The 144,179-nt window shown below is 40.0% G+C and overlaps 7 protein-coding genes and 1 long non-coding RNA gene across 15 annotated transcripts; 2 read left to right on the forward strand and 6 right to left on the reverse strand.

Annotated features, from left to right (window-relative positions):
• Positions 1-901: 901 nt before the first annotated feature.
• On the reverse strand, positions 902-2,291 carry drd5a (dopamine receptor D5a). The gene has a single exon (XM_047025693.1). The coding sequence runs from the start codon at positions 2,282-2,284 to the stop codon at positions 902-904; it is 1,383 nt and encodes a 460-aa protein (XP_046881649.1). The 5' UTR covers positions 2,285-2,291.
• A 3,670-nt stretch (positions 2,292-5,961) lies between these two features.
• On the reverse strand, positions 5,962-15,140 carry otop1 (otopetrin 1). The gene is made up of 6 exons (XM_047026341.1): positions 11,863-15,140; positions 11,536-11,672; positions 11,227-11,285; positions 11,012-11,142; positions 8,225-9,132; positions 5,962-7,511 (listed from the first exon to the last, which is right to left on the reverse strand). The coding sequence occupies exons 1-6, from the start codon at positions 12,233-12,235 to the stop codon at positions 7,341-7,343; spliced, it is 1,779 nt and encodes a 592-aa protein (XP_046882297.1). The 5' UTR covers positions 12,236-15,140; the 3' UTR covers positions 5,962-7,340.
• A 1,814-nt stretch (positions 15,141-16,954) lies between these two features.
• Positions 16,955-19,835, reverse strand: tmem128 (transmembrane protein 128). Its single transcript, XM_047025301.1, has 4 exons — positions 19,599-19,835; positions 17,987-18,119; positions 17,679-17,840; positions 16,955-17,404 (listed from the first exon to the last, which is right to left on the reverse strand). Exons 1-4 carry the CDS (start codon positions 19,696-19,698, stop codon positions 17,305-17,307), a joined length of 495 nt encoding a protein of 164 aa, XP_046881257.1. The 5' UTR covers positions 19,699-19,835; the 3' UTR covers positions 16,955-17,304.
• Positions 19,836-30,439: 10,604 nt separating this feature from the next.
• lyar (Ly1 antibody reactive homolog (mouse)) lies at positions 30,440-56,493 on the reverse strand. 4 transcript variants are annotated; one of them, XM_047025705.1, is made up of 9 exons: positions 56,030-56,493; positions 55,675-55,789; positions 48,643-48,750; positions 48,439-48,522; positions 47,918-48,266; positions 47,565-47,630; positions 47,336-47,398; positions 46,848-46,933; positions 30,440-30,809 (listed from the first exon to the last, which is right to left on the reverse strand). In XM_047025705.1, the coding sequence occupies exons 1-9, from the start codon at positions 56,149-56,151 to the stop codon at positions 30,672-30,674; spliced, it is 1,131 nt and encodes a 376-aa protein (XP_046881661.1). In that variant the 5' UTR covers positions 56,152-56,493; the 3' UTR covers positions 30,440-30,671. The 4 variants fall into 4 exon arrangements, with proteins under 4 accessions (XP_046881661.1, XP_046881663.1, XP_046881660.1 ...); XM_047025704.1 differs by lacking the exon at positions 30,440-30,809 and adding an exon at positions 40,103-40,494; XM_047025707.1 differs by lacking the exon at positions 47,336-47,398.
• A 30-nt stretch (positions 56,494-56,523) lies between these two features.
• zbtb49 (zinc finger and BTB domain containing 49) lies at positions 56,524-62,894 on the forward strand. Of its 2 annotated transcripts, XM_047026392.1 has the most exons (9): positions 56,524-56,548; positions 56,659-56,742; positions 57,161-57,356; positions 57,556-58,652; positions 58,823-58,869; positions 59,030-59,103; positions 59,274-59,356; positions 60,195-60,356; positions 60,699-62,894. In XM_047026392.1, exons 3-9 carry the CDS (start codon positions 57,205-57,207, stop codon positions 61,424-61,426), a joined length of 2,343 nt encoding a protein of 780 aa, XP_046882348.1. In that variant the 5' UTR covers positions 56,524-56,548; positions 56,659-56,742; positions 57,161-57,204; the 3' UTR covers positions 61,427-62,894. The 2 variants fall into 2 exon arrangements, with proteins under 2 accessions (XP_046882348.1, XP_046882347.1); XM_047026391.1 differs by having other exon boundaries at positions 56,531-56,742.
• A 2,999-nt stretch (positions 62,895-65,893) lies between these two features.
• On the forward strand, positions 65,894-72,418 carry LOC124471049 (neuronal vesicle trafficking-associated protein 1-like). Of its 2 annotated transcripts, none has more exons than XM_047025359.1 (5): positions 65,894-66,016; positions 66,335-66,484; positions 67,546-67,662; positions 69,414-69,524; positions 70,443-72,418. In XM_047025359.1, exons 2-5 carry the CDS (start codon positions 66,356-66,358, stop codon positions 70,644-70,646), a joined length of 561 nt encoding a protein of 186 aa, XP_046881315.1. In that variant the 5' UTR covers positions 65,894-66,016; positions 66,335-66,355; the 3' UTR covers positions 70,647-72,418. The 2 variants fall into 2 exon arrangements, with proteins under 2 accessions (XP_046881315.1, XP_046881316.1); XM_047025360.1 differs by having other exon boundaries at positions 70,446-72,418.
• Positions 72,419-72,454: 36 nt separating this feature from the next.
• Positions 72,455-97,283, reverse strand: stx18 (syntaxin 18). Of its 3 annotated transcripts, XM_047025358.1 has the most exons (12): positions 96,814-96,824; positions 81,001-81,074; positions 80,485-80,552; positions 79,843-79,958; positions 79,544-79,621; positions 77,235-77,301; positions 74,917-75,014; positions 74,568-74,659; positions 74,296-74,354; positions 73,927-73,996; positions 73,758-73,838; positions 72,464-73,371 (listed from the first exon to the last, which is right to left on the reverse strand). In XM_047025358.1, the coding sequence occupies exons 4-12, from the start codon at positions 79,931-79,933 to the stop codon at positions 73,276-73,278; spliced, it is 732 nt and encodes a 243-aa protein (XP_046881314.1). In that variant the 5' UTR covers positions 79,934-79,958; positions 80,485-80,552; positions 81,001-81,074; positions 96,814-96,824; the 3' UTR covers positions 72,464-73,275. The 3 variants fall into 3 exon arrangements, with proteins under 3 accessions (XP_046881313.1, XP_046881314.1, XP_046881312.1); XM_047025356.1 differs by lacking the exon at positions 81,001-81,074 and having other exon boundaries at positions 72,470-73,371; positions 96,814-97,283; XM_047025357.1 differs by lacking the exons at positions 79,544-79,621; positions 79,843-79,958; positions 80,485-80,552; positions 81,001-81,074; positions 96,814-96,824 and adding exons at positions 77,944-78,085; positions 78,230-78,450 and having other exon boundaries at positions 72,455-73,371.
• Positions 97,284-128,238: 30,955 nt separating this feature from the next.
• On the reverse strand, positions 128,239-136,318 carry LOC124471858. The gene is made up of 4 exons (XR_006956566.1): positions 136,101-136,318; positions 134,244-134,396; positions 131,381-131,499; positions 128,239-130,493 (listed from the first exon to the last, which is right to left on the reverse strand). It is a non-coding gene; the product is annotated as an uncharacterized LOC124471858 (long non-coding RNA).
• Positions 136,319-144,179: the final 7,861 nt, after the last annotated feature.

A 144,179-nucleotide genomic window follows, 5' to 3' on the forward strand; every position in this document is an offset into this window, starting at 1 on the left:
GATGCTATTTAACTTCACTGCTCAGAAAATTGTTCTCATCTTGAACGTTTAGAATTATTTTAATCACGAGTTGGAGACAGTTGGTTAAGAAAGGGAACTGTTACAGATGTAACTCCAATTTGTACAGTACCCAATACATTTTCAATTTGACCTTCTGATCTGTTGCGTGCAAAATGTCTCAAATGACAAAATATGCGTGCGTGACAGACAGAGAGAGAGAGAGAGAGAGAGAGAGAGAGAGAGAGAGAGAGAGAGAGAGAGAGAGAGAGAGAGAGAGAGAGAGAGAGAGAGAAAGAGAGAGAGGCAGAGAGAGAGAGAGAGAGAGAGAGAGAGAGAGAGAGAGAGAGAGAGAGAGAGCTCGAACAAGCACATAGCAATGTATTTTGGCAACCAATAAAATTAACGTTATGTGGTCCTGAAACATTCCTCCTTACCGCGAGTCAAATTTACACTGAACTCGTCAAGAAAATAAGGCTTTAAAACAACTGCATGGTAATGAACTGGCGTGGTTGCACTGCCTTTAAGGCTTTAATCCCTCAGTCAACAAGACCACGGGCAGGATACGGATAAGCAGCAAGCGATTATTTTATCTGAAGTCAATCTTATCTGAAGTCAATCTTCTACAAAAGTGACACTAGAATCTTACAAAGTTACACTCTCCACGTGTCAAATGGATAATCTGATATACAGCGCATTGACGAGTCAAATCAACAAGATACATTGAATTAAATTAATCAGCTTCAAATATATAGACGCTATTACATTAAAACAAAAGGAACATATACTTTTCTTATGCTATTAGACACCAATACATGTCACTTTTCAGCATGGAACAACAACATCACATCTCAATAATCTTGTTTGAAGACATACATCCTTTTACGCACGAGGTGACGCCGTTTTAATGTAATCCATTTGGAGTGAAAGGTGTCATTCTGTCAAGACTGATGTCTGCTTCACAGTCGTCCAGGTCACAAATAGAATCTGTGGCATTTTCATTATTGTGAGAAAGTTGCGATATTCTATCAAATGTGTCCTCGTGGTCAATGCATTCCACTACGTTTGGAATCATATTGACATAGGCTTTCACGATTTCTTTATGAATGAGGGTATCTTGGTTGTATGAGACCATCTCGTTGCTAATATTAACAGTTTCCACGGGTGTGCTGGAACAAAAATTACGACAACCTAAAAGGCTGGCAAACGCCTTCCTGAACTCTGCGTTGAAAGCGTAGATTATAGGGTTCAGAGACGAATTAGTCCAGCCAAACCACACAAAGACATCAAATGTGGTCTCACTGACGCACGGGAGACCAGCGTTTAGGTCAGTCGGGGGTCTGTCGCAAAATGGGACTATGCAATTTAAGATGAAGAAAGGTAACCAGCAACACACAAAGACACCCATTATAATCGATAGAGTTTTCAAAACTTTGGTTTCCCTTCTAATCGATGTTTTCAAGGTATTGTGGTGTTGGCACTCCAGTCTGTTGTTCCTGCAACTTTGCGCGTGTTCCGCTGCACGCTCAAGGGAAGCGATCCTTCTTATTTGTATTTGAGCAATCCGATAGATCCTCGTGTATGTCACAATCATAATTGCTACAGGGATATAGAAACTTATCAAAGACGAAGATATAGCGTATTCTCTATTGAGGCTCGAATCACAATTTTCCTCCACCGCTTTAACAGTGGATGAATTAAGCTCTCCAATTATATCGTCGTTGCTCGCTTTATGCCAGTGTAGTTGGACAGGTATGAATGAAATGAGTACAGACAAAGTCCACGTGACGCTTATCATAACAAAGGCAACTCGTTGGGTCATTTTTCTCTCGTATCGGAAGGGACTCGATATGGCCCAGTATCTATCCACGCTGATTATACAGAGGTTGAGAATGGACGCAGTTGAGCACATAATGTCAAACGCCACCCATACATTGCAAAAAGTACCAAACGGCCAATATCCCGCAACTTCGGCCACCGCTTTCCATGGCATGACCAGAACTGCAACAAATAAATCCGACACTGCTAAGGAAACTATGAAAGTATTGGTTACTTTAGTTCGTAGATGCCGAAAACGGAGCACGGCAGTGCATACCATAATGTTCCCCAGCAGTGTCCATAAAATTAGGAGGGAGAGCAAGCATCCAGTCACTGTCCGGATGATCAACTCCCTTCTGCCGTCGGACGTCGTTTCAGATTCAGTTGCGTTCCACATGATCTCTTCGAAAGGCCACGGGACGGAGTGGCTCTCATGCACCGATGAGAGGTATTTTGCGGGATTCTCCATCTGGCTTCTCAAGAGAACAATCAGGTCATCAATCTACTCTGTGCGCGTGGTAAGACGCAGGAATTATGAAAAAAACAAGTTGCGATCTCACCCAACTGCCACACTCAAAGCTGAAACAAAGGAATTCACGTGCATTTTACATTTTACGCGCTAGTACGGAGCCGAACGATTGTTCGGTGCGCCAAAACGGCGAAGACTATAGCTCATTGTCATCTGCATGATGTTACGCGTGCAGTCTGACCTGCCTAGCCAAAGTAAGACAGCTGCAATGAAATTGTTGGTCTGAGCTATTTTGAGTTCCTTAGCACTCTGAGGGAGGAGGGAGTCCCCTGAGCGAACACGCACATACATGCGTACACCATTATGCTTTTAATTCTGGAAGCACGCGTGGATGGAAAAATCTTTACTACACCTATAGAGGTTGCATAGGCTACACTATACCAAATTTACAACCTCAATCAGGAGTTTGAAGTGTTGGGTTCAGAACACACCCGGGAGAACTCAATTCAGAGGGCGCGTATACACGTAGGTCTATAGCCTATCATATATAAGCAAATTACTATTCACAACACATACTCCATTAGTTATTTTGCACACGGAAGGCTGGCCTATACATTATCATCGATGAATCTATATTTTAAATGCAGTGGATGAAGAATGGATATAGTGCTGCAGCATGTTGTTGGAGGCTGCAGAAGCGTCGCTTCTCCAACGAGCTGTCCATGGTACTGAAAACACGCACCGGAGAACCCTGTTTGTGCAGCCTCCACTTTTATGAGCTAAAAAAGTGTCTTGCTGTGCTATTAAAGTATATGTTAAATATGACTTCTGACACTGTCACGGTGGGATGGATTGTTATTTCGTATTTTAGTACCTAATATATTCTATTTTTCCGGTGGTGCATGACAAAAATGTATGGAGTGTGGACTAGCCAATTATTTCAGAAAAAGTGAGCAGGACGGTTTCATCGTAAAATATATAGCCTATCCTATTGAGCCACGGCAGCATGATGCAGTCAACATCACGAAATAGGTGAGTCATAACCGCGCTGTGTCCGTGCATGTAAAAACGCAACCACTCGCTGTGTTGCGGAAGTAGCTGCTTTTCCTTTTACCGTTTCCGGTTCAACGTCATTCTTATTTTTAGACATTTATACATGTTTGTCAAATCGTTTTGACGCCCGAACAAAAATAATCTCTTGGTGTCCTGTGCCCAATTCTCTCGAGTATCTAGGCTGCCATGTAAAAATCCTGTCAAAATGTATCTCTCTGTACCCTTGTGCCCATGGTGATCTAATCTTTTGACCGACTTTTACTTCACCTAGTCGCACAATTAATTTAAATGTACGAGCCATACACGTGGTCAACCTCCCAGATTATGTAAAAGTGGTCTGTAAATGTCAAATAGCCTTTGACATTTTGACAGGCTACGAATATCTCAAATGCAACTGCTGCACTGTTATACATATTCACTACAACGACTAATTAAAATCAATATAATATTCATAATGATCCAATGCAATTGGGTAATCAAGTAGGTCTACATCCACCCACCCTAGTTTAGATAGAACTTTATTTATCCCCTCAAGGACACGCACACGTCTATGCTGCAGCATGCAAATCCAAATGATCTTATCATGATTTTAAAACTACAAAAGGCTGAACAATAATACAGTTGAACAAAAATTGATGTTGATATTTATTTGGCAAGGGGAAGGCTTACGTGCCAAGCAGCGTTGCTGCTTCAAACAGAATATTTGGCGCCCCCATGTGACAAAGGTTAGTAAAACGATGGATTTTAGACTGGATTCTTTAGACTGTTGACATTGTTGAAACAACAAGCAATAATCCCTTGTTCGTTGGTTGTCCACTGCATGGGTTCTTGTCATCGGTTTCAACTTTGAACGTTGTGCCATTTTGTTAGAGAATATTAGAATTGTTTTGTCATATCGGCATGAAATATTTAGCATAGAGTATCAGTAAAAAAACTACACCTAATGGTGGTTGTGGCATACGTTTCATTAAAAATAATTATTTCTTGATGACAGATTTACATACATTTTTTAAGATTTTATTTCAGTTTGCATTGTTCAAATTGTTTCCAATGTGACATTAAGATGAACTACAAAAAGGTGACTTTTTTACAACACCAATTACTCATCTTTGCCAAGGGGTGCCAGTAATTTTGGAGCCCACTGTATTCTGCATCACACAGGACACAGTGGTTAGAACCATAAATAAACATTTGAACTAATCAGACCAATGGACAGATTTCCAACAATCTAATGCATGTTGCTAATGTTTCATTGCCCAAGCAAGGATTTACTTTATATCTCCTCTAGTAATAACTTCTTTACAATAACTTGACCACGAAGGCCAGATTTACACAGTGTCCTTTGAACAGTTTATGCGGAGACAAATTTGTTACTTAAACTTGAAAACTTCTGAGGCTGGTCATTTGACCAAATGAGGCTCTGTATAATAACCCTGCCTGGTCACAACACAACTGGTTGTCTCAAAATGGAATGAAATTCAACAAAATAACTTTTTTAAATGCACACCTGTTAACTGCATTGCAGCTGACTATTATAGTCAGTTATTATAGTCAGTCATTATACTGAGGTATAATACCTCACGGAAATGGCAGAAAGAATACCAAGAGTGTGCAAAACTGTCATCAAGGTAAAGTTTGACACTTTCTCTGTTCCTACATGATTTCATGTGCATAGTTTGCTACAGTTTTCAATGCTTGCTACAGTTTTCAATGTTTTTCTACAATGTATAAAATAGTAAATATATAGAAAATATAACAATTCCCTTTTTAAACTGTATATTTAACATGATGTATATACTGTACATATATATAGCAATATATTCACCAAGCTCATCTCAATCCATGTGCCTGGACAAAACAAACTACATTGCTGCTATAGAGCAGACAAACACGTGCAGCAACCCACCTCAGATTTTGTGTTGAAGTAAATGTATATACATAGGTTATCTAAGTACGTCATACCTACATAGCCATTATCTTTAACTAAAAGATGCATTCAGAAAGTAAGATTCAATGGCATATTAAAAAAGGGTGTGTAGTCTTTACAATTTAGGACATATTGTATTCAGTTCAAAAGTATGCCATCCCATCATTGAAAAGGGACAAAATGCAGATGTACTTTTATCTAAATACAATGCTGGGAAAATGACCTCACTGCAGTCTCACAGTTCTCACATCACGCCATGACTCGGCATTACATAATTTTAAATCGTCCATAGGAAAGGTGTTTCAATTTTCTACGTTTCTGTTTACAGAAAGGCTATTGATATTGTAATTCAAATAGCACAAGCTTTATAAGTTTCCAAAGTTTGATGTATTTATGCATAAAATAGAGAATAGGATGTCCATAGCCTTACTTAACTTTTCCCTTTGTAGTCAGGTTCATATCAGCAGTCATTTTGAAGATATGCGTTTTGGATAACTAACTTTAAAATAAGTTTCTACAGAGCACAAGCTGGTTCATACTACCGCAAAACACAGTCAATGAACTCAACATTTGTTACTGCTAACTTTTAAATCAAATGCTAACCAATTTGTTTCAGCCATGTAATTGCAGTTATTTAACAGTAGTTCCATTGCAGGACATGTTACAAATCTAGGGGAAGAAAACAAAGTGTATTTGGTAAATTTTCAAATTTATTTGTCAACAAAATATACATTTGAGCAGAAAGAATCCAGTCCCTGTGTGCTCGACTGAAGAGTCCCTTCACCAGCGTTGATTATTAAACATTCATATAAACTGAGGGAGGTTGGGTCTGCAAGCACATCTTACACCGGATTACGAAAAAGGTAGACAATGCTTTTTGTGTAAATGTAGTTTAAATGCACTATGGCAAAATATAATTAGGAAAAAATAACATAGGATTATAACCATTACAATAAACATATTGAAGAGAAAGTGCCAAAAATAGTGTCAGTTTGTTCACTCATTACAACTCATTATTTGATTGAATATTTATGAAATACGTGTAGGACCATTTCCAATATTATTTTCAAATTAAGCCTCTCAACTTTATATTCTTATCTGGTAACTGTAAATGACATAGGAGAGATTTGGCCATTGGAATGATTATAAACCAGTATAGAGAGATGAAGCCAAAATAATGAGTATAAGGCCTACACAAATTAAATATTGAACAGAAATGCCAATGTTCCATTCGGTTTAATTGTACTTTTATCAACTGAATGTTAGGCAATTAGCAACCCATAGAATGAAATCTTGTGATTGATCACGTCAGCTAATACACGCTATACTGAAAGATTCTGAGAACTATAGTACAAATATAGTGTTGTCCTAAGACTCGTACCAGCCTTGTAGTTCAAGTACCACAGTGTGTTGTGTATCCTGTTCATAATCACTAATGAGAACATTATCCGTGTACATTTCATACAAACAAACACAAAAGGGAAACTAAAAAGGCTTTTGCAGTTACATGCCATCCTCACAGTACAATTGTTATAACATAAAATAATCAAAGTGAGAGATGTTTGGCAACTTGATCATGATCATGTTTAGTTTGTAACTCAATTCCAAGATGTAAGAATCTTGTTTTCTGAGATGGAATTCAAGTTTGGTTGATTCACCACACTATTTCCTGGAAGGCACAATCTTACAGAGGGCATAATATACTTTAAGTATTTGTAAAATGTCATAACATGTAGTAGAAAGTAGTAAACCGTCACTAAATACGAAAGGAAAAACCTTAACATTTAGATAAACCTTCCAATGGGGGGTATCTCACTGTAAAAGTCATTCCAAAGTCATTTGTTGCTTTACTATAGGTTGCATACAGTACAGTTATAATGATACAATATTAGTGTGAATAGCTCATTTTAAACAGTAGAGATCTGATGTGGTCTCCCGACTTAAGAGTGTTAGTGTGACCACAACATCTCCTGAATGAGTGACCTGTGTTTGCAAAAGGCCTTCTTTGCAGCCTAAGGTGACAAGTGTTCTTGTGCTTGTTGTCTCATGTGTGAGGCTTAGCTTGCTCTACCCCAGTCACACTCTCCGGAACACTTCGAAGAGGGAGGCCACGGAGTGCATGCGGTAGAAGAGGTTCATTGGTATGGCAAAATTGAGAACTGTGATCCATATGTTGAAGCCATATATCTCCTGCTCCAGTCCGTTATCATATTGGGGTCGGCAGCCAAAGGCAGGGAGGATCCATAGCTGAATGAGGGACAAAGGAAAGTTAAAATGGGCAATACATTTGAAAAGGACTACAAAGCCTATAAGAAAAACTTATCTTTTAATTCAAACGGATGTTCTAACTTTAAAGTAGGTTGACAGGAGTCATGATAAGTCATGATTTTGGAATGACAAATCTAATATAATGTATCCGAGTGTAGAACAACAGTATAGAATGACTGTATATAAGGTAGCCATCTCAATGTTGTGAACAAAATTGCTAAACCATGTTTGACAACCAGAGCTGTGTGGTGGCATTTTCTTCTGCCCCCTTGAACACTGGTTCCCCTATATGCATTAGATTGCTCTAATATCCCCCAAAAAAACACTAGCAAGGAAAAAAGAGTGGGGGAGGGGTGGAGCCAAATTAACTCTTCTGCAGTTGGAGCTGAACTGGAGCCAACTTGTTATAAGCTAATCATTGAACTGATTTACTAAGCTAACAATCCAAACACAACTCTGAACATATGATCTTTTGTATGTGAATTCAATAAATGAAATATGCCTCTGGTGCAGTGTAAACTTTGTGTCTTTCTGATCTTGTTGGCTATAGGTGGAGAAGAGTATTTACCTGAACAAACGTCTATCAGAATAGAGCAGGAAGTAGTATTTAACTATTTATGGTAAAGTATGGTATGTAGTAATCCAGTACCAGTAAATAAAAAGATCAGAACATTCTATGTGACAGAACTTACTGAGATGTTGCACATGAGGAGGAAGACTGAAATGTTCTTTAGAACCTGCCTCTTCCTGTTTGGGGTCTCCACAACTTCGGTAACTACGGGCAGGGTCACTTCAGATTGTTTCCGCGGGCACCCGTATACCTGTCCATTCTCCTCCTGCTCATTCTCCAAGGTCACACAACTCTTGTCTGGAGTTTCGTATGCCTGGTTGATGATACCATTGTAGGACGGCGTCAGAGAGGAGGTGACTGAGAAGATCTCTGGAGCAGTTGGCAGTTCGGGATCTTCCCTCTCGAAATCCTCCCTCTGGCGGTACAGGGACTCGATGATGAAGAGGTTTTGTATGTACTTCTCCAGGATTATCAGGAGAGAGTACATCAGGTTGGTCCAGCGGTAAGGGAGACTGCTGCTAGAGGCTGACACGGCCACCACGCTGCACCACGACATGAGCCAGGAGCCCACGGAGGAACTGAAGAGAAGCTCCATGTCCAGCTGCCTCGATGGGTTCTTGGACGTGTCCATGGGGGTTTGATCGGCTCGGTAGATGACCAGACCTACTACCCCGGCTGAGCACATGAACACCAGAATAACTATGCCGTAACAGTAGAACATGGACACAGCCAACTCCCTGGTATAAATTGATTCCTCTATGTGGATGATGTACATCACCAGCACCACAATGGTACTGGCCAGCGCAAGCAGGCCTAGAAGAGGGCCTATCACCAGGCCTTGGGTCTTCGTCGCTGGCCTCTTCCGATTGTACATGAGGTCGATATTGCGTCCTATGTTCTTCCACATGACAAAGAGCATGGCAGAGACAAATATGTGATACTCGATATTAAATGGGTACAGATAGTATAGGCTGTTGGAAAATATGCCGCAGGAGCTGGTGGTGCAGTTGCAAATTGGTTCGGAAAGCACTGAAACAAAAAAAACAACACAACATTTAGAATCCAGTATTGTATCCATCAGAATTTTTTTCAACGAGCAGTCATAACAGTAATTTTCTCTTATCTTCGAACTGAAGAAAATCTTTTCCGTTTCATGTCCAAGCCATTTTAAAAGGTTTGAAAAAATGTTTTCCCTCTTTCTCAATAGTGTCATTGGGCCTCATTCTCGAACATTTTCTTAAAGTTTCTTCTGAATGGTTTCATACTGGCTTCGGAAAAACAACGTAAGAATAAGACATTCGCCAAATTCATGAACGTTTGAAAATGTGTTCCTACGCAGCAGAAGTTTTCTGAGCTGTGCTCCCCGAGTTTTCTTAAATTGAAAGCCTCGTGCTCCTGAATTTGCATACATACATGCCCTGACAGCTCCTTATAAAGGCACGCAACAGCAGTGATGTGTGCAGTCAGAATCAACACAATTAGGAAAGCAACAGGAACGGAAGTTATGTCAAAGCGAAAAGCAACAGGTGCATCGTTGCGACATCATACTAGTAAGATGAGCAGTGGAATTGTTCTCCACTGGATCTAACAGTGTACACTGAGCAAAGTTAATTACTATAATTATTTAAATCCGAGGATGTCTATTATGGCAAGCCGTGTTATCATTTAACCAATGAATTGTTGATATCTAGAATTCGAATTGTTGAAATCCAGAATGCAATTTTGATATCCAAAATTCAAATTCTTGATATCCAAAATGCAATTCTAGATATCCAAAATTGGAATTCTTGATATCCAAAATGCAATTCTAGATATCAAGAATTTGAATTTTGGATATCAAGAATTCATTGGTTAAATGATAAAACGGTTTGCCATAGTCTGTAGAGTTGATGTGAACGCAAAGATTTTTCATAACTTCACTAACGCTTCAAACACGGAGAGTTTTCTTAAATGCGATTCCTTTGATCCTTGTGGTTTTTTAAGGAATCGAATTTGAGACAACTGCTATTTCGAGTTCGGAAAGTCTTCTGAAGTTCACAACAAATCCCAGATGAGAAAACTTTCACGAATGCCAAATTTTTTTCTAAATCCAATTCAGAAGAAATTCCTTCTTAAATTCTTCTTAACTGCGTTCGAGAATGAGGCCCATTGTTCATAAACAGGCAGTGTTCACAATGCTTGTAAGTAAAGTAAACATACACAGTCAAATATCCTTTTGGACAATGACACATACTTTCTGAAGCTATTCCCCAGAATACTGATGTGCTTGCTTCTTTCAGTGCACTGTATTCAAATAGTTTTAACTGGTGAGGCACTCCTGAAAAACAATTTGAATCAACTAAGGCCTCAACCATCTACTTTGCCATATCTTCCACACCCAACACCACAACCAGCAACCCCCTCCAAAGGGCACCCCCACGGTCCTGCTCCCTTTAATTAAAAAGGGAACAACAGCCGGGGTGCAGCCAGCCTCACAGTCGGCCGGATATGAGGGGGAACCAGTGAAGACGACCAACCCCCCTCCAGTCTCCCCCTGGCTTAAGATGTCCCCCCTTCTCAAGCCCCTCCACCCCTGGCTTAAGATGTATCAGTTACTGTAATTGCAGTGCCCTTGGGAGCACCAGGGCGAAGACAAAGCCGTCTGAGGTTGAGTTGGGGGTGCCAAGAGGGGGAGTGGGTGGGGAAGGGGAGTGGGTAGGGGATAGCAGTCGAATGCATCATGTGAAACCTAAGAGAGAGGCGTTCGACACAAACAAGACCTGCCGGACTGCCTACCTAACCCCCACTGCCCCCCCTCCCCATCCCCCCAGCTCCAAAACCTTTCTTTACTCGATTGAAGTGAGCTCTCAAGTGGACTATTGTTCTTTTCTTCTAGATACAAGCCAGCAATCGACCCCATGGCCCTTACCTATGGTAAGATTTGGATAGTCCATGGCTGAGACTCTTCTAATGTGGTCGCTCAGGAAGTGCTCTGACTCTGACATCACACCGTTGCACCAGAGGAGGAGGTTGGTAAAGACTGCATGGATGACACCAAACCTAGACAGGAATTATGCATATTTTGTGTCATTGGAAATGTATTGTGTATTTTTTTTTTTGTGAAAGGTTATCAAATCCACATACCTTTCAAAGGTCTCAAACGTTTTGATGACATCTTTGATGTGAAACCAAAGGAAATGCACCTAAAAGATAACACCAGATTTGAGAACTGAACAAAGTAGCCAACATGGTTTAAAAACTTTAAATCCCAACAACTCTTCACCTGAAAGTAAAAGTATAAAAGTAACCTGTGTTTAAACAATAAACCAACATGGACATTGACAGGATTACAGCGTTCATAACACTTTAAAGCCTGAGAAACAAATACCACACTATTCTGAACAATAATACAGTCACAATTATTTTGAATTAAATGGGGAATATTTGCCTTACTTGTGCTATGGTGTGAGTTGCGTGAATGACGGGGTATACTCCATGCACCTCCGATATGCACGTGTGGTAGCCCACATAATAGCCAATACGGAAGGCATCCATAATCAAAGCCAGGAGAGCCAGAACAGTTAATCCACCTACCAATTAATACTTATTGGTTATTACAGAAACACACAAAAACTAAAGTAACCTACCATTAATAACAATTGGATTGATGTAAGCCAAAGATTGATAGATTTAGATAACTCCAAATATTCAGTATACTATTATAGTGACAACTAAATATTGTCAGCATAATTGTATATAGCCTACTGTAGGCCTACTTACCTCTTACCCAACAGGTAGTCGCGTGTACATCTTTATCCACCGGTACATTATTGTGTCTGTCTCGCACCACGACGTACCACATCATCCATACCAGTTGCAGGATCATGAGAGTTGTAATAAACGACAGCAGGTGCTCTTCCTTCACTGATGCTCCTTCGTATGCTATAGCCAGCATCAACGATAAGCCGACTAAAAACAAGTTAGTCCCGTACTGACCGCTGAGGATCTCCGCGTTCTTTCTTGGGTAGTCCTCTGTCAAGCAAACTTTTAACTGGGTAAAAAATTTATTTTCTCGCCCCGAACTGGAAGATGACGAGGAACTGTTACAATATTTATTCAAACACATAATATCCAGACCCCCGTCCTCCTCCATGGTTCCTTAACCTTCCAACGTCCGAAAAGAGTAGCGTAATTGTTTGCACTGTGCGCTATAAGTGCATTTAGGAAAGGCAAAGTGCGTTACCTGTTGCAATAAGCCGGTGGATATGATGCAAATTAGGTGGATAGGTAAACTCCTCTAACTACATGCCAATTAAATGTTTACAGAGTCGGTTATTAAATATATTCCTCTTTAGAGCATCACAGTGTTTAAAATCGTTTTGGTATCTTGGCCATTTAGCTGAAATTACTTTCTCGCGTCCTAGGCCTATATACCGCTTGTTATGTCACTGAAAATTTACATATTGAGTTTCAGACATGGAGACCCCAAACCGTTGTCCTCGTTGACTTGCCATGGTTCTAGTAAATTGTGTTGACTGGGTCCAAACATTAATTCAATCTCGACTACACAATGAAAAAACGTCACTGCTAAATATCCAATATCTTACAGACCAGTTAGAGACCATCCTTCTTTTCAAAGCAGTAGCCAACTAAGAATATCTGTCCCCATCAGGGTGGAATCCGTTTTACCTAGTAGCCTATATAATTAAAGTAAAATACATTATTTAATTAAATAGCGATGGTATAGGCTACATGTGGAGTTGAAGTTAAGTGCATTGTCCTCCAATGCTTGAAGCTCTATGTCCAACAGTCAGCAGATATTTTAATCCATGTGCTTTATCATGGTAAGAGCCATTTTTTTCAAGAGTGAAAAAACCCAGAATCAAATTTCAATGGTTCAATCCACAATGGCTCTTTTAGTACACAGCCTTGCTGAGGACTGGGTAGAATTGGTCTCTCTGCGTTGACAGCTTCATGGAAATGTTTGTCTATGGCAACATCTGGCCCTCTTTATGACTTGGCTAACAGTGAAATTAGCATAGTCTTATGGTGTATTTTTAGTTCTGTTGTCAAAGTGACATTTACATTTCTATTCATTTGTGGTGGTACCCTATCAGTTACTGTAGAAGATATACCTGACCTGAAAATTATACAAGTACCATTCTTATTTTGGGGGGAACAAAGGCCAGGATTTGGCAGGATGGCGATGTACTTTCCTTAAGTTACCTTTTCAGAGTTTGAGACCTAGTCTATTCTGGACACACAATTCCGACATCTATAAAATGTGACGATCTGCTCAAATCCATGAGGGAATGACCTATCCCAGTGTAACGATACGCTATTGTTAAATTCAAATTCCATTGTAGTCTAATACAATAACATTTCTGAACGATAGCCTATAGTTACACTGTCACGGTAAACTTGTTATTTTTAAATACGATTATATCGCATCTGCATGTCTCACAATTTGTTCATCAAAACATCCTATTCTATTGTTGGAAATGATCAAATGCAATATAAATGTGTGTTGAATTAAAGTGCAATACAATTAGTGAAATTGATAGGCTTAGGCCTTACAATGGGTTCCATTATATTTCAATACCCTCTTCCTGGGAAAACCTGACCGGATACCCCATGACCAAGATCTGTTCTCAAGTGTATCCCAACTTTCACGCATTTAGGTCAACTCAACATGCCTAATCCTTTTATTTTAAAAGAGCCACCTGATATTGCTAAGCAAAGTAGGCAATCAATAAAGGCATGTTTAATTGTCTCAGATATTGCCACCGGAAACATTATAGCCTACACTCCATTAAATGGTCTTAACAGAATGATCCATGAGTAGGCCTACCCTCTGATAGGGATCGAGCAAAACAATGATAGGCTACACAATACCGTTCATGTATACGCCCAATCTTGGTCACAGAGGCCTACAGTACACTTATTGTCCACAGACTATGACTGGTTTGACCAGAGCCATATAAAAAGAGAGTTGCGACACTTCCATTGTTATCAAAGAATAAGGAAGTAAAGCGTGTCACATGTTCCAAACATTGAATTTTCCACCATTCAACCCCATTCGTGTTTATTGTCTCCGAAGTTAGCTGGTAAATTGATGAAAATCCTGCATTTTTTCATATATCTACCACCACATATCAATTGTTATTAGTGGTATTTTATATAGCCAGCTTTATATCAAGTTTGTCGTAAGATTATAGCTTGTTCGATTCTAAATGCAGTTAGAGCTAGACTGTCTATCTAACGAAAGCAACACTTTACTAAAGCTAGCTCGAGAGCACGTGTATCATACCCAAGTCAGTTGGTTTACAGTCTGTCAAATTAGTTCTAGTTACTGGTGTTCGTTGGCATACAAAATTGTCTTCTCTAATTAGCATACATCTGATTAGAGCTAGCAATAGTGAATTGCAGATTAAGGGGTCCCCTATCGCGTAGGTTTAGGGGGACGCTAGGTACTATTCCCCACCAATATTTTAAGATGACAAAATTGTCCCCACCAATATTTTAGCGAACCCCTTTGTCCTGCAATTTGGATCGATTCCGAAAAAAATATTTTGCACTATATTTTTGCAAAACGTTGTTCATCGCCCAGAAAAGTGAAAAATAAATTTCCAAGTTAATCAATAAGCCCTCGAGCCTGCGAGACAAGATTATGTCATTTAATTAGCTGAAGTTGCAGAGTCAGAAACACTTCGTAAATCTTGACTTGCAGAAAGAGTCAGTAGTCTGACACTGTAAACTACTAAATACGCCAGGAAATAATAAAGCCTCATGTTACTATATCGCTTGGTCCCAGCATTGATATTTTTGACCCTTTTGTGCTTTGTAGATAGGAAAATGTCACCCAAATAGAAGAGATGTATCAGAAGTTTTTTCACCACCCAGAGTAACCCTGCATTCACACTGCAGCGACGCGATGCGAGCGACAACATGTTTTCCTTAAATTTTCTATGGAGTGTGGCGAATCGCTTGCGTGGTGCATTGTGGGTAGCGACGCGAAGCGATCAATTTGATTTTTTCTCAACTTTATGCAAATGAGGAGCGATTTTCGCTAGCGATGGCCAATCGCAGTGTTTTCTTGTTTTTCGTAACATAGCAACCATGGTAAACATTTCTAGCTTTCAGTTTTTAAGATGGAGGAGAAGCTAATCGACTGTGTGGCTGCATATCCAGTCCTGTACGATATGTCCCTGTATTTGTACAAATACATTAATGATAAAAATGAGGCCTGGCGCAGGTTTGCCGACGTTGTCGGTGCTCCTGGTGTTTTTTTTGTACCTTAAAATCAGTCTCTCGTCACATTACGTAACTTTGTTCTAGCTAGTTACAGTAATAGCCAGGCTGGAACTCCCTGGTCGTATCGACAGATTAGCAGAGACTTTGAGTAATAAAATAAAATGTTTTTACTAGAGCTGTCAAACGATTAAAATATTTAATCGCGATTAATCGCATTAATGTCATAGTTAACTCGCGATTAATCGCACATTTTTATCTATTGTAAATGTCCCTTGATTTCTTTTTCATCCATTCTTTTTTCAAATTTTAATGCTCTTCTCGACATGGAAAAGTGGTTAGGATTTCGTGCAAATGTTTTTTTTAAATTGAAAACAACATTGCAATCGCCTGGCTTTGATGAGCGGGCGGAGAATTCGCATCAGCTGTGTGCTGCGATGATAGCTCACCATGACGTGCTGCGATGATAGCTCAGTTCACAACGACTGAACACAATGATCACTTTGGTCTTGTCAATGGAACCATTTGGCAACCTTTTAAAAGTAAACTTTCCATTCAGAATCTTATTGGCATCCATTTTGGTGTCTGGCGCTGGCAATCAACTCAAAACGTAACGTTAGCCTACTACCAGAGAATGTCTAATATCCGTATACAGGCTCTGCTACTACTCTTTAGCCGGCTCGCAAGCCCAAACAAGTGTGTGGCGTGCCTGTTGTTTTGATTCCGGTCTAGCTAGATCCGGTGTGGTATTGTAGTTTTTCTAACGTCAGTAGTTGTTGCAACAGAATGTGAAAAAAACTACAAAGTTTGCTAGGTCAAAAATTGCGCGATAAAAAAATTGACGCCGTTAATTTGGGTTTGCGTTAACGCCGTTAATAACGCGTTTAACTGACAGCACTAGTTTTTACACATGTCAACGTGTATGTTTATTAAACAGTTTTGTATTTTGTATATGTTGTGTTTTGAATGATGTTGCGAGTACGTAAACCCAAATTTCTTTTTCAAATTAGTGTCCCTACCAAAGCTGAGACCAAACCTACGCCCTTGTGTTCCAGGGTTTGCCGGCCCTTTGCTGCACAGCGGGCCTAACAACACCCTTGAACAAGAACTTTATTGACGATAAAGTACTGCCTCTTGTACCTTATTGCTTAAATATATAATGTATATACACACTATATACTACATTCAAACAGTAAATATTAAATGCGTAAGAGAGTAGGCTACTTACAGTCATTAGCTAACAGCCAAAACATTACAAATACGAGGTTGCCTTGTATACTAGCAAGACTGAAACCAACAAGGCCGCCTGGAGATACTGTATTCCCGGGCAAAAGAAAACATTATAATCAACTTCCATGAGAAATTCTGTAAAATTTTTGACACATTCAAATGATGATAAAAGCCCTAATGTAAAAGGTCCGCAAGTTTGAGCATTTAAAAAAGATTTGTTGATACTACGCCTTCTCACAAATACAGTAGATAAATACAGGCCTTGGTACACTAGTCAAGCATTTGCTCTGCAGTTTGGGTTTCAAGAAAAATAAGAACAATTCTTCAAAATGCCTGTTTTGCAAGTAAGTTTTACAAACATCAGTCAAAAATGATTTGACAGAATTTGAGATAATGGAATAACACAACATCTTTAATTCCGAAAAAATCCATATTTAATAATAGGTTGAGACAGTTAGAAACTTATAAAGTTTGAATGGTAACTCAGGTTGTATGCTGTTTCAGTACACAAACAATACTTAAGAGCATTAAGTGGTTACTGACAATAGTGTTGTAGATGCTGAAATGTTTTCAATAAAACAAATAGACATATAAATACTTCATGGGTTTTCTATTTTAGACTGTTTGATTACATGAAGTTAGCTTTGTCTTTACTGTATTTAAACATCTGAAATACATGTGCTGCATGAATTTCAATAAATATTATAAATTGCATTACAAACGTGTTTTACATCTTACTTTTCAACCAAGCATTGATATCAGCATCACCACTCCCATGAATTGGGTGAACAGGATTATGGGAGTGAGGAATGACCACACAGGCCAGAGTGCAATATTAAAACTGTGGGGAACAAAATAAGAGTGAGTGAGTGAGGGCAATCAATCATTACTACCTGTAATTCCAGTATGGAGTGGCAATTCTGATTCTGCCAATCATCTAATAGTGCTCAGTCAAGCAGTCTTAATTGAAGTTGAGTTTTTGTGTTGGTTAGCGTTCAGATGAAAACTACAGATATGGTGGCCAGTGGTGGAATTATTGAGGTGTCCCTATGTCAAACAATGCAGAGGTGTAACTTGCTCATACAGTATTATATGATAAGTCTGGAGTCTCTTACCTGCATGATGCAGCAATGAAAGATGCGGTCGTAGTTGGGGCAATGGCAGGGTACACCTGGTCATAGTGCTGTATCCCCTTGTACCACTCCAGATACACTATGGAGAAAGTAGCCAAGGAAAGACATACTCCAAACAGAACCAGGCCAACATTGAACCAGCAGCTGGAAACAAACATAAATATGTTCTTTGAATGAAGAACTGAGTTAACATCCCACTATACCTTTGAAGCTGTCAAATGGAATTCAGTGGGAAAAAAAAGATATGGAAAACATTGACAGAAGCTAACAATAGCTGGGCAAATGATCACCTTTTAATGTCCTCGTTCTCCACAATGACTCTGAGGAAATCCACATAATAAGTCAGGCAAACAGACGCCACTATCCAGAAGATGGAGTGGCGGTTGATACGAGGTAAGGGTTTTACATCTTTTTCTTCTTGACCTACAGAAATGTGTAGAATAATCCTAAGTGTCTTTGCTATTTCATGCAGTAATAACAAGTGCATCGTTGCCAGGTGATGCTATGAATTGTCCTTAAAACAAATCGGTTTGAAGTGTCACAAATGACTTGCCATACTGTGCAATGATCATAGTCAAACTTATTTTTTACTGAAATTGTTGTCACTTGAAGTCACACTTCATCTACAATAGTCTAGGTGAAATACTTTATATTGGATACATCTAGTTGAGGTCAGGGCATATCAGATAGGCAAATCTCTCTGATAACCTAGTTATAGCCTCTCATCTTTCTGATTTGATGAAGGGCTCCTCAGTTCACGGAAGCAAAGAGCTGCCATTAATTCCAAGTAAGATGACATTAAAGGGTTACAATTACAACAATAAAAGTATTGAACTTCCAACATAATATAATAATAATTTTCAGTCATATGTTTAATCGTCACTTTTCAGGTTTAAAGAGCTTTCAAGATGAAACCAATAGGGTTCTTGTGGCTATAAAATTACTTGTTAGAGAGGTTTTAATCTCTATAATTAAGACTAGTAGTTGAGCAGTTGATTAAATGTATCATAGACAGCGGTTGGCTGGTGAAGTGGTTAAGCTACAAGGTCTGTCCAGGTGGGAATTCAGGTTTGGGATGAACTTGATGCCCTTAAGCATGGACAAAATCTTAATTTTAATGCAACTGGAAGTTTCTAATCTGGAATTTAGCAAATGCCAACTTGTTGGCAGCTACTGTTGCAGGCTGCTCAGTGATGGTGTTCAATAAGATAATTAATAACTTCAAATTAAAAATAATAAATACAAGGCAATCAGCTTGGGGGGAAAAATCATAGCCCAAATATCCGGCCAATGTTCAGTCTGTGGTCTTGTGTGCAATATCAGTTTACACTGGCAACAGACTGAATCATGGTTACAGTGCAAAAGGCTAGAGTTTGCAACCAGACTAGATATCATGTTGCCTGCAGTGCTGACACAGCGTTTGCACACAGTCAAAACAATCAAGAATCAGCGGCAGGAAGCCCAGTTAGAGCTTTCAGACAAGACAAGTGTCCACTGTCAAATCCGTCTACTAAACCTCTTTGCTCACTGCATAATTGTCAGCTAAATGTTGCACACTGTGCAAATGCATCACCAAGCCATGTTTTTTTGTTTCGACACGAATACTTAATTACGGACTTCGTCTTGGGGCTAGTTTACGTTAGCTATACCAGCTAATGGCATAATGCATTAACTAGACACGCTGTAGCCTTGCTATATACGTGGGAAAGGTACAGTATATTGCTACTAAGACAAGTCAGCTAGTAGCCTAACTATATACGTGGGAGTCCTACGCTGTATCCCAATACCCATACTAGGCCTATTTAGATAATGTTTATGTTACTAAATAGTATGGTAGGTGTACTGTAGTAGTTGGGACGCACCGCGCTAGTCTTGACAGAGTGGATGGATGACAGAACTTACTCTTTTCATCGTTGTCAACCGCCGAAACTCCTTGCAATAGAACTTCAGCATTGCTCTTAAATCTATTTCGCAGAGTAACAAGCTCACTGTTGTCAAGCATATCGGATAAAAGTCTTATTTGTTTTATAGTCAACGTATGATTTAATAAGCTGGATACGTTTTCTGTTAGCTGATGGTAGAGAGCTAGCCTACTGTGCCCTTCCTGCTTTTTGTCCCTGACGAATTACGTACATTTCAAGGGACAGTTTTTACAGCTATTCTCTGGCTGTACCAACAGCTTTAAAACTAAACAAACTGCCAAATTATGCTAGCCTACTTTAATTAAAAACTAACAAGTTAGTAGGGACACATCATGCATACAGCATACATAACATCGTATAAATGATCGGCTATGAATAACATAATTTCACATTTAATACAGTGTGTCAGTACTGTATTCCCTTACAAAAAATAAGTATATTAAAGTATAGTACTATAAGTATACTAAAATATGGATAGTACACTTTTAGTTCACTTTTGATATACTTTTAAGAAGTACGCTTAGAAAATAGTTCACTTTTAATATACTTTTAAGAAGTAAACTTAGAAAATAGTTCACTTTTGATATACTTTTAAGTATGCTTTGAAAATAGTTCACTTTTGTAAGAAGTATACTTAAAAAATAGTTCACTTTTGATATGCTTTTAAGTATGCTTTGAAAATAGTTCACTTTTGTAAGAAGTATACTAAGAAAATAGTTCACCTTTGATGTACTTTTAAGTATGCTTTGAAAATAGTTCACTTTTGATATACTTCTAAGAAGTATGCTAAGAAACTGGTTTACATTTCTTCTGGAGTAGGATGTACGTTTTCTATTATTTTACAGCAAAAACAGTCCAATTTTTTTTAAGTACATTACAGGTAAACCTTTTTAGATCCATCTCATTATAATTATTAATGTCTATGAAAATCTATTATGCATTGCACATTGAATCTTTTTTGGTATTGAAGCTGTAACCTTGATTACTGCCAAAACATTCTGAAGCCCTATAATCTTATACTAATAACTATCAATTGGAGTATTAATGGAAAAAAAACGAAAAAGCTACTTGAGAAAGAAGCAGACAGAAGGGTTGCATTATGCATTTGAAGGTTATACTGTCAAACTGACTGAAGAACGAAAAACGACTTGAAATAATGAAGATAATGTAGCTCATTGGCTAGTAAATTCCCATGATGCAAGGCGGTAAATAGTGTTAACATTTGTTGATAAGTTTGCCGTTTGTTCGAAATACAAATGTAACTTCATGAATTTCGTTTTTTAAATGTGTCTGCTTAAAATCCAGTGTTTTGTTGCGTGGTAATTGTCATTGTTGTGCTGGTTTACCATTGTAACCATGAGTTAAATGACTGTTGCATTTCATAAGCTGGAATCTATTATTTTATGTGCTTAAGCAGTGAATAACTTCTTTCAGCTAAGAATCTGTAGTGGAATGTCGCGAGGGCCCCATTCTAATAAGTGACTTAAGATCTGAGGCGTTTGAGGGGCCCCTAAACATTTAAATACATTAATAAGTAATAGTAAAACTAAATTAAAAAGTTTACTTCCTGAAGTTCTTACATTAAATGTAAGTGCACTTGAAAGTATTGTCAAGTATACTTTGAGGGTCTTTAGGAAGTATACTTCATGAGCTGAAAGTGCACTACACAGGCTACTTTAGAGTTTCCCAAAGTATACTTTGAAGTACTTGAGGAAGTATACTTGATGAACTGAAAGTGCACTACACAGGCTACTTTGCAGTATTCAAAAGTAAACCTTGAAATACACTATAAGTGTACTTTAAAGTGTACTAAATGACCCAAGAAGTGGGCCAATTCAGTTTACTTAGTACAAAAAAAGTATATAAATAAGTACACTGCTAGTATACTTTAAATAACATGATAATAGCATACTTTTTATACTAAGTATACTTACAAAATAAACTTGAAGAATACTTCTTTTTTGTAAGGGTTGGTTTGGTTTCCATGGTAACGCAGACTTAAAAGACTAACATCGTCTGTAGGATACTTTTCATATTCATTGATACCGAATCAATTGCAAGACCATATACATTTCCTGATTTTAATTAAATCACATAAGGACAAAGAGGCAGTTACAACCAAAACGTTACTGTACTGAAGCTAGTGGTACGTGCCAAAGGAGCGAGTGGTATGTGACAGTAGCCGACTTCATGCAGCGCTGGCGGAGCCGACAGCCGGCTGCAGGCGTCTGCCTTGAATCTGAGTATGCCATTGGCTGCTTCAAGTCAGCCGGGCTGCAGGCGGCTGCAGACGCTGCATGAAGTTGAACGGAGGCCTACCTATAGGCTAGTGGTAGCCTACATGTCAGTAGGTGCGTTCGACATGACCCGACTTCATGCGGCGCTGCAGGCGGCTGACTTGAAACAGTGTATTCTGGTTAGACTTTTTGTCCGACTTGAGACGGCGCCGAGGATACGTCACTGTGACGTCGCCATCAAAGTACCGTGAGATCGATTCGAGAACTGCCGGCTGTGTAGCCGAGCGCATTTTCTCAAGAGCAATTGCACGGGTTCAAGTGACGACACAGCTATTTCATGATTGGCCAGACTCACACTACAACTTTGACGCGTGTTTTGTAATATTCGCCAACGCTCAAAAAAGTTTAATTGAATTAAAAATGTGTTGAAGAAAGGGTTTTAGTCAGCCTCCTCACTAACGGAAAGACCAAGTTAAAATATAAATAAAGTAAAGTAAGCAAACAGCGCTTGATCGGCCATGACTGACATCAACGCAGCAAACCACGAGAAGCTGGAATGTCCGACTTCGCAGAGCTGTTTTCAACTCCTCCCCGACTGCAAGCGGCTACTCTTGCCGGTCGTTTCATGCAACCGCAGTCCATGTATTGTTTTTTCCTTATTGCTGTGGGAAAGTGCAATCATCCAATCCACCAAGCATTTCAAAACGAGCTTGAATACCAACAGAAGAATATTGCAGGGAATTTTGTCATTTTTTTGGGGGCCGCTACCCACACAGTTAGCTGTGTTTCTCATTCCATGAATGCACGATCCTTACAAGTTGTACCTTGTAGTAAAGGTGACTAATCAGGCTTTCCAACGATATATAAAATACAATACCAATTGGTATTATTGAAGGGGAGGAATAATCGACTGAAATAACGTTTCCGAACTTTTTTTGAGGAGTTTATGATGACCTGATCGACACTCCAAGTGTAATAGACCGGGGAGAAGTTTGTCTTTTGCAACCGACATTCGCAGTTGAGCCTGCTTGACAGTTGTGTGACGTAGGGTGATAATTGGTCTATACTTAAACTGACATTTACATTCACAACGTCATTACGAACAAAAGGATTTTCTCTCATATCACTTTTTGACACAGGTCGACTTTAAAATGATGTAAAAAACCCAGAAAGTACATTTGCAATTATCAGGTGTCATTTATTGACATGGTTCTTCATATCAAAATAATGAACTATTACTAACAAATATATTTACTCAAGAGTATCGAAATATAAATGTAGGCTAACTATATTGACTTCAGTTATTACATTTAATTATATACGACACTAGGAAGCGCTGATAACAACACAACGATGTGCATTAGAGACGTAGGAGAGTCTACAATGGTGGCCGATCTGCACGCTTAAATTCAGTTACTCTTGAGTAAAATAATTTGTAACTAATTCATTTTGTATGTACAAGTCTGCTTTACATTAAAGTCATACCATTACACTATATGCAATATAATGTCTAAATCGACTACTTTGTATTGTGAGCTTGTAATGAGAGATCAAAAGTATGGTTTGGAGTCTATTAGCACGAACAGTTTAACTTATCTTTTATAGGCTGTTCTCCCATTCTAAAATGGCTACTCCCTATCAACAGAACAGTAACTGTCACGTGCCAGTGGAGGCACTGGCATGTACCACTAGCTACTGTCGCGTAGCACTCGCTCCACTGTCACGTACCACTGTAAGGACAGAGAGCAAACAATAATAATAATAACCTCACTCAAATGTAGCCTATCTGAACCATGGACGTATTATTTAGCAGTCCAATCATGGACCGTCTCCAACTCAAGACCCCACCCCTCGCTCCTCGGGTTAAAGCAAAGGCCCCCGTGGATCTTGGTGGTATTGTATTTCCGTTTTGGTACTCCGGTGACTTTATGAACTCAAGTCAAAATAGCCTATGCAAAACGACATTCCTCAGTATTTTTTCTGTTCTTGAACCTTGCTCAAAATACTCGCTTTTTGTAGAAAATATAATTTTCATCAAATTCAGAATTATTTTGCTGAATTTTGAAACCAATTAGAATTTTTGCTTACGTCAAAGATAGAATTTAGATAACCTGTAAGCAGACGAGGTGGTCCGCTTTTTGCCATAATTGAAAGGTACCGACATCCCAACCTGCAGAGACTCATTTCCGGGATGGGCTTTTTGCTATTGAAATGCGGGAGACTCCCGGAACTTCAATTGGTCCAAAGTTTGGACAAAGTTTTGTCCTTCGTAAATGTGCTTTTCGTTGGTGTAGCTGGTAGTGGTCGCGCTTGAGATGTAAATACTGATGTCATACTTTGCTTCCCTTACAAAGTATGTAGGTCTACTGTTGCATGCAGTAGGCTTACCTATGCATACAATTCAGACATACTACTTTGCCATAACATTGCACTGTGAACTTCGATCCGCCAGCTCAGATGACCATCTCAGTTTGTAGAGCAAAATGTCCATATTGTTGTAAAAGAAAATGGTGCTTCATTCTATATTTTCAAATATAGGCCTACAATATATATTAGCAAACGCTGAGCTGACATACTGTCAGACATACTGCCACCTATTAACCACGTATGCAATGTATGTAGTTCAGTTGATGTGATGTTATCTTCCTACTTTAGGCCTACAGGATTGTGGGTCAGAATAGCAAGAAAAGCATGCTGGCTGGCATACATGCAACTGGATACAATAGGACATCCTGGTATATTTGGCATACTGTATTTGATATACTATGTTGGGACATACTGAATATTTTTCTGACATACTAAATAGTTTAGTAGTATGGGTATTGATACACAGGGAGAGTCTAGTATATATATAAGTGAAACCACCTAGTGGTGTAGCTAGGAGTCAGATGGCTGAGCGGTTAGGGAATCGGGCTAATAATCAGAAGGTCGCTGGTTCGATTCCCAGCTGTGCCAATTGACATTGTGTCCTTGGGCAAGGCACTTCAGAGGCCTACTTGCCTCGGGGGGAATGTCCCTGTATTTAAATGACTATTTAAATGTAAATCTCACAGAGACACTAAACACAGTGATGCTGAGTCAGACTTCCAATTCAGCTAGTACCAAACATTATTACAACATTAATACAGCAAAAATGTTACACTTGAAGATTGGATGTTTGTTTGTACACCAAACCACCAAACTTAATAGTAAAATATGCTAAATATATAATACTGTATGAGTTTTGTAGATTTAAAGAAAGTGTCTCCACGGTTAAATCAAATGTGTTTCACTCAGTTGTATGTCATATTGGCCACTAAGCTTTAGCAAGTGTTTTTATTTTCATTTACAGCACAATTAAAAAGAAATAAATGCAGATATCTTAACACATTAAGACATGAGCACAGCTACAATGTTTTGGGGGAGACATGGGTAAGACTCATGAATAAACGCCCTGTGCTTGATCAACAAATAATTAATTCTCAGTGGATAATATAAGAGTTGGGTTTCAGTTGCTGATCTCCCCAAACATTAGGAAACAGTGATCTTAACAATGTATTAACAGAGCCCTTGTCACTTGGGAAACACATTTGCTTTAGTGGGGAGGCTCTGTGATCTTTGCTTGCCTTACCCTTCTTGCTATGAAGCAATAATGCAACAAAGAATTTGAGTTCCCAAGAACATGGGGGAACATGCTGCCATGATACGTAGCCGGATCTCTTCTCTCCAATTATGGGTTACAGGTTTAATCCAATCATAATACCTAATTACCCACTAAAATGATCACCATGACACACCTCCAGACTTCAAGTTACAGAGGATTTTACTTTTGTTACATCACATGACAGGCCCACAGTTGGGAGAACACCAATTGGTGAACTATATGTATACATATATATATATATAATATATTTTTGCTTCCAAACATAATACTTTTTAGATGCATGCCACTTGGCAACTCGAAAAGTGCCAAAAAGGATTAACAATTTGTGATCTTGAATCAACAGACGGAGTAAGGAAAGTGATAATGATTCAAGTGGCCATGCCTACAGTCATGGCCATAAGTTTTGGCAATGACAAATGTGTTTTGCAAAGTTTGCTGGTTCAGTATTTGAGCCAAATTCTTTCACATGTTTACGGTGGCCCTGAAGTGCAAAACACAACGGCAGATAGGAAAACAACGGCGAAAAGCAATTCATTGTTGCTAGTTGCCGTTGTGTTTTTATATTCGCCGTTGTGTTTTCCTATTTGCCGTTGTGTTTTGCACTTAAGTACGGTGGCCGACATGTGCAAACGGGCTGCAAACTAAGAAAACACATGCATATAGACAAAACACAAGCAAATTAAGAAAACATCATTAATTTGACAACACATGCGTAGCATTCAGCAAACGCACTGCAAATACGCACAACACAACCAAATACATAAACACGCTGCAAATACGCGTTGCACAAACGAAAACACGCAAACCAAAAACGCTGCAGTACATAAACGCGTTGCAAAAACGAAAGCACGCAAACCAAAAATTATGCATCCAGTTTTCACAACGGACGTTTTCCAGGCCTCTATGGTGAGATCCAAGTGGAACATCTTGATTTTCGGCCCCATGGAGCGAGAGAGAAAGAGAGAGCATATAAAAAGTTTGGACCAACATCGAAGTAAGTCTTTTGAAAAACTGTAAAAGAGGAGGGGCACATGTAAAAATGAATACTAATCTTTTTAAGGCCCCTTTTTTACTTCGATTTTGGTCCCCTTATTCAAAACAAACTTCTCATCTGTCCTCTGGTTCAAAAACACGCTCTTCCACTTAGCACTCCCACTAGAGGCCTGGAGCACTTCCGTTGTGTTATCTGGATGCAGCGTTTTTCTGTTTGCATTTGTTTTCGGGGTTTGCGTGCTTTCCTTTTTGCAGCACGTTTCTATATTTGCGGCGTGTTTATGTATTTGGTTGTGTTATGTGTATTTGCAGCACGTTTCTATATTTGGCAGCGCGTTTGCTGAATGCTGCGCATGTGTCATATACATTATGTTTTCTTAATTTGCTTGTGTTTTGTCAATTTTCTTGTGCTTTGTCTATTTGCAGCGCGTTTGCACGTCGGCCACTGTACTTAAGGGCCACCGTACATGTTTCTATAGAATACTGGAATACAATAAGGCACATTTCATATTTTATAAAGCTTTTTTGGGGCGAAAATGTTCTACATATGCATATGTCCCCTCTTTTACGCAGTCAATCTGCTCGTAAAATCCAATCAGAATGATAGTGATTTCACCTGGCTAGAACTACTTCACACTTTCCTCTGTGCTGATATGACTTACTGAAATTATGATAGCAGTCATTTTATGCCAAGGCCCAGCAAGCTTTGCAAACACAAAATGTATGTCGCTCCCAATACTTTTGGCCACGGCTGTAGATCAGAACAGTCTAGATGGGGCTTACATGGCTATGGCTGATGACTGTGGAATATTTTCTCATCAGGGACCAAATGTTCTGGTGATGTAGCCTGACGTTGTCATACTCATAATTCTAGTCAGAATATGAGTCTGAGAACTCTCCGTTGGGCTTTGACTACAGGGCGTGTTTCAAACGAGCCTGGAAAACAAATGCCTCTTCGCTCAATTGGATAGATCTACAACCAATCAGAGCAACAGAGTATGTGACGTATGTTAAGCACCGCATAGTTGTTGTCAACAGAACTAAACTACAAGCAGACTTGAAGTATGCTTGAAGAATGAATACAAACGATTTTTGCCGGTGTTGTAAAATTAATTTAAGGGTAGGGAGAGTACTTGTTCACACGGTCAACCTTTTTGAGCGAAAGAATAAAGGGCAATGCATATACGAACAAGTTCTCCGTTTAGGATTACAACTCCATCGAGGCCAGCTGATAAATTAAACTTTTACCGAATCCCGTAGGAAGAACGGCAAAAACATATTTTTCATTGACAAATGCCTTGATTGCGTCTCTCTGTTCCTCTTTTAAAATTAATGCGCTGTCGATGTCTTCTAAAACAGACTCGATGGCAGAATCATAACATCCCAGATCTCCAGCGGTAGCCAGGTTTGTTCAAAACGAATTCAACAGCTCTTTTCTGACGTGGGTGATTACGTTACTGTTGATCATCTGTCCATCATCCTATAAAGCCCGCCCGGCAATTTAATTGGTTTGCCCAGATTCTGGTTTTCTGTAGTTGGTCCCCAATACGAGACCCTCCAGACCCAACTTCCCGACCAAATTTTTTTGGGGGCGGGGAGAAGTTGGGCTGGCAGCCAGGCTACTGGTGATGCCCCAGCGTGTGGGTGGACTGTTAAATATAAGTACTATGGACCAATATTTCTAGCCCAAACCCCCCCCCCCCCCCCCCCAAAGGCCCACATAAGCTATAAAACCAGACCACAGTCTCTGATGTTGAAATCAGGAGATTCAATAGGTTTTGTGATTGACAGGAAGATATCAGAAACATTTCCATGAACATAAGATGCTTATGCTTATCATATGCCTTTAGTTGATTCTACTTGCGAGAGATGCATTCTGTTTATATAGCATGGTACTTTCAATTTTAAAGTACTTTTTAGTTTGTATTAGCAAACCTGTCGTCTTTTATCCTTCCATTGTAAATAGCTTTGGGTATTATTGATTTGGACTTTGCAAATATGGACATGCTGTTCCCAAATTGGAATTACTATCAGCATCAGCATATGCAAAATCAACAGACCACTCAACCAAATGTTAAGGTGGAAAAATGTGAATAATACAGGGAACATCTAATAACTATCATCATAAAGGTAATTTGAACCTCTTTATGGGCCTTAAAACACCATGTTAATGCGTGCAGGCTTGACAAACAGGTTTACTAATACCAATAGTATGCAATCTACAGTTACAGGTAAGCAGTAGGCTGAATGAGGATCAGTGTTAAACTCCACAGGATTAACAGAGGTTCATAAAGCTGAGGAGATTTCCTTCAGTATGTCCCATCTAGTGTGTTTGTGTGTGCAGCAACTGTGTGCATGTCGTGTGTGTGTTAGTGGGGGGGTTGAAAAAGGCTGCTCATTCTAGCAGTGGAAAATCAGACAGCATTAAAACTTCACCTGCGGCTGACACCAGTGTCTTAAATCTATGGAGCTTCTGTGTACCTGGCCAAGTGAACCCTGTTTGGGGTGCCGAGGAATGTGCATTAGCCCCCGTCCCGTGTGAGAGTCAAATTCACCTCAGGTGCACCTCTACCCCTTTCCCTCTCTCCTTCACAAACCCCTTCAAAATCCAATCTAGCAGATAAGGTACCATTTCCCAGCCTCGATGTGGGGTTGGAATGTGAAACAGAACTAGTGTGCTCCACAACTGCCATATTATCCACTGGTGACACATTTGAGGATCATTTGTGCTAAGTGGCACTCTTGCTGACAAATAAGAAATTAAAAAAGTGTATAATAAAACTCATTAGTCTGTACAGTATATGTAGAAAAAAGTTGCATAACACGCTTGCGATGAGCAATGAAAGATTCTATCCAAAGACCATCATTAAAACTTTTGTGCTGTTTTTCTCGAAAATCTTTGTCAAAGAAGTTTGGGAAATAGAGAGGATACCATCTGATAGTCACAAAAGAGTCAATGTAAGCATTCTCAATTATCTAAAAAACTGGGCCATCGATGAAGTTAAAATGCAGCAAGAGTATTGCTGAGTACCAAAGGACGTGCAGCATCATGTGTGCAATTGTTTCAATGAGTGGTATAGGACAAATAAAAACGTGTTCGCCGTCAACAGGCACTGCACTAGCGTTCAGACACTGCACCATCTAACAACAATTCCAGTAATCTGTGTGTGTCTGTGGCATGATTATTTCAAGAACCAGGTTATGTATGAAGTTGAAAATCTTCTGGTGTTTTGCTCAAGATGATGAGCAAGAAGATGAATGAGCAGTTTTCACTTGTGAAAAATAAATGGCCTATATATACCAGTGCAGTGTCGGCCCCCATGCGATTGATGCAGCTGGTGACTGGTGATACGCCTTTGCCTGTTAGCCCCAGTGTTATATTTAGCCATTTTCCTTTAAATTAATGTCCTGACATTATCAGCATGCATTATTACAGGGAAAGGAGCACAAGCTTTAAGGCAAAAACTGACAGCATTGTCAACAGCATCTCTTTTACACGTGCGCAAAACTCCAATAATAACACAGAATAAACTAACCAACATTTTAATTACTAGCTGCATCACAGGCATTGTACTAGTTTGTTGTAAACACAGCAACAAGATTCAAAGCAACTAGCAACTGAAAAAGCAAAATGGCGGCAAAAGAGTCAGATAGCTTTCTGGTTTTATGAGGCCGTCAAGAGAAGTAAAAGCACAGGTTAGCTTTATATCTATCAAGCTAGCATAAACTACCAAGATATACAGCATGGTCTGGCTTTCAACAGCTAATGTTTGCTAGCAATGAATTGACAAATGAATTGTATAGCCAGTTTACCATTTACAGGCTAACTGACAAGGTTATTCAGCTAACTGTGAAATAGGGAAATGGTCAAGAGAAAGCACATTCTTGATTAAGCTAACCTGCAATTGGCAGAGCGATGGAGCCATGGACCATTCATTGCACTAGTTCTATCAAATAGAGGGAACGGGTAGTATAAGTAGCAGGTGCAAGGTGTCTAGTTGCAAGGTGTCTAGTTATGAATCCCAAGAAACTTTCTTGGAGCAACAAGAAACTATCAATATTTATTTGTTAAGTTTTCATCTCTGGAATTAATTGACTCATCCTGCATTTCATAATACAGATTGTTTATCTTTACAAACATTACACATACCATATATGACAAATTATGGCACTGAACAGACTAGTTGATAAGTCGAACTTTATCTTTCAAAACTCGAAACTTGGGATTGTTACTGATCTTCTTGTTGAAGATTGCGCAAACTTCCTCTTCCGATTTGAAGTTCTTTTCTCCGATGCATGAGTAGTACGCTGCCAAAACCTGTGAAAATAAGATGATGCGAATCAGGTCAATTATCAAAATAATGAGAACAATGCCAGGTGTTATGAACAGCATAATGACAGTCAGGTGTAGTTTTTGTAGCATTGACCAAAATATAGCTTTCTGCAAATACAGGGATGCCAACAAGGAACCACAAAGTCTCTGGGGTGCCAGCTAAGGCAGTGGTGCAACGCACAAATTTACAAGAATTTGGTATCTTGTTTACGCAATTAATATGGAAGTCAGTGAGGTCAGTATGACCATGTAGGTGAAATTATTCCATAATTGAGTAAGTTGCTGTTGCCTATAACCAGGTGTTCAAATCAGGTGTTTGACGGTGAAAAATGCAGTGCGGTCATTCATCAGTCCGAAGAACTTGAAGAACCTACTTTTGTTTTTGAGAAGAACATTTTTAACAAGAATGGTCTTGATAGATTGTGAAGACAGATAATGCAATGCATTGACTTCTGGGATGTCAGATGCTTCCCTCTGGCCAAGTCACCAACCCATGCATCCTCAATAAAAGGAGAATTGGTTTGCATTCTTGGTCAATTGCGTTCTTTGGTATGGAAACCGTACTTGGCCTTGAAAGAGGACGTCAAATGAGAAGACAAGAATGGAAATAAATGCGGATTGATATACAGGCAGTGTGAAATGATGAGGACTAGGCAGAGATTGAGACAAAATTAATGAGGCTGAGATGGAAGCTTGCCGATATAGATAAAAAAAAATATATGTATGTGTGTATATATATATATATATCAAATATTATCACACACACACGCCACTTTATTAGGTACACCTCGCTACTGCCGGGTTGAACCCCATTTTGACTTCAGAACTGCCTTAATTTTTGGTATACTTTCAACAAGGTGTTGTACAAATTCCTCCGAGATTTTGGTCCATATTGATATGATAGCATCACGCAATTCCTGAAGATTTGTCGGCTGCACATCCATAATGCGAATCGTCCGTTCCACCACATCCCAAAGATGCTCTATTGGATTGAGATCTGGTGACTCTGGAGGCCATTGGAGTACAGTGAACTCATTGTCATGTTCAAGAAAACAGTTTGAGATGATTTGAGCTTTGTGACATGGTGCATTATCCTGCTGGAAGTAGCCATCAGAAGATGGGTACACTGTGGTCATAAAGGGATGGACATGGTCAGCAACAATACTCAGGTAGGCTGTTGAGTTTAAACAATGCTCAATTGGTACTAAGGGGCCCAAAGTGTGCCAAGAAAATATCCCCCACACCATTACACCACCACCACCAGCCTGAACCGTTGATACATGGCAGGATGGATCCATGTTTCATGTTGTTTACGCCACATTCTGACCCTACCATCAATGTCGCAGCTGAGATCGCAACATCAGACCAGGAAACGTTTTTCCAATCTTCTATTGTCCAATTTTGATGAGCCTGTGCGAATTGCAGCCTCGGTTTCCTGTTCTTAGCTGACAGGAGTGGCATCCTGTGTGGTCTTCTGCTGCTGTAGCCCATCTGCTTCAAGCTTCGACGTATTGTGCTTTCAGAGATGGTATTCTGCATACCTTGGTTGTAACGAGTGGTTATTTGAGTTACTGTTGCCTTTATATCATCTTGAACCAGTCTGTCCATTCTCCTCTGACATCAACAAGGAATTTTCATCCACACAACTGCCGCTTATTGGATATTTTCTATTTTTCTGACCATTCTCTGTAAACCCTAGAGATGGTTGTGCGTGAAAATCCCAGTATATCAGCAGTTTCTGAAATACTCAGACCAGCCCGTCTGGCACCAACAACTATGCCACGTTCAAAGTCATTTAAATCCCCGTTCTGATGCTCAGTTTGAACTTCAGCAAGTTGTCTTGACCACGTCTACATGCCTAAATGCATTGAGTTGCTGCCATGTAATTGGCTGATTAGCTATTTGTGTCAACAACCAATTGAACCAACAACCAATTGAACCTACCTAATAAAGTGTCCGGTGAAAATATATGGAGACATTCAACATCCAAAACACATTACTAAATCTAGAACCGCATATTTAGGCTACTTTATGTGAAATATAATTTACACTTCTGTCAGTGTGAAACTTATTATTGTATAAAATCCCCAACGGGTTGGATTTATGTAGTATCTGCTTGAGTAATGAATACACTTCCAGTCAAACATAAATGGTTGTCATATCCCATAGGTCAGATGCTTCCCTCTGGCCAAGTCAATCTCAGGATTGCACCTGCGAGCATCTGTTCAGTGGTACCACATTCTCCTCTGACTCTGGGGAACTATAAACTGTTGTTTAAATTATATATATACAATTAGTGGTGTGGTTGGTGGGCATTCTTAGCTTTTAAAGGATCCTCACCCCATGACAACTCTGATGCATTAATGAAGGATCAAAATGTAGTTGGGTGTGCTCAAGCCTTTGGCGAGCACAGCCATTGTTCTCTCACATATATATTATTCTTATATTATTCTTTTTATTCTTTTCCCAACGCTAAGAATCCCTCAATATTTGGACTACATAGACAATGCCGGTGTAAAAAGGTTTGTCTTGTTAGAGATTGCGTTGCTTCTATTGGGACTTGCGTTCCGTTGCACGGTTTAGGTTTCAATTACGTTTTTGTGGCAAAAAGTGGCTTGTGTGGCCAAAGGGAACTCAACTCAGTGCTAGCTTAACGTCACAACGTTAGCAACAACACATAGATACGACCAGTGGCGGAACTAAAGTTTTATACATGGGGTGGCCAAGGCTATTTCAGGGGGTCCAGAGTCTTGAGTCACTGTTTTAATTAATATATACAGTGTAATCTGGGTCTATAAGTGCTGGAACATACAAAATATTTTTGGGAAAAAAAGCTCAAGCACCAGGGACTTATAATATCATTTCTGTGTTACAGAAATAACACAGTACATAGTTTATTTACAAAACTAAGTGAATTTACAAACCCCAAAAAACACTGCAATTTGACTTAACAGGTATATAAATACAAAATATAAATAACTTGGGGCCCAACCACATTACAAATTTACAGTATAATATTAATGTTTATATATATTGTGTTAACTAATAGCAAAGAAAAGTTTTTGAATTGGCCTAAACAAGACCAAATTAAATCTGTGGACCGCCAGGGCAGATTTTTTGTCCCAGTCCAGCCCTGGTTGTGGATAGTATGTCCAGAAATAAAGCCAAGTCACTCATTTAGTGGCAGAATCCATTGTTATGTCTACAAAGTTATTTAAGATATAGGCTAGTATAAGTTTAGCTAACTTGCAAATCCTGAGGATAGCCTACTGTAGCAGACCTTTCTATGTGACAACGGTGTTTTGTCCCTCGGGAGTTGCCGTGGGCTTGGTGCTGAACGCATTTGTGAAATCAGCTAGGGCTGTTCGAATAGCGATGTCAAGAAGAGCAGTGGTAAAATACAAGTTATTAAAAGAGACAGCATCCGTGTCTTTTAGTCCACAGGATCATATACAATTAGATCTAAACCGAACTTACAAAGAACTCGGTTACACTACCAAAGTTGAATTAGTAATGTTGTTAGCGATGCTAGCGTTATTTTGCTAGAGCTAGCTAGCTTATAACATTTCACTGGGTCTTGCAGCTGTTTGATTAACTGAAATGTTATGTTCTACTTGCCATTTGCCTACTTTGGCAAGTCACTGAATTTCAAAGCCCTGATCGTGTAAGTGAGATAGCCTAAATAATTCCTCTTTCAAGTAATAAGCCCCCGTTTAAGTGTTGAGCATTAAAGTAGCTGCACGGTCTGTAGAGATCTTGAGACAAAGCCACTTTTTTGTTCTAAAACCGGATAAAAAAAAAAGTAAAATCGGAGAACAAGCCTACTGACTGTCTCAGTTTGTCTGTTATTGGAGTCGAAGTTCCAACATTAACTTACACAGCTACTGTAGGCTAATCAACATTCGTAAAAAAAAATCAGGAAACCTAAACTCAATGCAAACCTTAAAACTTACTTCACCGTTCTAGTAAGACAGACAGCGATATCAGCGAGCCCTCAGCATTAGTACCGTAGCTAAAAGTCTAGGACAGTTGAGGCTACTTTAAGCTAGGTACCTACGAACATGTCTTAATCTGCTAGACAAGTGGGTTCTAGACAAGTGGGTTCCCCTTCGTTCTTTTGGTGTGCAATCTCACAAGCCCTATGTTGTATGTGTCTTCGCAGGCAGGGACCCATTGGGCGTCTTTTTTAAGGAGCAGCCGGAGAGGGGCAGTGGTGGAGGAATACTGGGGAAGAAAGCGCAAGTAATAGGTGGTCATGCCAAGGAAGGAGGCAATATGGGCAGGGCAGGAGGGCACGGGCAGCCGTTGAATGGCCTCCACGTTAGAGTGAAGTGGGCTGAGGCCTTCTGGGGTCAGGCGAAACCCCACAAACTCCACTTCAGACGCAGAGAAGATGCATTTCTCCCCGTTCAGTGTAAGGGCATGGGAGGCAAGCGTGTCGAGCACCTGTGTGGGACGTTGGTTGTGGATGGCAGGCGTTGATCCGTGTACCACTATGTCGTCCAGGAATATCACCACCCCTGGGATGCCAGCAAAGATGGTGGACATTATTTTCTGGAAGCAGCTAGGGGCGGAGCATAGACCAAAAGGTACCCTGGTGTAGCGGACGACGCCTGCGTGTGTGACGACAGCGATGAGGTTACGGCTGTCAGGGTGCAGAGGTACCTGCAGATAGCCTTGGCGGAGGTCAAGCTTAGAAAAGATCTTGGAGCCGTAAAACTGAGAAGTCAGTTCCTCTGCCGTGGGCAGCGGGCATTTGTCGGGCACAACAGCCTTGTTCACCACCCTCAGGTCCACACACACACGCACACCGCCTGACTTCTTCTTTGCAAAGACCAGATTAGAAATCCAGGGCGAGGCGTTGACTGACTCAATGATGCCTATTTCCAACAGTTTTGTCAGCTCTGCTGTGACGTCATCGCATAGTGCCAAGGGAATGTGGCGGAGAGGCTGCATGACCGGGTGTATGTCCTTACGGAGGAGAGGTTGATGGGTGAAAGCTGAGATGCAGCCTAGGCCAGAAAAGAGTGCTGGCCACTTGAAAAGTGAAGGTAGCCAAGGATGCGTTGCCATGGCGCACCGAACAGCTGAGGGAGGCCACTAAGTCGATCTTGGAATTGCCATATCCACGGAGAACAGCCGAAGGCGTCTGCAGCTCGATGTGGGGCAGGAAGCGCTTGACTGTGGACCAGTTGAGGAGTGATAAAGCCGCTCCAGTATCCAGCAGTTAAGGAACACAGACCCCATCTAGTTCCACTGTGCACGTCTTGAAGGACACGCGTGCAGAGCTGACAGAGTGTATGGGTGTTGGGGCTGATGAGCTAGCCCCAGCCTGTCGTGGGCCTGTCCGTGGGCCTAGCACAGACGGCGCAGAGCGACAGACTTTGGCGAAGTGGTTCTCTCTCCCGCAGCACTGGCAGACTTTTCGAAGAGGAGCCACAGTTGCGACGTGGCTGGCTACGTGTGCGGGCTGCATAGTTAATCCCTGGGTCCGTGTCTGATGACGCAGAGCTAGGTGAGCGCTCAGAATCCTCCACATGCTGTGTTAAGGCAGGCTGAGAGAAACCGCGGGAAGCTAGTTGTGATGTCAGCTCGGTAGCTTTATCGATCTGCAAGGCTATTTCAAGCGCATTTGTAAGAGTCAAATCATCCGGTGACATAATTAGCTTTTCACGAATTTTGGGGTGGGTTGCGTGTTCTGCAAGCTGGTCCCTTATCATCTCCTGCTCCATTTCACAGAATTTACTGAAAACCGCTAAGCTGCGGAGGTCGGCTACATAATGCTGAACTGACTCACCCGCTTTTTGCTTGCGCTGCCGGAAGACTATCTATCTGTCGGAGAATTACAGTCTGTGGAGCTGCAAAGTGTGCTTCGACTAGTTTCGTAGCTTCCTTGTACTTTTTTGACTGACCCAGGGTTCTGAATATGCGCTGTCCCTCGGTACCGAGGCAATGAACGAGTAGTGCTCTCCGTCGCGGGTCCCTAGCTTCCTCCAGTCCGAGAGCTGCGAGGTATGTTTCGAACGACTCCAGCCAACGGATCCACGGTACCGGAGGCTCGTCTGGTAGTGAAAGGAAACTGTGGGTGGTGGGAGTGAAAACTCCATCCTCGTCGCCAATGTTGTATGTGAAAACACTACACGAAACAGGAGAGCCGCATCAATTCAGTCGTTTACTGAAACCCATTCCAACTGACACACCGACCGGGAACACGTCATCGGTTACATCAAAATACAGGCATGTTATCAAAATAAGAGCATGCCGTGAAACCCTGTCATGGAGACATAACACCCTATTTACCCAGCGTCATGGAGCCGATCAGCTACTTAGGCACTTGACTTCTTTTTTCAGAAAAAAGCACTGCCTTCAGCGCCTTTTGAACGACTTTTCAGAAAAACGCTGGGTGACGTCAAGCGCCTTTTTGACGAAAATTCTGTAACCTTAACAACGGGAATCATTAATTCTAGCGATACATTGTATTTTCCGTTGGTTATTTAATGACAGCTATCATGGCGAATAAAACGCAATTACTTGCTATAGCTTTGGCGTTTGAGGAGGAGGGTGTTGTTGAACAGCCAAGGCGCCGTTTATGGGTGCATGAAATCCTCCGCAGTAGGGAGTCGCAGGGGGCATTCCGCAACCTGGTCCAGGAGCTCCGCCTAGAAATGCTAGGTTCAAGTCATTCTTTCGCTTGGACAAGAGCCAGTTTGAGGACCTCCTCATGAGGATTGGACCAGCCATCTCAAAGATCCAGACGAAATTCAGGGAGACCATCAGCCCAGAGGAGCGTCTTTGCATTTGTTAGAGGTGGGTTTAACTAACGTGAAAGAGAGACTGTCTGTGTGTTAGAGAGAGAACCCATGTGAAGGTGGGGGTAAAGTAGCCTACATAAATGGCATACATTATGTACATCATACACATTTTAACAACCATGTTTTTTCCTAGGTATTTGGCAACAGGTGACTCATACCGGTCCATTGTTTTCCACTTCAGGGTGGGAGTTAGCACTGTGGCTGGGATAGTTAGGAGTGTGTGTGAGGCGATTTGGGACTGCCTGTCTGGGGAGTTCATGGCTTTTCCCACTGAGGCTGAGTGGAGGAAGATTGCACAGGAGTTTCAAGCCATGTGGGCATTTCCTAATTGCGTGGGTGCAATGGATGGAAAGCATGTAGTTATTGAGGCACCTCCATCAAGCGGCTCCTTGTATTATAATTACAAGGGGACATTCTCCATTGTCCTGTTGGCTGTAGTTGATGCCCATTACCGCTTCAGGGTGGTCGACATCGGTGCCTACGGCAAAAACAGCGATGGAGGAACATTAGCTGTCTCTGCCTTTGGGTCTGCCCTGCAGCAGGGGACCCTCAACCTCCCTGGGGATGCCCTTCACCTGGAGCGGCACCTTCTCCTGCTTAAGGTGCGCCTAAGAGATGGCCGCATCGACAAGAGCTCCGCAGTTCTCCTTGTTCACCCACGACTGTGTGGAAACGCACAGCTCCAACCTCCTCGTTATGGTTGCTGACGACACAACCATCTTGGGCCTCATCTCTGACAGTGACGAGTCAGCCTACAGAGAGGAGGTTGACACCCTGACATCATGGTGTCAGGACAACAACCTCTCTCTTAACATCAGCAAGACCAAGGAGATGATTGTGGACTATAGGAGGCGGCAGGAGGAGGAGCATGCACCCCTACTCATCAATGGATCGGAAGTGGAGAAGGTCAGCTGCTTCAAGTTCCTCGGGGTGAACATCAGCAATGACCTCACCCGGTCTGTTCACACGGACAAGGTGGTCAAAGCGGCCCGTAAGCGCCTCTTCTTCCTGAGGAGACTGAAGAAGTTTGGTATGGACTCAGTCATCCTCACTAACTTTTACAGATGCACTATAGAGAGCATTCTGACTGGTTGTATCACAGTGTGGTATGGGAGCTGCACAGACCGGGACCGCAAGGCCCTACGAAGTGTGGTCCGTTCTGCTGAGTTCATCATCGGCAGGAAGCTCCCAGCCCTACAGGACACCTACCACACACGTTGCCTAAGGAAAGCCAGCAGGATTCTAAGAGACTGTTCCCACCCATCCTTTAGTCTCTTTACCCCGTTGCCTTCTGGCAGGCGTTACCGCAGCATCCGGTTGCGCACACGCAGACTGGACAACAGTTTCTACCCAAGGGTCATCAGGCTTCTCAATGGACACTGATATGGACATTGTTTTACTGCACACTAGTCACTTATACACTGTCACTTTCAGCTACTGGTTGCTCTTTCAGTAACATTGCACTGCTGTACCTCACTGTACCTCGCCACCAGGCTCCTGTTTGGTCATTGACATAGTCACTGATATGCAAATTTGCACTATTGCACTGTACTCCACTTAGGTTAGAATAGGTTATAGGGTTGAAACAGTTTTTTTTTGTGCATTAGGGTTAGTATAGCGTACTATTTATTGTTATCTGTAATTTAGGAAGTTTTAGTGTTAGGGTTAGTATAGTTGTTTATGTATTGCTATCTGTATATTTAGGAAGTTTCACTTATCTAAGCTCAGCATAGATGTCAATTTGTTCCGTGTACTTATATGTTATGTTATGCCAGGTGCTTGCGTTGTCTTGTCTTAAGAATTTCAGTGCCCAGTCTAACCTTGTGTTGTTCTGTGCACCTGACAAATAAAAGACTTGAACTTGAGCAGAGAACTTGGGGCCTATTCCTCATGTTTTCCTGGCCGACGAGGCATACCCCCTGCGGAGAAATCTCCTCCGCCCCTACCCTGGGCACACTAGCGGGGAAAAGCAAGTGTTTAATTACCGCCTCTCTCATGCCAGGAGAATGGTAGAGTGTACCTTCGGCATCCTAGCAGCCCAATGGAGGATATACCGGAGGGTGCTTGGTGTGTCACCACAGGTGGCCGAGTCAGCTGTAAAGGCCACCTGTGTACTTCACAACTTTCTGCGGCAGGGAGGCTCACCAGACGCACCTACTGGCCCAGCAGAATGCTTCTGGAATGCAGAATATTGCCAGGGTTGGCAGCAACATTGCCAGCAGAGAGGCCATCACTGTGAGGACCAAGGTCACAGAGTACTTCTCATCTGGAGCTGGTCAAGTGCCCTGGCAGAATCGCCCCCTGCACATCCCACATTCCCTTTAGTAAACTGTTCAAAACGAATTCAGTTGAGGTGTGGTCTTGTGAGTTATCATTTAAAGAATAAATTAATCTGGTGCAGTGTAAGTTGCAATAATGACTGCAAGTAATAGTAAATTGTAAAGAAGTAACATCACACAAGCAAAGTAAATATAATGATAGGTTTAATTTAATCAATAATAATTACAAAAACAAATAGAATATACTACATTATTCTCCGAATTTAATGTCAAATAAGGCTTGTTGAAAGCGAAGCCTTGCCATGGCTTGCTTTCGAGGATCAAGGCGGTCAAGTGTTGGTGCCAGACTGAGGAGATGGTGTTCGTTTTCTGTGTATTTGTTCTGGGCTTGGTCTAATCGAGAAAGTATTTGAGCATGGTATGGGGTCATCTCCGGAGAGGCCTTTCTTTTCCCCCTGCCACTAGACATAGCTCTAGGTGAAGGCTCCAGGTAAGGACTTGGTGTACCAGTCGGTGAGGGAGGCGGGTTATTTCAGACATCAGGCTACCCTCTAAATCTAAACTTCCCTCAGTTTGATCCTGTATGAAAATGAAAAATAAAACCAATGACAGCACTTATTAGAACATTAACATTTTCCAGGTTTACACATTTATTAACCCCAGCCTAATCATGTGACCATACAGGGGCCAATTTCTGGTAAAATATTAGAGTGGCTGGTAGATTTTCAGACACAAAATAATGATTTACTGTACTATTGAGTGGCTGGTGAATTTATCTCAGTGGCTGGTTAATTTTAAAGTTAATTTCTCACACTGGTCCATACACACACTGATTTTCTGCAAGACACATTCCTAATAGCCTACTTAATTACCTGTCCTGTCTCTGAACAAATGTTGTTTAGCATAACGGTTGCTGACTGTGACATATCAAAATTGGAGGTGGTCTCACTGTCATGGTTATAGGGCTCTAGGAATGCTAGTATGTCAAGGGATTTCCATTTCTTCTTGACTCCCCCCTCCGCACCACTCCTGGCTTTCTCCTGCTCTTCTCTCTTCTCCTTCCTGTATTTGTCCCTCAAATACTTCCACTTCTTACTGCATGATAGTCCTATGATAAAAATGAACCTGGCATAAGACTACTCAAAATCAAAAAAAAAAGACTACTCAAAATCCAAACAAGTTAGCTACCAGTCGTAATCTAGACACCCACCGGTAATATATAGATTGACTGTTTAAAGATTTTTCAATCTATAAAGGTTTATAACTGTATAAGTGTTTATAACTGTTTGTCACTTGTTTAATAGCTGGGGCGGAAATAGGTCGCATTACAATATCAATGAATATTTACATTTTACATACGCTAATGTAAAATGTAAATATTCATTGATATCGTAACCCGACCAGTACAGTACACAGAATATACACAGTATATGAATGAGAGTTTACAATGTACTTACCAGAAAAACCCGAAGACCTACCGATCTGTTCCCAGATGGACTTTTTTATTTGGATATTTGCGTATCTTTTATTACTCGTGTCGTATAACTCTGAATAGTCCGAAACGGCAATTATAAGTTGTTCGACCGGTACCTTGTCCATCTTAGTCTATTTTCGGGGAACCGGTAACTAAGGTAGAAGGTTGCTAGGGAAGGTACACGCGTACCCTACTCTCCTCGTCCTGATTGGTCAGCTGTCAAAAAGGCGCTTGACGTCACCCAGCGCTTTTCTGAAAAGTTGAAAGTTGAACTAAAAAAGGCGTCGGGCTCAGCGCTTTTTTTTAAGTTTTAAAAAGGCCTTTTTCGTTTTTCTAGGGTTGCATGTATAAAGGCGCTGAATGCAGCACCTTTTTCTGAAAAAAGAAGAGAAGTGTGAACGCGGCCTTATTTAGCAGGTCGCATATACCTACAGCTGGCAGCTGTTTCTTCCGTTTTGCTGCTAGATTCAGACCTAGCCCCAGTAAATTGTAGGTCAAGCCAACTACTAAACTTCTGCTGTGTGGAAATCGCAGAAACAAACCAGTCGAAGGGCGTACAAAAAAGCAAACCCCACAATTTCCCCAGACATTGTACCTCTAGTTCAGGTTTAAAAGACCATTGTGTTTGGGGGAAATACCTAAGAGTACACTCCATCACAAAAATCGTGTTCCAACAGCACGGGGTTGGGAATAATATCAACGTTTCAGCCTGTTTTGCTGACTCAGGACCCAGACAGCTTACAATAATTGAGGGAAACCATTCATTATTGATAGTAGTGGAAACTAGACATGTTAAGAGCTACCATATCCCAAGGTTCAAGCAACTTTTTTTAAGAATGACAGTGACAGTTGTAGTCATTTCATAGGCATTAAATATAAAAACTTTTTACCTATTTTAGACAAGCAAAACAAATCTGGTTCAAGCAAGAGGGGCCAGTGAGCAATATTGGTCATATTCACTCATCCAGTCATCCTCACCAACGTTAACAGGGTGGTCTATTTAAGACCAGAAATACTCTGAGATTACCGCTAAGTAAGTGCGTTAGAAATACTTAGAATTTTCGTTGTTCCCATGACCACCTCTTTCTTCACCCATGGCTCCATTTTTGCTAATCTGTATTGAAAGTGAATTATGGATATCTTCGCCCTGCAACTGATGACTTGGGTTGGGTTTCTCAGGCAGAGAGCTGTCACGAAGCTGTACCATACCACCAAATAAAATGATGTGTATTACTAGTAATACTTATTACTGAACCTGATTTCAAGCAGAGATTGTACAACGTGAGTTTGTCCAGATCCTATTTTACAACAAATGCAGGAATCCAATCAGGGGCAGAGCATGGGTTGTGTCTCAGGGGGGGCGGAAACTGATTGGGGGGGCCCCCTGTTATTAATATGTTGGAGTGCAATAAAATATAACAATAACAAGTAACCAATGGCAACCTCTATTGTGAACAGCACATATTTGCCTAATGCATGTGTTCAGTCATCATAGCCCATAATGTGCGAACAAAATGCAGGCCAGTATGCTCGCATTCAGCATTCATTAGAATCTCTCACTGACAGTATACTGTAGGCCTACACAAATCCATGCATAAAATTTGTTTAATGATCTGTCCATTTACCAAATACATGATATTCAAATTCAAGAAGAGGTCATAAGCCCCCCAAAATGAAGTTAAAGACAGTAGCCTATAGTCATCCTAACGGTGACAACTTATAATAAACAAACATAGGACTATATAACAATTCTTTCAGCAACAATTTGGGTCGAGCTACACACGCAAACCAAGCTCCCATGAAAAAAAAACGAGTGAGCAACACACACGCGTTACGCGCACTGCAGTAGGCCATCTACAGCCGGCATGCTACAATTGAACTGAAATTCCTTAGACTATAATCATTTTCTTTTACGAACTGACATGTATTGATATATTTTAAGGGGTGATTGATTGCAAAACCGATTTTACCTTGTCATAGTTGAATAACGACAGTTCGGTGGGTAAAATGAACATACAGTGACTATCAAAGTCCATTGACAACTCTTTCCTATGCAAATCTCAGAAAGAAATTTTTTTGCTGTAAAACGCTAGCTTTTCAACAAAGCCACCGGTGTGACGTAGGACGGGGGACCGCCCTTTTTGGCTCTGGTCTGTATCTTTGTCACGCCCCAAAATTTACATCCAGACCAGGCCAAGGTAGCGTCCATCTCCGATACTAGTTTAGCTGCGCGCTGCTCTGTGTAGGCTACTTATAAGGAATTACAAAGAAGAACGTTTTGAATTATAACAAGAATATTGAAATGGACTACGGTCGTAAATGCTGTGTTCCAGGCTGTACAGGGAAGGCCAACACTCACAGTCCTCCCAAGGAGCCAAACATTCGACAGGCATGGCTGCTGTTGTCTATGAGAAGATCCCGGCGAAGTTCGACACTCAATCATTCATTTGCTCTGAACATTTCACCCAAGACAGTTTTGACAACCTTGGACAATTTCAAGCAGGATTTGTTAGGAAGCTGAACCTGGAAAGAGGTGCTGTTCCGACCGTATGCTCATTGCAACCGCAAGCTATAAGGACAGTATGATGTTGTGCTAACAGTTATTAGCAATGCTAAAGTTTCCTGTATATAGCATACCAGGTAGAATGCTAAATACGTTTCTACACACATCAAATGACTCGAATTGACTAGCTGTAGTCGGCATTAGAAGGGAAGCGTCCGAAAAAATAGCCAGTCTGGCTTACTGCTAACGCCTGTCTAGATAATCTATTTGAAAGAACAGGAGAAAGGCAGGTGCTAGAAACAGGATACGTTAGCATTGCTAGTAACTGTTACTAGTAACACCTAGACTGTAGGGCATGTAAACTAGTTTAGCTTGCTAACGCAAGAGCATAGGTAGAATGTGTGATAATTTAGCCTAGTTTATTGGCAATGGGGCTAACGTTGTTTCATGTTCCTGACTATGTTTCATTCAAAAAAATAACCCGTGTCATGTAAATCTACAATTCACGATGCATGTTTGTCCAGATCTTTGTCATGTTATTTTTCAGCAAAATATCTAGAGCTAGCTAACTGAAGCCGAGTAGAATCACGATATGGTTTGGTTGCTAAGCTGTAGCCTAACGTTCTACCCACCTAAGCTAAGTCAATCCATTTTGCTTCAACAACAGAAGTGGAAACAAGTAATGTTATTATTTCAAATTATATGTAGTCAATCTCTTGAAAACAGTGTTGTGTAGACACAAAATGTATTTGTGCGTTTTTATTTCAAGTCTCCAACTTCGGTGTTTCAGCGAGTGCTGCTGTTGGCCGTGTTGCGTTTTTGCTCCCCAGCTTCACTCGCTGAAAACCAACCAATCAGCGTGCAGCTTATCTAAATATTAATGAGCAGACCATAAAAGGAGAAAAGCTAGTGTTTTTTCCCGGGAACATTTCAGAGGATCTATCAGGGGGCATAGAACAGCACCCGGGCCATTTTCAACCCAACCAATGTTACATACCCTTTTCGGAGACCACAAACAGTGTGAAAAACCCCCAAAAAACTGTCAATCACCCCTTTATAACCAGCAAACCCAGAGCCTACACACAGGTCAAAACACAAACACATTAACTTAAGTTTTACAAAGGCAGAATAGGCTATATGCAGACATGAAACATAGGCAAGGGCATTTGTTTTGGCCTATTAAAATAATCATCTGTCTGTTCTTATTGTTTGCAAATCTGGCGATTACTTTGTTAATGTCAATCTCGATGTCCCTCTCGATGCACAGCAGCGCTAAGTTGGACAGCCGCTCTTCACCCATGCTTGATCGCAAGAAACTCGTTATCAATTTCAGACGGCTGAAAGTCCTCCCCTGCCACTGCTTATCGGAATTGTCAAGTAAATGCGATAGAGAATGGAAAGGTTGGGGAAAGCACGGTCCATGTAGTTGTCAATGAGAAATGGTAGGATGCTGTGTGTGTTTAGTTAATGTTTTTCCATGCTCAGCTCACGGTACATAGTAGCCTACGAAATGTAACAAATTCGTCAACCACATCATCGGCCTTAGACAGATCCTCCGAATATAACTCCGCAAGCACTCACTTTCGAGCAGCATCGGGGTGACAAATGATTTGGAAAATGTAGGCCTATATATATTTAGTAAAATTGTCAACCATGTATACAATCAGTGTTGGTAAGTTACTTCAAAAAAGTAATTAATTCGTAATTACTTCTTCAATATTGTATTTAAAATACTTTTATAATTACTCTGTCTGAAAAGTAATTTAATTACTCAATAGGTAATGTAATGCATTACTTATTACAATCCCTATAAACCTTGAGTGGATAGACAACAAAAAGGAAACTTTCAATTATTAAATACAAGTCAAACTTGGAATAGTTTAGCCTTTTAGCTTTTTAAAACATAGCCTACTAATACTTAACATTTTAGTAACACATGTAACCTTCTTTGATCTTTGATTACCAAACAATATGTGCATAACACAAAAGCTTAACTTTAAGTTAAACATGACATCACAGGATTCTACAGGAAGCCTGCGCAGCAGTAGCATCTCTTCCTGCAATCTAGTTTGCAATGTTTTTAAGCTCACCTTCAGACACTTTCTGCACTGGCGATGTAAACTCAAGTTTTGCCTGCTTAACACGTGTTGCTGAGGTGTTATCTGTTGATGCCATAGTAATTTCCTTGTCTGTGCAAACTATCATGGCAAATAAAAACCTTTCTGATTCCGATGAACATGGATCACAATTTATTTTGTCAATGCTGCCTTGAGAGGCGCTTCAGTAGGTTACTTGTGCTATTCGCAGCTCCCCAGGACATAGCTTGCACTTTACATTAATGTTCTTGTCAACCTGTGACAAATGGTAAAGTACTTTGAATATTTCCATTTGGTAAAACAGCTACTTGCTTCGACCGAGTCTGAAATCTTCCACTTCAAACCACTAGAGCGCGCGCTTATGCAGCAAAAACTCACGTCTCCCGTGCAACTACACTACAGCTAACGATTTTAAAGAGGCAGCGTTCACTTTTACCCTAAGACGATACATTTATATTCTAATTCAATATTGATTTATTCAGAACTGTATGACTAAATTACAGTGTGTAATGCAAGTACATTACAAGTATCTGTAATTAAATTACCTAAAAATGAACAGTAATCCTTTATTTTACTTTTTCAGTGGATAAGTAATTTAATTACAGTAACGCGTTGCTTAGTAACGCATTACACCCAACGTTTTTGTTGCCAAAGAGAAATTATGAAAGAAAAAAAAAGCATAGATCGGGGGCCCCCTCGGGTGCGTGGCACCCCCACCCCCACCCCGCTACTGGATCCAATACAATACATTTTAAAGCATTCACCAACTTTTTTCTTACCACTGTGTGAAACCCAGTATGAAGTTAGTGTGATTAACAATACATTTGTAATGGTGTGTGTAAGGGGAAAGTGCATGTACCTTCTTCCTAAGTTTCTTCACAGAGAGACCCTCCTCTGGTGATTGTCTGAGGACTGCCTTGATTGTTCCCTTCCAATTGAATTTACCTTGGAGTCAAAACATATCATGGATCATTGTGGTTGTATAAAACTTGATGCTAATGATTCTTTGTTAACTTCTCATAGTTGTCCCGTCATGTGTAAGAACATATAATAATACTGCCCCTTAGTGGATACAAGGCCTGCCTACAGATCTACCAATTTATGTTTTGAGCCGAGATCTGAACATTTTTGCCTTTATCAGCTTCAATGGACAGAAAAAGAGACATGACGGGGAGATGTATGGGGGAGAGAGAGAGGCAAAGACATGGAGACATTTCCAAAACCGCAATCAAACCTGGGCTGCAGCATTTTAAGGCCTCAGCCCATAAGGAACTAGCCCTACTTGGTAAGATACTAGGGCGCAACTGAAATATTTGTATACTACAGACATTTTTAAATCTTACTTACATTTTATGTTAGAATGCACACTTTTACAGGCTAACAACAGGAACAGCCATATCAGCTTATGTTCTGTGTGCAAAAAGTATGTGTCATACTAGTGTCATGGCCCTACTCAAAACTGTACCAATATTTCAAAGAACTACAAAGAACACCTCGTTTATAACAATACTTAATAAGACCATGACAGATTTGATCATAACTTAAAGTCTATATTGCATTCTTGGAGGAAGGGTACCTTTAGAACCTGCCTCACTATGAGATTGCTCTGTCAGTTCCTCAGCAACCTCTGTGTCTTGGTTATCTGTTGAAGAGATGAAAAGAAGAAAAAAAACACGCTAAAAACTGTATCTCATTCCATGGCTTTCATTAGGCATAGCTACTCCAATCAGATGAGGCACTTTTGACTCCCAACTCAAACAGGGCGTCACTGTCTCACCCACATGGAAGAGTTACTATCACCTGCCACAAATCTGATCAAATGAAATAACACACAAATACGTGCAGGGAATGTCCCTGTCTTTACTGTAAGTCGCTCTGGATAAGAGCGTTTGAAATGTAAAAACTGGTTGAAACTATTGTAAACGGCACCTTCACAACTATCCTTGGTTTTCTTCTGTTTCTTAGTAGATGTCCATTCTCCAGTGTGCCCGTTCTCCACTCCACCCTCCTCTGCAGAGCTTCTCTTCCTTTTCTTGGCCTTTCCTTTGTTGGCCTCCTCCTGCTGATCCTTTGAACCATCATTCTCCTGACTTTTCTTGATTTTCCCACTCTTCTTCTGTCTTGCCTCCTTGCGCTCTCGCTTGTTCAGCTTCTTCTTGTCAGGAGCCAGCTCCTCTGGTGCTCCATTTTGGTAAGTTGGTTGACTTCCATTGGTTTCTGCCTTGTTTTCGGACACAGGATGCTTTGGTTCCTCCGTTTTTTTAAGGACTTCAGGAGGCTGATGGCATTCATTAAAGACAGAATTATCTTTCATAGTCCTTCTTATCTGAGCCCCTAACTGTAATTAGATCAGTTTGGACTTTGGAGATCCTTATGATATTCTTTGAGCATATATTGCTTGGTGGTTTTAACAAAAATGACAGACTCGTTGAAGAGATAATCTTACTTACATTGTCGGTAGTTGCTGAAAAGATGTCCCACACTTGGGCATGTAAAGTAGGGTTGAGAATCTTTAAACTATTTTTCATCCAGTTCTGAGGAGGAGAACATTTGCAACCCAAAAACTTTAACAAGCTGATATTTTTGTTGTTGATAAATGACAAATCAATGTTGTGCTGCTAATAATGTCTAACAGTAAGCGTGAAACAACCAACCTGAAACTTTGCTTTTTTTCGTGGAACATTGTCATACGAACTGACTTGGTTAAGAATGTCTTTCAGCATGGCGTTGACTCCTTGTTTATTCATTGCTTCGTGGATTCTCTGAGACAAAACAAAATAAGTAATTTACCAAATGTAAAATTGTCTACCACAAATGACCATGAACTAATTACCAGTTTAATTAGAAGCACATCACATTCCATAAGTAGTTATTGACTAAGTTATACTAAAAACTGTAGCAATATCATGGTGTGCACAATTTCCAAATACGAATAGAATAATTGACGTGTTGGTTAAAGGCACACTTTTCATTCTACACACACTTTAGTACACATCCTCAACTTCATATCTTATTTAGGATAGTCAATGATTAGCCTGGCTCTGCCCTCCTACGTACTTCCACTCAATTTGGATTTTGCTTCTGTACTAGGTCTGGGATTTCAATGCATCAGTAGGTTTTCAGAAACACATTTTTTGTAGGTCCATTCAGCAAACAGAGGAAGTGGCTGAGAACGATGACGTTAATGTCGTGCACTAGTTTGAGTTGTAGTTCAGAAATGGCGGCCTTGTGAATCCTTGTAAGGATTCGTGCATAATGAACGAATCGTTCACGAACGACACATCACTAATCCCAGACCCTCTGTACAAATGAAATGTTTGTACAGAGCCCCACCCCTCGTCCCTCGGCTTGACGCAACGGCCCCGGTGGATGTAGGTGGTATTGCATTTACGGTTAGGTTCCCGTGTCTTCTGATCGTTTTTATTCTATTAACTCCAGTCAACATTTACAAAGCTATCTCCCCCCCAAAAAACAAATTTGATTCTCGAACATGGCCCATACTACTAGATTTCTCATCGAATAATTTTTCTTTTTTTTTTGCTAAGTTTGAAACCTATCTGAAATGGGTAAACTAGTACCCCACTTATTTGCCTACGTCAATAAAAGTTGCCTGCAAATGTACTCGCGGACAGTGACTATGTTTCACCCCCACTTACATCTGATGGAAACGTCTTGTAGCCTACAGTGCCCTCCAAAAGTATTGGAACAGTGAGGCGAATTCCTTTATTTTTGCTGTAGACTGAAAACATTTGGGCTTGACATCAAATAATGAACGTGAGACCAGAGATCAACGTTTCAGCTTTTATTTCCAGGTATTTACATCAGGATCTGATGCACAACTAAGAAAATATCACATTTTGTTTGAATCCACCCATTTGTCATGTGATCAAAAGTATTGGAACAGATATACTTAAAACATATTTAAGTGAATAAGACTTAATATTTAGTTGCAAATCCTTTGCTTTCAATAACTGCAGCAAGTCTGTGACCCATTGACGTCACCAAACTTTTGCATTCTTCCTTTTTGATGCTTTTCCAGGCTTTCACTGCAGCCTCTTTCAGTTGTTGTTTGTTTTGTGGGGTTCCTCCCTTCAGTCTCCTCTTAAGCAGGTAAAATGCATGCTCTATAGGGTTTAAGTCTGGAGATTGACTTGGCCAGTCTAATACCTTCCATTTCTTGCCCCTGATGAACTCCTTTGTTGTTTTGGCAGTGTGTTTTGGGTCGTTATCTTGCTGCATGATGAAGGCTCTGCCAATCAGTTTGGTTGCATCTTTCCTTAAATTGGCAGACAAAATGTTTCTGTAGACTTCCGAGTTCATTTTGCTGCTGCCATCATGTGTTACATCCTCAATGAAGATTAATGAGCCCGTCCCAGAAGAAGCCATGCAAGCCCAAGCCATGACATTACCTCCACCGTGTTTCACAGATGAGCTTGTGTGTTTGGGATCATGAGCAGTTCCTTTCTTTCTCCAAACTTTAGCCTTTCCATCACTTTGGTAAAAGTTAATCTTTGTCTCATCAGTCCATAAAACTTTGTCCCAGAATTTTTGAGGTTCATCTCTGTACTTTTTGGCAAATTCCAGCCTGGCCTTCCTATTCTTCTTGCTAATGAGTGGTTTGCATCTTCTGGTGTAGCCCTTGTACTTTTGTTCATGAAGTCTTCTGCGAACAGTAGATAGTGATACCTTCACTCCTGCCATCTGGAGGTTGTTGCTGATCTCACTAACAGTTGTTTTAGGGTCTTTCTTTACAGCTCTTACAATGTTTCTGTCATCAACTGCTGATGTTTTCCTTGGTCTACCTGTTCGACGTCTGTTACTTAGTACACCAGTAGTTTTCTTCTTCTTCAGGACATTCCAAATGGTTGTACTGGCTATGGCCAATGTTTCTGCAATGGCTCTGATTGATTTTCCATCTTCTCTAAGACTCACAATTGCTTGTTTTTCACCCAAAGACAGCGCTCTGGTTTTCATGTTGTTTTCACCTCTGAATACAGTCTGCATAGACAAAACCTATCTTACCCAATCTGAACCTGAGTGTAGACATTCAGTGGTATTTATTGATTGAATAATGTATGTAATAGGACACATCTGGGCAACAAAACACACCTGTCAGTCACATGTTCCAATACTTTTGCTCACGTGACAAATGGGTGGGTTCGAACAAAAAGGTGATATTTTCTAATTTGTGCATCAGATCCTGATGTAAATACCTGGAAATAAAAGCTGAAACGTTGATCTCTGGTTTCACATTCATCGTTTGATGTCAAGCCCAAATGTTTTCAGTCTACAGCAAAAATAAAGGAATTCGCCTCACTGTTCCAATACTTTTGGAGGGCACTGTATATGGTTCTATGAATATGCCCCTTTCAAAGGCAAATGTTCAATAAAGTATATTTTAGACACACTTCTCTAGCTTTTATTTATTACATTATAAACACATCTTGTTAGATCACGTTATATCCATTAATAGACGTTTGGTTTTCTAGGTTGAACATATAAAACACAGGTCACATTTCGACACTGATGTGAAATTGAAGGGCCAGGGTTTTTCCTGCATAGAGAAAATGTTGGCGCGCCAAAGCCGTTTTTCCAAGCGATGAGAAATCCCGAGCGCCAAAGGCAAAAAAAGTCTCAGATTAAGAAATAAAAGAACCTATGTTCATCACGTGCAATGCATGTCAGCAAATATGTTCTCAATAGTATGTTTCGAGTAGGCTACAGCCGAACCCTCGTTCTGTTTTGATCAATAGTAGGCCTAGTTGAAAAGCATGTCTTCTTGTCTGATCAATACGCAACTGTGAGGTGCGCGAATGGACAGAGTGGCCACTACCGCTGCGAGGGCCAACACGAATACACCTGTACAAATGCAAATGAAAGTTTCACTCAAAATGCTGAAAAAAAGTTTGATTTACGATTTCCAGCCTCCATTGGTATTCTTAACCTGGAATGATAATATATAGTGCAGTGTTTCCTCCGTGGCTTAATTTATGCCGCCACGGTATCAGAAATCAGGCTGTACAAAATGTAAGGCCATCTATCAGCAGTGATTGTTAGAGTGCACGTCGGAGAATTGCATGGACACGTGCTTCACACCGCAGTTGAGATAGCGTGTGTCCTTGAGAACTGTAAGTCGTATAACTTATGTTGTCAGTTCATTTAAGCCTGTTATTGTATAAGTCTATAGTTCTTGCAAATTTAAATCAAGTTAACTGGTGATTTTCGTTGTTTGTATTCTTCCCCTGCTAGCTAAATTGCACATGTCTGTTGATTCGATAGCGATCGCTGCCCTTTCTCAGGTTTGTATTTTAGGTGCATTATTATGCTGAAGTAGTTTTAATTAATAAAAAGTGAGTTTATTTTTAGTATTTGCTACAGAATCCTTAGCCTAACAAAATCAAATGAAGCAAGCAGTGTACATGCTTCAGAGTGGCCTACCTTAATCGATAGGCCAGGCTACTGACCATTTACAATAAGTTGCTATGTCAATTATTAATTGGCAGCATTTCTGCCATTTAGAACATACTTTATGAGTGTAAGGTGTCTTTAAGCAACCTAACTATTGCTTTAGGGGAAATAGGACGAAAATATGTGCAATATTACATTAGCTATTAGATTATTACATTAACGGGGGGGGGGGGGGGTTGGTAAGGGGGGAGATGCAAAACACCTGGGAATAAATACATTGATTAGAAAAAATAAGACAAAAAAGAATATATATATATATATACTGTATATATATATATATAGGGCAGAGCCAGGCTAATCATTGACTATCCTAAATAAGATATGAAGTTGAGGATGTGTACTAAGGTGTGTGTTGAATGAAAAGTATATATGTATATATATATGTATATATATGTATATATATACGTATATACATATATACACATATGGTTTTTTTGGAGCACCGAAGACCCATTTTGACTCAGGAAAAACCCTGAGGCAGTGTCAATTTCGTGGTATTTTGTTTGAATATAAAGTTGACAGTAAGCTATGGCAAGTCTGCATTATGGAAGATTTCGGTTACCTAAATAACTATTAAGCTTTCTAAGCCTGGCAAGAACAACGACGGAGCTGTTCATGTTAACAGATTATTTCATCCGATACAATGCGTTGGAAATCATACTCATATCACGAAGAAAAAAAGTAACATATGTGATGAGTTCCATCTAGAATAGCCCTATATTTAGCCCGATAGCCTATTTCTAAAAAACAAGTGAAAAGAATACTATACAGTGACAGAATACGTTTCCGTTAAGTTTGCATCATGCGTCTGATTCTTATCGGACTTGTACCCCATTCTGCCCATAGATTCTGCAACTGCAATGCCTTAGCTCACACGCTCGTAACCATATAAATCTATGCTCGCGACTGGTTGTCGCAAAGTATGACGTGTACAGCTAGTTGCAAGCGTGCACGAGGTCTCGGAGCTAGGGAAAAAAAGAGCCACTGTTTAAAGCTAGACCGGAAGAGGAAAGATGGCTGCGTCCAGTCTCGCGCTCTCGCTTGCCTCACTGCGCATTTTCATAGAAATGAATGGGGACGCAATCTTGGAAGACAAAAGTCGGTTACTCTAGTTATAATAGGCGCATTCGACATGGATTGCGGCTACATGAAACGACCGGCGAGAGTAGCCGCTTGCAGTCGGGGAGGAGTTGAAAACGGCTCTGTGAAGTTGGACATTCCAGCTTCTCGTGGTTTGCTGCGTTGATGTCAGTTATGGCCGATCAAGTGGTGTTTGCTTACGTTACTTTATTAGGATTCCTCCGTAAGGAGGAAACCTATTGTTATTGTTAGTTTTATTCTTTTCTTTTTTTTTTATTCTTGTACCATGGAAGTCAATGGCAGCCCCTAGAACCATATGGTAACTTTTTGTGAAATTTGGCACACTCATTAAGGACAGTCACTTCTATACTTACACCAAGTTTCATGTCTCCCATTAGACCACTCTAGCGCCACTAACGGGTCAAAGTTGGACTTGTGTTTACACACGCAACTTTTGAACCATAAGACCCATTTTCAAAAATGAGGTACCATTGGATTCCCTGGATCAAGCAGAGTTCAATGCACACCATGGCGTCAATTTCCGGTTATTTAGATTTTCCGCTATTTCCGGTTTTATCAAAAACCTTTGAAAGCCTACTCCTCCTAAAGAAAATATCCAATCTTCCCCAGAATTGGCACACATCATCATCAGAGCAACCCTCACTCAGAAATTACTTTTATATTGGATTTTCAAAACCGTTTGTCCGGTACAGCCAATCAAATTCGGCTACAAAGCAACCAAACAGGAAATTGGATCAAATCTCAGCAATTCTTTGAGATATCAACATCAAACTGGGTAACTCGGAACCCTCTTCTAAGGATGTCCACACAATTTGGTGTCATGTGATCACTGGGCGTGGCCGCAGGAAGCAATAATGTGTTTTGGCCAATAACTATTGATTTTTTTGCCTTTATTAAGTGATTCCTTTGTCTCATGATATCTTTGGACATCCCGTGTGTGACTCATTATAATTTCTGATAATAGCCGAATTGATGCGGCCGCCATTTTGAATTAATTGAAAAAAGTTCTCTCTCTACTCCTCATATACATGTTGTCCAATCTTCACCAAATTTGGCAGAGATTATCTTCAGACCAAGCCTCACAAAAGCTACCACATGGTGTTTTGATTTTCGAAACCGTTTGCCCGGTACAGGCAATCAAAATGCTGTTAAGCCAGCAAACAGGAAGTTGTATTTCAGTACATTTTTGATGGATTCACACCAAACTTGCTGCGTGTACTCGTTACCCTCTTCTGAGGATGTCTAAAATGTTTTCTGGGTCATTGACTGCTTGGCCACCTCATTGCTGCTTGCAGCTATATTTGGATTTGGTCAGATTTGGTATCCCATTGGTAAGTCTGCAGCATGGATTTTTCTAAACAGTTACAATTTGTCAAGAATATACATTTTTCAAGGGTTCGCAATGTTTGGAGGAATCCGCCATTACTGCTTGCAGTTATATTTTAACTTGGTCTTTCCGTTAGTGAAGAGGCTGACTAAAACCTTTTATTCAACACATTTTTAATTCAATTAAACTTTTTTGAGCGTTGGCGAAACTGAAGGTGTCCGAATATTTCAAAACACGCGTCAAAGTTGTTGTGTGTGAGTCTGGCCAATCATGAAATAGCTGTGTCGTCACTTGAACCCGTGCAGTTGCTCTTGAGAAAATGCGCTCGGCTACACAGCCGGCAGTTCTCGAATCGATCTCACGGTACTTTGATGGCGACGTCATAGTGACGTGTCCTCGGCGCCGTCTCAAGTCGGACAAAAAGTCTAACCAGAATGCACTTTTTCAAGTCAGCCGCCTGCAGCGCCGCATGAAGTCGGGTCATGTCGAACGCACCTATTAACTCTATGTAGTAGACACCGCTACTGTTTAAAGCTATACCGGAAGACACGGAAGTGGAAATATGGCCGCGTCCAGTCTCGCGCTCTCGCTTGCCTCTCTGCGCCACTGAGCACTTTTCATAGAAATGAATGGGGATGCCATCTTGGAAGACAAAAGTATCTTACTCTAGTTATATTAACTCTATGGTCTGATTAGGACCAGGCTAGTCAATAATACCTTCCTAAACAACTATCACCAACTGTTGTACAGTTGGCGACTGAAGTGCGACGTAAAAAAACCTATGATTTACCTGAATCCATTGTTGCTGTTTAAATTCCCCTTTATTTGACTTGGCCTCAAAGCCTTTGCCTCCATACTTCTGATCCTCAGTGATGCATTTGATGTGGTTCTTGTAGTCTTCTCCCCTGTTAGAAAATAATCGCAAATAAATAAATAAAAATACGCCACTTTTACATTTCTTACGATGCACATTAACTGCTGCTACTAACACTAACTTCTAGTTTGTGTAAACTGCCTGTCTGATCATGCCTATGGTATTCCCAGCCTGGGTATGTGTACGGTGGTTAACACTTCAAGATGAACATAGCTAGGTAAAAATCCACATGTCGCGTGTGAAATACAACGTTGTACTGTATTCCATTTACCAGAAGTCTTTCCCGCAATCTATGCATGATAACATTTGGCAACCCCGGCACATGTTCACATGTTTATCGACTTGAGCTTTCTTCAGAGATTCGCCACATGCATTGCAGGTAAAGAAAACCATGGTCTGAGGGACTTTCTGGTTTTCGACAGCACTATTAACAAGCCTGACAACAATCTTTAATTCGATTGTAAGAACCGCTAAAAAAAGTATCAGTGCAACATGCGGCACTGCTTAGCCGGATGATGAGGGTAGCTTCCCATAAACTAACGTAGCCTTGTTAATTTGTCTTAAGTATTGTGCCAGTTGAAAAAAAATCAAAGTACACAAATCAGAGATATATTAATTCAGTATACTGTAGACACACAGCTAGCTCAAAAAAATATTGGAGATACGGATACGTCGACCACCAAAACTTTTCAATGAACACATGACGAGCGTATCTTGAGGAAGTGTAACGTTATTTACCTTCCGCAAAAAAGTATTTCTGTTCCGGGTTAGGAGACGGAAGTTCGTTTTGGTATTGTGTTGATATAAACACGTAAATATATATATATATATATATATATATATGTACGTAGATTCATGTTTATGCTGATCGTATATCTCTTGTGTTGTTCGTACATTCAGTTGATGTTTTTCTACTGCGTCGGCAAAGTTTTGCCGGAAATGATGTAGCTTTTTAGAATCAGAAAGTGACCGATCATCCAAAAGGTAAGCTATGCAAACCAGCCCAAAAAGTATTTTAGTAACCATTGATTTCAAAGTAACTTAACAACATTGATTCAATATGTTGTTATCATAGCTTTGCAATAATTGCCCAAATGCTATTTTTTCTGTATGGTGTGTTGTCGTAAAACCTACCAATAATATGCCGTGTTTTAATCAAATTTTGTCATGGGTGGTCTTTAAGCAAATAATATGAGTCTCAGCGGCATTCCAAACAGGGATCTTAAGTTTTAGCTATAATCTTCCCTTTTATATTTGTTAAATGCCACATAGATAAACGATAAGCAGACATGCAATACATTGTCCGCATATTACTACTTATGTCATTTCAATAACATTACCTGAGGACATGTTGGACCCAGAATGGTCATTGCACAGACTGTGTTTTTTCTCTATCCCTTAGTTACATTGATGGGACGAATTCGTGTGGTCAGCTGATGAGAAAACATGGACACATTGTCTAGCCACAGCTCATACCTCCTCCAGCAATTGCAAGAGCAAAGGATACAGGGATTACTCTGTGACTGCATGCTGGTGGTCAAAGGAGTATGCTTCAAGGCCCACAAAAACGTCCTGGCTGCATTTAGTTCCTATTTCAGGTGCTTGTGTATATCAGAAACCATAAATATAATTAATCTTATAATATGATATGGAAGTAGCTGGCCATTCTAGCATTCTTTCAAAAGACAGAGTCATTCTACTAATGCACAATAGCCAAATGTTTTATTTAGTCTATAAACTACTGGATTTAGCAAAGGCTAAGTTGTGAGATCTGATTTCAACTTTGTCGCCTTTCAGGTCCTTGTTCCAAAATTCGCCAAGTCAGAAAAATGACGTATTCCAGTTGGCCATTCAAGATGTTGGGGGAATCGGTCAGATACTGGACTACATGTATACCTCCCACCTGGATGTCAATCAAGACAGTGTGAAGGCCTTATTGGATATTGCCCAGTACTTGCAGGTCCCCAACGTACAGAACATGTGCAGCACATACCTTAAACCCTCTCTTCCAGGTGTGGAGAACCCATCATTCTCTCTGTCCAGCGCCCTCACCTCTGATCATGACTGCCTCCTTGAAACAGGTCTTTCTCAAGATGTAAACATCCATTGCCCTTCTACGGAAGCCCAAAAGTCTGTTTATGGCAGTGGTGATATTGACCATAACAAGAGACTGCCTATCACAGTGCCTCAGGGTACTGCTACCGAGACAACAGGAAATGCTCAGGCCACTCCAGAGAAGCAACTGGTCCATGGGTACAAGCTACGCAACTTTTATAACAAGCAGTACAAACAGAGGGCCAACACTGAAGGCCAAGGTCCTCTGGTGGTCCTCGAAGTGCAGCAGTTAGAATTTGGGGTCACCCAACCTGGGAGTATACCTGTCTGTTCTGGGAATACAGTTCAGTCAAACCCTCCATGTCCTCCAACGCAAATTGAAAAGAGTTTTAATTTGAGCATGCCCTCTTTAGAAACTTTAGCCACTCCTAACTCTGAAGGAATGGACTCTGCAGTCAACAAGCTAGTACGGCCGAAAAAGCCTGTGTACTTGAAGAAATATAATTACCTGCGGTCCCAGAAGGCCCTAGAAGAGATGTGTGTCGAACCAATCTCTGAGCCAGTTTTCAGCACCAAAGAGAAGCAAGATAATCCATTGGCCCATGATGAACTTCCAGAAGTCAGTGTCGACTGCCTCGCTGTAGAAGGTAAAGTGGTGTTGGAGTCAGTGATAAACACTCAAGTTTCTAGTTCCCCGACTGCTGATCAAGAGGAGCCTAATTCAAAAGCCGTCAATGACGTTGCTGAAGTGGCAGGACATAAGGAGTACTGCTGTATTATCTGTGGGAAGATCTTTAAACACCCGAGCAACCTTGAGCTTCACAAGCGGTCTCATACAGGTACATCACAGTCATTCAAATACATTGGCTTACCACCAAACACCAGAGTAATGCTGCTGGACAGTGTCCTTTAAGCTTTTGTGATTACCCAAAGATCAATTGAGTAGTGAAAAACATGCTGTATTGGCATTATGAGGAGGTCATCTTTTTTTTCATTGTTGTTTTGACAGGTGAAAAGCCATTTCAGTGTAATATGTGCGGGAAAAACTTTTCACAGGTAATAATTTATTGCTCTCTTTTGCAAAAAATATTGTTTATAATGTGCAATATTAAGAAAGACACAGTGGACAGTTTCTGTCAATTCTTATGGAGCCAATACAAAAGGATGCATATACCTAAAATGCTGACTGGCATTTCCTCTGTATATTGTTTAACAGGCAGGTAACTTGCAAACACATTTGCGGCGACACTCTGGAGAGAAACCGTACATCTGTGAACTCTGTGGGAAAAGGTAAAGTCACTTGTTTAGCACCCAAGTTTAGAGTATGTTGTACTGCATTCAGTGGTATGGAATCTCTGTGCTGTGACATTGCATTCAGAATAGTTCTTATTCAATATTTTTGTCTTTTTTTGCTGTTTTTTATGCTTTTATAATTATTGAGTGTCATATTGTTATCACAGTTTTGCTGCCTCGGGTGATGTCCAGCGACACATGGTGGTGCACACAGGAGATAAGCCGCATCTGTGTGATATATGTGGACGTGGTGAGTGCAAAAAAAGATGTGTTGGAATATCTGTAATAAAACCTCGTGTATACTGCTGTACAGGGCCTTTTGTCATGAGTGACTTTGACACCGAAAATCCTGACCACATTTCTGATGTGTAGTTATCAATTCAGTAAGCCCTGTGTGATTACAGATTAGAGCAGCAAAATATATCAACTAGGGAGGCCTTGATAGTACTGTAAAGGAGGTATTCTGTTTTTTACTAAGCTCAAGAGTTTTGATTGTTATCCTATTGGACTTAAAACCGCACTAAAGTCCCCTCATGAATAAGTCAATTAAGGGTACAAAAGAAAATACCTTCTTAACCACTCATTTACTTCAGTCATTATTTTCTGTCCAGCTGCTAATTTAAAGCCTCAGAAGGTCTTATCCATTCAACTCAATATTTTGAATTCCCACGGAGTAAAGATTTGATATGGTATCACACAAAATCAATCAACACTTGTTTATTACATTTAATTATGTCTTGTATAGTCTGGGTTTTGTATGCAGAACTACCATTAGCACAAAATATAAATATAAATCTTACAACAACATAAAAGTAAAAAAACATTTCATGATTCATAAAACTATTTAGTATTGTATAAAGTTACATAGGATTTCACCTGGGATGGTAGTTACCAAACTGTGTGTACACTGGCCTCTCTCTTTGCAAACATTTTTCTAAACATTCCATGCATTTCTCATATTGCGCTTGGAAAAGGGGGCCATGAATGCACACACACAAAATCATTTTGTGAAATGAGGGGATCTAAATATTTTCCAAGCGTACTGTAAATGTCTTGAAATGCAATGCATTCTGGACTGTTTTGCTCAGGATTCAGCAACTTCAGCAACTTGAAGGAGCATAAAAAAACCCACACTACAGATAAGACGTTCACATGTGACCAGTGTGGAAAATCTTTCAACATGCAGAGGAAGTTGTTGAAACACAAGGTCCGACATTCTGGAGAGAAGCCACATCACTGTGATACCTGTGGTATGTACCAGCCAATATGTACCATCGATGGTGTCTGTTTAGGGTGTGTAGAACTCAAGTTATTTACCCGTATGCAGGCCTTGTTTAGTCTTTCTTTAGTCTCAGAATGCAAACTTTCTTTCTTTCTTTGAACACTATACATTTTTATGGATAGAATATCTGGTTTGGTTGGATTGGAATTGGGAATCCAATGTTAGGAAACCAAGAACTCGTAATTAAACTCAGTGATCAAGTTAAATGAAGCGGCATCTTTCTGTGATCAGTGTGAGCAGCCGGTTGTATATTTTGACTTGCGTTTACAGGGTTACATTTACAAAACCAATACTTTAACATGCTCTACAGGGAAGCGCTTTATCGGCTCAGGTGACTTGCAGCGACACGTGCGGTCACACACTGGCGAAAGGCCCTACATCTGTTCATGCAGCAAGAGCTTCACTCGTTCTGCGCTTCTGAGGAGACACAGTATGCACTGCAAAGGGACCACAGATTCCAGCCCAGCCGTAGCGGTCTACAAAAAGCCAGGTTGTTCGAACGGTCCTCTATTCCCCAAACTGTCCCGTCATAGCAAACTGCGTACCACTACCGCCGAGCAGCCTTTCCCCGGAATTATGTCCCACCCGACACTGGACAAGTCCTCACCATCACCAACACATGTAGAATCTCCAGATCTCAGCATGCACCGTGGCGCCCCACCTACCTCAAACACTCTCCCAGAACTGCAGTCCTTTGTCCCCCATCACCTCCTCTCTTCCTCTCAGCAGGACAAGTGCCTCCCTCCCCCCCCCCAACACCCACCAGAACTTCTAAAGTCCAAACCTCATCTACCTCAAGAGGGCGTCTATGGCCCTTATTTGGAAAATGGAGCAGCAGGGTCGATGCAGGCGGGTCCAGTGACTCGAGGAGGGATGGGGAAGCATTACTTACCTGAACCGGATAATACCTGTGGACAACCAGTGGCAAACAGGCCCACTGGTGCACACAATAGGACCCACGAAGGGCAGTTTTTCTCTAGTGTGACACTGTGGGGTTTGGCAATGAAAACACTGCAAAATGATAATGATATGGAGTGAAATGTGGGTGATGTTCATAGGGGTGCATCCTAATTGTACAGTGTAGCCTGTACTTGTTTTACAGAGGACTCTTAATGTAATAATGTTGCGGTAGCATTTATTTTTTGACATTAATGGTCGTAGTTGGTCATTTCTGGCACCTCTGTCCACCACTACAGTAAATGGAACACAATGTTGTAATATTAAAGCTTATTTTATATACCCATAAGCAATGTATAGGTTTTGTGAAATACAGTCACTGAGGATTATATATCAATATATGTGCATGGCCATTAAATAATTTTTTTGTAATGTTTATAATATTGTTCTCAGGTATTTGTGTATGAATTACTGCATTGAGAGACTGAAAGAGACTGAAAGCAATTCAAATTTCTCATTTTAACGATTAAAACCTTATTACATAGAGTCCCTTTTGTATCTTAAAAACCTTTCCTTATAACTTTCTTTTGATCTTCTCTGCCTGTGACCTTGTTTGACAGTTCTGACTTTGGTGATTGTTTCCCTGAGGTAACATGACATCTTGGTTTGGCAGGGAATACTTTGGAAACAGGGCAGTTGCCAGTGTAATTGCAGCTGTGGAGAGTACAGTTGACCTGTAATTTCCAATTTAAGCGGTAAGGTGGTAACCCTGCCCCTCCTACAAGGATTCTTCCAGATGAATGTTGGGAGTTTTCCAAGAAGTGATGTACAGTTAGAGTGTGTGCTGGAAAGGTCAGCAAGTGGGCCCTGTAATGTGCTGTACAAAGCTATCCGGGGTGCTGTTTCAGGTGCTGACCGGGGCTTCTCCTGCCTCTGCGCTCAGGTTGTCACACTACACAAACACACTGCCTGTTTTACTGGTCAACCAACTGGCATTTCTCTTTAACAACCTCTTTATGGCTGTTTCATTAATTGTGTATTTGGAGGGTTCCACCCATTCCATACAGACATGATACACATACAAACATAGCACACATAACAAACATACAGTGGTAAGAAGAATACAGAGGCAGACACATAAGGCACACGCCGTGTAGCTAACGTTTCCCTGTGTTGTTTTCATCCCTGCCATTGGCATCTTCTTCCTTTTTCATCTTTAATGATCTTGATCCATGTTAGAAAAGTGTATTTCTTTAATATTGTTACACTGTTGATTGACTTAAATTGCCACTAAATCAAATCTTAGTAATTCATGGGAAGTCGGAGCTCTGATTTATGGGGTAGTATGGCGCAGATAGGGATAGTGTCACGTCCATGTCCGTGTCCCAATGTTTTCCCTGTGTGTTCTCCGTGTCTGTGATTACCTTCATCTGTGTCTGTGTGTTAGTTTTGGTTTGCTAATTGATTGGATTAGTTTCACCTGTCTCTGGTTTGGTCCTTGTGTGTATTTATGGTTTCTTCCTTGGTTTGTCTTTGTCTGATCCTTGTCTTGATGTGTGAGTAGTTCCCTGTGTTCCTGAATACTTTGATTAATAAACCCTTTCTTGGTTCATTTCAATTATGCTTGTGTCTCTTGCGTTTGGGTCTACCTACACTGCTACTTGACATACCTTCTGTGGTTCTATCATAGGTGGTGGAAAGAAAAAGACAACTGTCAGAGTATATAAAGTCTTGATGATTTGAGGCTTACAGGTTAATTTATGACATAGTGGGAATTCAAAGGTTCTGAGGGAGTTTTGTGTACTTGCAGCTGGAAACAGGAGTCTTCATGGTCATACTTTATTATCGTACTATAAAAAAATATTAAAGGGTAGTCTGAATTGATTGCTGCTCATCAGAGATGTTGACAATCCACCATTCCAAGTCCCCTAGCTTAGTTTATAAATGTCTTAGTCTTTAACTTCATGAATTATGACTAAGCTATGAGATCTGCTTTAGATACATCCCTTAAAAGAACTGTGTTCACACCACCTAAGACGATAACCTGAGTTTCCCAAGCAACGGGATGGATAGACGATTGCAAGCGTCATCAGGACTGTTTACCAAGAAATTCCAAAACACAATTATCATTGCAAACTCTGACTGAAATCACGCAGACTCAGTCTCACAATCCTTACAGTGAAAAACTTTGGATATTCATCCTTTGATAAGATCTTATTCAAATGATCCCTCAGACTCTCAAGGGAGGGCTCACATTGATCAACCCTGATCAAACATAACTACAGTCTAATGCTTTCTTCTCCCTGTACCATTGGCGTGACATTTTTTCACTGAAACCATACCACTTCTCAAAACAAATTCATAATTAAGCTATAATTTCATATTTACTTTAAGAAAATCTTTGTAAATACTGTAAATTGTGAGGAACTACCTTGAAACAATCAAACCGAGGCAGATTTACACAATTAAAAGACATGAACCTTAACAGCCTCATAAACTCGTACGCTAATCAGTGCAGACTGTCAACCAATGGTGTGACTGTCTCCTCCGGTCGCTACATAGCCCCTACCTGAGGGGTCAGTCGTCTTTAACTACCCCATCACCCAACGCATGGGTGATGGTCCTTCAAATGTCCTGGGTGCCGTCACTTCTGAGCGGGTCTTCCGAAGCTTTCAGGAAGTGCAGCTGGGAGTGTCAAAATATGCAGTGTTTGGGGTGCTGCTGTTGACCACCTCCCAAACAGCCAGTGGAGCAATTGGGCAGTATGCGGAAAGTCTGTCCTGGTGCAGCATCACCACGAGCCCCCAGCCAGGCATGCACACCCGGTACACCACCTCATAACCTCGGCAGACCCCTGCCAGTGGCTGCAAAGCTTGGGGGACACCCCCTTCATGCGGGTGGGACAACACACCCAGACTTTGTCCCCAGGTATGAAGGCCTGGCACCGGGTGGTGTAGGTCCTATTCTACCACCCTCCGGAGTTGGCTTGGGTATAGCAGTCCGGTAGGACCATAGGAACGGGGGAAAGTGGCGATCCTATTGCACCGCATTAGTCTCGGGCCTCATTGTGAAATAGTCCATAGACATGAGGTTGTGGCAGTTGCCAGAGTTAGCAACTGGGAAGGGACCAAGAATGAACACGCCTTCTTGTTCCATGTAGTCCTCAAGGAGGCATTTTAGCTGGTGGCACGGCTGTGGTTCAAGGCCATCCCTGCTGCGTTGCCATAGGTTTGCTTATGGCCTTGGGCGTCTCGATGGAGAGGCAGACAGGAGATTTAACTGTCTGGGTTGGGGCAGGCTGACATGGCACAGGGTTACTAGTGGGGAACAGCTTGGATTTAATGGGACAATACCTGAATATCACTTTATGGCAAATCAAAGAAACACATAGGCCCCTGGAGAAATTATGTGTTTCTTTGATTTGCCATAAAGTGATATTCAGGTATTGTCCCATTAAATCGATTCTTCATTCAAATTAACCTAATCTCTTATTCTTAATACCCACACACCACTGCAAACATGTACAGGGGGTGGAAGGTGAGAGGCCTTGCGGTCACAGGAAGGACAAAGAAGAGAACATGCCAAGTGGATAAGTTAGGTGATACGTTTCTCTGAGAGAAAAACTGTGATTGTAGGCGAGGTCTGAAAACCTCTGCCGTGGCAGTGGCTTACACATTGTTATGGGTGCATCAGAATACCAGGACATGACAGCATGAGTAGATCAGCTGTATATACATCCAGATGTGAAGTGAATTAAGGGGGTTTTATATGATGAATGAATTCAATTAATATGCATGCCAAACTCATACATTTTATAATGACATTTGAGACAGGGATGGAAGAGGGAGGCAAGAGGGAGGGGGGCAGGGAGGTCTAACTAATCTACCTCAAAGCTTTTATTGTGTAATAATACCAGTTTTTTATATACATACAATACTCTAGAGTCTAGACTGTCATCCATCTATTCTCTGCCATGACAGCGCTTGTTGCTGCTGAGGCCCCTTCATTTCTCATCTAATAATAAATACAAACATTTAAAAAAAATCCCAATCCCATAAATAGCATTTTAAGATTATGGAAATGTTGTGTTGGCAATGTGCAGACTGATTGCTTTTTTTGTTATTCCCGGTTGTAAGTAGTCCACCTTATTTAGCAGACACAAGCATTTTATTTTTGTCCTTTGAGCTTGAGCTCTACCCTCTTCTCCATGGCACTGTAGCTTGTTAACAAGCTGAAAGACATGCGTGATGAAATTCACACCATGGGAAGGTTCTCAAGGTTCACAGCACAGTTGAGGCTGACTACTAATCACCCAAAAGCTCAATCTAAGTGTGTTCTGTAAAAGCCTTGTTATAATGCACAACCCTTACAGGAATGTGAGTCTGAGCCATAGCAATGAAGTTGAGAATGGTCCTTCTCAATTGTATCAGCATATCTACTCAATTCTTCAACAAGTTTCTTTCTGCCATTATGAACAGCATTGTATTGATTGTTACAAAACAAAAAGTAAAATCTAAATAGTTAGGTATGATTGTTCACAATTGGAACGTGCAGCCTCTTGTCATGTTTAGTATGGATGTGATGATGCTACGTAGCCTTGCAGTGCACAGACCTTGGCCATATTGTGTATCCACCTCGTATATCGGCTGCGTCACACCTACAGTGACTGTCTACCCTTTCCTCAACAACAGTCTAAGAAATCCAATCGGAATAACGAAATAACGTGAAAAGGTAAGCACTAGACTAAGTTTGTTTTCTAAAATGCAGGCGTTTTTCATTTAAATGTATGTGTTTTATATCTGCGTGGACCGCTAATGGAAAGCAATTATTTATTGCGCTTTGTGGGTAGCGTAGGCTATAATTGTTTTCTTAAAAGAAATATGTCAAATTCATATATCTTTACAGAGATAATCAGATGTGATATATTTTGTTTCGATAATGTATTCAGAAGAATTGCACCAAAAGCTAAATACGGAAACAATCATTGCATTTAATATTTAAACGACATAGGTCGTCAGACAGTCACATTTACGGATATCTTCTGAACAGGCATCGCAATCGTCTTTGAAAATGGTAAAACTGGGAAATAATTTTAGTGACAAGAATAACGCAAAGGCCGTTTCCGAAGATGGATTCGACACCATTCCTCTCATAACACCGCTGGATGCTAGTCAACTGCAGTTCCCTCCAACAGAAAAGGTAAGCTAATCATTAAATTACTAGGTTAAGAACACAATGCATGCTGCTTGGTCAGTGAAGGGTCCTTCTTTCCTGTCCTTTTTAAATGAATAGGTAGAACAGGAAGACCAAGGGCCTAAGGGAAACATACACGGTTGAAACGTTTTGTAAATGATTTTCCATGGTGCCAATATAGTGGGCCAAGTCAATCAATGTGTCATCAGGGAAAACAGTCTGTAAACACTATACATACATTTTGCTATATATGCCTTTATTTTTATTTTTTTATACAGTAAATTATCCCCTCTCATACTGCAGACAAATGGAGCATAGCCTATATCATGGTTTCTCAGTGTGTATAGCCACAGAACAGTATGTTGTGTTGTTGGTACCAAATTAACGTTTGGTGGAACTCTTTAGTACCCTGTGTGTGGATAGGAAGATAGACGTGTAGTTAGTAGCCAATAGATACAGTACTATTGGGGTAAAAAACATATAAAGGCTGGCTTTTACACGTTTTTTAGATGCCAAGATAGAAGGGAGATAACAAAAACATTGATTGTTGAAGATTTCACAACTTTTCCCCCCACCCTTGTATACACTGACACCAATACACATTGATAAAGGGTTAGGAGTTAAACTCTTGATCTATTTTATTCAGTGCTTGAAACTAAACCACATGTATGACATTTTTTGAGACTACAAGTAGTATACTGTATACTGTACATTAGAAAGGAGTGTCTACATGTATGGACACTAAAAGCAACAATGCTATGGAATGTGTTTTTTTATGGTAAAACAGAAATATTTAAATGGCCATGTGTCTTCCAGTGAAATGTGGAGCAAATTTGCTGAATTCTGAATTCAATGTATTGGTGACACTTTTGAAACATCATAAAAACCAAGGGTACTTAAACTCAAATACTTAAACCATTATTACTGATTAGTCTGAAGGACACATTGTAACAAAGCTAAAAAGGGCCAAACAGTAGACACTGTAAAAACAATCACCTATGTAAAGCACCTAATAAAGTAATGACATTGTTTAATTTCCTTTGACACCTGTGATATGTTCCTTACAGGTGGTGGTAAAGACCAAAACAGACTATGATGGGGAGCACAAGAAAGGCAAGCTGCGCCCCCCGAAAATAGCAGAGTTCTCAATAAGCATCATTGAAGGTGTCTCTGAACGACTCAAGGTAAGACACACATGAAGCTCATAGAAAGTAGAAAACCTAAATCAGAGTCAAGTTTAATCGGAAAGTAAGTCTACACAAACAAGGAATTTACTTTGGTCGGCAGGAGCATACAGTAAACATATAATAAACAAATAAGAATCTTAAAAATGTGCGTGCAGTCCTTAAATAAACAATATAAAATTGTAAAAATGTACAACAAAATACTGACAAAACTGTACAATATAAAATATTAGTCAAAGTCTAAATAAAAGAGTACAGTAGGGCTGTATACAGTAAAGTGACAGAGGAGCGTTCATTTAATTGACCATCATTCTGTTAGCTGTACCTGTATAATCATTTTAAGCGACTATATCATCTCTTAAATACTACAATGGGCACATGAATACAAATTCCGCCTGGCACTCGTTCAGACCGAGCACCTCAAAGGGTTGTCATAATACTGTAACAACCGTCTACAATATGTTAAGCTGTATCGCCGAGAGTCAATCTGTCTTTCTGAATCCCGGGGTGTTTCTGTCTGCTTTGCTCCCCCCCACTTCTCCTTCTTCCCATTCCCCTGTTAGTGGTGCTATCCTGGGAGAAGAAAAACATTGTGATTCATTTAACCCCGCCCCAACCCTTCATTAATTCAGCTGCTGCTGCCATGGCAATGCCCCCTCAATGCTCGCCACTTTATCACTTCCTGTAATGTCCCTGAGACTGAGGCAGATATGATGCTTATAGATCACCTCAAAGGTGTTTACATTTTTGCAACATATGGTCATGGTGTAAGTGGTTGTATCAATAAGGGCCGTGATTGTGTCGAAAGGGTCGGAAGAGGGGGATGGGTAAATTTGCCTGGTAAATTAAACAGTAGACAACAGATGAATACATTTATGGATCATGTTCATGCATTCAAAATGATGTATATGGTTTGCCACTATTTGATAATCCTCAATCATTTGATCAGTCACACCAATTTGCTCCCGTCAAAGAATGTCGACCATTGTAAAAACAGTGTACATGATTTAAAAGGGTATCATAATAGATTAATGTGCTTTCAATAACAAACACAGTAAGAGACAGAATTGGCTAACTTACTTTACAACTTTGCACCCTTCCTATTAGACATTGGATGTATTCATTTGATTTTTGACTGCAAGATTGAGACTTACTGTTGCACTGTCACCTATTGTTTTACAAATACTGCAGTATACTGAATGTGCTGAGGTCTGAAATTCAGATGTCCATTTAAATTTTAGCCATATCTATGATACATCAATAGATGATCTGGATTTACACAGTAGAACCAAATCTACGCTTACTCATGAACATCAAATACCAATCCGTGTGTGCGTCTTGGAAACTAAGATTGAGCCTCATCAGAGGAACAGCCACCAACACCTCACTCGCTTTTCGTCCCTCACTCCTTTATTTCTTCACAGATCATTAGTCATTACTCAAGTATCTCTATGCAGTGAAATTCAGAGAGTACAACATGTTACAGATTTCTCTCATCTGCACTCCCCTCTAGACACTTCTAGATGCACTGTTTAATGGGAGAGATTTGATGTCTGAAAGTAACTTTTACTTTCTTGTGGTTTTACATTGAGAGCAGTGACCAAATGCTAATAAATTAGCCTATTGATTGTAGTTCTAAATAATGTGAACTTCTTACAAATGCATAATTTCATTTAAAAATAAACTACTTTGTTTTTTTCAGAATTTCTACATTTATTGAGTAAAGCCTGACATATTTTTTGTCTCCTCAGGTCACTCTGTTGGTGATTTGTGCATTGGCCTTCCTGGTCTGTGTGGTGTTTCTGGTGGTCTACAAAGTCTACCAGTATGAACAACCTTGCCCCGAGGGCTTTGTGTACACAGTAAGTATCTCCTTTAACTGAATAGCCATACCTTTACTGATGCTACACCACCCTACCAGGACTCTTGTTCTCATATTTTTGTCTTGTCTTGTCTAGAAGCAGAAAGCATTATACGGTAACAATTAGTGGCATTATAGTTACAATGTGTTTGCCCATGTTTATTTTTTCTAACTAAAAGCTTATGAAGGCCTTCATCTGGTTCCTGTACCTTAATTTCTCAATCGTCATTCTCTCATACTTCATATCTCTCCAAGCCACATTCCCTAAAGCTCTCCTTTCCTTTTATATTACAATTAGGTCTCTGGAGACTAACTTGTAGTGCTGAGATGCTATTAGCATTGCTATTAGCTTGGCTGCGATCTTGTGTCTGTTTACAATGCACACAGTGACATAAAGATAAATAATTAGCTTGGTGTCATATTGCAGTCCACTGCAATATAAGAAAAGAAGAATAACCTCCTTTAAATCAAGTTTTAAGTATTTCTAAATTATGCAAATTATAGTACAGGCCATTTCTTTGTGGAATAAGATAACATTTTTCAGTTTCCACTGTATGCGTATTTTCACTACATTTTTTGTGTTTTCTGGGAGAAATATTTGTGTAAGTCTTTTGATATTTTATGCAACAACTGTATATAAAAAATTGTGTATTAGCTGATTGTCATTTTGTATAAAATGTATATAGTGATGTGGAAGTGTGACACTGGGAAATAGTGTTTGTCATTCATTAAATAAGTAAGTTATTCAACTGTTTGAGAAAAATAACGACTTCAACAGCAAATAATGTAATAACCTGCCAATAATAACTATATAACTGTACATAAGGGGCAATTAGGGGCAACATTTTTAAATCACTCTCTCCCACTCCCCTTTTCTTTCTGTCCACCCCACCCCCTTTCCCTCCCACCTTCCCCACAGCAGCAAGGCCGGTGCATGCCAGCGGGGATGTATGGCTACTACCCCCCTCAGGGCCCAAGCGGACGTGGCCGTCTCTTCACCATCATCAACCACTACAACATGGCAAAGCAGACCATCACCAGGTCTGTGTCTCCCTGGATGACCGTCATGTCCGAGGAGAAGTTCACCCAGCAGGAGACAGAGACCACCCAGAAACTGGCCTAGGAGAGGGAGGGGGATCTGGGTTCTGACTCAACCATTTAAAAGATAACGTGGTGCAATTCAAGCAAACCCCAAATCTGGTCATCATGGATCTTATTTGAGGGGGTTTAATGACAGGTCCTTAGCTGTGGCACTGTTTTAATCGTTAAAAAACCTTAACTGTGTTGTGTTTGAGAACTACAGAATTATTTCAAGTGGGAAGTGTAGTCATATTGAATTTGGCTATTTCGGGCAGTGCAGGGACATCACTTGGGTGGATTTCTGGTTTGTTTGAATGCTGTAGCATTTGTGGTTATTTATTATTATTTTTTAAAGTGGCAGACACTTACACAGAGAAACAACTCGCCACTGGTACACAAATATACTGACATGGACACGATCGCAGACACACCTTTGTACATACACATACGTTACAGAGCAACTCTCAAATTGTGAAATGACTGTCAAACATTGTGTCTGCATATACACATGCACGCATTACTTTAAGCTACTGCATTCCACACAAAACATCTTTAACAGTCTTTAATACCGTAATACCAAGTACTACATATCAGAAGTCAGCATGACAGATTTTGCCTATGATATCTGGGAATAGGCCTCATTTTTCATTAATTTACTCCCATTAAACTTTTAGTAGAAAGTACTTAACAATTACATTGCAGAATTTAGTATACTCAGTATAAAATGAGTATACTCAGATATTTAAGATTATAGTCACATTATATCATGGGTGCCCTTTTAAATGTCATATTTGGGGTTTGGCAGTAAGGTGTAAAAACACTATTGCTGTTTAGAAAAAGTTGTTATACCAACAATAACAACAGCCAATTAGCCTTTAGATATTTTTGTTCCTACACACTAAATTAATTCCACATAATGGCTTGGTTTTCTGTGCAAGAGTTAGGAATAGTCCAGCACTAATAAAACCTAATTTAATGGATCAATCTGTGTCAGGGAAATTAGCTATCAAATTGGCAACAGAAACTAGACCTTCAGACGCACAGTCACTCTATTTCACGGCATAACGTTAATGTTATGTTGTTGTCTATGCTCGTGAAAATAATTGTACAGTGGTTTTGAATGATTTCCGTAGCTGTCACCGTAGAAGGCTATGTATTATATACCAGGCAGAGTGAAGCATGTAGTGGAAGTCAAGAAGTCACGTAACATTGCTGAGATAAGTACTGCAGTTTCACGCTCAATTGCTTTTACATGTCTTACTGTTTTTAAGTAGCGCCTTTTGTTGGTGCGGAATGTGTAATTTAGTTTAATATTGAAAATCTGAGGACACGATCTGTTACAAAGAAGGAAAACATTAAAATGTCCACCTTTCATTTCCTATCCATATTTTCTGAATCCTGAATGCAACATTATATTCCAACAAGAAAATGTGAATTCAACTTTCCTGAGCCTTGGTGTGTCAGAAATACTTTAATTTCAGTGTAAAGATAGATTTTTAAACAGCCCTGTTTCACTAGTCTTAATCAAAGTAATAATTGGAACAACTGTTCTGCTTTCACTGGTTCAGATGACACAAATTAACCGATTGTCAGAAACAATCTCATGAATCATGCTTCCCCCCCCATTTCTAAGCATGTTTTCTGGAACATAGATGCTGCCAGAGCCCACATTTCCACAGATCTGTATGTAATCCACATACTCTTGATTTGACAGCAAATTATGAGGAAAACTCAGTCTGTATTATCTATCAGCTAGTGAATGTGTGGATCTCATGCTGTAATATGGGGTATGTAATAAAAAAGGAAAGTGGACAATTTCATTGATGAACTGTATTTTGTTTTATTGGTTTAGGGGACCACATAATATAAAAGAAAATAGCCCATGCAGTGCAAACTGTAAATAACAAGAGCAATGTCAAAAAATAAATCTATAAATTTGTGTTGCAGTCATTGTACAAAGCCTAGCATTCTGGAAAACTGACAACCTCTCTTGAATCATAGAATGGAAGAAAAAGTTGTACTGTAGAGAATTTTGAATCTGCCCTTGGCAGCAAAACAAGTTGACATTATTTAAATGAATACACATAATATCTACAATGGTTTCGTACAGAATGTGTGGTGAGATTTATTTTAATTATTTCTAAAACAGCAAAAGTCTACATAGTAAACTCAAGTGCATTTAATAAATACAATTATTTAACAGATCTCAAATGGTAATCCAGATGTAACCATTACTGTGTTACTCAGAGTGTCATTAAAGACCACACACTATGATTTCATTTGCAGCAAAACAGTAACTGTTGTTGTAACTGTTTAAAGCATGGTAGTGGTCTTGATTACAGATTGGACATATGCTCAGTGCAAGATGACAGCACATTATATTTGGCCAGCACCATTCTTCCCTCTACAGGAAGTGCTTCCATGTCGCCCTCTGGTGGGTGAAAGTCTGTGAGTTTGTCATAGAGTGCACTGAAAGGACTGTCCTGGAGTTAGTTCCAGTCATACCAAAATTGTTAGCTATTAATTAGCACAAGTTGTTCTAGATTCAGTATTGTAGCCTCTTAAACCTTCCATTTTGTCCAATTGTGTCAGTATTTCAATGTGAGGGCCAACCAGGGCGAGGCCCATGGTGATGTCCTTTCCTGCAGGGAGCTCTGTCAGCAGTATATGGGTTAACTGTCGTACCAATCCAGGAAAAGCAAAGAGAACGAGCACATTACAAGGAAGAAGAGGATCCAAACACGAAAGCCGGCGTTGTTTTGGATGGCCTAAATATGGAATTCAAACATGAAATTACTTTACATAAGGCTTCTACTTGCTCAGTAGAAGACAATGACAAGTCAGTCTTCAATACAGCGTTTTACTATGGTTTGGTTAACAATGATGTCTGCGTTTTTAAAATTCAGAATAAAAACCAACAAATACTCTGCACGCTAAATATCTTAATGTTAGATGTTAACTCACGCATGTTGTGTTGCATAAGTGCATAGGCAAAAAAACAAATTCAAATCTAAGATGAGCTAGCAAACAAGGGACTATTTCCAACAGAACAACTTTCATCTGTTGTAGTGGATGTGCGACTGATGTTTCAACTGCTGCAACTCAGTGTTTGCAAGGTCTGTCTGGTAAAATGTAGGTAAAGCTGTTCAATTACCTCTCTAATATCTTCGTTTCCTTCTTTGACATTCTCTGTGGCGCCAACCACCAGCTGGTGGATACTATCTATTTCAGTCTCCTGTCAAAAAAAGAGGGTAGATATGGCAAATTTACTTTAAATTACATTTTAAATGGCTTTCAGGGGACGGTACAATGGAAGAACTTACTTGTTGAAGCACTTTCTCTGCAAATATCTCCTGAAGACGTGATATTTCAACAACTTTACCCTCTATTTGCCTGGAGGATAGAAGCAGAGAACAAGTCACACACCTTGGACGTGAAAGACAATTTACACATTGTGGATCATTAACAGTTTCCCTACACCTACAAACAAAAAATCGAAACATATATATGGAAGTGGATGTCAAGGGAGGTTGTTGTGGATACTTCAGAGATGCACATTTTCCATATAAGTATACCAGATGGATACTTCAAACAAAAAACAGTGCCACATTAGGCTCTAGAGCTCTTGCATTACGGTAAACAAAATAAGATGACTCTTAAAGAGAATAGACCTTATAAGGTACAAAACTAACCTCACTTCATCCACCAGGTTGCTCATCTCACTCACCAGCCTCTGGTTCTCATGTTCAAACTAGTTAGTGAGAGACAGACAAAGAGTAAGACGGAAGAGTGAAACACATTCAGTAAATTACTTAAATAATCAACTAACTAATCAAATAACTTAAAACTGGAATTAACTACAGTACAGTTAGTGTGTAGGGGTGGATGCATTTCTACATTTGAACTTAATGTACACAATAAATGGGTAGCAAAAATGTCTTGATCCCTATGAGTGCATCTGTACCATTTGGATCTCCTCAGGTGAGAGTTCGTCCTCCACCCTGCCCTCCTCCCATGGGTTGATGCTGCTCTCTGGCACCTCCGTCACACTTCTCTCTATGGGGAAACGGAAATAGTAGGTCAGTCACTTCACATCTCACCAAGGAAGTGACTCACCAAGTCTCTTTTTCTTGTGCAAAGTTAACAATACATGGCTGATGTAGCTGTCTTGAACTTACCTTTCTACCCGGACAGTTGTCCAGTAAATTGCAACTGACTAAGACCGAACTAACCATTAACAGCCAGCTTGTGACTCCGTGGAGCAGCCTTCACCTGACCTTGTCCCCCCTACCCCCACTCTTCTCTTCTCTCACCGGTGCTCTCCTCCTTGGCCGTCTTCTCCTCTGTGTGCTCCATCTGCTGCTGCACACCTTTCTCCGCCTTGCTGTGGTGCTCCGGCTCAAGTCTTGACCTGGAACCACGTCACAGTGGTCATTTTGGGTGTATTAAATGTGCTACGTTCATTCCAGTAAGTGCATCATCAGTATATTAAAAGTAAACCGGAAAGGCTTAAAGAGCTATTAAAAGCTATGGCACAATGATTTTAATTCAACTACCAACTGACAACTATTCAACTACCAACTGACACAAGCCAGTGGTGTGCCTACACTAACTGTAGCCGAGGTGAGGCTGTGCTTTAAGAAGATCAACCCTCACAAGGCACCTGGCCTAGACGGCATATCAGGTAGGGCCCTCAGGGGCTGCGCTGACCAGCTGGCAGGGGTCTTCAGTGACATCTTCAACCTCTCCCTTAACCTGTCTGTACTCCCCACCTGCTTCAAGAGGACCACCATTATCCCTGTGCCCAAGAACACCAAGGTCACATGTCTGAACGACTATCGCCCGATAGCACTGACCTCTGTCATCATGAAGTGCTTCGAGCGGCTAGTCAAATCATTCATCTGCTCCTCGCTGCCCCCCACACTGGACCCTATGCAGTTTGCATACCGGTCCAACAGGTCTACAGGCAATGCCATCGCTCTGACTATGCACACCGCTCTCTCCCACCTGGACAAGGGGAATACATATGTGAGGATGCTGTTCATTGACTACAGCTCTGCATTCAACACCATCATCCCCTCCAGACTGGTCTCCAAGCTTGTGGACCTGGGACTAAGCACCTCCCTATGCAAGTGGATCTTCCACTTCCTGACGGGGAGGCCACAGGTGGTGAGAATCGGTGACCGCACCTCATCCGTACTGATCACCATCACAGGCACCCCCCAGGGCTGTGTGCTCAGCCCTCTCCTGTTCTCTTTGTTCACTCACGACTGTGTGGCAACGCACAGCTCCAACCTCCTTGTTAAGTTTGCTGACGACACAAACATCGTGGGCCTCATCTCTGACAGTGACGAGTCAGCCTACAGAGAGGAGGTTGACACCCTGACATCATGGTGTCAGGTCAATAACCTCTCTCTTAACATCAGCAAGACCAAGGAGATGATTGTGGACTATAGGAGGTGGCAGGAGGAGGAGCATGCACCCCTACTCATCAATGGATCGGAAGTGGAGAAGGTCAGCTGCTTCAAGTTCCTCGGGGTGAACATCAGCAATGACCTCACCTGGTCTGTTCACACGGACAAGGTGGTCAAAGCGGCCCATAAGCGCCTCTTCTTCCTGAGGAGACTGAAGAAGTTTGGTATGGACTCAGTCATCCTCACTAACTTTTACAGATGCACTATCGAGAGCATTCTGACTAGTTGTATTACAGTGTGGTATGGGAGCTGCACAGAGAGGGACCGCAAGGCCCTACGAAGTGTGGTCCGTTCTGCTGAGTTCATCATTGGCAGGAAGCTCCCAGCCCTACAGGACACCTACCACACATGTTGCCTAAAGAAAGCCGGCAGGATTCTAAGAGACTGTTCCCACCCATCCTTCAGTCTCTTCACCCCATTGCCTTCTAGCAGGCGTTACCGCAGCATCCGGTCGCGCACACGCAGACTGGACAACAGTTTCTATAAAAGGTAGATGATATGGGCATTGATTTACTGCACACTAGTCACTTATACTCTGTCACTTCAGCTACTGGTTGCACTTTCAGTAACATTGCACTACTGTACCTCACTACCTCGCCACCAGGCTCCTGTATGGTCATTGACTTAGTCACTGATCTGCAAATTTGCACTATTGTACAGTACTCCACTTAGGTTAGAATAGGTTATAGGGTTGAAACAGGTTTTATGTGCATTTAGAGTTAGTATAGTGTACTATTCATTGTTATCTGTAATTTAGGAAGTTTTAATGTTAGGGTTAGTATAGTCGATTATTTATTGCTATCTGTATATTTAGGAAGTTTCACTTATTTAAGCTCAGCATAGATGTCAATTATGTTCCGTGTACTTATATGTTATACCAGGTGCTTGCATTGTCTTGTCTTAAGAATTTCAGTGCCCAGTCTAACCTTGTGTTGTTCTGTGTACCTGACAAATAAAATACTTGAACTTGAAGTAGTCCCAGTGCTTTGGCCACGTGAAAGAAGTTAACTTTTTGTAACACTATGGCCCATGATTATAAAAATCCAACAGCAGTTCCCTTCCCTACTTTGCGATACACATTTTATATACACATATGTGAATGAATAACAATGATTAATCTATATGAATGTAGTATTTACAGTTCCAGAGATACTCACAGCCTCTTCTTGTCCACGACTCTCTTCACCCTTATGGCCCTCTGCTCAGAGTACAGCTTACACACTTCTAAAAACAATTACAACCAACATTGGGTTAACTTGTTGTAGGGTCTGATCATCTCTTAAGAATAATATATGGGTATGAAATCTATCCTGCCATCAAACATATCCAGACACTTGTCACCATTGGTCTATATTACAGTTTTTCACAATTGTTAACACGTGTTTCTCAAAACAATAATGGCTTTCTCAAAACTGCACACACAAAACTGAAAACCTCACACACAAAATGCTAAACCTGACACTCCCTTTGCGAGATGACTCTTTGCTATCAAATCTCTTACCTGTTCACAAAATACAACTCATGTTCTTATTTGGTACACACAGCCATATTTTCAAATGACACACACATACCATTCATAACAGTACACACAATAAGCATTTGCTGCACACTACCAAGCATTCACAGCACACAGTAGTGCAAAATTGAAAACACAATTTTAGAAATGGAACACACCATATGAATGACAATGACTCTGGAGAATGAGCCATTTTAACTTTTGTAAAATGTCTCAGTGTAGGCCAAATTCTTTCATAGTCAAACATAAAACAGCACACATATGCGGCAAAAAAAGTTTTATTTCTGAACAGTACAGTACTGTCAACGAGCCTGCTCAACCCATTGCAGCACACAAAGTGATGTTCCCACCACGCTCAGCGGGGACCTCAACAATGGCGTGCTGGCCAATGAAATTTCTGCCCCCGCGCTTCCTCTTCACCAGGTTGAATCCAACCTCCTCAATATATATGTATTCATATAGCTCATTAGCTGTGTCATGCTCCTGGATTGACTGAAACAGACAGCATGATAATGCAAGTTATAGTATGGATACAGATGGGTCAACACAGTGAGGTACAGTGAGACAGTGTAGAAAAGGAACAATATTGGATTACAGGTACAATACATGCGTCAGTGCTGAATGTATGGGACCTACAAGCACAAACTCTTGCCGTAACTCCTTGATGTGATCTGTGTTCCGGTCGAATAGAACCCTGTACACTTGTTTCATCCGCATGGCATTTCTACTGAGAACACGGTCCAATGTAGAGAGGCTGACGGTCTGGATGTTTCTCAATGTGGCATGGTCAGCCAGGATCCTGGTTTGTCGGAGTGTGATAGTGTTGTTTTCACGAACCATTTTCACAATGTCAGTCTCCTGTTCGGCTGTGAAAGTGCATGTTCTTCCTCCAAGATGTGATTCTCTTTCAGTCCTGCAAAATACAAATACAGTGAGCACACTGTATTCTATTGATATACAATATTTCAGTACACATGGCAAATATAATTCATACCTGTTCTCCATTCTAAAGGTTCTAACGATGGCAGCAACTGTGATGTGGCTGATATTTGGTTGGACCCTCTGGCCAGCCTCTCACATGGTCAACCACGGTGGCCCAAATCTCATTAGAGATGACCATTCTCCTTCTTCTTTCTCCTCCTCCTTCTTTTTCTCCTCTTCCTCCTCATCCTCCTTCTTCTTGTCGTCCTCCTCCTTCTCGTCATCCTCTCCCTCCTCTTCCTTGTCCTTTTCCTATTCCTTGTCCTCTTCTTCCTCCTCTCACTCTTACCCCTCTCCTTTTCTGGTTGTTGATATGTCCTAAGTTCTCCATTGTTCACCAAACAAAACAGAGGCTCAAGGCCCTTTTTATGCTGCAGTCCTTATTGCAAATTGCTCACCAGACCTGAGTGTTTAGAGATTTGAATGTGTGTGTTGTAGGTTGATGCTTTGAGACTTGAGAAGTGTGTACAACAACTGAACATTGTGTGTAGTGTTTTGTGCGTAGTGTTTTGACAACAAGGTGATATGTAATTGACATCAGTGTGTAAACAATGAAAGTCAGAGTCTAATGCAGATAAGGGAGCGTGAAGTACTGCCAAATTGGGTCAAGCAATTGGTACATGAAGTTAAGGTTTTGAAAATTGTGCCAAATTGTTGCTTTTTGTGTGTTAACAATTGTAAAAAACTGTAAGTAAAGCACTAAAGTAAAGTGTACTCTCAAAAGTACACAGTACACATTACATCTACTTGACATGAACACAACATAACAACAATACAGGTGGCATGGCAAGTATGTCTAATCTAGACCATCTCCATGATCCAGATGTTCCCCTGACTACATACTCTGAACAGTAAAATCTAGGGGCCCCATTGTCCATAATCACGTTTTTCTTTGAGGATTATATTTTTGACCAGACCATTTAGATGGAAAATGAGTGGAAATGGCTGACCTATCAATGGGAAACTCACCTTTTAAATACATCTCGATGAGGTCTAGAACTCCCCTTCTGTGCTCCTTTATCTGGGCTGACAACACCTGCTTATCGGCTGCAGGGGGAAGAAAACACTGATTGACTTGAAATAGTTTGGCTCCTTTCATCAACCATGATTGTCAGTACAATATAACACCCTCCAAAACTTGTCCCATTTTTTATCGAGTGCGTAGTGAACGCATCCAATTTAAAGGGCCCATCAAGATGGAAGTCGGGTAGGCAAGAGACAATTTGTTGTGAAAGATAAAGTGCGTTCACACACTCCATTGCACACACCTTCAGTGCGTAGCTGCTTGATGGCCTCCGAGCAGGTCCTCATGAAGATCTGGGCATCCTGGTCAATCTGGTCTCGCTCATTGTCCGTCATACGTGTCAGGTCTGATGAGATGAGACTGTGAACAGACACACAGTCAACTCATTCAAAGACTCGGAAAGATACATTGAGTATAGTACTGTCTCCATAGTTGAATGAAAGCCTTATGTCTCTCTATGCTAGAAATGGATGTCTGGTAATTGGTGTCAGTTATCCAATCTCTCAAAAGTTCACTTAGGAGCAGTAAATAACCTCTCTTGTCACTTCTAGCTTCTGGTCTGGGAAACCCTTGAGGGTGACATTTTAGCTAGGCAACAGCTTGCAACTTGCTATTGGGAGATTGAAGTTCCAAAAACGTTGGTACACTTAAGTATTGTATTGTTGTTGTTAAGAATGTGGAATATGTGATAGACTCACACACAATTACATTATATTTTTTGTATTACTAAAACGAAAAACGATTTATGCAAATATGTTTCAATAAGTTTCACCTTATACCGATGTAAGATGCTAGTTTTCATATTAGGCAAACAGAGAATTGTACTGTGCCAGTCAAGTGAATGCCATTATTGACTTTGCACCCTTTTGTAAGTTTTACAACTCACCTTCCGGCATTCACATAGTCTTTCCTGTGCTGGAGAAGAAAGTCTTTCAGCTTGGTAATGTTTGAGATCTGCCAAAATGAAGGGAAAATATGAATTACATTCAGCATGTGTCTGGTTCATCAATGTGCTTATGTGTGTCCCTCTCTATGCAGTTTCTGCTAGGAGTTGGTTCCTCTTCTAAGGCTTGGATCTGTCAACAAAGCTTAAGAAAGCTAAAGAAAGTCTCTAGCTCAGGAAAAAAAGTACTTTTCTCTAATGTCTTACAAAAGGCCAGTATAAACTTGTGAATTTGTATTTATTGAACGTGACACGCCATTCTAAATACAAGCATTCCCATCTGCATGAATTTAGAATGTTTGCTTTTTACTGTTAATTTAACTACAGGACATACCTAAATCAAACAGGCAATTTCCTTGTCAAATAACTTATGTAAATAAAATGTTGAAGTCCTCTATATAGGTCTCTGACTGAGGAATCTGAAATAAATCTGAAATTCATAATCGGTTGACTATTTACCACAGGTAAAATGTCCAAGAATATGTGTGCATAAGTAGCCCAACAGGAAGCTTCACTCCATCCAGTATTTGCTCCTGTAATTTGGTTGAAAAAGACAAAATTGTATCCCTGTCCACAGACTGGTGCTGGAAGGATATACATGAGAGTGAGGGCACACACACAGGCCAAATTTTAGGAAGAAAGAAAATAGAGGGAGACAGAATCCAGGAAAGCCAGGGATTGAAACAATGACACAAGGAGTTTGATTGTGGCACCCAAGATAATTATGGTAACATAACCACCGCTGTCTCCAACCTGGTCTGTTTTGTTTTGCTACCAATGAACATAATTGCCAAATTGACATACCATGACCTAGTCTCAGGCCTCAGATGGCATGTCTAAATATACAGGCATGAAAAGAGACAAGAATGGTTCTTGGTCTAATATGAGGATGAGACAAAAGTGAAAGGAGATTTTTTTTGTACTTGAGTAGGCATGAAGATAAATAAGCTGTCAACTAGGGATGGGCATAATTAATCGACGATCGATTATCGATCATTAAGAATTTCGTCGATGACATTATTTGTTCATCGATAAAACCAATGAGTGTTCCGTTGCATAGTTGAGTCTTGAAGGAATGCAATGGATTTCGCTATGTGGCAGGATTTAAACATTTTACCAAACGAAGCCAATGTTTAGAGAAAAAAAACGCCACAAGCCTACTCAGTTACGAGTTTCCATGTATTTCAAAAGTAAACATGAAGAGGTCACGGCAAAGTGTGGCGTGAGACCATTTTGACTTAAAAATTACTTTGTTCATTGCCAACACTGCAAAGCTAAGTATAAAAACAACTCCTCCACGACTCAAATGATGTAGCTACCACTTGAAGAACGTAGCTACATCCGACCCTGGTTAGCGGCGGTGCATCTTTCTCTCTGTGTTAGCACGGAGGAGCTGCGATGCACAACGAGCAGAGACAATTATCCAACGGATCTGCAAGTCCATCGAGATGGATATGCTACCCTTAAATATTATTGAGGGCGAAAGTTTTTATGAAGTTTTGTTAATTAGCCGGAAAAAAACGAGGGTCAGTTGTGTTTGAGCACACGCTTCTAGCTGTTGTCTCCGCTTCTAGGAGTTACAGAAATAGTTGTTTTTCTTGTAATAGCGACAGATCTCAATGTGGAAACACGCTGTGTTTCTTCTATTTTCACTGCATTTTAATATAGCCTATAAATAGTTAATTTTAATATAAAAATGTTAATGATTAATCGAAAATCGATCGTTAATTCTCCCAACGATCGATTAAGACAATTTAGTCGAATGCCCATCCCTGCTGTCAACATTGAGCTATCTACATCTGCCTGGTTGCCGGTCTGCCAACGTTGGACCTAGTTAACAGTGGATATCGGTCCCCTTTGACAGACAACAGGGAGTTCCTGGTCCTTTTATGTCCATCCATCTACCGGCTGCCCTGTGATGCTATGCCGATCACACGCCTCCAGCCCTGTTGCTACCAATGCCAACTCTGACCAGAGTTGAATTTTGTATTTCAACATCCACTGGCGCTTTTGGTTTTTCTACTCCTGATGTATGTTTAGCGTGTGTTCTGTACCTCTCTGTGTTCACTCACCATATCTGGAGGAGGGGATCCATCACTGAATTGCTACAAAGGTTTCTTAAATTTTGATCTCAAATTAGTTTTTCTGGGAGTTTTTCCTTGTCTGCCTTGAGGGTTTAGGTTGGTTGAGGGGCAGTTCTATAGGCGTTTGTGAAGCTCTCTGTGACATTGCTTGTAAAAAGGGCTATACAAATAATATTTGATTTCATTTGAAAAAATACAATATGCTGCAACTAACCTGAAGTGTATCTCCTCTCTTCGAAAGCAAATATAGGGACAGAGTTGCAAGTGAAAGGCTGAGTGAGGTGGGGCTTTGCCCTCAGGTGAACTCTTGTAATAATACAATCATTAGAGGTCAAAAAGTTAATCGTTGTTCTGAGCACTTGAGCTCCTGGAGGTTTGAGAACTTTTCACATGGTTGAAAGGTATGAGGAAGATTGTATTGTCAGAGCAGCGTCTCTTTAGGCTCAAGACTAACACCATCTTAAATGACCTAAAAGCAGTTCACAGGCTCTAATTATTTACCCTTTTGTAGACTGTAAAACTGATTGAAAAGGCCATATTATTTTTTTCAGTACAATGAGACACTTTTGCCTCACAATGTTGCCAAAAGCAAATACACTATACTTACTTGCATATACTGTATACAAGTGCAATATTTTCATAAAATCGTTAGGTTATTAGGTACATGTTCCAAAGCTCATTGCAATGAGACCCCCCTCTCCATCCAACTCTTCGCAACATATCTCTACCACCAACAGGCGGCAGTAGCTTCACGTTATTGGGGCCCACAGGCTAATAAAAGGTGTAAAGGAAATAAAGAAAATTCAAGAGCGCTGCTGTAGGGGCTTGAGTCATCTCCTGTGTATACACAGAGGATCAAATTCCCACTGCAACCTCAAGGGTTTGCAGGGGGTCATGGGGATCAATTGCTCTTGTAACCTAAGACTCTAAAGAGCGAGTAATACCCAAACAATGAGGAAAGGGGTGGCCCTGTGCTTGCTGCCGGCTGTAAGAATGTGAGTGTGTATATTGTGCTTGATTGAAGGTATATGTGTGCGTGTGTGTGTGTGTGTGTGTGTGTGAAATATCTTAGTGAGGCAGGAGGAGACAGTCTGCCGGGCTACATCTAATCTCATCATCATAATCAAGGACCCCCACTTTAGCTCCTAACTTTGTCCCTACCCTGCAGCCTATACAGAGCACAAACAAACCATCAGTGGGAATTATTATGAGGTGGAAAATAAATAAGGGCATAGCCAGGAGATTTGGGGGGTTTGGATAGATCTTTCTTTAGCTTAAAAAGTTGATAATGACTGGCCAGCAGCTGTTTGGGTCCTTCAGCTCTGACCATTGTCTATCTATTTTCAAGGTTGCAAGGCAAAATATGTTTAACTTAAGAGAGCCATGCTTCATGTTGACGTTATGATGATGTTTACGTCTCAATCACACAGTTTTGTTTTATGGAGTTGGGAGCTTTGTTCAGTTGCAACAAGAGTCAACAACTTAGGACTACACAGAACACTTTGTTGGAATAGTGAATTAAAGTATGTGCACTCCTCTGCTTGTTACTACAATCTCCTGAAGACTTACGTTAATTTAAAGAAAAAATGAGAGAAGATAATATTTGGCCAATACAGTACTTTGTCATTCATATTCTTGTGTACATAAAGTCTGGCACTCTTTATCTGATTTTTATTTGTTTTAGGGGTCGACTGATAATCGGCGTGGGTGATTATTGGCGCCGTTATTAAGCATTTTTATGGTTATCTATCATTTTCAAAAACCGATTTGCCAATAAAATATGTATATTTGTTTTTCTTTCTTCATTATTTGCTCATTTGTTGCTTGTTGTTGTTTAAATTTACTTCTTTAAGTTTTACAAAATGTTTACAGAATGCTGCTGGATGCTCCTTTCACTTGTTATGTTTTATGTAATAAAGATGTTATCTTTATTAAAGATATGGTTAAAATAATTTAAAGAAAATCTTTGTCAGAGGCCTTTTCATTATTACACTAGACATATATATCGGTTCAAAATATCAGTTATCGGTCTACTTCATCTGTAATAATCGGTATCCGCCCTGAAAAACACATATTGGTTGACCCCTACATTGTATACCTTAAAGGTCCAATGACATGAAAACTTCACTTTAGGAGGTTATTTAACATTAATATGAGTTTCCCTAGCCTGCCTTTGGTCCCCCAGTGCAGGGCTCCAGACTAACTTTTTTTAATAGGAGCACAGTAGCCCCTGGCTGAGAGTTTTAGTAATATAACGAGAGAGGGTACAATTCAGTGGCAGTTTTTGACCCTTTTTAGGAGTGCTCAAGCACCCCTAAATTTGATCTCAGCACCCCTAAAAATAATAATATATGTTTTAAATATATTGTTTATTATCATTTGATGCTGGTAGTTCATGAAGAAAGGGACATCCTTAGTTTTTTCATTCAATATTTTGCATAATAATACATAAATGTATTAATTGTTATCCAGTGAAATTAGGGATTTATATTAGCAAGGGGGTTTATGTTTAGCACTTTTGCAAGGCACGGCGGTGGCTGCTGATCTTTGCATGGATGGACGGACGGCAATGCTGTTCAGAGGGCCGTCCCTGATTAGCAAGGACGTCTGTCGCTAGGGGGAGCATAGAGCATGGACGGCGATGGACGGCGATGCTGTTCATAATGCCGTCCCTGATTAGCATGGACGGCCCTAGCACTTGAATGGTTGAGAAGGACGGCCATGTTTAGCAGGCTGTTGAGCTAAACCAGAACTGTCGAAGGCTACCATAGCATGTAGCTAGCTACAGCAACTTTGGATGACTCAATAACTTTCGTCATGTTATTTTGTATGTATTGCATTTAAGTGTAGGCTATATATTTACACCTTTATTTTTTATTTTTACATACAAAATTAGGCCAATCAACAATAAAATCTCATGACAATATAGATTTGAAAAACAATATATTTAGGGTTAGCCTAGATCTAGGCTACATATATTTTTATTATTTTGTGAATTGTTAATAAAGACTTGTTTAAAGATTTAAACATTGTGTTATGACCCTTATACATTGCATTTTCGGTATTTTAAGCCGTCAGTTTAAAGTGTTTAATGGGTGGATTTGGAGCCGTCAATCAGTAATTTTGTGCACGAACCACTTTGAGCGGAGACAAATGCAAAACACAAGACGATGCGATGCCAAGTGACAGTAGCGGTTTTATTTACTTAAGTAAAGGGAGGCCCTCAACATCCCTGCTGTTGGCCGTCCGTCCATGTGAAAAAGGGCCTGTAAAGTTTTGTTTCTGCTATTGTGGAGTTGAAAGATACAGTGTTTGTTTGTTAGTTATAATCAGTGGTGTGCCTGAACGTGTTCATTTAACTAAAGCTCATGACCTCGTTCATAATTTTGGTGAACGCAAACTGAACGTACTGTATTACTGCCTGATGTACGATACTGTGAACGCATTCATTCTGGTGTCTGTGAACTGCACGTTCACTGTTTTTAATTTCGTTAAATAAGGTGCCAGATTTCTAGAGACTTCCAGCCAAAAAAACACTTAACTGTCCTGTATCCAGGGTTGCCCAACCAGTCAATCGCTGCGTGTGCTTTCTTCTACTGTCTATGCCTGGCAAGTGTGAGAGCGCCAAAGTTGCGTAGAGGCCGAGAGGGGTATTGCAGACAGAACTAATCTGGGAAGGCTGTCCCTTCAATGCAAATGTTAGGTAAGGATACAAAATTGGATATGAAGATTAAATCTGACGCAGTTTCAGCATTAAACTAATAAAATAATTGCTGTCTGATTCTATATGGGCTGTGGAAATAATTACAAATTATAGCTCGCAACAAATTGGAGCTGTGAACTTAGTTCAACATTTTGAATTATGAACTGAACTAGTTCATCAAAAAATGTGTGAACTATAAACTGAACTAGTTCATGTAGAAAGATTTTTTGTTGTTGTTGTAAACATTCGGGATGCGTGCGCAAAGTGGTGGCAGAAAACCGGGAAAGGATAGCATTTATAATGGCAAAAGGACCACACGGATCATACAAATAGTTAGATTTAAAAAGACCAAAAAAGTCGAAGAGGACAGCCTTTAAGAGAGAAAGCAATTCCCTATTGATCTGTCGCATCAGAATTTAGATTTGGGTCACGAAAGTCTTGAAATTTGACTGAGAATGTCGCCCGGTACAGACTGCATAGTCGAGCGGCAACCATGTCTTCACGTCATGTCACAAAGTTAATAATTTTACAGTTTTACAGTCAACTCTACATCTAAAAAGTTGAGCAGGGCAGCTTTCAAGAGATATGGGAATTCTGCTTTTAGCCAGCTGGTCCAATTATTTTTCTGATTTGTTTAAACTGGCAATCTGAGTGAGACTGCGTTCTAGTTTTGACGTTAGCATCAGTCAGACTCGTTGCTCACTGGCAGTGTGCACAATGTTGTATTTCACTCCATTCTACACCAGAAACGTCAGGGAGGACTGAGATTTGTAGATACGAGCCTGCTGAAGATAGCCAGCATATTCAATTTTCATTTGCCTGAGAAAGCGACCTTCGTTAGCCAGGCTAGGTTTTGCCCGATCACTTGGTCAGGCTATTTAAAGGTATCGGGGTCAAGTGACTTTTGTGCATTGACAAGTGAAACGTAAATGTACTTGTCCAAAGGACAACTGCCTCAAAAAGTTAATGACAAGCCCTGTAATCCATTGGACAGAAATATATGATGACCTGATCGACACTCCAAGTGTATTAAACCCGGGAGAAGTTCGTCTTTTGCAACCGACATGCGCAGTTGAGCCAGCATGACAGTTGTGTGACTTATGGTGAAAATTGGTCTATTATGTTGTTGCTAAGGCCGATGGCATGTTGATGACGTGCGGAGAGAGCGACGGAGTGGAGAAGTGTGGAGAAAGAAAATAAACAGAGATGGTTATGAGCTCCAAGAGTTACCAGTTCTATGAGTTTTTGTCTAATGCTACGAGATTTTAAGGGTCTTACACTTCGGATGCTACACTATCATAATTGAATAGCCATGTAATTTATGATGTTTTAATAACTGTAGACCTTCTGGCTAAATGCTAACTTTACCGTGTGAGATAACATGTCGCCGGATCCAGTCAAAAACGACTTTTGCTGGTGCTACACGACTAAATACATATTTTCAAAACTTGACTTGTCGCATAGCATGGTATTGCATTTGTCTCTGCTCTAGGGGTTTGTGCGCGAAATTGGAGCGACTGACTCTTGGCTCCAAATCCACCCATAAAACCCCCAAAAATCTAACTGACGGCTTAAAAGACCTAAAGGGCAATGTATATCAAAGGGTCATAACACAATGTTTAAATCTTTAAACAAGTCTTTATTAACAATTCACTAAATAATAAAAATATATGTAGCCTAGACCTAGGCAAACCCTAACCATAATATAGACCTACTGTTTTTCAAGTCTTTATTGTCATGAGATTTTATTGTTGATTGGCCTAATTTTGTATGTAAAAATAAAAAATAAAGGTGTAAATATATAGCCTACACTTACATGCAATTCATACAAAATAACATTACAAAGGTTATTGAGTCATCCAAAGTTGCTGCAGCTAGCTACATGCTATGGTAGCCTTCGGCAGTTCTGGTTTAGCTCAACAGCCTGCTAAACATGGCCGTCCTTCTCAACCATTCAAGTGCTAGCGCCGTCCATGCTAATCAGGGATGGCACTCTGAACAGCATCACCGTCCATGATCTATGCTCCCCTTAGCGACAGACGTCCTTGCTAATAAGGGACGGCCCTCTGAACAGCATCGCCGGCCGTCCATCCATGCAAAGATCAGCAGCCATCTCCGTCAGTCTATGGACGTCCATATGGACGGCTATGACGCTCTCAGGTATTTAGCTCCTACTGAGACCCTGTCCACACTAGCCTGAGTAAATTTAAAAACGCATATGTCTGCGTTTACACCTCCCGTTCACACTAATACGGCGTATTCGAACACTGAAAACAGAGCTTTTCGAATACGCTCTCCTAACCAGAGACATTGAAAACGCCGGGTTCGCGTAGTAGTGTGGACGGGGTCCACAGAGCTTTTCAGATACGATGACGTTCAGTTGCTCTGGCACAGGGGCGGATCTAGAGATTTTCATTCGGGGTGGCAATGGGGTGGCAGAAGGAAGTTGTTGGGTGGCCTCCTGGAGGCGAATCAAATCCAAAGTAGGGGGGTACAGTACTCCCTATGGTAAATGATTAGGCTAGATATTTGTAGTTTAAATTATACAGTAACATTAATATAATTTATTGGAATGTTCTGTAATGTACAAATAATATTTTTCCATGAGAAGATTGAGGCTATGTTGTTTAATTGTAACTTGTTTCACTACATGCTCTTATGGTTCTTCCCTTTGGGACAGTTTTTTCACAATGTATGCTTCATGTTTTGGTTACCCGCAATGTTTGGGGCTATCTCGTTGTTATGATCAGAGACCTATGCACTTTTGTAAAGCTCTCTCTTGGAAGTCGCTTTGGATAAAACCCCTTGCCACCCCTTAGATCCGCCACTGCTATGGCATTGGGGGTAGCTTTCGCTCTATAGCTATAATATCAAGATGAACATGTAAGGTTAAAGAAATATGCTGCTCCATCTTTATAATTTATTAACCAGTTTAGTTAGTGTACTTCAGGTACAAGTATTATCACTTAAATAGATAGCCTACATGTTACTCCTACGCAGATGGCGAGTGTTGTACTCGGTGTGCCTGAACGATAGGGGGACAAGGCAGAGAAGACGGTTTAAACCAAACATAGAACGGCGATTCTGGGTGAGACCTGGCTGAACAGCTAACTGGTGGGACTATTTTAAAACACCAAATAGTATTGCCAGAGGAGTATGTAAACAGGGCACCGTGGCGGGAGGGAGGGACAGGAGTGGCGTAACCATGACAACGATTGTCATGTACCCGTGTTAGTGTGGACGGCAAACATTTGGAAAACGATATGAAAACGCTAGTGTAGATGGAGATCGTTTGTTTTTTATTGATTGTATATTTTGTTCTTGTTTCTCGTAACGTAGCAACCATGGCAAACATTTCTAGCTTTCTAGGTGTCAAGGTGGAGGAGAAACTAATCGTTTGTGTGGCTGCTTACCCAGTCCTGTAAGCTACATAGCTGTATTTGTACAGAGATGTTAATTTAAAAAAAAACAATGCATGGCGCAAGGTTTGCCGAAGTTGTGGGTGCTTGTACTTTCAAATTCAGTTTAGTCACATTACGTAACTTCGTTCTGTGGTAACTAGCTAGCTACTGTAGCCCGGCTGGAACTCCCTATCGTATCGACAGATTAGCAGAGACTGAGGAATAGTAAAACGTTTTTTACACATGTCAACGTGTATGTCTATTAAACAGTTTTGTATGTTGTATACAAATTGTATTTTGATTGATGTTGCAACTACGTAAACTCAAGTCTGCACACTCAGCCACCATGACAACTACATTAGTGACTTAAGAGAACTACATTCTACATTTATCTGTTTGAAACGCCCCCGAGCGTGGTGAACTGTGGGAAGGCAAGCGATGGCAAGCGATTTGCGTCGCCACAGTGTGAACGCACAGTAAGGAGCTGAATTCAACCAGTGTTTCCCCTACCATTGTTTTGGCGGCTCGTCCCTCCAAAACGACACCCCGCCCCCCTAAAAGAATGACAATATATATATATATATAGATACACACAGTTATTAGGCTATATTCCCTCAAAATGGGCGAAATAAAGCTGTTTTCCCAGGCAATTCTCTTCTTGTTCTTCACCTTAAAGTTGCGACTAAAGTTTGCGCAATGTTGCTCTTGTTATTTACACCTGATTGACTGATGATGAGTACACTACTATGGAGGATTATAGGGGCCAAAACTAAAAAATAAATATTATAACACAAAGCTTAAATAAATGACAAATTATATAATGTAATGCCTAATTGACAGACAAAATATATAAATTACTAATTAAATGAGACACTAAATATATAAATGTTACATGTATTTGTGTATATATATATATATATTTACGTTTTAATGTGTTCACATTTGTTTATTTATACTTACATTTATTTATTTATCTTTACATTTATTTATTTATCCTTACATTTATTTATTTATCCTTACATTTATCCACGGTGTAACTTAATGCAGTAAAATAAATCCGTCGTCCCACGTCACCAAGTCAGGGGGCGGGTTCAAGCCACTGATTGGTGGTTCAACTTGAATCGACTGCTTTTGACTATTCCAAGATGGCATCACCTTGTGCGTATTCAATGAATGAAATATTGAATGCTACAGTGGTCGAAATGTTGGCGGTAGCTGAAGAGATGGAGGCACCTGCCAATTCACTTCTTTTTTTACATCATATTTAGAGCTTCGCTGAAATTATAGGAATTATATTGGCCCTAACTGACAAAGACATCAATGAAAATGTGTTCACGATCCTCAGCGAGATGATACAGAATAGGGGTGGGCAAATCGATCTCAAGACCGACAGTGGCCGGGTTGGGAAACCCGGGAAAGAGCTGTCTGCTAAATGACTAAATGTGAATGTGAGTAAGGTACCTAGCGAAAAGTAGCCTCAACTTTCCTCGACTTTAAGCTACGGCACTAATGCTGAAGGCTCGCTGATATAGCTGTCGGTCTTACTAGAACGGCATATGTATGCATTGTTGCTAACGTGTGCTGACGTTGTGACTGTGTGCATATGTGGGAAAGACGCATGAGTGACAGAGAGACGGAGGGAGAGCAGGGGAAAGGAAATGCAGCTGAACGAATACGCTGCGTGTTTTAACCTAATTAGCGATAAAAAAAATGTTTTTACGAAACGCAATGTGTGGCGGCCGGTGTTGATTCTGTGGCGCACCGCCACAAATTAGTCTATGTGTGGGAAACACTGATACTGAACAAAGTGGGGATGCTGTGTTTAGTTTGCAGAATCCCTGGGTTCCCTCTCCTCCCAGAATATCTGGTCTCAATTGACAGGAATTCAAACACGTCATCAGACTTTCTCTGTGTCAAAATCTATGATAAAGTTATGAGAATACACCAGATTATCATTTCCAAATAAATCCCCCTACCTCTCCATTTTAGTAAAGTGCTGGCTGACTGCCGCACCTTTGAGGGATACCTTCTGAGAACAGCCAGTATGACTGTAGAAATGCCAACATTATTTTCTACACAATATTGGAATATTTTGAAGCAATCGCCTCTAATTGAAACTTGAGATGGCTGTGGATGCTGATGTGAGCATTGAAACTGAGATCACAGCACCCCAAACTGACCCCTAGGAGAACCAATCATTTCTACCAACCCAACTAAATCTGTATATACTGGCCTCTTTGTAAATTAACTTCTTAGTTTCAAAAGATGTCAGTTTTTAAAGTTTCTAATGTTTTGAATGAAGAAAGAATTCATCAACTTTTCCCCTTTTTATCTCGTATTGAGGAACATCTTTGGGAAATATGAGAGCCCTGCATGTCTTGAAGGGCACACATCTGTTGTACATTATGTGCAGGCCATCAACATTGTTACAGGGGACCTAATTTAATATTTTCTGTTTTTTGATCTTCCACCTTTAATCACGGGCTCTTGGGAAGGATCGGCTTTCCCAGGGAAATTGTTTGAGAAAATGTTATTTCAGCATGTTTATGGAATCATACATTCAAAGAGAGGGCTCTTGCAAAAACAAAAATGCAACCTTGTGCGTTGCGCAGAGAGACATATGGGGGTTGAATAGTCGGATGAAAGCCACAACATAACTGTACACAGCCACAACATTCCAAACTTCCAATTTCAATTTCTTCCAATGTTGGTTTACCGAGACAGTTGCTGATGATATCTGTAGCACGGGGGTTGTGGGTCGAGTTTGTGTGTGTGTGTGTGTGTGTGTGTGTGTGCGTGGGGAGGGGGGGGCAGCCACCACAGACAAGGTTGAAGTTTCCTTGAATCAGCATCACCGTTTTATTAAACCACTACTTCCAATATAAACTTAACAAGGATGCACCGAAAGTAACAAAAGCAAGGTTTTGCTGAGCTAGATGACTGAATGGATTTAAAGCACTGAAGCCCTTGGGACAAGTAGGCTAGTTCTCAATTTGAATCCTAGCCCTACATTTCACTAGCCTGACGTTGTCATACTCATAATTCTAGTCAGAATATGAGTCTGAGAACTCTCCGTTGGGCTTTGACTACAGGGCGTGTTTCAAACGAGCCTGGAAAACAAATGCCTCTTCGCTCAATTGGATAGATCTACAACCAATCAGAGCAACAGAGTATGTGACGTATGTTAAGCACCGCATAGTTGTTGTCAACAGAACTAAACTACAAGCAGACTTGAAGTATGCTTGAAGAATGAATACAAACGATTTTTGCCGGTGTTGTAAAATTAATTTAAGGGTAGGGAGAGTACTTGTTCACACGGTCAACCTTTTTGAGCGAAACAATAAAGGGCAATGCATATACGAAGTTCTCCGTTTAGGATTACAACTCCATCGGGGCCATCTGATAAATTAAACTTTTACCGAATCCCGTAGGAAGGACGGCAAAAACATATTTTCCATCGACAAATGCCTTGATTGCGTCTCTCTGTTCCTCTTTCAAAATTAATGCGCTGTCGATGTCTTCTAAAACAGACTCGATGGCAGTATCATAACATCCCAGATCTCCAGCGGTAGCCATGTTTGTTCAAAACGAATTCAACTTAAGCGCTCTTTTGTGACGTGGGTGATTACGTTACTGTTGATCATCTGTCCATCATCGTATAAAGCCCGCCCTGGCAATTTAATTGGTTCGCCCAGATTCTGGTTTTCTGTAGTTGGTCCCCAATACGAGACCCTCCAGACCCAACTTCCCGACCAAATTTTTTTGGGGGCGGGTGAAGTTGGGCTGGCAGCCAGGCTAACATTTCACAGCCGTCAAGCTTTATTTGGATACTTATTTACTTATTCTATAAACTAGTGGTTTGAAGAAGCCCATCTCTCCTAAATTCTACTACTAAACATTAATGATTAATGTGTCAGCATTTAACATGGATATTACAATCTCTTATATTGCCAGGAATTTGTGTGTGTACAAATTAGAATTGGGTTTAGTTTCCCACGATCAGCTCAAGAACCGGGCACTCTGCAAAGTTCATTTTCGTGTCCTCTTGATAATCCAACGGAGTGCAGTGCCGTGATTGACATTGTTTGGATAAGCATTTTAACATAAAATAATTCAAAAAAGATTCGCCTCCAGTTTGGCTTGCTCACTTCGCGTCCCAGCCCCTTCGCTCTGAATGGTCCGCAGCGAGTTTCCTTTGATTATCTAAAAATCCAGGCACTCTGTACATTTTATATTTTGCAGGTGTCCTTTTATAATCCAATGGAGTGCAGTACCGCAGTTGAACTAATGCGATTAACAAAGGCATTCGCAATTAAATGCAACTAAGCGTAGTAAGTAATATAGGGAATTAGTGTAAACTTTCCGGTTGTTTTTACAACCGATAATCAATTGCTTTCAAAGGGGCTGGCTAGGTAACAGAACGACGTAGTGGATATCCTTTCAGTATAGATCAGTTAATTATTTTACATTAATGTATATGAGTGATGTCAAAACTGCCCAAGTGGCCTTCCGCAATTAACCTAATGCTATTAACAAAGGCATTCACAATTAAATAGGGCTGTCCGACTAGGATTTTCTTTGGTCGACCAAGACTCGACTAAAACGTCTGAAAATCGACTAGTCGAAATTTGAAACGCTTTTTTTTTCACAAAAAAAGAAAAACGTGCAAACATTTTTGTGATCTGACTCAATGGCTGCTGGACATTGCAGATTCAGCCGCTAATAGCCTACTGATAATAAGACTCATCACCAGTTCTGTTGTAACCGAATGCTGATGGTATTTAGTATCTCTTACAATGTACTACAAATTAAAAATATTGTTTGTTTAACATGAAATCATCAGAGCGCGCTTATCACTGCCCGAACTTGCAGCATGCAAACTTACGTAGAAGCTGAGTGGGGAACGGTGCAACAGAGAAAACGGTGCAACAGAGAAAAATGTTGTCTTGGCCGGAGAAGATAATGTCATTTGATTTGGATGTGATTCTTAAAATAGGCATATTCATCTTTCAACCCAGCGCGTTAGCATGAGTGAAGTAGGGCTAGACCATATTACGTTTTTCAGGTGGTAGGCTACATCATATTCGAATTTGAACTATGAAAAATAAACCGTTGTTGGCAGAGTTTGCATTCAACGTTTTTCGAGTCACCCGGTACTTTGTAAGTGTAAATGTACTTTAATGAAATGCTGCCATACCACAGATTTCTTTGCCATTTTGACTAATAACACCGACAAAGTAGGCTATGGCAGAGTTTGTAGTTCTGCAGCAATTTGTGCTTGTGCCGTGTGCAAAATACCAAAACAAAGCGCAAATTAACGAAAGGGAAAATAGTAACACCTTTTCTTTAAAATTATATATTTTTTGAGTTGCTTTATTTGACTTAAATAATATAATCTACAATTTCTGTAGAACATTTAGTTAATTCAGCAATGATGACACAAGCGGGAATCAGATCTCACACTGCCATACGGCAGCTCGACTAAAAAAATCTTAGTCGACCAAGAGCATATTGACCAGAAAATCTACTAGTCAACTGAGTGGGGACAGCCCTACAATTACATTTACATTTAGTCATTTAGCAGACGCTCTTATCCAGAGCGACTTACAGTAAGTACAGGGACAATCCCCCGAGGCAAGTAGGGTGAAGTGCCTTGCCCAAGGACACAACGTCATTTTGGCTCGGCCGAGAATCGAACTGGCGACCTTCAGATTACTAGCCCGATTCCCTAACCGCTCAGCCATCTGACTCCCTGTACAATTAAATGAAACTAAGCATTATAGAAGCGAATTCGCTTTTACAATCGATAATCACCTGTTTTCAAGGATGCTGGTTAGCTAACAGAACGACAATATAAAGCGGATATACTTTCAGTATCTAGATCAGTGAATTTTGTTACAAAAATGAATGTGTTTACTGATGTCGAAACTGCCTGCACATTGCAAATGTACAAGTGCTGTATGGTGAATTAGGCTACAATTATGTTAACTGGCTCAACCACTGTGCATGTAATGATTTCTGTTATTACCAGTACTAAATGTTTAGATGTTTGTGGTGGTAAGACAATTTAACAGAGAACCAATATAGTACATTTTGATCAACATAACATGAGCAATTTATAATAGAGCAAACAAATGAAGGCTACATAATCATTTGCCTTAATGTAGGCTACCACAGCATTGGCAATTTGACTAGAATATATGTACAGGTTGAACAAGTACTTCAGAGAGGACAAAGAATTTAAATTGTGATCTGAGAAATATAGGTACCAAAACCACTGAGATGAACTGTCATCATCAGCTGCATCACGACGACTGCAGTATCTATAATTTCAGAAATCTGTGTGTGTCACCGACATCATCGTGGGCACTGTGCCCTATCAGGAATCTGTGTGTGTGTGCCACCAATTTTTTCTCAGGGACTATGCACTATGTATAGTTCAAGAAATCAGTATTTGTGTTTCACTGATCTAGATAATGATTGCATCACGGGCACTGTGCACCATCCAAAGGCAACTGTAAAGCAGGCAGACAAGACAGGTTCCGTAACCTAACTTCTTAAAACCTTAAACCTTAAAGCCTAACTTCAAACAGGAGGTTAGGCTTCATCTGTTTAGAGAGCTGGTAAACCAACTGGGGTTCATTTGTTGTAGTTACACAACAACATAACATTCATCAGATAACTAGGCAACAATATGATGTTAAATTATCAGAATCTAGGGTAGCAAGACAAGGTTTGGAGTAAATAGTGACTGCATTGAATGAAAGGTTTAGCTGTAGCTAGATACCGACTTCTCGATTCGAGAATGAAACAAAGTTGGCCATCTGGAGCTAATGATCTAGCAACCTGCAGTTTGGCCGCTACTCGTAGTAGTAGCTGGTATTTCGCACCCACACATATTGTATAGTAAAGAATATACAGTAACTATACGGGCGTGAGTCAGATGTAACTACCAGCTCTGTGTATTTAAGTAAATGTAGAAGTGTAGGACTCTACTTGTAGCCATCTAGTAGGACTGGCATTAGAGCTAGCTACAGACAGTAGAGTAGTTAGCTAGCTCTTGCGAAATTGTGTTAAGACTCACCACTTCCTTCGCTTTGGGAGAAAATCCATTCTTCGTTTTGCTCCTCTTGAAAATGTCGTCTTTCGTAGATTCAATCCCAACTCCAATGGCCTTGTTCCTTGTTTTGACAGTTTTCACACTGGCTTTAAAAAGCAGAGTTATATCAACAGCCATGTCTAAGTAGTGAGATATTCTAGCTAGCAAAGTTTCCTGAGGTCCCCTGTCAACAAAGACACGTCACCACATAAAAACGTCATACTCGTGCGACACACGTACAAGCGCACTGACAAGCGTGGCCATGGATATGAGCGTGGCAACCAAACACTAGTCTCACGGCGGAGTCTAGACATACAGTTAATATAACTAGAGACAGCTACTTCTGTCTTCCAAGATGGCGTCCCCATTCATTTCTATGAAAAGTGCTCAGTGGCGCAGTGAGGCAAGCGAGAGCTCCTAATGGACCGCCCCATCTTTCCAGACCGACTCGTCCTGTCTTGCGCAGAAGCTTGTTCCTAGCTCCGAAACTCGTGCATGCTTGCAACCAGAGCCATAGAAAAAGAGAGTTGCGACACTTCCATAGACTCCCATTGTTATCGAGGAATGCGGAAGTAAAGCATGTCCCACGCGACCTATAGTTCCAAACATTGTATTTTCCACCGTTGAACCCCATTCATTTTCAGTGTCTCCGAAGTAAGTTAGCTGGTAAATTGATGAAAATCATGAATTTTTTCATATTTCAACCACCACATATCATTTGTTATGAGTAGTATTTCATATGGCCAACTTAAGATAAACATTTTCGTAAGATAATAGCTTGTTAGATTCTAAATGCAGTTAGAGTTAGACTGTAAGTCTAGTATCTTACGTACAGCTAAGCAACACTTTTACTGTAGCTAACTAAAGAGCATTTGTATCAGAACCAGAAGTCCGTTGGTTTATAGTCTGTCAAATTAGTTCTAGTTATTGGTGTTCGTTGGCGTACAAAGTTTGTCTTCTCTTACTTGCCTATAGAGCTAGCAACAATGAATGGCAGATTATGGGGTCCGAAGCAAGTGAGCTGGTAAATTGATGAAAATCCTGCATTTTTTCATATTTCCACCACCACATATCAATTGTTATTAGTAGTATTTCATATAGCCAGCTGTAGAGAAAATGTATCGTAAGATTATAGCTTGTTAGATTCTAAATGCAGTTTGCGCTAGACTATGGGTCTAGTATCTAGAGCTAAGCAACACTTTTACTGTAGCTAGCTAGAGAGCACGTGTATCATAACCAGAAGATCGTTGGTTTATAGTCTGTCAAATTAGTTCTAGTTATTGGTGTTCTTTGGCATACAGAGTTTACAGAATCTGCTCTTATTAGCCTATAGTACATCTGATTAGAGCTAGCAACAATGAATTGCAGATTAAAGCCTTGGGTCCCATATTGTCTAGCAACGCTCGGCAGGAATTTCAGGTCCACTCAATAGCTAGCTAGTTAGCTCAACTAGATGCATGTACTACTGCGGTCTAAGGTTTGTGAAAAGCAGACATTTAGATCACCTGCTCACTACAAACAAAAGGAGTGGAAGAACACTGGACATATTGTATAATAACATGTTTTATTGAATTGCAGTTGGTTGCCTTGTAAATTCTGTTCTATTTTTTTCTATTGAACAGTTGCTGGTGATCATGGTTAGATTCAACTTGCATCAAGTACTACAAACATAAGTGTTGTTAATGTGGTAAATTGTAAGTGGGCTGATGAAGAAGAAAAAAAACAGTCGAAGGTTAAACGTTAAGTGGAACAATATAGGCTACTGCTAGCATAGCCATTTCTAGCTCTGCTTCACAATATTGCGTTATGTATTTTAAGTTAATGTTATACATACATGTTAATAAAGTAGCATACATACATGATACAACACACCAGTAACCAATTTACATTGTGTTAATATACCGAAAATATCCGTGAATCGAGATGGTGCTGCTGTCTGTCCCGCCGAAAACCATTCACACAGGTTGACAGCAGTGTTGTTTTTTTTACCACAGCGAGCTACCGGAACCACGTGACAAAAAAGCTCTAGCTTTTTTCCTGCGTTTCACTGGCAGTGAGTGTTCACAATGTTGTAGTTCACTCTATTTTACACCAAAAACGTCAGGGAGGACTGCCTTATGTAGATACGAGTCAGCTGAAGATAGCAGAGCTCTGAGCAGAGCCATCTTTTTCTATGGCTCTGGCTCTGCTTGCAACTAGCTGTATACGTCATACTTTGCGACAACCAGTCGCGAGCTTGTGAGCTGGAGCTAAGGCATTGCAGAAAACTGTCAGAATGTGGTACAAGTCCGATCAAGAAGCAGATAGCCTACATGTGAACTTTACGAAAATCAATACTATTAGTAGTGTAGTATTATACGTGCATGGCCTATACGTTGTTCTTTTTGCGTCGTGTTTATAATTTAACTGCTTATGTATTGTGTCGGATAAATAAACAGTAAACCTGAATATCTGGCTCCGTCGTTGTTATAGCTTTGCAAAGCAAATTAAGCCTATACCTTTGTTACTATTATAATGATGATGAGTGTTGTTTACTATTACTAGCTTATTGTTAATGCCATTGCTGTGGTGTTAACTGACTTAAAGTTCTAACAATATAACGACCATAACAATATATTGACGTTATCAGACATGATTTATTTGTCTTTGCCTCAGAATAACATGTCAACAATATGTAATGACGCTGTAACATGCCACGATATTATAACTAATTATATTAGGCTATAATAACATTTGTTATGCCATGAGCATAATAGCGTTCATTACAAAATGGTTAAATCCGCTTTGAAATAACTGAAATTAACTCTACAGACAACCGTCATGTATGTGCAACCATTTGTAAAACGTGATACAATAAAGGCAGGTAGCTGTAGATTATCAAATCCTTTCTCCTTGTTCTCATTCAGCTCAGGTAAATCAGCGATTTGCCGATGCTCCCTTTTGTGCTCGTTCATTGTTCGTATCCGCGAGCACGTTTCCAGGCAACTTTTCTTGACAAGCAAATACATGGGCTGCTAGTTTACCCATTTCGGATTGGTTTCAATCTTAGCAAAAATCAGGAAAAATTATTCAATGAAAAAGCTTGTAGTATGAGCCAGGTTCGAGAATCGAACAAAAATTATTGGGGGAGATAGTTTTAGATATGTTGACTGGAGTTAATAGAATAAAAACGACCGGACGAGTCGGGTAGAAAATCGGAAATGCAATACCACCTACATCCACCGGGGCTGTTGCCTCAAGCCGAGAGTCGAGGGGTGGGGGCTTGAGTCTAGAACGTCCCTATGGAACGTCCGCACATGGCGGCCATCTTGCTACAGTCAACTCGCTCACCCATTACATTGTGTTGATGCTACATTTACTTTTTAAATAACTTAAACTGACCATAACTTGCTCAATTTTCAACCGATTTTTAAACGGTTTGGTTTATTATCAACGTCAGAGATTTAGTTATGTCACTGCATACTTGTGGGAATTAGAATCAAAGGCTGTTCATTATTTTGTGAAGACAATGGAACAGTATGAATAATAGCAATAATAGCCTTCGGCGAGCACAAACCATTGTTCTCTATCATATTTATTATTATTATCTATTTTCCCACCCCTAAGGATGCCTCAATATTTGGACTACGTAGGTGTCAAAAGTTTCGTCTTGCTAGCGATTGAGTTGCTTGTATTGGGATTTACGTTCCATTACACAGTGCAGGAGGTTACAACGTTTTTGTGGCAAAAAGTGTCCATTTATCAATCCACGTTTTTTTCCATTCTTGTGTTCTTGCGAACTTGTTGGACGTCATCTTTCGTTGCCCAAGTACGGTTCCATTCCAAAGAACACAAGTCACCAAGAACGCCAAAAATACCCGGAAATGTTCCTGATCCAACCCTTTTAAAGGTCACATGACATGAAAACTTCACTTTAGGAGGTTATTTAATATTAATATGAGTTCCCCTAGCCTGCCATTGCCAGTGGCTAGTGTAAACCAAGCCCTGGGTGTTCTTACATTTACATTTAGCAGACACTCTTATCCAGAGCGACTTACAGTAAGTACAGGGACATTCATTCAACGTCATTTGCCACGGCCGCGAATCGATCTGGCAACCTCCAGATTACTAGTCCGATTCCCTAACCGCTTAGCCATCTGACTCCCTTCTTCTCCGGAGACTTCTTCTCCGCCTTTGAGAAAATAAAGGCTCAAACGCTCGGTTTGAAAATCTCCTCCTTGTGACATCGCAAGGAACCAGGCTACTGCCCTTCTCTCTGCTTTGCCCGCCCAGATAATCTGGCCCGCCCATGAAAAACTGAGCTACGATCGTGCAAAGGCAAGTGCGATATCGTTTTTTCCTGGAGAGACATCATGGCTAGCAAATGAATGGACATAACAGTTGCTCAGTGTTTGGATGTACAAATCTAAACAAAAGTATTTTTTTGGTTCCCTCATCCAAGCCTCTGCACAACCAGTATCTTAATTTTATTTTCGCTGGAAATGCGCCGACACAACATCCCAAAGTTTTGTATGTCTACGCCAAACATTTCAGCCACTACTGTTTCCTCAACTTGAGCCAATACAAAGTAGGCTATGCTGAAATTAAATTCTAACTCTAACTAATTCTAACTAACTCTCCTTGGTCAAGCTACAAACCTTGGACAAGTAAGTTAACTAACGCTATATCATTTTGTTGCTTTCCTGTATATGGTTACCTAGCTTGCTACCCTTAGAATGTGGCTGTAACATCAGCTCTGCAGCTAACAGTTGAGTTACAGTTGCTAATGTAAAGGTAGATAAAGTGTGTGTGTGAATGCAAACGCTGTAACGCGAGGGTTGTACACTTCTTTGTTATTTGGATAACCTTGGATGATCTGATGAGAAAGGCTAAATTCGAAGCATCTTACAGCAACGGGGGCTACGAGCCATTGCGATACATCCGTTGTAAACATTACCGCATGTTGGCGCCCCTCTCCTCCTCATTAGCATTTAAAGCTACAGACACAAAAACAGCGCTTTTTGAGGAAAGCTCATTGTGGGACTGCTCATAGTGGCTATAATTATGCACCAAGGCTGAATTTCAGGAAAGATACTTCATATACAGTAATAGGGAACCACGAAGGCCTATATAAAAGCATCCAAAAACAGTATATCATGTGACCTTTAACGAGGATGCATCGGATGGTGACTTGACCAACGAAAACGCTTCTGATTTTCCAGAAGTCCTTGCGGACTTGCAAGAGTGTTCTTCAAAAGATTGCGTTCTCAGCGTTCTTCGGATTGATACACAGCCATTAGGTGCGTTCGACATGGACTGCGGCTGCATGAAACGACCGGCGAGAGTGGCCACTTGCAGTCGGGGAGGAGTTGAAAACGGCTCTGTGAAGTCGGCAGTTCTCGAATCGAGCCGGCAGTTCTCGAATCGATCTCATGGTACTTTGATGGCGACGTCACAGTGACGTTTCCTCGGCGGCCGTCTCAAGTCGGACAAAAAGTCTAACCAGAATTCACTGTTTCAAGTCAGCCGCCTGCAGACGGTTGCAGCACCGCATGAAGTCGGGTCATGTCGAACGCACCTATTGTCTTCTGTCAACGAAGGGTACTCTGCTAGCCTACGTCACTACGTCAGCACGCGTTAGCAACGACGCATGAGGTGCGTTCGACATGACCCGACTTCATGCGGCGCTGCAGCCGGCTGCAGGCGGTGAACTGTGACGTCGCCAATCAAAGTACCGTGAGATCAATTCGAGAACTGCCGGCTGTGTAGCCGAGCGCATTTTCTCAAGAGCAACTGAACGGGTTAGAGTGACGACACAGCTATTTCATGATTGGCCAGACTCACACATGACAACTTTGACACGTGTTTTGTTCAGTTTCGCCAATGCTCAAATCTGGACCAAACAGTTGAATTAAATAAAAAATGTATGGAAGAAAGGATTTTACTCCGCCTCTTCACTAACGGAAAGACTACGTTTAATTATAAATAGAGTAAAGTAAGCAAACAGCGCTTAATCGGCCGTGACTGACGTCAACGCAGCAAACCACGAGAAGCTGAAATGTCCGACTTCACAGAGCCGTTTTCAACTCCTCCCCGACTGCAAGCGGCCACTCTCGCCGGTCGTTTCATGCAGCCGCAGTCCATGTCGAACGCACCTATGGATACAACGTTAAAATAGTCATCAGACGCTGATCGAGAACACTGTTGTCGACGAATGTCAACACTCTTTCAGTCGTTGACAACACTTTTGATATAGCTTGACTGAACGAGTGTTGACATTCGTTGACAACAGTGTTCTCGATCAGCGTCTGATGACTATTTTCTTAATTTCGTACAAGGGTCAATTCTACATCATAAGGGAGAGCAGTGTTTGAAAGATAGCGGGACAGCATATTTTTGTGATTCGTGTAAAACTTGGAATTTGAGTGAGACCGCGTCTTGTTTTGACGTTAGCCTCAGAGTCACAGGCTCGGCTCGGCACTGGCAGTGTGTAGTAGTAGGCTACAGACAGTACTTAGACAGTAGTTTTCAATGCCACAGCTATGGCTGAACTTTATTATGTCAAAAGAAACATTCTCATTTCCGGCGCTTTCAAACAATCAGTGAAGTGTGGCTAGTTACAGCAGCTAGCTTGCCTCTAGCAAACTGCTTTTGAATTAGCCATGTCCCCCCTAAATTAATATCAAACTTATTTACGTTTTGGGGGGCTTATTTTGAGTTAGCAGACGGTATTGTATGGATTGCAATTCCATCTGAAATACTGCCAGTGACAACGTTGTTACAGTAGCTTGTTTCAAAGGGGGTTCGCTTGTTTCAAAGGGTGTTTTTAATGAATTATGCAATATGAGTAGGCTAAATGCTTGAAAATATCACTAGAAGGGAAAACGGACCCACCTGCAACCGACGCAAACAAGCACACCCTACATTTTCCCCAAAAATTGTACCCTCTCTAGTTATCCCAAATATTTTTTTTTCTGTGAAACGTATAACTAAATTCCCTTTGTACGCTCTATGAAAACACGATTTAGGACTGTACCTAATGAATTGAAGAATATTATTATACTATTACAAACTTTGAAGAAATGGCACGATAGCATTCTGGCTATTGATGGCATTTTTATCCTTGAGTTCTCCATTTAAAATGTAAAGTTAACAACGTTAACAAATATTTGCTCTTGTCATTTGGAGTATGCACCAATATACATATAGCTACCACACTAAAACTGTTCAATGCCAAGATAAGTAAGGCTAAAATGATATTCTGTACAGATTAATATAGCAATTTTTACATATATGTCTGATTCAATCTGTTTATTTGCATTTCACTTGTGTTGGCTTTTAGATGCCAAATCAGATGGGCCCAACGTGTTGAATCAAAATGTATTTGGTGTGTGGTTTGCTCATTTCCTTTGTTAGTGTAGCACCAGATGTTACAGTGGTCTCCTCTTCTGCAGACTCAGCTTTCTGAATGTTTATGTCAGTCGATTTTTCCCCATGCAAGCTCTTGCCTGCAAAAATAGTAGAACCTTCATGAATAGAGTTTCTTGCCATAGAACTGTGACAAGACTGGTTATCGGAAACAAATGTGTCACTGTATTATTATAACCAAGAATTATAGCACCTAATAAATGTATTACATTCAAAAATACAGTAGAAATGACGTGAGGTGATTCCATTTAATATACCTTAAATGAGTTACTTTCTGTATTATGTTCAAATATTGTTTCCACACAAAAACATATTTAAAAGATATGAATTGTTTTGAAATAAGTGATTTAAAGCTTTTGTGAAATTGAATAATTAATATGTTTAAATAGCTTAAACCTAAATATATAATACTTCAGATAATCTTCAGAGAAAAAAAAGTGTCCTTTGACAGGGAGGGGGAATACGTATATGATGGTATCTACTACCTCTCTGACAGGTGAGTCATGTTGTTGCATGCCCTCTGGGCAGTCCACTTAACTTGCTAAAAAGGAACCCCTTAATCTCCACTTTCTCTTTGTTTGGATGATTATCTGGCCTGACAGTTCTGACCACCTTATCTTCAGAGGACTCATCCATTGACTGTTTGATGTCACTTGGTTGTATCAAAGGCTCTTATCTCTCATGCCAGAGGCTATATCCTTCTTCTGACTTTTTGGAATGGCAAAAAAAGAATCATTTGAGGGGTGTTTTGGATGGATCATTTGCTGTCTCATACTTTGTATCAATATTGTAGATGGGTAATTGGAGTAAAACAAAAACACATATATTTTCATATATTTTCATTATCCATTTGAGTCAATTGCAAATACTCTTAGTAAATGTAAAGCTACACAATTATCTGAGGTAGGACCTGACAGGGTCAAAATGCCTTTTCAGCTTGACAATTCCACACCTTCAATGCTTATAAACAAACTATCGGTCCCAGCATAGTTCTGTCTACACCCTGTTCCATTGTCTGATAGGACTTTACTGGTGTTTGCACATTGAAACTTTAAATCATGACTCTACTTTAGTCCTGTCATATACTGATGAAATGACACAAAATAAAAACTTGAGAGTCACTACTGTACTAAAGGTGTTGGGCACAGGACTCAGTACATAACAACTCACACATTTATAAATAAAAGTAGATTGTAAACTCCCAATAGTAAATTTAAAAGCTAAATCACGGGTCTAAGGGATTTGAGATTTTAAAAATGAAGATTAAATGTCTCTGCTACCTCTGCTATCTTCTACGTGTACAATCATAGTGTATTTTGAATGATTTTCTATGGTGATGAATGAAACAATAGTTATTATAAATAACATCACTCAATTTTAAAGTGAATCAGGCTACCTTATATGTTTTGTGCATGTGTCATGAAAGCTTGGGTGCTGACAGATTGTCTTGCATATTGCCATTGTTTCCATGTCTGAGAATATTTCAATAATTATTCTCCTGAGATAACAGCTAGGAGCTGGTTTAGCACACAAATCATAATCTTTGCATGCTAGTTCATGAACATGCAAAATTAGCATGGAAAGGATGTGATGCTTAGCTATTCTTGGAACAGTATAACCACAGAACATCAATGTTGCAATCCCATCTTGGATTTTCCATAACGAAGTTGTTGTGTTTCTTCATTTTTTTTTTTACTTTAAAAGAAGTACACAATTACAAATTACAAAATTATAGAAGCAACTCCTCCTTTAACTGTATGGTATTTATTGGTGCTTCCAAAAATGTAAACACATAAATGAACATGTATTGTAATTAATTAATAAACAAATGTTTTATTTATTAATATATATATTTGAAATAAAAACGCCATTATCTTTTTATCTTTATTGAATAATACATTGTATGTAGGTTGCAATATATATGAAATATAAAAAATAAAAATAAAATGACTTTCTAGTTCTCTGAATTCGTCTTTATTACCCTTCACTACTTGTTTATTTTGACAAATGACTTAAATTGAAAATATATATAATCACGGTAATTGAAAAGGAATAATCAAAATCCAGCACAATTTATTATGGAAAATTTTATGGCCAAGCTGCAACTAACCATCCTTGTTACAATTTCATTTTAAAAAGGTTGTTGTAAAAAAGGATTCTTAACGGAGGTACGTCTTCAAAACTGGACAGCATTGCACCATCAATGAAAGGGGATCCTCTTTGTGATTAAAGCCCAACAGAAAATTGCATGATCTTTTGCAAGTTCCTTATTCACATTCCAACATAATATGACGTTTGAAGCTCTTGAAGTTTTTTTGTGTGCAAATTATAGCTTTCATTAGACAACTATAGGAAAATAGCAACCTGACATCTTCAATAGCAATGTACTCAGTCATAGTCCATATAATTATCAGTAGACCTTGAGGATACTGTACTGTAAGTTGGTGCACACCAGCTGTCCTGAGAAGGCATAATGCAAAAAGGTAATTGAACACTTAATTCTGACATTTGGTACATACCTGTCCCCTCAGTATAGTAATTTATCTACAAACATCATAATCATATATCATCTTCAAAGGGACAATTATTTCTGCTCATATTTTCAAATGTATCTCAAAAGCATTTTTTATCCTAAATATTGTGAAAACATTGCAATCTGAGTCAACAGTTAGATAGGATACCACATACTTTTTTGTGCATGTGTTTTTTTCACTAGTACTTGAAATTCTAAAATGTATAACCTATTTGCAGTCTCATGAAACATGAGCTTCTCTGAAGGCCAACTCACTTTTTCAAGTGTCAAACCACAGTCTTTGTCCAGTTGACTGTGGCAGCAGCTAATGTGCAGTACCCAAGTAATGACCAAGTCCAGCTCATGAGCAAAGCCTAGTTCAGGTATAGGACTCAGGTAGTGCTGGGAAGTCACCTGAATATTATTTGCAATACAACAACAATAGCAGACAATGGCACTTCCTATAAACAAATGGAGGCACCTAATTTGCATTAATGTGGTTTATCAAATTTTTAACCCCGGGCTTGGAACAAGGCCAGTGCTTTGGGAACAACTTGATGGACCCAGATACGTGACTGGAACCATATAATGTTTGTCAAAGGTACCTCATCTAGTGACAATTTACTCTGGCACATCTATCTGAGATTTGCTGTCTCATAACACAGTTGTTCATGAAAGACAGTAATCGGAGAAGGTCAGTTAGTTGCTAGTCCAATAACAAAGTGATTGTAATTTGAAAAGTACATGTGGGATCTGAAGAGAAAATGACTTTGCCACCATACAGTCAATGACATATAATTACAATCATTCAGCCTTGTAAGATAGTTCATTCCGTTTTGTTATGAGGACACATTCATCTTGGAAAAAGTGATCAATTAATGGCATGAACATATACTTTTATTGTGATGTCCTCTTTTTCTTTTCTTTTGACACTTTAAGTTGAGAGTTGCCAATTATGTTATCTTCAATTTTACATGGAATACCCCAAAAGTCACTATCCAATAATAACCAAAATCTTATGCTACTGTAACTTTTCAAAAACCCAAATTGTTTACTGACCGCTTATCTTTACTAGACAAACCATAGTAACTTCCATATATGGAAAATATTTTTTCTTTCATTATGAGAGTAACAATCAGGTCAAGTCATTATTGGAGGAATGCTTTTTTGGGTGTGCACGTTTATCTTCCTTTTTTTGTGTTATTCTATGAAATAAAATATCCTATACTGTGGGTGTGCACGTTTCCTATACTCTTTTTTTAATTTTTACTATTTGCAAGAAAGGGTAGAATTTAAACATAGTGTTGATATAAAAACACACTCAGCAAATACCAGTATGTTAGTATAGGAGCTTGAGATTGCGGAACAATTGTTGGTACTATATCACAACAAAACACTGCAGATCCTGTGTGATTTACGGTCACTTCTTATTTTATGCAGCACTCTCTTCGTGTTTTTCTGTTGAAATATAGGCCCCTTAACAAGACTATATAGACGTGGGCCATGAGAACACTTTGAAATGAAGAAACCCCTGAACCAGAAAATAATCAGGGGACTTAGACATGGCACTGGCCGGAAATGCACTGTGAATATTGGTTTCAACCATGACCGTTTTGGAACTCGCCTTTTTGGCTTTCACATAGATTTTTGTGTGCCCCCTTCCTCTCCCTCTTCTCTTATTGTATGTTACAAAGTCCATTTGGGATATTTCTGACCCAGAATCTGATGATAGACTTCTCTGTTTTCAAAAAAGCTCACGTCAGGGAAAGACTCATTGATGTACACTTACTATCTAGACCTGTGGTGAAGCTTTTCACTTCAACGTCCCTCCCTTTTCAGCTTGTCCAGGACAAAAAAATATTAACTTTTTTTAATTTCTTGAAACATTTTACATTTTTTACTATTCATCCTCATCTTTCAGCTTGGTGAGGCTTTTCAAAATCTTGGCCAAGTCTTTTCCACAGCTTGTCCTGATTACTAAGTAGACTAGAAAGCCATGGTTGGATGAAACCAGGTCTCTCTAGTCCCCTTTTCCCTCCCTTCATGTTTTGGTGAGACAGCTCTTTTGGTGACAGGGTCCTACAGTTTGTGAATGCTTGAATATGACAAATATTATGAAATAGACAAAAGATTGGGAATTCATGGCCTCAATAAAAAAAAATGAATTAAAATTATGACAGGCACTCTCAAATACAGTGTGGATGCTCAACTACTCCACAGCATGTTGATATACCCTTTATTTCCCTGGTAAGGTGTAATGATACAGTAAATCCCTTTTTCTCCCATTTCTTCCAAGTTTCAACTTTTGTTTTCCCACCGACATTGTCAATGTATTCCTACAGGTTCACCAGAGACAACACAACATTTGGTATGTATTCATAATGGGTAAAAACTGAACGGTATGATTGAGAAGATGAAATGTTCATGGACCCAAGGAATGGTGGAATGGTACATGTGTTGACACTGAGATTGACTAATGTATGTGAAAGACACTGTCTACTCACCAAGGTAAAAAAATTACTGAACTGACTAATTCCCATGCTTTTTCATTGTAAAGTCACCATATTGGAAAAATACAACTGGGTTGACTGTTTACAAACGTTAAAATATTTATTATTCTCCCGCTGCCCTTCCAAAGTGACTTGACACTGTCTACCCACCCCTCACCTGGTGGATGTACTGTAGTTCAATCAATGAGCAACTATAACACTCAGGTAACAATACAGCTAGCATCACCTGGCTAAAAGACATGGCTTATTAAGTTAACAAATGTCATTTAATGTCATTTCAGCTCTTAGTCAGGTTGTCCATTTAATGGAAGGGCAGCTCTTCAAGACATTTCATGTAAGTTATCTGACATTCGGTCATGTTTAGCCCATTGGGAATCATTAGAAGGCGTTTAATAAAACGGCCTCGGGTCAATAACAGATAATAAACGGTCTCACTATTTCACGGAATTTCCTCTCACAGCTCTTTGAACATGATACCTAGCTTAACCCCAGATTCTAGACATTCCTGCATATTTACGTCAACAGTCACTATAAAGTTTCCCCTCTCTGCTCTCTTTGAACGGTCACTTATCTGATCACTGTTGTGCTTCTGTATTGTATCTGCCCCCAATTGCTTTCCAGGCAATTAGTACAGTCAAACAGAGCAACAATCAGTCTCAAGCTTAATGCACTGCAAAGCTCTGGTAGTAAATACCAACCGATACTCCAAAGCATTGTTATTTAAAACACCAGTGGCTCTGGTCTTTGTGCTAAAGAAAGCCTTTTAAATGGCAGGCCATGCGAAAACACAACTTGTTTGTGCCAGGAATAAAGGCCAAAAGTTTTTTTTCCCTTTTAAAGACAGATTATAGCTAAATGAGTCTATTATTATCTGAACATATTGTGTTTTATGGAGAAATGTGGCTCGGTCGCGGTACAGACTCTCGAAATGCCACATTTTCTGTGCTGAAAAGGAAGAAGACGGATGGATCTCTTTCTTTACCATCTTTTATATAACTGATATTGTCGGATAACATTCAGTTTTAAACAATTGCTATATCACTTCTATCGGACCTACAAACTTGTCCTGATTTTGTTAGATAAACAGGGTGAAAACACCTAAGAACAAGCAAATGTGTAGATATTCAACACAATCTGTCAAATCTATTTCCGATGTACCTCAAGGCACCTAACAATGACAATCTCAAAGTGTGCATTTGGCAACAGTAAAGAAAAGTAACCTAGCTACTCAAAGATCAAAGACCATGTCAAAAGAATGCCCAGCAAAAAGATAAAATGCTTGTATGCAAATCAACAGCCTTTGAGCCTACACAGGACCATGTGAAAGTATACAAGGCAGCGCAAAGAATCACAGGCACATCAAAAGCATGGGAACTACAGTTTCCTAGTGGTGGTGAGGACCACCCTCTTCAAGACGCTTTCAAACAGTGTTACACAGAGAGAGAGAGAGAGATGAGGACCCTCAGAAAAAGAAAGAGAAAGATTGGGAGGGAGGGTTAAGAGAGGGAGAGAGAGGAGGTGCAGCTAACTACCATTGGGGGGAAACAGGCGCCTTGCTGGAGACAGGGGTGGGGGCGAGCATGGGGGGTTGGAGGGAGATGGATGGAGCAGCCCCCTGCAGGGAGTGCGTCTCGGAGCCCCGTCTCTGACTCCTTCGTGGTCCTGTAAGCACAGAGGGAGTGACAAATGGACCCCCCGCCACCACCCAAAAACTTGCCTTGCTCCCCTATTCCTTTCTGTGCTCTTTCTCATGAGCTGCCTGGTGACACCTGATCCTCGCCCCCCCCCCCCCTTTTTTTCTTCTCCCCCTTCTTCTACCCCTCTCCCTCTCATTAGGTGCCATTTTCACTTCAAAGTCGGCCCATTATCAGCCCTCTCTGAGGGCAATTAGGAAGGGGTGGCTTTGAGCGGCAGGCACGGACACGGCATTATGGGTACTCATACCCCCGTCCCTGCACTTTGTGGAGGCCGCCAGGACAGTGATGGAGAGGAGATGCAGGCTGGACTCCTTCCCCCAAAGTTATGAGGGGGGCTGCATTTGGATGAATGAATAGAAGGGGGGTGGGGACTCACAATGGGGTGGCCATGGAACAGAAAGGGGGAACTCGCGCTCCAAGCGAATGAGGTCCAAGCCAATGTTTACTTGCATGTCTCTAGATGGTTTGAGCTTGTTAGAGTAGAAGGGGGGCATGTGTTGTCATAGTACTGCTTGTGGTTTGATGAGAGCTGTTGCTGTAAGTTCACATGTGTTTAAGTGTAATAAACCCTTAAATGAAGGTTTATAAAATCAATATAAGGACACTCGTTAACAATGTATCATTAAAATGAGTAAATAACAGCAAATACAAGCTAATAAATTACTGGGAAAAGCCTGAGACAAGAAGTCTCAAGTGGAACTACCCTGGTCCTAACCAGACTATCGTACATTTCATTTGTGCAGAGTCTGGGCTCGCTCCATTGACAAGCTTTGACTTCCTTGTAGGCGGGTACTCTGTTGAAGTTAAAACTATTGGATCTGCCATAAAAAATCAGTAGCTTTCGCCTTAGCCAATTCCTTCACCACTAATATAAGAGAGCTACCTGCCGTAGCTGGAAAATCAAACTGTACCCAAACCCCGTGGGGAGGAGGGCCTCAACATCATGGCCACCAACAAAACTCAGCAAAACTTGTTCTTGCTCCGGCTTCAGCTTGTGGATATTTGGCAGCGTTGCCACAACGGACCAAACAGCTTCGTTTGTATCTTTCTCCACCGCCATTACGGAACTACAACACAAACTAGCGCACAACATCAACGTCATCGTTCTCAGCCACTACCTCTGTTCGCTGATTGGCCGGTAGAAAACTAACCGGAGACATCTGATTTACGTACCTCATGGCCAGACCTAGTATAGAAGCAAAATTTAAATTGAGTGGAAGTACGTAGGAGGGCAGAGCCAGGCTAAAGTGGAACTGCTTTTTAAAAACGTTAATGTCCCTTTGTGAATGTGCACGAAACACAAACAAAAATAAGTTGTCATCAACAAATATTGGACTACTTTCCATTGGACTGCAGTTTCACTTTCTTGCTAGCGTCATGTGGAAGCTATGCAACAGAGGCCCTTGGAGTTGGAGTTGAGTGTTATATGGGTTTGAGAATGGCGGTTTGTGTAACGTCAACTGGATGGCTATTACTGTAGTTTTGCTGTCAAAGTAATGAAAAGGGTTAACAATAAAGTGCACAGTGAAGACAGCTGCGTAGCAAGGAAGACCATTGTTAAAGGGAAAAATTATGTATGTTTCTTAAACATGAGTGATGAATGAAGTATAGCGGAACAGTATGGGGAGTGGTTTGGCACAAACACGTTTAATTGCATGCAAATCATTCACTGTGACCATTTTGAAGAGGCAGGAAGAAATTGTCAAATAGTATGTGACGTGTGCTTGTTTGGAAAGCCTTTAATTTGTCCTCTTTGTTGGTTAACTTTTTTTTTTTTTACAGTCTTTACTTTAAACATTTCCGGTATGCGTACCGGTATATCAGATTAATTTTTTTAAACACAAATATTGTTGGCATTAAACATTAAGTATGTTTACAAAACGCTTAAAAATAAATGTTTCTGCTTATTTCTGATGTGGAGGAATGGTGGTGTCATCATGACTAATTTAGTCATTCTTTGATGCTCCCCCTAGTTAGCCACCTCCCACTGGGCAGGGACATCCTGATTGACTGAACTTGTCAGCAGGAAGTATTTTTTTACTGTCTGGTTAGTCATAATATGTCATGTGTGTATGTGTGTGTGTGTGTGTAAGCATCAACTGAGAGAAAAAGAGAGGAAGAGAGAGGAAAAGAGAAAACATGACAGAGCAATCCTCAAGACAGAGCAAATCTTAACACAGCTCATTGTTCCTTCAAGCATACTTTGGGTCGATGCCGATGCACTCAAAGCAAGCATAAAGCTAGCCGGGAACAAAGTGCATGCCCCCAGGTGATATGTATAACCAAGAAGACTAACAGTAATAATAGGAATTAGGTGTAATTACTTGTAGGTAATTACCAATACTAACTATCCCAATAAAGTCATTCACATACCCTTGAAGGGATTTTTACACTGTCATTTAAATGTGGTGTGGAATCAGGTTTGACTAAACCCTGGTGTCACGACATCTTAATTACAGAGTGAAAAAAGCTTGTTGGTGGTTGGGGTTTTAAATGACTTTAATTACATCTGAGGTAACAAACAGGTCTTGAAACAATATAATTAATGAGGCTGTACCTTGCCAGTATTTTCACATGTATATTTATTGCTCAAGTTAGGTCACATTCAATGCTCTCTCCCTGTGTAAATATAGAACTAAAATAATTATTCAGTTACCTATGAATTGCTGAAAACATATTATTCCATTGCAACTCAACAAAGTGTGGTCCCAGTTCTATATCGCAGACACTTACAGAATCACATTTCACCCATTATCCTCTTCAGTGGTGTGTCTGGGTTTGTGTCTGTGTTGATGGGCGCAGCTTTTTTTCATCAGCCCCCCCCCACCACACACACACACACCTCCTACACTCCCGCTCCTCCAAGTCTCCAAACACAAAACTGTGAAGTCCTAATGAGTCATAATCTCCATTCTCCCCCCAACCCAGCCCTTGCTAAAAATCAAGAGTCAAACAACGTAATTGACCTGGCTCTTGACAGCACGTTCCAAAGATTAGGCAAACAGTGGTAATTGCCCCTGAGATCAGGTTTTGTTTTGACTGTTTGTCGTTCTCTCACAGCCACGTCCACTGATGTGGATTTGATCTCCTGGCACTCCTGCAGTCCCTGACTGCAGCCCTCTTTCACTCCATACATCGCAAAGCTCTCTGTGGAGAGACAGATGGCTAAGGGTGAGCCGACATGCTAACTGGGAGGTAGTCACAATGTTGTTAAGGTAGCAATATGACACTGTAAAAATGTGAATTAGCAGGCAATTACTTGGTGACGTGTGAGCAGGCTATTTCGGTGAATGGTTATGTGTTAGTATTCTGAAGTGATGTTCTTCTTTCTTAGAAACAAGAAAGTGGATTTGACATCTCGTTCAAAATGTACATCCATTCTTGTTCTCTTGAAACGCATGCCCACTTAGACACACATTGCTCATATTGACACAATAAGTATATACTTTGCATATGATGCTTTGTACTTCCCTGGTGAAATAAGGATTTGTTTCATGTGAAATATATGACTAAACATACTGTGCTATCTATCTGTCTTTAAATCTTCTGTACGTAAGAAGGAGTCTTTATATTTTCACCACTTTCATTCATTTATTACAATTTTTATTGCTGCATAAGTCCCAAAATTATTTTCAACAATACATTATCTCATCCGGGAACCATTTGGAGATTGATGTCGAAAAATGTACATACAATTTAATGCCTGCTACATGCTGGTTAGTGAACTCATTAAAAATAACTATTTCCGAAGGGCTTTTTTGTTGCAAACAAATCTTGTACAAGCGAGTGCACTGGTGTTCTAACAACAGTTCATATTTGTTGCTTGATTGTCCAGTAAATTGCAAGCACTTACTAAGCTGACAAGTGTACTAACATGGTATATATTAGGCCCCTAGGAGGTCAAAATAAAATATATAAGCCACATCAGTAAACCATTAAAAAAAAACTATAGAAAAATTGAAATATTTTCTTTAAGGTTAAAGTCTCGTAAAGAGCAAGGTATTGTAGCAACTACAAAAGTGATTACAATTTATTTTCAAGACCTCGCAAACACCTTGTAATGACCTCATAGTACCCTTTTTGATACAAAGGCATACATTATTGTGCAAATGTGCACACTGGGATTTGACTACCAATAAGATATTACAATAGACAACATTATTTCTATGGGGCAGAAATTGATTAGGCACAAAGGGATACAGTAAGTCATTTTCAGTCTTCTATCATCTATTGTGTTGTGAAGTTCTGAAGTCATTGAGGAAGGAGGGGGTTGGAGTGTTAGTTATAACACACTCTGAGAATATTGTCTTGCGAGTATCTCTCAAAGGCATACTATCCCTCCCTGAATAGTCCCGTGATGCGGACTAAGATTTTCAATTAATACAAACACTGCATTTACTACTGTAGCTGTAGTAATCAATTTGCCAATGTATATTTCACCATATCAAGTGACTGGTTTGTACAGTGTATAAAGGTTAAAATAGATCAAAGAACCCTAGTTTGGTTTTCAAGCACCATCATTCAATCAATCATTCAATCAATACTGAAGGACGAACCATTGTAATGGATGATGACACAAATGTAACAGTATCATAAGATAGTAATAGGCACATATACAATAACAATTGGAAAAGTCACATCATGTTTGTGTAAAATGTTTTATCTTACAGATTACAGTTCTAAATGGTTAAAGTCCTTTACAGTTAGTTGTGACAAAATTTGCTGATGTTCACAAAACTATTTCTGTCACGACAATTGATCGAAGATCATTTCAGTAGGCAGCCAACTTTTACCGTGCAGATCAAAACAAAGAAGGCAAAATTTCCTGTGGAAACAATCAAATGATCTGCTTTTCATTTCCACCCCTGAGTCACCTGGAAGGTTTTTGTAATAAAAGTCACTTTTCTTTTATCCAAATTGTAAGACCTAAATTATTGTGGATTTACTGTTATTAGAATGATTGCTCAAATGAAACACGTTTGCAAGCTTAGGTCTGTGGGTTAAAGAGAAGGTTGACATTTCTCACAATGGAAACGCAAACTGACGGGGATTTAGTTGCCCTGCCTGTTCAACACATCACAGACCTTTTAGCCACCCTTTTTTTCTTTGTGGATTTTGATATTGGCAACTTTGCAAAGCTTTGCAAACATTATATAATAAGTTATATAAAAAACTAAATCACAAGACGATACCAAAAAATTATTTGATACATTTAAAGAAAAGTAATAAACATAAGGAAATACACACTGAGAGTAAAGTAAACTGGAAGTACCCATATTGATTAAGTACATTATGACACTGATTCTATTACCTTATTGGTGGTTACTTGTGGTTAACCATCTGTGAGCTAATGGGCAGACAAGCATGGGAACGGTTTTCGAAGAGTGAGTTCTAATGACAGGGCCTGAGGCTAGGCTAACGCTAATAAAACTGCGTGACAACGCTACAGGAATGTTGCTGTAAATAAGGAGCCTCCCCTGCCGTCCATCTGTCTGGTGCCAAGGCACATGTGGAACCTCTAAAAAACTGTGTTTCTAGTGGTGCAGATTATCCCCTCCAACCAGTCACACTGGGATATCAGGATGCAGCCCTGACTGAAGTTTTAAGGCTCGTCGCGGGATTTGATCCCCCTCAAAGCTTTAATGTATACACACATACTAGCTTGTGAGCACATATGGACAAACACAAATAGTATACATGGACAGGAACTCAGTTTACTGGGTATCTTCCTCAAGATCATCCAATGGGATATCCAACACCCATTTGAGTGAGGAAAATGAACTTTTTGAATGTTTTGGGAAAATAGAATATTGACCAGAAAACGAGAGAGGGAGAGATAACAATAGACAGAATGAAGGAGAGAGAAAGAGACAGACAGAGACAGACAGAAAGACTAAGACTGACAGGGTTTAAGGTACGAGGAAAAGGGAAAAAACTGACTATGCAGGAGAGGAGAGCAGGCACAACAAAGTGGTGTTGCGAGCAGCATGAGAAGACGAGGAGGAGGAGGGTGGGAGTAAAAAGGAAGGAGGAAGGGGGATATTCCAGTAATTGGTGGAGCTGCATGGGGGCAAATCTATAGCCTAAGGCTGATATTAAACTGACCTGAGAGGAGCAGACAGGACAGGTCTCTAAACAGCATTGGCTCCACTGTGGAATGAGCCTCCCAGTGGCCCACCATGTCTGAAGAGGACGTTCAAGTGTGTTGGTTGTTCTGTTGTTGATTCAGAAGTTTAAAAGCAAGTGTACTCCTTCTAATCAAATTGTCTATGAACTTGTCTTAGAGCTGTACATTTTAGACTCTGTCCTATTGCAAAACTTATAGAATTTCTTCTCTTCCTTTTTTTGTAATTTATCAACATTTTAGCAATTTACAGCAACAGTTATCATGCAAATTAACAAAAGCCACTGTCCACAACATAAAAAAGGAAATATAAATGTGATTGCAGCCAAGCACATCATGATAATGAAACAATGTGATTGCCTTGTTATTGTGACAATCAGAAACCATTACAATATGCCAAAATGTCTAGAGTCATTAAACACATTTTTTGCCAGTTTTGATCATAACAGGCTAGCTTGCCTCAGATCTTAGCTGGTTAAAGATAGCACTACCCCATCAAACCTAAAATGGCAAGGCCCAAGGCCATGACACTGATAGCCTAAATACATAATAATAAAAAGGACAGAGCATAATCAAATCAAATCAAATCAAATTTATTTGTATAGCCCTTTTTACACGCAAGCATGTCACAGAGGGCTTCACATGCGCCCATAGAACTGCCCCTCAACCAACCTAAACCCTCAAGGAAGACAAGGAAAAACTCCCAGAAAAACTCCCACCGGGAGAAAAAATGGAAGAAACCTTGGGAGGAGCAATTCAGAGAGGGATCCCCTCCTCCAGAGACGGTTGGTAAGAGAGAGGAGCAGAACACAAGCTAAACATAGTCATACAGTGTCAATGGGTTTTGAAACACCAAAATCCATTGTTCGGCTTTATAGACGTTGGATGGGACCGGGAAACTCGCTGTTGGCCGTCATGGAGACTGGATTCCGGGTGACGACCTGGTTCAGCGTTGGCAGACCGACGACCAAGCAGGTCCTGACAGCTCAAACCCCCCACACCACAGGGAATGTGTGGGGGGGGGACAGAGAGGAGAGCAGGGATTAGAGAATGCCAGGAGCAGCTAACAGTTACAGTCAAAATAGAATGAGATCCCCACCGGTCAAGTGTGGACTAGTGCAGCAATTTAACAGAGCAAAAAGGGTATTTGATGCAGCCCCACACACCAAAACAACGACAGCCCCCCTCAGTTGGAACATGAAATCTGTTCCAGGGGAAAGAACTCTAAAGTAGGTTATACTTATACGAATAAGGATGAAAACAGCCAGTCCCCCGTTGTCTCCAACTAGTAATAAAAACTATAACAGTAACAATATACAGCAACGGAACTATAATAATAATAATACTAACAATATACAGTAACAGGTTTACTTTATTTGTAACATCTAGCTGGGCAATGTGAACATAAGCTATAATTAAAATTTAAAAGTTACATGTGATACACACATAGGCAAGCACACATCCCAGGTTTACATAGAAAGTACACACATACTTCCCTTTAACAATCATAGAATTGACTAAACAAGAACGTTTTTAATCTAGTTTTAAATGTCGAGACAGTATCAGCTTCCTTAATTGAGATGGGTAATTTGTTCCAAAGAAGAGGTGCTCTATATGAGAACGCCCTACCTCCAGCAGTTTTTTTCTTAACTTTGGGTATTACCAGATAGCCGGCATTTTGAGATCTTAGAGACCTTGCGGGGCAATAGGGTGCAAGGAGACCGGAGAGGTACAGTGGAGCCAATCCATGCAGAGATTTGTAAGTTAGTAGTAGAACTTTGAAATCAGCTCTGGCTTGGATAGGGAGCCAGTGTAAAGAGATAAGAGTCGATGTTATATGATCAAACTTTCTAGTTTTAGTCAATAGTCTAGCAGCAGCATTTTGCACCCGCTGTAAGTTTTTTAGGTAGGTAATTGGGAGGCCAGAGAACAACACATTGCAGTAGTCCAATTGGGACGTAACAAAAGCATGTATTAGTTTTTCAGCATCATCCTTTGAGAGGAATTTTCGTATTTTGGCAATATTACGTAGATGGAAAAATGCTGTTCTGGTGATTTGCTTAATATGGTACTCAAATGAAAGGTCTGGGTCCATTGTGACTCCCAGATTTTTTACCAGCTGGCTTTGAGATACTTTGACGCCGTCTAAGTCTAAGGTTAGATGGGATAAATTATTTCGGTGTTTTTTCGGACCAAAAATTTGAACCTCGGTTTTATCCGAATTAAGAAGAAGGAAATTTGCAGTCATCCAAGTTTTCAACCCGGAAACACAGGTTTCCATAGCATGTGGAAATTCTCCCGGCTTTATAGACATGCATAGCTGAGTATCATCTGCATAGCAGTGAAAATCTACCCCAAAACTTCTAATTATGTTTCCTAAAGGCAACATATAGAGTGAAAATAACAGAGGGCCTAAAACTGAACCCTGTGGTACTCCGTATTTTACAATGGAGCTCCTGGATGAGCAACCATCATAGTGGACATATTGTGATCTATCAGATAGATACGATCTGAACCACTGAAGTGAAGTACCAGAAATCCCAACATAGTTCTCCATACGTTCCAGGAGAATCTCATGATCTACAGTGTCAAAAGCTGCACTTAGGTCTAGAAGAACAAGGACAGAGCTAAAGCCCGCGTCAGAGGCTAATAATAGATCATTGACTACCTTGGCTAATGCAGTTTCAGTGCTGTGGTGAAGACGAAATCCATAGATAATCTGTGATCATTCTGAATTTAGTCAGGAAGTAGAGAACCATGGGCTAATGTACAGTGAGTGGAAGAGAATACTATGCATGCATACAATTACATGCATCGCTCATGTAAACATGCCGAACTAGAGACATATATACAGTGCCCTCCAAAAGTATTGGAACAGTGAGGCGAATTCCTTTATTTTTGCTGTAGACTGAAAACATTTGGGCTTGACATCAAATAATGAACGTGAGACCAGAGATCAACGTTTCAGCTTTTATTTCCAGGTATTTACATCAGGATCTGATGCACAACTAAGAAAATATCACATTTTGTTTGAATCCACCCATTTGTCATGTGAGCAAAAGTATTGGAACAGATATACTTAAAACATATTTAAGTGAATAAGACTTAATATTTAGTTGCAAATCCTTTGCTTTCAATAACTGCAGCAAGTCTGTGACCCATTGACGTCACCAAACTTTTGCATTCTTCCTTTTTGATGCTTTCCCAGGCTTTCACTGCAGCCTCTTTCAGTTGTTGTTTGTTTTGTGGGGTTCCTCCCTTCAGTCTCCTCTTAAGCAGGTAAAATGCATGCTCTATAGGGTTTAAGTCTGGAGATTGACTTGGCCAGTCTAATACCTTCCATTTCTTGCCCCTGATGAACTCCTTTGTTGTTTTGGCAGTGTGTTTTGGGTCGTTATCTTGCTGCATGATGAAGGCTCTGCCAATCAGTTTGGTTGCATCTTTCCTTAAATTGGCAGACAAAATGTTTCTGTAGACTTCCGAGTTCATTTTGCTGCTGCCATCATGTGTTACATCCTCAATGAAGATTAATGAGCCCGTCCTAGAAGAAGCCATGCAAGCCCAAGCCATGACATTACCTCCACCGTGTTTCACAGATGAGCTTGTGTGTTTGGGATCATGAGCAGTTCCTTTCTTTCTCCAAACTTTAGCCTTTCCATCACTTTGGTAAAAGTTAATCTTTGTCTCATCAGTCCATAAAACTTTGTCCCAGAATTTTTGAGGTTCATCTCTGTACTTTTTGGCAAATTCCAGCCTGGCCTTCCTATTCTTCTTGCTAATGAGTGGTTTGCATCTTCTGGTGTAGCCCTTGTACTTTTGTTCATGAAGTCTTCTGCGAACAGTAGATAGTGATACCTTCACTCCTGCCATCTGGAGGTTGTTGCTGATCTCACTAACAGTTGTTTTAGGGTCTTTCTTTACAGCTCTCACAATGTTTCTGTCATCAACTGCTGATGTTTTCCTTGGTCTACCTGTTCGACGTCTGTTACTTAGTACACCAGTAGTTTTCTTCTTCTTCAGGACATTCCAAATGGTTGTACTGGCTATGGCCAATGTTTCTGCAATGGCTCTGATTGATTTTCCATCTTCTCTAAGACTCACAATTGCTTGTTTTTCACCCAAAGACAGCGCTCCGGTTTTCATGTTGTTTTCACCTCTGAATACAGTCTGCATAGACAAAACCTATCTTACCCAATCTGAACCTGAGTGTAGACATTCAGTGGTATTTATTGATTGAATAATGTATGTAATAGGACACACCTGGGCAACAAAACACACCTGTCAGTCGTATGTTCCAATACTTTTGCTCACGTGACAAATGGGTGGGTTCGAACAAAAAGGTGATATTTTCTAATTTGTGCATCAGATCCTAATGTAAATACCTGGAAATAAAAGCTGAAACGTTGATCTCTGGTTTCACATTCATCGTTTGATGTCAAGCCCAAATGTTTTCAGTCTACAGCAAAAATAAAGGAATTGGCCTCACTGTTCCAATACTTTTGGAGGGCACTGTATAATATATATGTAGATATATAGATATATAAACATACGTTGATGTTCTTGTTGTCTACCTGTAGTGCATGACTTACAAGCTAATGCATAATGAGGCACACTTCGATGCCCTGTAATTTCTAGTTTTAAAGACAACAGAAAGTTGTATCAGGAATGTTATAAGGAAAGGATCCCATAAAGTCCTCTGTACAATGGAATCTGACAGACGATCTGACATCTGTGCACAGAACAACATTGTTTAAGCATACAGTTGACTGAGGAAGACAGATTGAGTTGTTTCACAACATAGAGCACAAGATAGTCATGAGAGGCTCTAAAAACCCTGCAGTGCAGTTCTCACTCTCTTTCACACACAAAAAAACAGAGAGAGAGAGAGAGAGAGAGAGAAAGAGATGTAAATTACGGATAAGACATTCCCAACCCTGTTTGATAATGTGAGTCCCTGCCCTTTGGCATTCCACAACTCTTAACACCCATGCTGCAATATATGTGCACAGTTGGAAAAGGAACATTTGAAATGGCCATTTGACACCAAACATTGTTCCTCTGAGTTTATTACATTTACATCATGAATGTGTGTCTATGCATTCATGTAAAAAAATATTTATAATACAACCACAAAAAACAACTACATTTGTGTGAGTATGTGTGGTCATGGTTGTTTATAATAAATAGATATGTAGATTATTTGATTAATTGATTGATTGATTGATTGATTGAAAAAGAGACACAACAGTAAATAAAATCCAAGCAGGCTATGCACATTAGTTTGTGTGAGGGTATACAACCCTATCTGTTCTTGCATGTGTTGATTGCTAATGGTCGGTAGTACCTTGCTGATGAGTACCTTGGCCTGACACCGTAGTTAACACCGTCAGACTGGCTCCACATTGGGTGGGGTCGCCAGACAGTACACCTTGTCCCAGCAGCCCACTGTAATTACACTTATTGAAGCTGTCACTCACAAACCCGCCCAGTCCAGTTCTAAGCACAGAGGGGGATTGCTAACTTCTAAAGAAGGCGCTACAGGCAAGCCTCTGTAACAGTTACCCTTCAAACGCCACAGGCAAGAAGAGGTATCCTTTACTGTTTCAATAATGCCCCTTGTCACATACCTCTGACAGTGCTCCATTTTCAGATTTTCTTTCCCTCTTGAGCTTTTTTCCTCCCCTTTTCTTGTCATCCTGAAATGTGTTTCAACAAACTGATTGTCCTTTGGCATGACGTGATGTAATGAGGGACACATGTTGCTGGAGAGGAATAAATAGAATATGAACGAGAATTGTAGCTTCAAAGTAGGAAATCAGATTTCAGGGACCAAAACGTAAAGTGAAATGTTCCTGTACAGTCTTTATAAATACCTCGTAGATGTTTACAATGGGATGGGATCACAGACACAAATGCTACAGTATGCATTAATTGGTTACTTTACAGTTTTTGATAACATTTTAATTTACATTCATGCATTTAGCAGACGCTTTTATCCAAAGCGACTTCCAAGAGAGAGCTGCAAAAGTGCATAGATCACTGATCATAACAACGAGATAGCCCCAAACATTGCGGGCAGCCAAAAACATGAAGCATACATTGTGAAAAACAAAATAAGTGCCTAAGGGAAGTACCATAAGTGCATGCAGTTAACCCTGTAAGACCCGACCCTATAATTTCAACATCACCTTTAGCTCTCCAAAAAACACATTTGCAAATATATATTTTTTGGAACGACCACATTTACATAACCAATGGGTCCTATTGTCTTGCCTTGCAATGCTATTGGATAAATGTGGTCTTTCAAAAAAAAAGAAATTAGCAATTAAAGAGCTAAAGGTGACGTTGTATTTTTACAACAAGGGGTCTTACAAGTTACAATAAAACAACATGAACCTCAAAAGTGCAAAGAGTGTACCTGTAGAAAAGCAATCAACAATAAAATATTTCACAGAGAGCACAATAATTTAAATCCGTTACAACTAACCAACAAGAGCAACAAGTCCCTCAATAAGAGTCATTGTGATCCTGGAGGAAACTAGCATCAAGTTTTAAAGACATGGTTAGATTTTCATCTCGTCTTCCTCACGGAGAAAAAGTTATTTTCACAATTCTCCTTACTGAAATTAACAGTACTTTAAAGTACAAGCCCTTTCACATCTTGAGTACAGACTATGATGTATTTACTTTACAATGATCATGCACTGTAACTAAGTTTTTCAGGAAGATGTAATATTTCTGGACAAAAACACATCATGATTGATGACACAGATTTTAAATAATAAACAACTACTAACTGAACTCAGTCTGTGAAAAGGCTCTTGAAGGATTTTGAGTACATAGCCCCATAATAAGAAACTGCTCATAAGGCAGTAAAATGGCTTTGTTACAAAATCCAGAGGTAACCATGTTCTTAATTACATTCATTTTGCTCCCAGCCTTTTTATGGTAAAACACTTAGCTATGGAATTTTCATTCCCTTTGTACACCATTGTAATAAACACAAACCCAATAATTGTTTCTCACCCATGGGCACCAGATTTTCAAAATTTCCATTGTGTGCTCAGCTGCCATGCCAAGTTTCCTCAGGTAACTCAGGGACCTTGACTGAGAAAGAACCGGCTAAAGTCCCAAATGACAATGGTAAGGCCATTGCCCTGTAATAACGTTCACTAGCTACTTCACCTAATTTATAATGTGTATAAAATAATATAACCTAACTTTAAGAATAACCTTATGGCAAAAGTGAACATTTGTGTGTTAGGCATGACTCATGGCCCTGACATAAAAATACCTAATGTACAGGTAACATTTGTTACAGATATAAAAGGAACTCAAATAAATGAATACTTCTCACCTCACCATTATATGTGGAAGCTTCTAAAACACAAGAACAAAAACCACACATTTGTTATTTTAAGGTACTTGCCACATGTTTTAAGGGTGATGTTCATGGTTTCATTTCTTTAATATTTTACAGACTGGAAATTATTAATGTGAAAACACTTTTACTATTGAGTTTGACACATAGCTTTACAAGGAGGAATGGACAATGGCTTTGTGTGTAATGTTGCACAGTGCACAATTAAAAGTACAAATGTTACCCTTAAAATATATATTTTAGATGTAAGCTCTTTTGATATCTTGATACGTTTTTCACAATCAACCTATTTCTGGTAGTCATTTAGACTATTTATACAGAGGCAGTTCAGCCAGCGTAACTCAGTAACTTGTCAAATTCAATCCAAATGGTGAAATGTGATAGCAACAGTCTTCAATGCAAGCCCTGAGGGTATTAATGCCAAAGAGAAAAGGAAGTCATTGGTTTTATGGAGCTGTATGCTTTAAGTATGTTTAACAACCTCTTCAACTAGCTGTTATTACAGTGCATTACTACATTGTAGTGCATCTGCCAGCTGTTTCCATGCTTCATAATGTGATGATATATTTAATATTGGGGTGTACGCTTCAAGTGAGAATATTTCGTACATTACATGTGTATTGTATCGTATCAGACAAAACTTTGCTTATGAGGTCAAATGTAATCTTTTTAAAGGAAACGTTATGTAATTTGAAATATCACAAACAAATATTCCTAAATCTTACAGGAGTCAGTATTGCTTTGTGTTTAGCTTGAAAAAAAAACTTGAACTGGTTTAGCTCTGTGCATGTACAAAATAAGAATATTTAATTGGAATCAAATACAATTAACAGAATAACCGATTTGTTTGGGTGCTGCATGGGCCGTATCTAGAAATGAACACAGGAGGGCGCAAATTATTTCAATCCAGCTCACCTTTTTCCCTTTAGGTTATTCTTTTTTGAGGTAACCTTATCTATGTGGTTCTGATTTTGTAATACAATTACTACATGAAACTTGTGTAGCGCTTTTCTCAGCGTTCACAGAATAAACACAAAGGGTAAAATCATTGAATATGTAAATGTAAAAATATCCATGTATACATTACTTAACCTTCACAATAAAATGTAAAAAGTCACTTGGATACAAGAAAGATCTAATTAAACAACCAATCAAGTTTTGCACCTTTTAAACATTGGGGACGTTTATTCAATATTTTTTGTAAACATTTTTAACAAGTTTTAAATATCCTCCATGCTTCTGTATTGCAGGGTATGGTGTTTGTACTTTTACTGTACATATACTACCAGCGTAGGTGTACAGTGGTACAGTATTACATGTAGGTGTACACGGCCCGCCACCCCACCCCACCCCCTGCTTTTACTATGAATTGTAGCATTACACAAGTAATAGCCAGTTGGATAGAACAACACTGTACTTATACTTGTGCATAGCGCTGATCCCAATAACGGCTGCCTATCGAGAGTTCTAGTTAGTTAGACAGTTCAAGAAGAGAAGACAGACAACTCCCATTCATGATCTACCTGTCACTTGCACTTTCATGTTCTCAACATACTGTACCTATCCCATTTTTATCTGTCCCCAAGCTGTCTACCTGAAGGCTTTGCTTCTGTAGCCCAGCCATGACCTTAAGCACACACTCATTCTCTTGCCTGGTCACACCATTTATACATCAATTTCAAAATTCATTTTCCATTCACTCATTACTTCAGTGCTGCTCTGTCATCTCAACAGACACTGCTTTATGCTACTTTTAACTCCTGTTTGGCAACACTTTACATTATGGTTACATTAACTGGTGAATGTAACCTTAATGTAAAATGTTGCCTCCTAGTCTGTGAAATGAATATACAATTCAATGTTTAGACTGTTCAGTTGTTGGCCTCTTTTGATCATCTGAAATTCAATAGGGCCTCTTCTCATCTCCAGTCCCATTTCCAGTTATTTTTCCCTTACAGTAGGCCCCTACCCAACATCGATGTCCTGGTCCCCTGCAGGAAACTGAAATTCAATGTTGTAGGTTGGTCCTATTGGCACCGATCACTGCAGTGGCAGGAGACTTGCCATGTATCCACGTCACACGAAAGGTTTGTTCCTATGCTAACTGGAAATGTTTTCATGCTTCAATGGATTTTTTACTACCTGTCTGCTCAAATTTGTGCAATAATTTGTAGACAGGTTTTATGCTGCGGTTACAATCTACAAAAGAAAAATGGAGACTTACCTTAAAAACACTCTGCTCAGTTACCAAATGAGCGCATGCTACACAACCAGGCCTGATGCAATATGTGTCTGGCTGTTTGAAAAAATAGAGCAATTGATGTGGAATTACTTTGCATTATGCTGTTTGGCTAACAACAACTAGCTCATGGATAGCTCAAGTTGAAAGTCATGACCCTTTTTTTCCAGCAGGGCCATCTTTCCATGTATATGCTAATTAAAACTGTAACTTTTGGTCTGGCTAAATGTAATTGTTGAACCATCCAACACAATTAACAGACTGACCTCTGATTTATATGGCCCTATTCCATTCTAAATGCTGGTTAACAACCCGACAAGCTTTCACTAGAATGGCAATTCAATTTTATAATAACTTTGCAGAAACCATTATGTTCCTTTGGTTTATAGTTTTGGAGGATTCTGTAATAAGCCAAAAGTTACATTAGACTTCAGTTCCTTGCAAATTAATTGCAATTCACATCGCTGTTCACTTGCTCACTTTACAAGCGTATGCTCTTTTTAGATATCATCATGATGTAAGACACACCAGACAGTAGGCTAGCTTAACCAACCAACACCAACACAACTAGTTCTGAAGTCACACTGATGTGGTCCTGGTTGCCTACAAATCTTGCCCAAGATGGTCCGCAATCTGGGCCAGGTAGTACCACAGGGCCTATCTGATCCACCCCAATGCTTGAAATATCACCTTTGTCATGCGGAATCCTCATGTATAGACCTTTCTGTCAACTGAGTAATGCCTTGGAGCATTCTCAACGTAAACTAAAATATTCTGGACTGGGTGACACTCCATTTGATAGGTGAATGTACATGTGTATTTGTGTTTATGGTAGTGTACTTTCTTGTTTCCTGTTTCAAAACCAATTGCCAAAGACCTGAGACATATCTAGTTTAGTCAACTTTTGAACTTAATATGCAATTAAATCCTTTGTTTTGCCATCAGGTAATTGTTTAGTTTTCATACCTTGCTCACAGCAATCTTATAATCCCCGCCTTCTAAGGCTTTTACACAATGGGCGCAACCCACTCTGAAAAACACACCGGTTCAATTGTTCCCTCCTTTTGCAGCTTCTAAAGTTTTGGTTCCACTTCCGTATTTACCTGCTTTGTACACCCAGGTGTCTCATAATGCCACTATGTGCTGTCATGTGCCTGCAATTTAAAATAGATGGAGGCCAAAGTTTGACTGCCAACTTTAGGCTCTGATGAATAACACCAGTGTTTGTTAGTGCTGCTGATAGCCCTGTAGTTCCATCAGACACATTTTGCCTGTCACTGACCTGACAAGCCCAGTGGGACACATTGGGCTTGTTTTAGAATGAAACTTGAAATGTACAATCATGAATGGTTTGGGTAAAAGGTGTCCTGAGAGGTATTGCTATGGTCTTGATAATGAGAACTAAGCACCAAATATGGCAACACTACAATCAACAAACAACAATTGATCACTGCACTGTACTGGTACTTCCCAAGTGTAAATGCTGGAAAATATAGGAACTTATTCCTAGAGTTGCATTTATAATGCTGGGGCTGGTCATTATATAGAAAGATGACTATATTTTGCCATTGCTAGCCATTGATAAATATGCTGTGTATTGACTTAACATTTTGTTAATATTAATATTATATCATTAAAATGACACATACCAAGTTTACCAATGGTGAGGGCATGTTTTCAATGTTTGAGATGAACGTTTCTTTGCCCACTTTTAAGATTTACCCTCCATACCTTCATTTTTCATCCGTAGTTTTTGTTGAGTCAGGCATGGTGTGTCTTTGTGTTATGTCTGCATGTATGTTATGTTATAAGGCCTAAATAACATTACAACTATTCTATTTTATAATAATCTAAAAGTTAACTTTCTATTCACTCTGACCACAATTGACATAAAACTCTTAAATATAGTTTTAGAGTGGTGATTTTAAAGGAATTGAAATGTATAAATACATACAAAACATGACAGTCTACATTTACACATAAAATGTAATGCTACATTTAATTTGCAGTATGCAGTGCACTCTGTGGGTGAACTCTGCATGGCTATGTGTGAGAGAATACCAGCTGTTTTGACTATGAACCCCCTGCAGTAGGATTGTGTTCCCATACTAACCTGCAAGGGTGAGACACTCTGGCACCAGCCTCAAAGTGCAACCATAGGGAGAGCCGTCTATTCCTCACTTTGCAAGCCATAGATGCCAGCAAGCCCAGCACTGCCAGACTGGCTACACTCAAACAGTATATATCATCGTTTTGATCTAACAAGACAGTAGGAGGAATTGATGCTGACTTATATAACTGGTAAAGAGACATTTCAATCAAAACACCTACTTTAATACTTTCAAAACAGGATTTTACACATTGGTTGTACAGGTATTTTTTTTGCACACTTTGTGTGCTTGTTATTACTTGTTAGAACCACAGCCTAATTGAACCACATTTGAGGCATACACAGGTAAGACACATCAATCTCCAGTCATTTGAAGCTGAGGTGCTATTTGTTGTGAATTTAAAAACTCCCTAAATTACATTGTAAATGTGGTAACCTAACTGTTTATTGGGTAGTTATGAAAAAAGGAGGCCAAAGAGTGTACTTCTGTGTGTCAATGAGGATCTTAGATGGAGACGATGACAAGAAACATTGTAGCCCTCCCGACTTTAAATGGTAACCTGGCACAGTAGCCTACATCACAGACCTCATGCATGCAGATTACAGTACAGAACAATTTGGAATAGTCCTCATAAACAGTTACTTTTGTGTTATTCAGAACTCTAATGAATAAAACCATGACTATTGGTCCTGACCCAGTTGTATTGTACTACCAATAGGGCTCACGCTAATGAAAGAAAAACATTCACAACTTGTTCCATAATTGACAAAAAACTTTTTTTTACTTGGTAAATTATGAAATATCCAGAAATAGGGTTAACTGCTGCTTCACTTTTTTGTTAGTTTCTGCTGAGAAAGGAGTGGACATTCTAAACAGAGAATTCTACAGCCCAGTGCCCTGGGATAATGTAAGTTAATTTGCTTGTAAGGTGAGATTCCTTTTCCTACGATTAGAGTCCTTTTCCTAAAGTGTGTATTGTTGGCTCCTAATAGTTATGTTGCACAAATCCCACATTAAATGCTTCAACCAACTGAAACAAAACTAATTGGTACTTGCAAACCAGTATGACTGCATTGCATTATGGACTGTCTTGGGGTGTCACATTTCAGGAGGCTGTTATACTCAATAGAAAGAATAATGAATATTCATGGAATTTACCAAAATTGTTGCTCCATCTTACCAAATGCCCCATCCCACTATTTAATCATGACAACCTCAACAGGCACGTGTCGGTTGTATTGAGTTTATAATTATACATTTTCAGACCTTGTTGACAAAGCTAACAAACCTCAAGTTCAACCCTATGACATCTGATGGAGAGTCACAGTCAGAATAACATATAAAAACAACAAAATGTAGACACTTTAGTGGATTATTTGTAACATGAACATTGTTTCAACAGGTTGCATTTGTATTTAAACATATCTGCTCTTTCATTTAATGTGCATAATCTCACAAAGAATCACAACACTGCAAGATTTGTCACATCAAGAATATAGCCAGAGATAATTTGGATCGGATAACAGCAATTGGATAAAAGGGTAAACAAACGCGAGAGTGTATTGATCTATAGCCTGAAATGTCCAATCTCACCCGTGGATCCTGAAGAAGTGGTTGCAGACAAATGGTCATCACCCCTTAGTTTCATTGCATTGATGTTTCACTGCCTTGAGATTAGTAAAGTCTGTGGTAAAAAAAAGAAAAAAAGTGACTGAGCTGCGGCCAACATTAATCTAATGACTGGTTTGTTAGCCGTAGTGTGGGGGCCAAAGTAATGTTAACCTACTGTAACCCTATCAGACCTCCCTCGCAGAGTTGTCATATGATGCAAAGATAAAAATGGGATTGTTTTATCTTTGTTTGCTTTGGGACACACTTCCCCAGCCAAGAGTTATTATTTCATGTGGGTAATGACTGGATAAATGTTCTGCCTAAACCATGAATATGGTTGTTTTACCTTGGCCTGTGAGGTGTTGTGTATGGATTCCTTCCATAATATGAAATAATGCTTCTAAAAGCAAGATACCTGAGTCTCATGGTGCTTGGGCACAGAAGTGGAACAGCCATTTATTAATGTTCAGATTACAAATTGCCATCCAAACATTTGCAAGCAGAAAAATGAAAAGAAATAGCATTAAGTGTGTAACTTGAAAATGCACATTATATTGAAACAGCTCAGTCCTAATGACTAAGCAATGAAAACAGACTTTGTCCAATTTATTTTCATTGTCTTTTGTGAATAGCATATTGCTATTCATATTGAATAGCAATATGCTATGAATGCTATTCATATTGAATGGCAATATGAATCATCTCATCATCAACTTACTGCACACATATCAACTATAGAAATACATTAGCTGTGGTTATTATAAACATTAGCACTGTTTTAAAAACATGAGCATACGATAATTGAGTGCATGTTTTTTAAATTGATGTTCGGTAGATGAGAGGTAGATGTTCAACCTCTTGTTGCACATTAACTAATCATTTTTATTGAGACATTCTCACAATGAATAAAACATAAAATAATATTGATTATAGACTATATTATATCATCATACTACAGACCTTTGATGGAGGGAAGACCTTGGGTTAATGTGTGATGGCCCCTGGGAGACCGTGGGAGACTTGTGAGAACGCGGAGCGGTGGATAAGCCCCTGTTCCTGTAGAACGTGTTTTCCTTTCTCTTGTGTTTGGACACACAGCAGACATGTGGAGGTTAGGACAACACTCCATGAGGAGCCAAAAGACTTATCCTACAAGTAATTAGGACCGGGGTCAAGTTGAGAGAACTTAAACCCTGTAATTCCTTTCAAATGCCACGGGTGAGGTAAGGCCCTACTTGAGATCCAGCATATCGTTCCATTCTCTGAGAAGTCAGTGGAATTGAGATGACAGAGTGGAGTTGATAAAGGAGCTGAGAGACACAAAACACACAATGTACGTAGCAAATGACTTATTTTAGGTTGTTAAGACAGCTCTTTTGAGGTACTATTTAAAGTTTGCAACGTTCTGTCATCTTCTGTCTGTCCCTCATTTTCAAAAGAAAATGCATTATTATCTAGAATAATCTGATGTTTGAATGGCCAGGATTGTAAGAAATATAAGGCTTTTCAAATCTTTTCACTTCAAATGAACACACTAACATTACTAACCGAACAGCAATGTGCACGTTGAGAGAAAGGAATCTTTCCAAATCTGTAAGCATGCTGACTTCAATTGGTCAAATGAAGGGATTGACTATATGGGTCAGATACTTCTCGGAAACTGTAACTTTCCAAAGTTAAATTACCTGAGATGTATGAAAAGGGTCAAATTAATTACTATTCTGATGACCGTTGATTACTTTTGTATTTTAGTGTTTCTAGATTGATTTTTGCAAACTGGTGGATAGAGGATCCCACATACATCTACCACTCTCTGGTATTGGAGGGGAAGAGTAACAGTTTACAAACAATCTGTTTACAATCTGTTACATTCACTCTCTAAAAATGTCTGCTTTGGGATTGAATGGTAGTTAACTGGTATGAGTGTATATCACTGAGGCCTTAATGACCCTCCACTATGTTTAACAGCAGAGAAAACCCCCTAAAATAGACTTGAACTTTGTTTACCTTTCCTAGAGTGACCCCAATGTTAGAAAAGTAGAAACCTTGCCATTGTACATATTTCCATGAAAGCTTCACAACCAGGTTACAATGATTGCCTTAGGGTCATTTTTGACCCTGCAGTTACAGTATATGAAACAATTTACACACCACAAAAACCACAGACACACACACACAAATTAAAATTATGTGTGCTATTGATTTCTGATACAGAAGCTGCAAATTACAGTACCCCTAGTTCTCTCTTTGTTTAAGTTCTAAAGTCAGTTATAACAGTGTCCACTGATTAAATTTAGTCTTTCTGCATTGCGAACAAGGAAAAGATTTGAGCTTTAAAATAAGAGAAAGCTGCTTTATTTTAGGGGGTTTGGAAAAAGAAGGTAATCTTTGACTAAATGTAAATTAAAATCTTTGACCCTTGGGACAGTGTATTGGCTGTCCATCTTTTTGAAACACTATGGCAGCATAGTATTCTTCCGATCATTATGAAATACAAAATTAACAGTCTGTTATTATCAACACACTTCGGAGACAGCACTTATGAACTTAAAGACAGATCAACCTCAAGTTTACCAGTCACTTTCAGTGAGGTTCAGCCTGGTGATGAAAAAAATATACGTACTTTTTAGGGGTAGACTATTCCTTTGATGGTGGCGCACTTAGAATACTGCATGTTCATGTGAGCCATAGTGGGAAAACACACAATATATTTTCATAGCCACAGTAGGCCTATAATGTTGACCTCCATCTCAACTTTGATGTGGCAAAATCCTAAAGCAAACCATGGAACCCACAACATGTTCATAAATCAGTCGTTCCAGGCAAAGAGGACAATATGCTGTTTGTAACCTGTCTACTGAGTCACAGAAAGATCTACGGGCTTGATTAAGTCAAAGAATCTGTTATACTCCTGAATTTACTTAATTAGTCCATCTGTTTTTGTGGATATTTGTTCTTGAACTCTTTGTTATGGAGTGTTTACGATGTCTGGAGTTAAAATAAGTTTTAAAACACACAGCAAAGCTGGTATTTGTGCAATTCCGTATCTGTCAGTGGATAAAGGCTATAGTAGTGAAATACATCTTTCTTATTGAGGTCTAGAGTCTACTGTCAGTATACACCATGCTTTGGTTTGCTACCTGACTTCTTGTTTGTCAGAGCTTGCTGTTGAATATACAAGCACAGATCCAATCTACCTGATATGACAATGTATTACTTAAAAGGTTGCTGCCAAGGATAAGCAACCTAAATATGGTGGATGACCAACAGACAATTGAATATAATGCAATACTGCCCCTTTTCAAATGTCATTTTGAGTTACATCAGTTATGGAAGAGACAATAGCCATAGCAGAATGTCATGTTTGCATGCAGTTTGTTGTGCCCTCTTCGGGGGAATGGTTGTGAATGTGGAAAGATGGATTCCATTGGAATTTAAGGGACTTGGAGTGGTCTGGAGGGAAATTGAGCCTCCGTTAGATAAATTGGAAATAAACCTCTGTTTCATAAAGATCCATTAGTTTTTATTGATGAGACTAATGTGTGTGTTTAAAGTGAATTAGAGGGCGGAGAGGCGACGCTTTAGGGAAGCGGGTGATGAAAGGCTTGCATTAATGTACACAGCGAAGGAACTGCTGGTTTCCATTTGCAGTAAACGCTTCCCCCTTCCACAATACACACACACACATGCATACTGTACATATATGCACACACACTCATTCAGTTACACATACCAATACACACATACACACCCCCTTACATACGTATATACACACGTGGTTCGCTCCTTTACCCCTCTGTACACATGTAAGTCATATACTAACCAGAGAGGGGCTTGGCGCCCAGGGAGAGCGGCTTGGAATTGCCCCCAAGAAACCAAATCCACTTTATCAAACTGCCAGATGTCACTCCCAATCTTGGTCCCTTGTACGTTGGTTTCTCCAGGCAGGAGGAAAGAGACATGAGGTCTGCAGCTACTGCCAGAGCCGAAACGATGACACAAACACTGGTGTGAGAAATGTTGAGATGAAGCCAACCATGGACTTAATTCTATTTGAGTTAAATGTTCAAACTATATTTTAGGTTGTTTTTGTTGTAAAGGTGTAATGTTGATTGATAACAGTAAAATAAAAATAATTTGGAGACGATAACTAGTTTGCAACATCAATTTCCATTTTCTATAAATCTACTGAAGGCAATTTGCTCAAGAGGCTAAAAAAGTTTAAAAACCTATTAGCGTTGTACCATTGGTAGTTAACTGTTACTTTTCATAATTTTTCATAGTTTTTGCTTGTCTCCATAAAGGATAATAATACACATTTGTGACACTTCACAAGCTTACATAGCGTATTACAAATCTGAAAGTATTAACATGCCCTCTAATTATAGATTAATAAGCAATAAAGCTTAAATCAACTTTTCACTTTTAAATGACTGCTAGAAATTCTCAAATCAGTGACAAATGATATACTGTACCATTAACATTACTCTTGGTAAAATGCACACCAAAGAGGTTTTTCTAGAAGAGATGCTAAATAATTCTTCAATACAACAGGGTCATGCTTACAGGAGACCAACCTAAGTAAACACTTTAAAAGTCAAACAACTTCCTTGACGGCTGGAGTGCCCTGCTAAGATTGAACAGGAAGTCAAAGGTAATTTGCCGTGAGTTCTGCCCAATCTCAGAAACCCCAGACATTGTGTCGTCCAATTAGAACAGAGGAGGGGCTCACTTTGATTTAGATAGATATGGAGCCAGCAGGTCACAGAGTTGAAATGGATTCTTAACGTCCCTGGACAGTTGTTGATTGAGTTGCTGGTGTACTGTATTCCGAATTGAGATTCTCGTTTTTCATTTTCAGGTCATCAACATGTTTTTTTTTCTGGTGTATTTTCTCTCATGTGTTTTACATAAACGAGCCGACCTTTATGTAACTCAAAAATCAAGTGCAAATGGGAAAGACAGAAAGAATAGTAAATATTTTTGGAAAACGAAATACTGTATTATGGGACCCAGAACAGCTTAGTTGGCTAAAGGAGGACATGCAAAGTATGGCCAATGTGTTTTCAATCAAGTCTACCTTTTTGCCATGATTATGTAACTAATTACATTTCAGGCTTTTCCATTGGGAAAATAGATGTTTTCAGACATGCATTTCCACGCCTTAAGTAGTTCGTTTTGCTTAATAGCTTCGAAGAGCTCCTTGATTGTGCAAACATCAAGCAGGTTTTACTTACATTTACATTTACATTACATTTACTTAATTAAATACAAAAAAGGAAACCGTTTTATTTGGTTGTTATCACCCATGAATTTGAGGGTAATGGGCTATCTTTCAGGGACAATTATATTTGTAATTTTTTCCCATTCTGCAATAACTGAAGTAAAAATATAAGTTGGAGAAGAAATGGATGGTAGATACCAATAGGATGTTTGTTTGGTCAATTTTTTTATCAACAAAGAAGCTGGCTAAGGTATTTGCTTTTCAGGCACAGAAAGCTCATTACACTATTATAGCAAAATTCATAGTAGTAGTATTAGCAGTATCTGGGAATGCATGATAAGTGCTGTTAAGGGAAGTAGTTTGTCACTTTTTTCGTTTCATACATAACAAACAGACATGTCATCAAGAACACTTGAGTAAAGAAGCAGCAAGTGGGGGTTGAAAGTAGTTCCTCACCTACACATTGACTCATTTCCCATCTTTCTCCCATCTTTCTCACTCCTTTACTTGGTCCACTCAGACATAGTGGACAACAGACAACAGTAAGCTTGTGCAATTTTTCCGTCATACACAGGAAGTGGTTTCTCAACCATTATCATTCCCAAGTTACCATGGGTAACATGGTGTTCCCGTACACCGTGTTTAGGAATCTTGTCCTCTCTCCCTTGTTTGTTTGTTTCCATGATGCTTTTATTTAAAACTTCAAAAGACCCCACCCCCAACCCCTGAACCACTGCCCCCGCCCTTGCCCCAGAGCAGTCAGAATGATTTGTAAACTTCAAACGACTAAGAGCCCCAGTCTAGTCTCCTCAGCTCATTTAGGTAATTCAATAAGCCAGCGGGGACAAGCGCAGCGGAGCACTGCTTCCCCCTGCCCCCTGTGCCCTGACTCCACTGACTGAAGCCTCTCTCTCCCCGGACTTTCCGGAACATATGTCTACTCTGCTAGATGGAGCTCACATAAAACTACTATGATGTACTAATTATGTTTGTTTAGAGATTTCAGGGTATTCCTTTGTGATAGACACGATGTAGATGCTTAAATATTGATATTCACATAGCTTTCTCCCTTTCATGCATTACTATATAACTTGCGACTGCATTCATAAACATTTCCAATCAAGCTTGTCGAGCAAACATTTATTAAGTAGGGTTTAGAATCCATGAACAACAGTAACATATGTGGGAATGTCTTCATATAAAACCATATACATTCATATCAAATTATTTCCTACTGCCATGATCATTTATGCGTAGGCCCTTGTTCAAGGCAAATATCTTCAGCCAAATGATGTGAAAATATCAAATTGGTGATTAATCCAAACAATTTGTGAGCCATAAGGGCAGGGTTTGCTGTTACTGTTGGGGGCCATTACATTGTTTGCTTCGTACTTGACAAGCTCACTCGAAGTTGTCTTACATTGATTTAATTTTCACCCTCCAACATTTTGTACTTTCATTTCCAGTTTGTGTCAGCAACTTTTGTTCAGATTTAATGTTGATGTACTTACTTTGAATTATTTTATATAAATACTAAAAAGAACACATGATGATATTGGTCATCTCCTGGCCATTTAGATTTTACTGTATTTTTATTGTATCTGCATGTTACAGCTGTATCGATATTTCCACTTCCAAAGCTAATAAATACCATATCCTCTCTGTTTTGCTTCACAAAATCATACTGCTGTTTCAACGATGAGCCATGAATTACAAAAATGTCTTTATAAAAGAACTGATGTCTGCTGGTTATCTGATTACATAAATGACAGTTGCACCAAAGGGGCTCCCTGAAGGAATCCACTCTGTAGCTATCACCAAGGAGGACACTGTTGTGACATCACTTTGCCTCCCCCTCTCAACCAATCATTTTTCAAAGGAGGTCAGAGCAAGTGGGAATGCCATGCTATCAGTTTTGGGTCACCAGTTGGGCTAGCTTGATGAAGGGTGGTGGAGTTAAAGAGAACGAGGGGGGATGGGGGTGGGTAGGCTGTAACAGATATCCGTCTGTCCCCTCGTCACTTGTCCAGACAGGAGGTGGCGGCAGGGCTAAGTAGGCAATGCAGAGACGGCCCGGGGCCCATAAACGCCAGAGGAGCATAAATTTTGAGCTTTATCAAAACCATGCAGAGACATGGTGGCCACTCCCCATGGCAAGCAGTCTTGGTATCTCAAAGCTAGACCTAATGTACTTTCAATGTTTTTCCATCAATCTCACAATTAGGTGACCAATAATATAGCAACATGCCTTAAAAATTCCAGTGAAGGATACAGTAGCATAGTGGACTGTATCATGTAATATATTGTTGTAGTACTTGTTTTGAACCATACCAACTGCTAACTGAATTCACCCTAAGAGAAATATCAATGTTATGAACGTTGTGAACATTACAAGGGAGAAATGCTATCATATGGAGGAGGATTCATTCAGGACTAATTAATGAAGCTGAAAACCAGTCCAATTTGTCCAAACCTGTGGATGGCAAGTGTCCCTTCATTGGCTTCATTCAGTCCCCCACCCCAACCCATCCCCAAAAGAGGCAGTAAATGGTGCATTTTATCTATTTTCTGTCAACCATGAAAGTAAAAGCAGCAGATAGTGATCAGTAAAATAGGACCCCCCCACCACCCAAAAAAAAGAAAAAGAGAAAAACAAACACTCCCATTTCCTTTAACAGTCCTTAAAAAAATGTCAAAGCAACATTTCTAATTCAATACAATTATAAGCCTTCTTCCACAATAAAGAATGCTGTCTTATCAGGTTATTCATGTCGAAATATCATCAGGTATACCATCCCACCAATGACACCAACCGCTGCTGCCACCCAGGGGTTGGGGACAGGAGGGAGAGTGAAGGGATTGCCTCTGAAAAGCAAAACAGTTCACAGAAAAGCTACATGTTTGCATTCTGCTGTTCAAATATTATGGGTGGCTGACACCAGCACCACCAGGGTACTGGCAAAGGAGAGACTGCCACCCTAATTCATATAATTATCATTAATTACCTGACTGTTTTTGTGCACATTCTGGAGTTTGAGGGGAATAATTGGAGTGGGTTGGGGTTGGGGGGGGCATGCTGTTCTATGAGCTAACGATGTGTTTCGATCATAATTAATGCTGCAGCTCTGGGCTTATTAAATTATAGTCATAAAGACACATTTAGTTGTAATTTAGCAGATACTGACAGATCTGCGCTAAGGGTGGCAATATGCCTGACAGGAGGAGTCAAAGTGGAATGAAAGGAGGGTTGATTATGCTGGGGCAAGAGTGTAATGCAATGGTGATTTTTTTTTGTTTAAGAAACAATTTGTTCAACAGTTTGACATACTCAACTGTAGCGGAAAGTTTTAACCAGTTGAAGGTTCAGGGGTAGTGCGTTTTATGAAACAGTGGAATCCTATTATATTGAAGAGGGCATGCATGTCGGACTTTTTGTCATGAGAATAAATATTAACTATGCAAATTTACTCAGATAATGCGATTTATAGAAGAGGCTCTCCTTCTATAAACAATTAAGCATGGAGTCAATGGACACATTTCCAAACAAAAACCATAATCCAACCAAAGGTGTACTATCATTGTACCTTGAACATGTCACATTAACATCAAATTCAAAGTAAATTATAATTATAATTTTGTGACAGAAAGGGAAAGAGACAGTACTTTCTGTGCATACGTGTGAGTGTACACATCTATATTCAAGAGCGCACATGTATACATATCTGAGAGACGGTGGGGGAGACTGTTAAAAGAGTTTTGGCCTGTAAATGTCATGTTTGGTAGGAGATTTCCGTTTTTGCCTTCTAATTGGTGTCGGGGGATTTGGGGATTTAGAGAGGAAGGAAAAAGAGAGGCGAAGTGAGGAGGAAAGTTAGCCCCACAGAACTACAGAGCTGCACTAAACCCAAACTGGATTTTAATGTGTTCTTCCCCCCAGAAAGAACGTACCTTGGGTCATTAAGACGGGAAAGAAGGGGTCACACTACAATAATAATCCCAAACTTTTATTTGACAGTTCAAGAAAAATATTGTGTCAACACAAAAAAGGTTACTGACGATCATAAATTATTTTTACAGCTCAGAAGAAAGAGACATGCTTTGACAATTTAAATTTGGTGAACAAAAGTTGTCTGAAAAACTTACAGGCATGCATGAGCCATGAACTTTTTCTTTCCACACTTCATTTGGAGTGCTGAGAGAACTCTTTTTTTCCAAATATGCTGCAGTACTGTTAATTTGCTTTGATTAGGTGGTTATTCTTGTTGTTGGTTACAAAATTAAATTAAAAAACTCTCTCTCTCTCTTTATCTCTCTCTTGCTCTTTCTCTCTGGTTTTGACAGTGAGTGGGTTACTACACTGTTTACAGTATTTCAAATTCCCTCTCGAGTGTTTGGCTTGGCAGGTAGTCCAATCTTTTCCCTAGCAATTACAGGCTTGTGGGGTTTCTCAAATGGGCCTTTTGAAGAAATAACACTTTTCTCTTTGAGCTAAAGAAAAAAAAGTGAAACATTTGGCAGGAAATGTATATAGTCAATCATACAAACCAAGCTCCCGCTGTCTGACGTACTTTGCTACTAAAATATCAGTATATCTACAGTACTCACATTGGGTGAAGACACATGTCCACCCAAACGCTCCTTTTTGTCACACACACGTGCATGCAAATGCACAGAAATACTTAGACACTTTACTCTTCTTTCTAATATAAAATAAACTATCACAGATGGAACCTTCCTTGCCAAATGTGTGGAGTAATTATTGTAATAATTATAATGTATATAGATAAAGATGCCAATAAAAACATGTCAACATTCCAACAGGTACAATCTAAAATGAAACCCTTTCAATGCGTTTGTTGATGACTTAATAGCAATGCATACCACTTCATTTATTTGTTTATGAATAGATTTATTCATAAACAAATGTTTGTTTATATGAAATCTTTTTATTTTCTTCACTTTTTCAAAGGAATCACGTTTTCACAATAGTCATGTTATTAAAATAAGCGTTGCATTCGTACTAGCATAACAATAAAAGGATTGGGATTATGGTTAAATATTAAACTTGAGTTTTGGGTTAAGGTTGGGCATCATTCTGATATGGTAACAGATAGGTTGAGGATTACATGAGCACAAGAAACAGTAGCATGAGAAGGTTAGAAAACAGTTGTATTTCACTAGGTTTAACCTTGAGAACTTTTGGCACAGTCCTTTCAAATGTAATCCAATGTAATCAATCAAATGTTTACTGAAACACAGGGGGGGGGGGGAAACAAGTTGTTTGCATCACTTCTATGTAGAATACATATATACAGTATAAGCCCCACCTTGAGTTTTACCATAAACCAAACTTCCATCATCAATGTCAGTTGGATTAAAGTAAGCATTAAACCATTATCTCCACTGAAATTATTTCAAACTGTTGCTCTCTTTCCACTCAATAGGTGTATGATATGAAAATAGATGGGAGAAGGAGGGGTGCCTGGGTGTGTGTGTGTGTGTGGGGGGGGGGTCAAGGGTCTGAAATAGCTCTTGATTGTCTTGGTAGCACTGTGATTGTTTGTTTGTTCTGTTTGAGGTCAGCACAAGCCCCTTAGAGCCTCTGCTTCTTCTCATGGACCCTTAAAGGGGCAGAATGGACAAGCCCATGGGTTGTGTCGTTGCGAGGGTATAGAGAGAGAGAAGGGAAAAGAGAGCTGGAGAATGTTTGACAGAGAGTTTGAGTGAGTAAGTGTGCGCAATAAATAAACGTAAGTAGAAGAGTTCATACTGTTAATGTATGTTTAGCAAGTCTCTGTTTTTGGTCAATGTGAGTGAGCGTGTGAGAGAAACAGAAAGAGAGGAAAAGTTAGTTTGCATATTTAAAGGTTTGTTATTGGCTGGTACTGGTAATTTAAACAATAATAATGATGTGATTCCACTTCTTAAACCTGATAAGAATTTTATGCTATATGTAGTTGATGAAAAGGGTAATAACCACATAGCTGTCCTTGCATTGTTGAAGCAAGGAATTGGAGGGGGGGTCTGAAGAAGGTCCCCCCCTCCCCACCCTTGCACTCGTCCACCCACCGACACAAGAGTTAAAAAAAATCCCATTTACCCCGAGTGGAGCCAGAGCCAGGCTTGAATAGGCAGAGGACAAAAAGCGATTTTCCACGGAACAAACCATTACAATGGTCCTGCTTTGATCTCAGTCCCCCCCTTCTACCAGTGCCAATTGAACTTTGTCACCATGCAACTGTCATCCGCAAAGGAAGACCCCATACACTCTGAATGAAGCGGTCCACAGCAATTTAGTCCAGACAGGGCTTTGAAGTGTCAGTGAAAAGTCCGACTCCTTCCCCATGCTCCCTCCCTTCCCCCTCTCTCTCTCCTCTGTTGGACCCACTAATAAACTACCCTCCATGCAGTCCCTCTCGCCATCAAAGAGAGAGAGAGGGGAGCGAGAGAGAGACAGAGACATATATATATATAGAGAGAGAGAGAGTGAGAGAGATAAAGAAATATAGTCTCTCACTCAATTCCTCCCTCCCTCCCTTCTAAGTAACACAGGCATGCAGCGCTGGCATGTGGATAATCAGCCATGGGGCCCCAGCAACATCAAAAGCACAGAGAACCCCTAAGAATACAAATGTGAGGCCTAATGGTACACTTCATTAATGTCCTCCCCATCAAAGAGTACTTTACTGACTTGGGAGATTGACTAATTTACACATTGTGGGAAATTGCTCCCAGCCATGCGTTAAACTGCCAGGCAGCATTTATATAGAGGGAGGCCGAAAGAGAGAGAGAGTGAAAGATAGAAAGAAGAAGGGAGAGAGCCAGATAGAAATGTGGACGCCCTCTTCCTTTTCTTCAGTGCTTTCTGGAACTGTTGTAAGTGGCTTCACGCCAAGCCACATTCTCACACAGTCACATTCAGACCAAAACTCAGAGTCTGTGTCTTTAAGTCTCACAAGGATTATTGTGTGCTTTTGGTCAAGTTGTATTGCTCAATATATATCTCTCACTTTCTCCTTGATTCATTTAAAATCTCTCATGCTCACCCTACTATCTACTACTCCCTCTGTCTCTTTCTCTCAAATACATAACACACACTCCATAAATCCACTTCTTTCTCTTTCCTTCTCACATGCACTCTTCTCATCTCCCACACATTCAAACATACACACACACACACATACACCCACACACACATAAACACGCATGCCCTCAATTGACTGTCGTCACCAGTTATTGCAAGCTTGAGCCTTGTGTAGCCTAACATATTTTACAACCGCTTTAACTATTCTACGGGGATCTAAGTGAATGCTCAAAAACTTTTCTATAGGTCTCTTGTATTAAGTAGATTTGCCATTGAGGTGGTGGAGAGGGGAAAGGGAAGTTAACGCCTGCAAGGCACCTGCCATACAGAAGGTCTCTTTCAAAGAGCCAAACTTTATGTCTGTAATTTGTCTCCTCTAAACACTCTAAATGCAACGGCCATTGAACCAAGACATTCACTGGCTGTTATGAGGGAAAGGAGGAGAGGGGGAATGTTAAAAGTGTGTTGAGTGTCGTGTTTGACATAAGTAAATACACACATCTAGGTGGAACACCTGTTTATGTTGACCTTGAAAATGACAGATAATATGAAAAGGATTTCAGTGTTTCTAATGCCGCAAAGACAGAGCTAGCTTGGCAAAGATGGCATTTATGCCACAGGACTTGGAATTTCTGGCAGAAGGGGCATCCTAATGTGTCTTACCAGCTAGCTAACTGGGCAGAGGTTTTCAGTTTCTTGGCCAGCAGTAGCACACACTTTAGCCATTGGCTAACTAACAGAGGAGATTTAAATATCATGACTAACTCAACCAATTAAACTGTCACAGTTTTTTTCCACAGAGGCTACTCATCCATAATGCTCTCTTCTGTTGTTCCAGTCTTTGACTTTACACTCTCTATTCACATTGAAGTGGTGCAATGAGGTAGATCTGAGAGTATGTAAAAGGCACTTTTGGGCCAAACCAGTGTTAGACTAAAGAGTGCTACTGCTTTACTACAAATTGAACAAGGTGGTTAGAGTTTACAGTACAGAACAGCTTGAGACATTTCGAGTGGTTCACTTCATTTTTAACAGAGGTCATATAGAAGTTTGAGCAGTCCAAACTAATTACATAAAATTACAAAAGTAAATTGACTATCCATTCTTTCTTTCTAAAAGCTCATTGAAGACCCAATACCTTCAAGAACATGACGTCTTGGAGTGCTTGTTAGTTCATAAAGTCCCAAATTAAAGATGCACAAACAGCAGTTAATAAACATTTGGCTGCACAATGTAAAATGATCATGTATTGTTTATTCTGAACTTCTTCCTAGTACTTTTTATTTGTCTGATAAATGTAAACCCAAATGGAGGAGCCTAAATAGTGTTGACTTCACATTGATTTGTTACAAATACCTCTTTAAGCAATTGACACCAAGCTGTCACAAGCCCAAGTTCAATTTGCCCACTATCCGTTTCCCGACAAGACACTGAAGACTGAGCAATCTGTT

The sequence above is a fragment of the Hypomesus transpacificus genome, chromosome 9 (assembly GCF_021917145.1).
Source record: "Hypomesus transpacificus isolate Combined female chromosome 9, fHypTra1, whole genome shotgun sequence".
NCBI classification, from domain to species: domain Eukaryota; kingdom Metazoa; phylum Chordata; class Actinopteri; order Osmeriformes; family Osmeridae; genus Hypomesus; species Hypomesus transpacificus.

Bases quoted from the DNA above. Each gene is read 5' to 3' on its own strand.
- drd5a (XM_047025693.1), bottom strand. From the start codon at position 2,284: ATGGAGAATCCCGCAAAATACCTCTCATCGGTGCATGAGAGCCACTCC.
- otop1 (XM_047026341.1), bottom strand. From the start codon at position 12,235: ATGGAGGAGGACGGGGGTCTGGATATTATGTGTTTGAATAAATATTGT. The intron at 11,286-11,535 runs GTAAGGCAAATA...GTTATCTTTTAG, and splicing joins CAACTCACACCATAGCACAA to GTGCATTTCCTTTGGTTTCA. The intron at 11,143-11,226 runs GTATGTGGATTT...ATTCCTGTCTAG, and splicing joins ACGTTTGAGACCTTTGAAAG to GTTTGGTGTCATCCATGCAG.
- tmem128 (XM_047025301.1), bottom strand. From the start codon at position 19,698: ATGCTTGACAACAGTGAGCTTGTTACTCTGCGAAATAGATTTAAGAGC. The intron at 18,120-19,598 runs GTAAGTTCTGTC...ACATTTCTGTAG, and splicing joins GGTTGACAACGATGAAAAGA to GTCAAGAAGAAAAAGATGTA. The intron at 17,405-17,678 runs GTAAGAGACTCC...TGTTCCCCACAG, and splicing joins TTCATTGCTGCATCATGCAG to TTTTAATATTGCACTCTGGC.
- lyar (XM_047025704.1), bottom strand. From the start codon at position 56,151: ATGGTTTTCTTTACCTGCAATGCATGTGGCGAATCTCTGAAGAAAGCT. The intron at 55,790-56,029 runs GTAAATGGAATA...ATTTTCTAACAG, and splicing joins GATTGCGGGAAAGACTTCTG to GGGAGAAGACTACAAGAACC. The intron at 40,495-46,847 runs GTACATGCACTT...ATTTTCATACAG, and splicing joins TGAAGAAACTTAGGAAGAAG to GATCAAACTGAGGGAAGTTT.
- zbtb49 (XM_047026392.1), top strand. From the start codon at position 57,205: ATGGACACATTGTCTAGCCACAGCTCATACCTCCTCCAGCAATTGCAA. The intron at 59,104-59,273 runs GTAAAGTCACTT...TTGTTATCACAG, and splicing joins TGTGAACTCTGTGGGAAAAG to TTTTGCTGCCTCGGGTGATG. The intron at 59,357-60,194 runs GTGAGTGCAAAA...TGTTTTGCTCAG, and splicing joins GTGTGATATATGTGGACGTG to GATTCAGCAACTTCAGCAAC.
- LOC124471049 (XM_047025359.1), top strand. From the start codon at position 66,356: ATGGTAAAACTGGGAAATAATTTTAGTGACAAGAATAACGCAAAGGCC. The intron at 67,663-69,413 runs GTAAGACACACA...TTGTCTCCTCAG, and splicing joins GTGTCTCTGAACGACTCAAG to GTCACTCTGTTGGTGATTTG. The intron at 69,525-70,442 runs GTAAGTATCTCC...CCTTCCCCACAG, and splicing joins CCGAGGGCTTTGTGTACACA to CAGCAAGGCCGGTGCATGCC.
- stx18 (XM_047025356.1), bottom strand. From the start codon at position 96,966: ATGGCTGTTGATATAACTCTGCTTTTTAAAGCCAGTGTGAAAACTGTC. The intron at 74,355-74,567 runs GTACAGATGCAC...CTCACTAACTAG, and splicing joins CACCTGAGGAGATCCAAATG to TTTGAACATGAGAACCAGAG. The intron at 73,839-73,926 runs GTAAGTTCTTCC...TTTTTTTGACAG, and splicing joins CAGAGAAAGTGCTTCAACAA to GAGACTGAAATAGATAGTAT.